This window comes from Diabrotica virgifera, chromosome 1, assembly GCF_917563875.1.
Source record: "Diabrotica virgifera virgifera chromosome 1, PGI_DIABVI_V3a".
NCBI classification, from domain to species: Eukaryota; Metazoa; Arthropoda; class Insecta; order Coleoptera; family Chrysomelidae; genus Diabrotica; species Diabrotica virgifera.
The window spans coordinates 66,953,697-67,087,768 of NC_065443.1; the positions used below are offsets into that span (position 1 = coordinate 66,953,697).

Here is a 134,072-nt window from a genome sequence, read left to right on the forward strand (position 1 = left end):
GTAGATGTAGCATTAGACAAGGTCCAAGGTGGAATTAAGATTAACCAAAACCAGAACAGACAACATCAGGTACGTTGATGATATCGTCATAATGGCAAACAAGAACTACAAAATACAATAAAACTAAACGTTTCCAAAACTAAAAATGTAGTATTTTCAAATAATCAATTTCAAAAAAACGTACATTTATATGCCAAGGGACAAATAATTGAACAGGTAACTTCCATAAAATATTTGGGAGCAAATACACCCAGTGTAACCAAAAAAAGAAGTAAGTACATACTATCAAGAATCGAACAAGCTGGGAAAACACTCATGAACATAAAACATTTTTTACAAGAGCAGACCTTAGTCTATAGTTCTAAGGCTTGTTACATTTTCTCCGTCTTTATGTATGGATGAGTAAACAAAAAGACTTATTAAGCTTAATCGAAGACAGGGAATTTCAATTTGGGTCATGTGTAGAGAAATGAAAGACATGAAATAGGTACCCCAAATCATATTGGAATAAATTAGAATTATGAAAATATCATGGACACAACACGTCACAAACAAAGAGGTTCTGAGAAAGATGAATAAAGAAATGGAAATCTTAGATACAAAAAAAAAACAAGAAAATTGGAATATCTCGGACATATTACACGTGGAGAGGTACAACTTGCTTCGATTGATTATGCAGGGAAAGATTCAAGGAAAAAGAAGCATAGAGAGACGCAGAATATCGTGGCTGAGCAACCTGAGAGAATGGTACGGATATACATCAAATGAACTTTTCAGAGCAGCCGTCTCTAAAATCCGAATAGCTATGATGATTGCCGACGTCCGTCGCGGAGATGGCAATTAACGAAGAAGAAGATATTGAAACGTAAAGTACAGGGTAAAATATTAGTAGGAAAACAGAACCTGTGGCTGCCAGACCTGAGCAGAGGGTTTGATCGCTGATCCGCAGAAATCTTTCGTGCAACAGTTTCCAAAGCTAAAATTGCCATTTGGATCGCCAACCTTCTAAAGGAGACGGCGCAATAAGAATTCATTCCTGAAATTAGAAAATTTTAAATGCCATTTGAAACCGTTGACGTGTTATGAAACATTGGTTTATTAAGGTTGTAATCGAAAAAAAGTTACCTCTAAAAAAGACTAGATAGACTATTTGGACTTATTCGAATTGGTTGGACGAAAATCTTCAATTAGAAATTGTAGAGGGGGCGACTCCACTAGATTGGTAGCAAAAATATTGAACACACATTATTTCATAGATCTTCTAAGAAGAAAAACGACAGAAATTGAATAAGATATGTAATAATAAAAAGCAGTCAATAGAAATTTTACAACAAAGATGCCTAATATTGAAACTAGAAAGATTCCGAACATCGACAAAAGAAGATTTGCACCAACTTGGTACATTAAACAGGCATTTGACCAAAAACCAAGAAGTAAATTCCAGGTTGTTTCTAAATATTATCAGATTTCAAGATTTTATATATTTTTTTTAGCCACAAACGAATACACTGACATCATCTTTCTGACGTGACCGTTCATATAAAATTAGGTATGCGAATAACTGCAACAAAGGAGTCTCCACAGGTTTTTTTACAGTGCAACAACTTTCGTAAACAATGGTATGTGGTGAAAAGATGCAAAGTTGTACTAAATAAAAGAAAATGTAATAGTAAATGTAATTTCAATATTTCTTAAATTAGAAGAATAATAATTAAAAAATAATATGTTTTGTGGACTCCACAATATATTATTTGTTTAATTTAAATATGTAATCGCTCTTATTCTAATCCGCATCGGTCGATGAGGTATATTGGCATTTCCAGAGATGTTTAAACAATGTAAACAATGTTATCCAGATGCCGAGTTGTATCACCATTTCGGCACCTGGCATTTCTAGTTTGAATATATGGCAATATGTCCAATTATATTACTCACGGGCCGAATCCGTCAAATATATACATATCTCGGATGAAATGCTACATTTCTAAACAATGTGTTGGTCTTCGCTAATAACTAGACCAGCAATTTATACACAGTATATAGTTATTTCGTTTTCCTTACAGATATACAAGATACCTCATCTCAATACAATGCATCGAGTATCCATCTTACAGCAGAGTTAAAACGCTTACTGCCTGTTCCACTGATATCTCTTGGAGCGTATATTTTCTTCCCATTCAAACTGAGTTAAAGTTTTGCAGTTTTTTAACTGTATTAACAGCATTTTTCATTTCTATTATGTGCTATTATTTCTAATTTTATGGTCTGAATTAACAAATATCATTTAAAAGTTATTTGACATTTAGTTTGACATTTCATTTTTTAATGCTGAAAATAATTATTAAAACAACTACGATGGAATAAATGCATAATAATTACCATATTAGGTCAAGACCTTTACAGACAAGAATGTAGTCTAAAAAGTTAATTCTTCTAAAAAGTTATAATTCCAGAAACCATCCAGATCCACGTAATTTGCACTATTAACAAGCTAAACAATACAGGAATAAACAACTGAGTATGTTTGACAGTTGTTTACCTGTCATATTATTTTTAATAAACGGTTACTATGTCAATGCGCCCACTTTCACAAATAATTATTATCCAACATGTCAGTATCTTCGTTCTTTGATTTTTTTGCGCTATTTTTAAACATTTATAGTTTAACATTTTTAGTGTCTTAGTGTCATAATTACTCAGGATTTTCGTCCAAATTTAAGATCACAATATTATGTGAAAATAAAAAAAATCATTTTTTTATTTGTTTTCAATCGTTCTTTTTGTTTACTATATTCGTCGACTGCTGTCTTTCTTATACATGGTAAAAGTCGCAGATTAAGGATGTACCAGAAAGAATTTCCAACAAGAAAAGTTTCAGATTTAGATAATGATTTATCATTTTAATTTTTATTTTAATGGTGGATTCTATATCTGAGACTTTTCAGTTCATTTATAGCCCAATAAATGACCGTTTTGAAGTGTAATTTTCAGGGGCAATTCCGAATTGCATGAAAATTTGGATTTAGGTTCTACTTACCCTCCACTTCAAAGTTGAATTTGTGCCGTTGGTTGCTTTTACTTGGGGGATGACATTTACCCCTTCTCGGGGGGTGAAAAACGCGTGTTTAAAATAAGGCCGGAAATGGATAAATTGACTTATTTTAAGCACCTCTTGTTCTATAAAGTTTTTTACGTAAGTCAATACTTTTCGAGTTATTTGCCATATTTTAAATATGATTTAAAATGTTGATTTTTCGACAAAAAAACTACGTTTTCAGACCGTTTTTCCCAAATAACTCAAAAAGTAAATATTTTATGGAAAAAAATATTTTCACCAAAACTGTAGCCTATAAAAAAACGAAAAAAATGGTGTACCAGTAAAGTCTACAAATTGAGTAGAAGCAAAGTTGTAGCTCATGAAAAATACGTTCTTATTCGTCTAATTCCAAACCTAATAATTCAACGCGAAATCACCGAAGAAAGAAGCGTTTTTCGGTAAAACCTTATTAACATTTTTAAAGTATCGAAAAAAAGCTCATTATTTGTTTTTACAAAAGTTTACAGCATCAAAAATAAACGAGTTACACTGAAAAAAAAAGTTGGCCCCTCTTTTTGGGTAAAAAAAATCATGAAAACCTCCCTCTATTTAGCACCCTAAATGAAATTAATCATTTGACTTTACCATCTATTTTAACTGTATGCGTATTGTTTACATGATCTGTAAGTTTGATTGGTTTGAAGTGCTTATTTTTGAAAACATTTGGTTTTATAGTAAAAACAATTTTTCTAAAAATTTTTGAAAAATTTCATTTTTTCAAAATAACTTAAAAAGTATTAGTGATAAGAAAAATATTAAAGAGTAAAAAAATGTAGGTTTTGCTATTATAAATATGCTAGTTTCATTTTGTTTCTCCGTAAGACAAAAATTGGTTCAGATATGGCTGTTCAAAATTTGGATACACTCGTGATTAGTGACCAATTCAAGCTTTCTCAATTATAACCCTTTCAAAAATAAACACTTTAAACTGGTGAGACTGACAGATCATATAAAAATAGATAGGTAAGTAAATTGTTTGTAAAGCGGTAGCGATTAATTTCATTTGGGGAGCTAAACACGGCGAGATTTTCATGATTTTTTACAAAAAAAAAGAGGGCCAACTTTATATTGAGCGTAACTCGCTTATTTTTAATGCTAAAACTTTTGTTAACAATTAAAACAAAGCTTTTTATAAACACTTTAAAAAAGTTTAAATGGGCTTTTCCCGAAACGTGCTTAATTTTTCGGTGATTTCACCTTGAATTATTCGATTTGGAATTAGACGAATAAGAACGTATTTTTCATGAGCTACAACTTTGTTTTTATTTGATTGATAGACTTTACTGATACACCATTTTTTTGGGTTTTTTATAAGCTACACTTTTGCTAAGGATATTTTTTTCGATAAAATATTTACTTTTTGAGTTATTTGCGAAAAACCGTCTGAAAACGTAGTTTTTTTTGTCGAAAAATCAACATTTTCAATGGCACATAACTCGAAAAGTATTGACTTACGTAAAAAACTCTATAGAACAAAAGTTGCTTAAAATCAGTCAATTTATCCATTTCCGGTCTTATCTTGAACGTATGTTTTTTCACCCCCGAGAAGGGGTGACTGTCACCCCCCAAGTAAAAGCAACCAACGCCACAATTTCAACTTTAAAGTGGAGGGTAAGTAGAACCTAAATCCAAATTTTCATGCAATTCGGAGTTGCCCCTGAAAATTACACGGTATCGCCGAATTTCCCGTTCATTTACTGGGCTATTAAGAGATGTCACTGCGTCCCAATGTGGAAGGATATTTACCTTAAATAGATGGGCTGGCTCGTTTCCGCTTCAGAGGTGTGCACGCTTGATCTGCTGAGGAAGCCTGTAAGGCAGAAACAGCTGTCCAGGGATTGTGCATCCCTCTGAATCGAAGGCAAGCAAAAACCATATTTTACTTTTCTATCTTTACTCAGATTTGAGTACTAGGAAGTTTCTTTCTGTCCTTCTCCTAGACCAGGGGTGGGCAAATACTTTTAAGCGCGGGCCAAAATGAAATTTTCAAAATATCCCCCGGGCCGGAGGATTATATCCAGTATGCACGCTACGCACAAGCTAATGTTTTTGGTAGTTTTTTTCTGCCCAAGAAATTTTTTTGACAAAAATATTATAAGTATCATTTTAAAACAAATGGACAAGTAGGTACATTTGACTGTTATTAATAAATAATATTATTTAGGTTTATTATTATTATTACTGTTATATTCAATCTGCAAATCTGATATCGGATGGTAAAATGTTATGTCAAGTCAACTATCATAGATGAAATTTAAAGGAGACAATTGATCTTGTATGGTCATGTAGAAAAAATCACCTTTTTGAGCATGCTGAGTTTAAAGTAGCATCACTTCATCAATAAGCTTCATAAGCACGAAACACGCTTTTGTCCATTGGCTGCAGCTCATGAGTGTTAGGTATTGCTTGGTAAAACAAAACAACGTTATTTCATGAGCATCTGCAGCCTCTACAATGTTAGCATCCAAATGGGAAGAAACGCCGTCAAATATCAGAAGAACCGCTCCTGGTGTTTTGTATTTGGCAAAGTGATCAATCCACTTGATAAATGTCTGGGTATTCATGGAACCCTTGGGTGTCATAAAAACACTGCTGCCAGGTGGTAAATCTTCGGCCCATTCTGGACGCAACCTTTCTCATTTAAAAAGAATGACTGGAGGAATAACTTGGCCAAGAGCATTGCCACAAGAAACAATTGTAACATTCTCGCCTTGTTCAGAAGCAATGTTATGCACACGTTTGGACCCTTTGCGAGCTAATACTGTCGGAGCTTTATGCAAACACAAACGGTTACCTTTCTCATCGACGTTGTAAATCGATTGAGGTTTTTGCATGACGTTCATTTCGATCATGACATCCCTTAGCTTATCAAAATAGTCACCCACAATGAATCTGTTAAGCTTTTGAGCTCTGGCTGGGTTGAGATTTTGAGATTTTCTTTTGCTGATGTCAGGGTGTCTCTGCATAAACAATTTAAACCACTTTCTCCCTGCAGAGCCTAACTCATCATTGAATGGATTTTTATTTTGTTGATTTGACAAAAAGTGTAAACAGTCCGTTTCACCAATTTTGGTGTGATGGGCATTCCAACATCAGCTAAACGATTAATTCTCCCGCACAATTCCAGCTCTTGTTCAAAGGTCAAAATAGACTTCTTCTTCTTCTTTGAGTGCCTCTCCTATCGGAGATTGGATATCATTAGGGCGATTCTAATTTTATTTACTGCTGTTTTGAACAATTCGTTAGTGGTACAGCCAAACCACTCTCTCAAATTTCTCATCCAGGACATTCTTCTACGGCCTGGATTTCTTCGTCCTTGGATTTTTCCTTGCATTATATTTTGTAGGAATGTGTACTTTTGTCCTCTCATCAGGTGGCCTAAGTATTCAAGTTTTCTCTTTTTTATACTCCGTAGAACTTCTGGCTCGTTATTTATTCTGCGTATTACTTCTTCATTTGTAATTTTATCCACCCAACTTATTCGTAGTATACGGCGGTAGCACCACATCTCAAAGCTTTCAAGATTTTTAATATTCCTCTGTTTAAGAGTCCATGACTCAACACCGTAGAGCAAAGTACTGAATACAGAGCATTTTAACATTCTAGTTCGTAGATGAATACTAATATCACGATTACAAAATAATTTTTTCATTTTTATAAAAGTAGACCTGGCAATTTCAATACGTCTTTTTATCTCGTGATTTTGGTCACCTGTTTCATTGATAAGGGTTCCCAAGTATTTGTATTCGTTTACTTTTTCAAGTTGGGTACCGTTTATTGTGATACTAGTGTCATTTATTGATACTGCAAAATAGACTGACGACCTGCTATTTTATTAAAACTACTTGAAGTTAGATGGTTCCGACGAGTTCTTCTTGGAACACCAAACGTCTCGGCAGCTTTTCTAACAGCCATGTTGTCATTGAGAACAGAATTCATCGCGTTTGCTAGGTCTTCTTCCGTCCATGACCGCCCAAGTTGTCGAGCCATCTTTATCTGAAACCAACAAACAAAAAAACTTATAGAAAGTATTATAATACATTTTAAAAGTAAAACAAACAATAATGGGAGTTATAACATCGTTATAAGCGAATAAAAGAGTTTAAACATATAGTGTTCCTAAGGTGGCCCACCATGGCCATGTTGGGAACCACTACCAAAACCGTGTTTTGTTTTGTTTTCTTCATAACTACTCTTGAACCGTAACGTCAGATGAAAAACTACATGCATATTATGAAAGGTAATGAAATGTATGTAACATCCATATATGCTACTTGTAGATTACGCCTAATTAATTGTAATAATGAAGAAAAGTTTACTTACCGGATTATAATAGCGTCCCTCTAACCTCAAACGTAACGACATATGTACTAATAAGGCACGAAATGACCGCCGTTCGTCTCTGCGTCATCATTTACTGATAACAGCGCTAGATGGTGTATAAGCCTGATGGAAGGTGTAATAAATAAAACAAATACAACACTATATTAAATAATTATTGTATGATTAACAAGTATCTTAGTCAGAGATATGTAAAGAAAATAGATCAGGCTAGTCATATGCCACTCAATGCATCGGGGCGTAACGCCGATATCAAGTACGGTGGTCTAGCTATCTTTGTCTGTCGTGCGAGTGCGAGCGTATCTACCAAGAGGTGGGAATAACGGAACGACAGTGACACACAGGCGGCGACCATCATATGCTAGAGAGAGAAAGCTAAGCGCCGGTAGAGAGAGATAGATAGACCACCGACCCGAACTGTTCCGCGTTACGCTATTTTTCGAACTGGCCTAATCTATTCTGTTATATCTATGATCTTAGTTCACATTTTACATGCCGGTAACGCTAACCTAACAACCCTGAACCTGACTCCTGTCACCGTCACCTCGCTGTCATCTCATCTTGTTACCAACATGAATAATTGAAGAATGTCACTTAACTCTGTATCATACATCCTCTTTTCTTTTTCTTTATAGGTTGAGCTTACAAGGTTTTTTAATTTGTCTCCCTGACCTTGTACAGTAAGTGTTAGTAGGATTTGACATTTCGGGTGTATGATTGTCAAGGATTAATATTTCTCTTGATTGAGGGTCCCTACTTTCAATACCCTCATTGTCTGGAAATTCATGACCCACACTAACATCACCACCCAAATGATGGTGGTTACTCTTTTATTTGATCATCTCCAAGGTCTACAACATGTTTATTTGCTGATGATCTTATGTGACATCTGTTCCTTCTGATAGAGTTTCCAGTGTCATCTTCCAGGATGTATGATCTTTTTGTTTTTTTTGACTGAGGGGAACGCTCATAGCAGACTAGGGAAGGTGTCCCTAGTACTGTTGGACTCGGACAGGAGAGGAGAACATGCTAGGACGCACCAACCACGTGTGATCAATGTATCCCGCGTGCCCCCCATAGCCAGCCGCCTACCAACTAAAACCACCCCCTTTTCCGACCCGGGATATCCCTGGACGGGCTCTGTAGAGAGCGATGCATGGGGATATCCCGAGGATGTATGATCTAGGTGATTCATGTTGATTCAAGATTTTTGCAGACTTCCAGGTGTTATAACGGTGATCAAGGACTGTTACATCCATGTCTCTGTCCAACGGCTTCAATATTGTTGCATTTTTATTTAAAGTTGTCTCATTTAATTCTTTTTTAGCTTTCATTTTCATTTCAACATTTTCACACAAACATGGATGTAACAATTCAACTGAAATTGGAACCTTTGTCTTACATCTCCTACTACTAAGAAGTTGTGATGGGGAGTATCCCATGCCTTTTAACCCTTAAACGCCCAACCTTTTTTAGGTTCCTTTTAACACCTTTTAGGTGTTTATGCTTAATAAACACAGCATCTTCTAAAATATTAATATAAACAATTTACAAACCTTACAACAAAATTACAATGTACATCAAAATTAACTACGTATTTTTTATGGGAAATAAGCCACAATTTTACTAAAAAATGAATTTATTAACGTTTCGAAGCCCAAATCGGGTTTCGTTGTCAAAATACAAAATACTATTAAAATAAAACAAACATGTTGTTGCTAAGTAAAAAAATTCTTCTAATAATTTATTTAATCTGACTCATTTATATTGGTAATTCAGACGTATATTATACATTTTAAAGTAGAAGACTTTAAAATGATATCGCCAATATTTATGAGTTGCGTTCCTGGGACGACTTTACTAAAAGATAGTTCATTCGATTACATGAAATCAATCCCAACTCAAGAATATCCGTCGCAAAAAAATCATAGCATGTGATCTGTCTTTAAAAAGACAACCAAATGCAACGATGACAGTAAAATTCTCGCGTTAGAGATTCCATAGTAAATCACGAGGGAAAACCAGGAAAAAACCTCCTGATACTATCATAAAAAATACGTAATTATAAAAATGCCACAAGGAAATAGCTTCAGAACAACATCAAAATTAACATATCAGTAAAAGCCAGCAATTCAGATTTGTCGATTTTCTCCACATTCTTCCTTTCAACCTCCTCATTGGCGGATAATTATGTAGATTATGTAATTATACGTCGATAATTATATGGATTATCTTCCTGCCAACGAGAAATTATATAGAAACCTTTAGTAACAAGTTTTACCAAGGGTGTACTTTTTATGCCCACCCATATTTAACTCAAGATGCTACTTTTATTTCGGTAGAACCAAATTAACATTCGATAAAGGGCTGTCTTTTTAACAATAAATAATTTTATAAACATTTTTAAACACGTAATAAATATGTTACAAGGGAATACACATTAGGTGGACATTATTTACCCACCCTTTGGCGTTTAAGGGTTAATGGATAATTTCTATAATTTATTAATGCTGACTGAAGGTCTGCATGCTTTCTTTCATCTATGGTTTTCTTTAACATGTTTTTTGCAATTGAGACTGCTTTTTCTGCTAGTTCATTTGAACGTGGATAGTTAGGACTACGAAAGATCAAGGTAAAGTTCCAATTTCTGCTAAACTTTCTAAAGTTTTCACTATCATAAGGTATGTTGTCAGTTACTAGAAAATCAGGTCATCCAAATCGTGCAAAAACTGTCTTAATTTCATCAATTACTGCCTCAGCACTTTTGTTTCTAATGGGTAATACCTCTAACCAGTTAGAATATGCGTCAAATAAAACTACGTAACTTTTTCCTGCATATGTGAAAATATCAGACCCTACCCTTTCCCATGGCCTTTTAGGTAGTGGATATGCCAATAGGGTTTGTTTTGGGTTTTTTCTAGCAACTTTTTCGCAACTCTTACATGCCCTTATATATGATTCAATATCCATAGCCATACCAGGCCAATAATAAATTTGGCGTGCATGCACTTTTGTTTTTTCTATGCCTAAATGTCCCTCATGAAGTAATCCTAGAACTTCCTTTCGTAATGAAAAAGGGACAACTAATTTATTGTCTAGAAAAAGAAGATCATTAGTTATAAATAGATTCTCTTTTATTTTGGCGAAGTGTCTGACATTCTCTGGAATTTTATATTTTTGCTCTGGCCAGCCACTGATGATAAAGTCAAAAACAATTACGTATTTTTTATGGGAAATAAGCCACAATTTTACTAAAAAATGAATTTATTAACGTTTCGAAGCCCAAATCGGGTTTCGTTGTCAAAATACAAAATACTATTAAAATAAAACAAACATGTTGTTGCTAAGTAAAAAAATTCTTCTAATAATTTATTTAATCTGACTCATTTATATTGGCAATTCAGACGTATATTATACATTTTAAAGTAGAAGACTTTAAAATGATATCGCCAATATTTATGAGTTGCGTTCCTGGGACGACTTTACTAAAAGATAGTTCATTCGATTACATGAAATCAATCCCAACTCAAGAATATCCGTCGCAAAAAAATCGTAGCATGTGATCTGTCTTTAAAAAGACAACCAAATGAAACGATGACAGTAAAATTCTCGCGTTAGAGATTCCATAGTAAATCACGAGGGAAAAACCAGGAAAAAACCTCGTGATACTATCCCGACATCGTAAGTATTTGGTCTTACATTTAATCTACCTTCAAAAAACTAATACCAAATTCTGACTTTAATATGTTTAAATTATAAATAATATTAATATTACATAGATATACAATAAGTAATACTAAAATATAAAATTTGTACTAACTCGATATGTTATTGACTTACTAATCGTGGTATTTTCTTTCTATTGACTTCCTCTTTCAGTATGGGTAACCACATCCTACTGCATTCTACCGAGGAATTTGCGACACAATTGGTTTCATTTAGCATAATTAGAGCCGCTTCTTTGATTTTTCTCTTTTTACTATCTGATTCTTTCAGGTTAAAATTGTGGCTTATTTCCCATAAAAAATACGTAATTATAAAAATGCCACAAGGAAATAGCTTCAGAACAACATTAAGTCAAAAACAGTGGCGGCTCGTCAGAGGAGGCAAGGGAGGCTCAGCCTCCCCATAAATTTTTTACACACTCTACACTGTTTTGTTTATCATGAATCGCGAAAACAACAAGTACAACTCTCACTATTATACAACGTGTAAATTCCATATTATCACTAATTATCCATACGTACGGAGCATTAGCATTAGAACGCATGATCGCGTCTCAGTTTTATTACATATTATTGTAGGCAGGACCCTGGGTTATCCCGAGATGCATGAACGGAGCACGGAGCCGAGAAGCCCAACAGTCTCCGTTGCTAATGCTCCGTGCAGCGCAGCAGGCGTTTAAGGAGACCCGGTCTCCTAACAATGGCATCTACGGTGCCATCACACGCTGCCCGGAGATATACCAAGGGAGTCAGAATAGCTTCTCGGCTCCGTTGCGTGGTTGCGTGCGTCTCGGGACAACGAATTTTAGGGTCCTGACTAAAAATAATGAAAAATCTAAAAGTGCGAATTTTGTTATGAAATTTGGTATGTGGGGTTATAATAATATTTGGAACAACTTGCTCAAATAACTTTTTCCGATATCTCTAACTCAAAGCAAAATATCGGTAATTTATGGTGTTTTAGAATTCGCAGTAGGCCGCGTTTAGAATTAAAAAAATTCAGTTGAGTATCTTGAAAAATTTGAAGCTTCATTATGTATGGACTGCAAAACTTCAAATCTGTATTTATTTTGATATGCGAGGTATCTATTTACAAATAGATGGAATTGTTAACAAATAAACGACACAAACTTTGGTATTAAACTTTTACAATTAGACTAACTATTTTTAAAATGATATGATATCATGAAATTATGAGGTCAGTTTGAGGCCAAGATGAAGACCACTTTGTAATACCGTTGCAATTTGATTTCTTGTGACATCGACTTATTGTCGACATTTTTGTAGCCTAAATGGCATAATTATTATTACATTAAGGTCTTTTGACCTAAATATGTAGCTAGTTCCAACTACTTTGGATCTGAAGTTTCTACCACCTGATGATGGACTGATTGGTCCGAAAACGTTTGTGATTTTATCCATCTTGGATCATTTTTAGAAAAATTTTTTTAATAAATTATATACCACCTACCTACATGTGAGGTTTTTACTTCATTAGTAAGTTTTTATTATGGTATACAGCCAATGAGAGGAATCTTTTCCTTTATATTTTATGAAATTATGAATTAGGATGATATTATGAAATGTAAATAAAAAATGGTCAAAAAATGGGGCCTTAAATTACATTTTTTGGCGCATTTTTTTGCTAGTGCAAATTTGTCTAGATATTTTACAGTTAGGTATAGCCTCCCCTATTGTAAAAATCACGAGCCGCCACTGGTCAAAAACAACTTGTAGTTGGGGGTCTGCTATTGTCTCTTGTCGAAACTGATTTTTTCGTTCCTCAGATAACGGTAAATCATTGACAATTGAATGAACCGCAAACTCTATCTCTGTATCAACAGATCTTTTATTGTTTTTTAGAAATGCCCTTGACAGTGTGTCAGATATGTACATGGTTTTTCCTGGTTTGTATGACACAACTAAATCATAATCTAATAATTTTAACCTCATTCTCAGGATTCTTGGGGAAATCGACTGTAAATATTTTTTAAAAATCGATTCCAGTGGTTTGTAATCACTATGGACTTTTACACAAGCTCCATAGACAAAGTAGTAAAACCTCTTTACTGCAAATAAAATAGCCAGGGTTTTCTTTTCTATTTGAGCATACTGCTGCTCAGTTTTTGTAAGGCTTCTAGATGCAAAGGCCACAGGTCTACCTTCTTGCAACAAGCATGCCCCCAGTCCGTCTTTTGATGCATCTGTTTCAATTTCTATTGGTTTCTTTGGGTCAAATACTGCCAAGATTGGTGAGTTAGTCAACAGATGCTTTAGTTGATCCAGTGAATCTTGATGCTCACTTGACCACTACCAATCTACATCCAATCTTGTCAAGTTTCTTAACGGGGCAGATATTTTTGATAGGCTTGGCACGAACTTGGCTGCATATTTTACCATTCCTAAAAATGTTGCAACATCTTGTTTGCAGTCTGGTGTGGGCATGTCTAATATTGCTTTGATATATTTATCACTTGTTTTCACTCCATCCTTTGAAAATATCTGACCCATGTACTTAACACTGGTTTGTTTGAACTGCACTTTCGACTTATTGAACTTTATGTTGTATTTGGTAGCACAGTCAAGAACCTTTTTTAAGTTCCTGTCATGTTCTGCTTCTGAGGCACCAGTGACTATTAAATCATCAAAGTAAAGGCCTACGCCTTCAAGATTTCCAAATATTTCAAAATTCTTTTTGGAATACTTCTAAGGCTGAGCAGATACCGAAAGCCAGTCTATTAAATTGGTACCTACCAAATGATGTACCAAAGGTCATTAAATCTGCACTTTTATCATCCAGCTCCACTTGCCAATATCCATCCTTCATGTCTAAAACGGTGAAGAATTGTCCCCTACCAAGTAAAGTTACAATTTCATCAACAGAAGGAATTTGAAAGTGTTCTCTCTTGATGGCCCCATTAAGTTCTTTTGGATCAAGACATAATCGTAAGTCACCATTTGGCTTTTCCACAATGACAAGTGGGTGAACCCACTCTGTTGGTTTATCTACCTTTGTTATGACTCCTTGTGCCTCAAGATCACAGATTATTTTTTAAACGTTTTCGTAAAGCATGTGGAACCCGTCTTATGGTGCTTATTCGAGGTTTGGTATCTTCCCTCAAGGTTATATGGTGTTTTGTTTGAAATTTTCCTAGACCTTCAAACACATGTGAATATTTTGTTACTAGATCATTTAAACCAGAGGTTCCCAAACTATTTTTTCTCGTAGACCACTTTAAAAAATATACTGGTTTCGGTGGACCCCCTGCTGCTACAGATTTACCATACTTCCAATGAAAAACATGGGGGGGGGGTAAAAATAAGACATTGAAGGCCTTTTTCGTCTTCTTTTCTTTTCTCAAAATATCATTTTAAGCGATTTTACAGTGATTTGGAATCTATTTAAACAAATTTGCATTTTTTATCGTAAATTATTATCAATTGAGAAAATTGTGTTTTAATAGAAGGGTTATCCAAAATGTGATTATTAGGCATTATAACAAGTTTTTTGTTTTAAAACAAGTTGTTGATCAAACTTTAGCGTAGAAAACGATAAAATACTGTTTTTTCCATTTTTCTCCATTCCCATAATACATGTTCTTCTATTTGGCTGAAAATTTGCCCACAGATTGCCAAAACACAGGACTTTAATGATTAAAAGAATTTGTATAGTTTTACAATACAAGAAAAGTTACATGCAATAAAGAGTCAAAAATATATAGTACAGTCGGATTAGCATTTGATCTTGTATGCCGAGCTACCCAAGCAAGATTCTATTTTTCTAATCATAAGGGGGTCAATAGTAGCGTAAATTTAAAATCGCGAATAAAGGAGAACCGTTTTTGCTCAATATCTCCGCCATATTTAACTTTTCGACAACAAGTGTAAGGACTGAAGTTGTGGAAAACATGATTTCGTATAATTTATTCTATTATAAATTTTTTTGTGCCGTCGATATTTTCCGAGTTATGGGGGAAAGAGTGACAGTTACAGCATAATTATTGAATTATCTCGTTTATTATTAGTTTTTTAACAAAAATGTACCTATACAAAAATGGAGAGAATGAAATTTTATACAATTTTGATTTGTTTCATGTTTTTGCTAAAATCAATATTTCAGGTAGTACGATGCGGTAAAGGCGCGAGCATAAGCCCCGATTGATTTGATAGCAGTGGTTTTTGTTCAATATCTCCGCAATTCTCAAGTTTTCGACAAAAATGGTAGGAACTGAAATTGATCCAAATAAATTGTGTTTACAATAATTATTATAATTTTCTTAACCATTTTTGTCGTATGGTCGATATTTTCCGAATTAATTGTACTTACAGTAGACGCCTATATTTTTGACTCTGATATTATTCCACGTATTTTTTTTTGTACTGTAAAACGATACAAATTCTTTTAACTGCTTAAAGTCCTGTGTTTTGGCTATCTGTGGGCGAATTTTCAGTCAAATCGAAAGACATGTGTTTTGGAAATGGAGGAAAATGTAAAAAACGGTATTTTAACGTTTTCTACACTAAAATTTGATCAAAAACTTGTTTTTATTCAAAATAACTTGTTATGATGCATTATGATAACATTTTTGAGTCACTACTAGTAAAATATTATTTTTTCCATTTATATTTTACAATAAAAAAATGCAAATTTGTTTAAATAAATACCAAATCGCTATACAGTTTTCGTGGACCCCCACTTGCAACCTGTGAACCCCCATTTTTATTTCACGCCAACGTAAACCCCCGTTGAGTCCCTCGTGGACCCCTGGGGGTCCACCTGGACCACTTTGGGAATAACTGATTTAAACTGTTAAATTTAGAACTTACTAATGAATCTACCCGTTTGACTAACTTTAATTCTAGACATTCCTTAAACCCTAGCAAAGGAACCTGATTTTTTGTATCTACAACTACAAAAGATATATCTTTTTTATCATTTTTAATAACACAAGTTAATGTAACTTTCCCTACTGTTTTAATTTTGAAATTTGAATCCCCATATGATACTAATGATATATTAGATTTACGGATATGTGCTGTTGGGGCTATTTCTTTGAGAATACATAAAGGCAAAGTGCTTACCTCAGCTCCAGTATCTAATTTAAATGACAGGCTTATCATTAACATAAATATCAGCTGACCACATATCTGGTCCAAGTTTGTGTTTACATTTAGAGTTTACTGACCTGACAAAATACTGATGTTCACTGCCATCACTTTCACTTCCAGGAACTGTGCACATCACTTACACTGGCTTCTGTTACTTGATGCACTTTCTTTTTCTGCTCTTTCATTCTCTTTCTTGGACTTTCTGGTTTCCTTGTCACACTGCTCCCACTAGATTTATTGTCTTCTCTACAAACTTTTGCAAAATGGTTATGGCCTTGACACTTGGCACATGTTTTACCCCAAGCTGGGCATCGATCATCTCTCAAATGATTGTATCCACATCTGGTACACACACGAACACGTCTTGGTTCTCTTCGTTGAACTGCGTTTATTAATGACTCATTTTGTAACATTTTAGACTGGTCTTTACTTATTTCTATCGCTCGACATATGTCAACTGCTTTCATTAGCGTTAAGTCTGACTCTCTAAGCAGTTTTTCTTGTGTTGCTTTGTTGTGTATGCCCATTACTATTCTATCTCTGATCATCTGGTCTTGTTGGTCATACTCTGTTGTTTTAATGGCTTTCCGTAATTCTGTAACAAATGAGTCAAAGGGTTGCCCTTCTTGTTGGCTAATACTGTTAAACTTAAATCTTTCAAAAATAACATTTTTCTTTGGTGAACAATACTCTTCAAACTTCTTTTTAACACAAGTTACTGTTCTGTCTTCATCTTCGGCAAATGTGAAGGTGTTGTACAGCTCTAATGCCTCATCATCCACCAGACTTAAGAGAACTGCCAGCTTTTAACTTTCTGGTTTGGAGGTTAGGTCCGTAGCTATCATAAATAGATCAAACTTTTGGCTAAATTTGCGCCAGTTTTCAGATATATTCCCGTCTAATATTAGAGATTCAGGTGACCTAACCGTGGATTCCATGATGATACCAAAAAAAATAATACTCACGTTTTACAAGCTTACAGTTAAGTATCTATCCACACAAGAAATGGTTTCACCATGCTAAGATTATCACAGCTGACACCATGTATAAGCCTGATGGAAGGTGTAATAAATAAAACAAATACAACACTATATTAAATAATTATTGTATGATTAACAAGTATCGTAGTTCACATTTTACATGCCCGTAACGCTAACCTAACAACCCTGAACATGACTCCTGTCACCGTCACCTCGCTGTCAACTCATCTTGTTACCAACATGAATAATATGAATGTCACTTAACTCTGTATCATACAGATGGCATATATCTTCAAGTATGTGCTGGTACCTGGCGGTTATTAGGTCAACTACTAGGACAAAATTAAAAGTGGACACCTTAGGAGCATGGGCCACCTTTGGCTCACCCACCTTAAGACATTTTTCACAACTCTATGTTAAAGAGGGTAGTCGACAGAGGGTCTTACACCTTTCTTCGTTTCAGTACATTCTGATTTTTGGCCGTTTACGCAAACCTACTTTATTTTTTGTGTTTTCCAATCTTATCTTGGTTAGTCTTACTAATTTAGGTGGGATGTTCAACTTATTCATTCCTTGGATAACATTGTCCTCTGTGCAGCCCATCATACGCCTGTTTGAAATCTAAAAATAGTAAATGTGCAGCCAGATTGTGTTATAACTATAATTATTATGTAGTAACTAACTGTTTGACCACAAAAACTTGATCAGTGGCTGATCTTTCTCGTCTGAAGCCTGTTTGATCATAAACCTTGATAAAGACGTTTAATAGGATTAATATTGCTATGGTATAACATAGAAACTTATGGAACAACTCAATGGGGACACCCTTTCCTAGTGGCGGATCTACGGGGAGGAAAAAGGGTGAAATTTTCCCCCTATCAAGGTCCAAAATTAAAGAAAAAATTGTTGGAACGTAAAAATATAATTAGCTGAATTGAAATTTAAACCACAGACAGACAAATTCAACTCAATAAATACGCTAGTTAGGAAAATTAAGGGAACTTAATGCATATCAGTTATTATTTATGTCTTATGTAGTTTGGGTTTATTTTTTTATGTCTTTTGGTTGGTGTTCCATTGAAAGTTCCCCCCTAATGCAAATCTCTAGAACCGCCACTGCCCGTTCCTGTAGGATCAAAGCAAAGAAAATCTTCGATCCTACCTTGTAGTAGCTTATAATAAGTATATAGATTAATTTTAGGTTGGAAAATGTTGTTAAAAAAGACTAATAAGATATATCATTTTTAATAATATCCAACTTCAATGAGTTTTATGTATAAATCATAAGATCATTTACCAGAACGGCATACGATTGAGCTGAGAGCGGCATCTGTCCGACAGTTGCCCACACTAAAAAAATACTAAAAACAGAAATCTGTAAGTTAGTCAAATAAATATTAGTATCAACTCTCACAATCAATTTAACAGTGTTGTCTAGTTTATTATATTTCCTTAGTACTTCCCTACTTTTTCTATTTACGCAAGTAAGAAAGCATTCTCGATAAATGTACAAATAAATAGATTTTAAACTTAGCAACTTATTTTACTCTGCTAAAAAACATTTAATAACTGACGCATCGAAATTTCGATTTTTGCTGTAGCCAGGGCATATGGTAAGATATTCTTCAAGTAGTTTAAACCATTCTTTACGAACATGCCCGTTTTTCAAATATTCTATAAAATATATGTATTCTGGTCAATTAGAGAATGTTAGTTTTACTCCACGTTAACGCCGATATAATGATAAATATTTCAAATATAATTTATTAAATAAATGACTCAAAACTTAATTAATAAAATCGGTATTACCATCATTGTGACTTTATAATTATTCTATATTAGTCCTAGTCCTGCAGATCATGTAGTAATAATGGCATCAAGTTTTGAAGAACTACAAACCATGCTAACCGAACTAGCAAAGGAATCCGAACAAATAGGTCTAAAAATGAATTTTACCACAACAAAAACAATGATAAACACACAAGATAATATAATCGAAATACTAAACGAAAACACAATAGAAGCGGTTAATGATTATACAGGGTGATTCATCTTATTCGCCTCAGTCTCTGTACAGAAAACCACTTGATATTTAAAAAAAAATTTCTTCACAGAAATATACAGGCCCTTTAATAGTACACTCTAAAAATAATGTGAATTATACAGGGTGCTCCAAAAAAGAGTGGTATATCAAAGTTATATTTTTTCTTATGGAAGGCCCTATATCTGATGACATTACTGAATTGACCTTAAAAAATAAGCTATACTTTCATAAGGCTCTATACCTAAATACAGGGTGTTTTGATTTATTTCTATTTTTATGAAAATGTAAGGTTTTAGAAAAAAATAAATATCTACGAATCTAAGAATCAGTAACAAATTCTTTTTTGGATCTTAATAAAAGACTATTTAGCATATTTAAACAGATGCTTACTGCAAAAAAAATTCTTACAGGATGGTCAAAATATGAGATTGTTCTATTCACAAATTCAAGCTGTAATAACTTACTTATTTTAAATGGAACACCCTGTATCTTACTAGTCTATCGCGTAGAAAATTTACTTAGCTTTCAATTTGTATTAGGGTTTCCTATACCTATATTTTTACAGGGTGGTCAAAATATTAGATTGTTCTATTAACAAATTCAAGCTGTAATAACTTACTTATTTTAAATGGAACACCCTGTATCTTACTAGTCTATCGCGTAGAAAATTTACTTAACTTTAAATTCTTATTAGGGTTTCCTATACCTATCTCCCTTCATTTTTCAAATATTTAAAGATTTCCTAATTTGTAAGCTTTAAAAATTAGAATTAAGTACCTATGTCGTGGTTATGTACAACACATCACCAACACCGGCAATATACTTAACTATCTTAGTCAAGATACTTTCGTTAATAAAATTCACATTTTTATCATTTAATCACACAGAGTGTTCTTATTTTGACATACTCGCTATTCTATTCTTTATAATGGAAGATATTTAAATTTCTTAAGAATTTAAATTCTTAAAGAATATTTAAAATTCCATGTAAACATTCTCAATACACATGTTATTCTGTAAAAATATAAATTCCCATGTTATTCTGTAAATACCCATTTTTACATATTTTTGTACAATAGGCTCGTTTTCGTCATAGTAGCCATTGCATTTAATTGTTTGTAATTGCGATTCAAAGATTCAAAAAAAGTGGTGTTCTTAAATTTACTTAATAACCGTCGGTTTAAGATATGGAAAATACTTTTACGAAATGAAATATAATAATTTAAATATCTTCCAGAATACGGCATCTAATATAGGGTATGCAGTTTAATATAAATATAAACATATTATTCAATGTCACATGTAGGCCAAAATCAACTAAAATAATACAACACTCTGTGTGATTACATGATAACAATGAAAATTTTATTAATGACAGTATCTTGTCTAAGTATATTGCCGGTGTTGGTGATGTGTTTTGTACATAACCACGACATAGGTACTTAATTCTAATTTTTAAAGCTTACAAATTAGGAAATCTTTAAATATTTAAAAAATGAAGGAAGATAGGTATAGGAAACCCTAATAAGAATTGAAAGCTAAATAAATTTTCCACGCGATAGACTAGTAAGATAGTAATACCATTTAAAATAAGTAAGTTATTACAGCTTGAATTTGTTAATAAAACAATCTAATATTTTGACCACCCTGTAAAAAGATAGGTATAGGAAACCACAATACAAATTGAAAGCTAAGTAAATTTTCTACGCGATAGACTAGTAAGATACAGGGTGTTCCATTTAAAATAAGTAAGTTATTACAGCTTGAATTTGTTAATAGAACAATCTCATATTTTGACCACCCTGTAAGAAACTTTGTTGCAATAAGCATCTGTTTAAGTATGCTAAATAGTCTATTATTAAGATCCAAGAAAGAATTTGTTACTGATTCTTAGATTCGTAGATATTTATTTTTTTCTAAAACCTTACATTTTTATAAAAATCGAAATAAATCAAAACACCCTGTATTTAGGTATAGAGCCTTATGAAAGTATAGTTTATTTTTTAAGGTAAATTCAATAATGTCATCAGATATAGGGCATTCCATAAGAAAAACTATAACTTTGATATACCACTCTTTTTTGGAGCACCCTGTATAATTCACATTATTTTTGGATTGTAGTATTAATGGTCCTGTATATTTCTGTGAAGAAATTATTTTAAAATATTAAGTGGTTTTCCGTACAGACACCGAGGCGAATAAGATGAACCACCCTGTATATATTAAGGACAGATAATAATCAAAATAAATAAGAAAAACCAAACAGCGGAGGTAAAAGAAGGGTCAGATTAGCCTGGGCAGGATTTGTGAAATTAAAATGGGTCTTAAAGAATAAAAAAATACAACAATACTTAAAAACAAGAGTGTTTGACCAGTGCATACTTCCAATTCTCACATACGCATGCCAAACATGGACCTTGACCAAAGCAAACATGGATAAAATAATGAAGACACAAAGAGCCATGGAGAGAGCAATGCTAGGAGTAAAATTAAAAGACAAAAAGCAAAACAACTGGATAAGAAATAAAACATAAGTCAAAGACGCAAGACAACATATAGCCAGGCTAAAATGGAGTTTCGCAGGTCATAACGTCAGACAATCGGACAATAGGTGGAATACCACGATACCACAATGGAGACCATGGACGAGAAAGAGAGCCAGAGGACGACCCCAGATGAGATGACATTAGAGAGATAGAACGAACACACTGTGGAAACAAACAGCATAAAACAGAAGCGAATGGAAGAAACTTGGGGAAGCCTATGTTCAAAATTGGACGAATTAAAGGGCAAAAGAAGAAGAAGAAGTCCTAGTCTCTAGACCTATGAAATAGCGTTTTCCTACTCAATAATTTTACTCCATCCGCATTAAGTTTGATCAAATTCATGTAGGCGAATGCTTCCACTTGGGGGTTCCAGATAGCGATGGAAAGACAATTTACAATCAGATCTCCAAAAATGAATATTCCACTTTGACTACAGATTGATGGAAGACCGAGGTAATTGGAAAAAAGTTGTATATTTAGCCAAGACCCATTCAGGGTTGTAGGTACACGATGATGATAATGATAGTTCGTAACGCTCACTTCACTCTTATATTTGACTCATCAATCTCTTTTTTATTAATTATTACTGTATCGTCTGCGTAACAGATATTGTCATGGGCGCCCATACCCATGGGCAGGGGGGCCGTGCCCCCCCTTGCTTTTCGGGTGCCATAACTATATATGGTTATCCAATGTATACAAAATGTAATGTGCAACATCTTCACGTCTGGCCCCCTCTAAAAAATTTTATATGGGCGTCCGTAAATATTGTTGACCAAAATCGCGTTGACTTGTACGCGAGCGGTTTCATTTTCCACAGGTTTTTTCATAATTGACTATACATATAAAAATATGTATTGACCTATATTGATATACACGGCGGAGACAAGACCTGACACATCTAAAACGAGACGACTACTAGAAATAACAAAGATGAAAATATTTCGACGAATATTAGGGAAAAGTCTGTTGGATAGGCGGAGAAGCGAAAACATAAGAAGAGCAAGCAATGTAGAAGACATAAATGGATGGGCGACAAAACGGAAACGAGTGGAACGGACACATTAGTAGAATGGCAGAGGATAGGATAGTACGAATAGCATGAAATAAGTCACCAAATTGACGAAGAAGTATTGGCAGACCAAGAAAAAGATGGTGCGATAATTTAAACAATTTAGGAGGCTAATATTGAAGAAGAAACAGACTTTAAAGCCTACATACAACAAAGAAGAAGAAGAAGATAACATTTATTTATTTAATCAAGTATATTCAAATGGGAAATAAGCCACAATTTTACCTAAAAATGATTTTAAAAATTGTGGCTTATTTCCCATTTGAATATACTTGATTATAAAAATGCCACAAGAAAATAGCTTCAGAACAACATTTATTTATTTATTTATAGTACTATACAATTGACCTGGCCTCTTGTGACTAATCCAGGTCGTTTCCTGATGGGATTACAGTAGTTTATTACAATATTATTATTAAGAATTTTTTCTATTTGACTAATTAACAATAGCCCTAATCTACTACTAATTATGAAAACTACAAATTGTAAACAATTCTAATAAACAAATAACAGCAACTAAACAAAAACTAATAAACAAAAGATAAATTATTACTTTTTTTTAACATATAATTTTTATAAAAGTGCTCCCATTTCTCATTCTCAGATGAGAAATGCCAGCACTATTCATCTAAAAATAGTCACGAATAATTTTAAGTGCAGGTCTAATCGACTTTATGATATTCTCAATGGTATTTCGGTGAGCCTCAGACCATTGAGTTTTAAAATTTCAGGTTTTTAGTTTAATTTTTTTTTGTTTGATTAATATTTTTTTTTTGATTTTTGATTTATTTTATTTTATTTTATATTTGATAATTAATTTTTAATTATTTATTATATAAATATTTATTTAATTATTCCAATATTTTATTTTATATTTTTATATGTAATTTTAATTTTTTTTTGTATAATTTCTTATTAAAATTCATAGAGGTTGGATATTATTTACTTGATTTCTTCTTCGTCTAATATTATATAATTCTAATTGTTTCTTTGATATTATGTCCGCTAAATTATTTAGGGCCGGTTGTTCGAACGCTAATCAACAATGATCATTATCAAATAATTAATTACTGTCAATGTCAACTTTGTTTGGGTTGTCAAAACATAATTAATTACAATTCTGAGACTATAATAAATTAATATAACAATAATTATTAACATAATTAATAATAAATCTCATAATTGTAATTAATTATGTTTTCAGCAACCCAAACAAAGTTGACATTGACAGTTTTGGTGACAGTAATTAAATATTTAATAATGATCATTGTTGATTAACGTTCGAACAACCGGCCCTAAGTGTATTAAATAATTCTTCATTTTGTATTATATTTACTATATTTATGCCAACAAGGTCTCTTCTCATTCTTTGTAGTTCTTGTGTATTTGTTTGTCTTTCGCAAATAAATACTATGTGTTCTGGTGTGCCTATTTCTCCACATTCACAATATTGATTGTCTTTTAAGTTAAATCTATATAGGTATGTAGGGTACGGACCGTGCCCTGTAAGAAAATGGATTAATCCTTTTTTTGGGTTAAAATAATTTGGTATATTATTTAAAGGGCCTAGCCGGGTAAGATGGTGAAAAGTGCCCCCAGCTCGATTTAAATTCCATATAGGCCACTTTTTAGCACATATAGAGGAACTCACTTTCTGAAATTTTTAGCCCCCTAGGTGGTCACGTGACCCCCCTAGAGCCTAATTAGGCATTTTATGTTCTTATTTTTTATCTCAGCCGCATCAAGAGCTAGCCAAAAACTTTATTTAAAAAAGTTGTAAGTTTTAAAAAGATCTATATGAAAAATTTTTTTTTTATTTTTTGGCGGGAAATTCGAATTTTTAGAACAATTTTAAACTTTTAAATAACTCTGAAAAAAAAACTAAGACACTCGTTTTTACGAAAATCAATTATAATGTGTATTTTTGCACAATCTTTTACGCTGAATTTTTTCAGATTTTTAAAATTGGTGAAACGTACCTTTAAAAATAAAAAACCGCCTTTTTCGTTTTTTTTTTTCGTTTTTTGATACAATTTTATACATATTTTTCAAAAAAGGTAACACTGTCACTAGAATAGGTAAAAACTGAAAAATAATTGGGGTTTGCTTAATAAAAATTTTTTGTAACGCCATCGATTTTCAAGATACAGGGCGTTGAAGAAAACAAAATTTTACACATTTTTTACGATTTTGCTGAAACTACTGGCAACATTGTAATAAAACTTGGCGGGATTTAAGAGGTAGTTATTGTGCATGTTTTGACATACAATTAAGGATTTGATATTCATCATTGGCGCGCATAGGGGTAATGGTCTGAACTTTTTAAAGAATAAAGATAGTACGCCACTGACATATTTCAAATTAACAATGGTTTTTGAATTTCTCGTTCAATTTGTGACAAAAAATGTATCTTCTTATTTTTTCATCCGACGCGCCATTTTTATTCAAAAATAAAAGATCTTAACCCTTACAAAGTATTCGAACTTCTAGTACTTTCTACATCTACATAATAAACTCGTACATCCATTATTATCAAAATTAATTCGAATACTTTGGAACCGTTAAGATATTTTATTTTTTGCAGCAAAACGGCGCGTCGTATGAAAAAATGGGAAGATAGATTTTTTATTGAAAATTGAACGAGGAATTCAAAAATGATTGTTAATTTGAAATATGTCAGTGGCGTACTATCTTTTTTTCTTTGAAAAGTTCAGACCATTACCCCTATGCGCGCCAATGATGAATATCAAATCCTTAGTTGTATGTCAAAACATGCACAATAACTACCTCTTAAAACCCGCCAAGTTTTATTACAATGTTGCCAGTAGTTTCGGCAAAATCGTAAAAAATATGTAAAATTTTCAGTTTTTTACCTATTCTAGTGACGGTGTTAAATTTTTTGAAAAATATGTATAAAATTGTATCAAAAAACGAAAAAAAAAAACCGAAAAAATGCGGTTTTTTATTTTTAAAGGTACGTTTCACCAATTTTAAAAATCTGAAAAAATTAAGGGTGAAAGATTGTTCAAAAATACACATTATAATTAATTTTCGTAAAAACGAGTGTCTTAGTTTTTTTTTCAGAGGTATTTAAAAGTTTAAAATTGTTCTAAAAATTCGAATTTCCCGCCAAAAAAATAAAAAAAAAAATTTTCATCTAGATCTTTTTGAAACTTACAACTTTTTTAAATAAAGTTTTTGGCTAGCTCTTGATGCGGCTGAGAGAAAAAATAAAAACATAAAAAGCCTAATTAGGCTCTAGGGGGGTCACGTGACCACCTAGGGGGCTAAAAATTTCAGAAAGTGAGTTCCTCTATATGTGCTAAAAAGTGGCCTATATGGAATTTAAATTGGGTTGGGGGCACTTTTCACCATCTTACCCGGCTAGGCCCTTTGGAATAAAATTATAGAGACGTCTTGCTTTAGGGGAATTATCCCATTCGTTTTGCCATTTTCTATTTAATATTTCTTCTAATTCTCTTTTTGTTCTGATTTCTATTCCCATTAATTGTATTATTTTTTCATAATTTTCTTTTCTTTGCCAATATTTTTGCCACGTTTTTGTGTTTCCAAGTGCATGGGCATTACACCAGTCAATACTGTTAAAGCTGATGTTGCTGTAGTACTGAAGGCTCCTGTCATTCTAACAAGGAAACCTCTTTGTGCTTTATTCAGTTTTTCAATATTTGTATTATTTGTTAGTCTGTGTGCCCATACACTTGCACCGTACCCTACAATTGAGGCAAGTATCGTACTCAGGTATACGCGCATATGCTGGAACGGAATTCTTTACTCCCTTTGTGCTAGGCTTGCAATGCAATGCATGACTTTCGCTGCCTTCTCACAGACGCTATTTATATGGTTTGTAAAGAGTCTTGGTTCATCGATTATGATACCAAGATATCTAGTTATTTTTGTTCTTTTTATTGCTTTCCCCCTTATTTGTATACTTGGATTTCTTTCAAGTCTTCCCTTTATAAGGCTATATGTTGTTTTTGTTTCTGATATAGTTAGTTTAACTTTTTTCATCCATTCATTTATATTTTCAAGTACTCCATTTGATTTTATTTCTAGTTCTCTTCTTGAATTAGCATCTATGATAAGCAGCAAATCATCCGCATACGCTATGCTCCCTAGAACTTCAGGATCCACAGCTAACCGTTCCAGCAGTTCTTCTAACATTATGTCCCAAAAAATAGGCCCACACACTGAACCTTGTGGACAACCTTTAGTTATATGTCTCGTCTTTTTATCCATTGGACAACTTAAGCTGGCATATCGGTCTTGACAATAGTTTCTGAAACTTCCGTACAAGTTTCTGGGGCAATGCATCTGTCGAAGTCTTTCGAATAATGCCGGCCACCATAAATTGTCAAAAGCTCCAGAAACATCTATAAAGATCATCAAAACATACTTCTTTGTGCTCCCCCCAATTATATTAAAAACTTTATTAATAGCATCTTCTGTTGATTTTCCTTCCCTAAAGCCATATTGATTTGGGTGAAGTCCAGTTTCGTGTCTTATTTGATTTAGTCTTTTACAAAGTAATTTTTCATGTAATTTCCCCATTGTCTTCTCCTTTACTTATAATTATAACTTCAGCTTGTTTAAAGTTGTTGGGAAACTTTTGTTGTCTTAGACATTCATTATATAAAGAAGTGAGTATAGGTATTAAGTACTCTGAAAGTGCCTGAAGAATTTCTACATGAATGTTATCTGGCCCAGGAGCCTTTTTTCTTTTCATGTTTTTCATCTTCTTCTTAAAGTTCCATCTCCTAGCGGAGGTTGGATATCATAATGGCTATGGTCACTTTGTTGGCTACTGCTCTGAACAGTTGTAATGAACTACAGTTAAACCATTCTCTAAGGTTCCTTAGCCAGGAGATGCGTCTTCTTCCTATGCTTCTTTTTCCTTGGATCCTTCCTTGCATAATAACTTTCAGCAGCTCATATTTCTCTCCTCTGGTAATGTGACCCAAATATTCTAGTTTTCTTGTTTTTATACTGTTCATAATTTCTAACTCCTTATTTAAACGTCGTAGCACTTCAACATTGGTAATCCTTTGAACCCACTGAATTTTCAACATTCTTCTGTAACACCACATTTCGAACGCTACTATTTTTCTTATATGTTGCCTTTTCAATGTCCAAGCTTCCATTCCGTATAGTAAAATAGAAAATATGTAGCATCTTAGAGCCCTCAATCTGAGAGGCAACTGAAGATCTTTGTTTGTAAGCAGTGTCTTCATTTTTATAAATGCTTGCCTTGCAGTTTCAATTCGGACTTTAATTTCTTTGCTTTGGTCATTTTTGTCATCAACCCAGGTTCCCAGATATTTGTATGTCTTTACTTTTTCTATTTGGGTTTGCTCTAGTATTAACCTTTCATTTCCATGTTGTGTTTTTGAGACAATCATAAATTTAGTTTTTTTCTTGTTTATTTTGAGTCCATATCGAATGCAATAATCGTTAATTCTATTTAACAATTCTTGTAGCGACTCAAGGGTGTCTGCCATTATAACGGTGTCATCAGCGAATCTTATGTTATTTACTGTTCTTCCGTTTACAGAGATTCCATCACCTAGTTCCGCTATCGCTTCCTGAAATATGGCTTCACTGTACACGTTAAACAGTAGCGGCGACAGTACACAACCCTGTCTTACCCCTCTCTTTATATCAATATTCTCGGACTCTTGTTCGTCTATCTTTATATTGGCCTTTTGATTCCAATACAGATTGATGATAATTCGTAAGTCTCGTCTGTCTATATCTCTGTTTTTCAATAATTCTATTAGTTTTTCATGTCGGACTCTGTCGAACGCTTTTTCGAAGTCGATGAAACAGGAATAAATATCCAGGTTCATATCTAAGCATCTTTGAGAGAGGACATTAAATGAAAACAATGCCTCTCTTGTTCCAAGTCCTTTGCGGAACCCAAATTGGGTATCATCCATATCATTTTCTAGCTTTCTGTATAATCTTCCATGAATCACCTTTAGAAATATTTTGAGGGTATGGCTTATTAGTGATATTGTCCTATAGTCTGAACAATCTTTGGCATATATTGTTTTAGGTATTGGTACAAAGGTGGACACCAACCATTCCTGAGGTATTTTTCCGGTTTTATACACTTCATTAAACAGATCCAGTAGTACAGGTAGAGTTTCATCGTCTAGACATTTCAGTAATTCTGCAGGTATTTCGTCTGGACCTACAGTTTTTCCGTTTTTTGCGTTTCGTATTGCTTGTTCGATTTCCTCCATTATGATCTCTGGTCCCGTTTCGCTATCCATTTCTTCCGGTTTTTGTCTATTATCCTCAAACAGATCTGTTATGTACGCCTTCCACTTTTTTAATTTCTCTTTGACTTCTATAATTTTTCCATTTATGTCTTTAAGAAGGCCATCTTTCTTTTTTCGCTGTGTATTTGTGATTTCCTTTATTTTCTTATGCATATTAAAGCTATCATGTTTTTTAGAATATTCCTCTATTTCACTGCATTGATTTGTCAGCCAGGTGGATTTGGCCTCTTTTATTTTCTTTATTATTAACCTCTGTATTTCTTTGTATTTTTCCTTATTCCTGCCTTTATGTTTTCTTCTTTCCTCTATTAACTCTAGGATTTCTGAAGTCATCCATCTCTGTTTTTTTCTTATTTTTGTCTGTAATATTTTCTTTCCTGCATCTACTAACGTTTCTTGTATCATGTTCCATTTGTCATTAACATCTGTTGTTTTTCATACATTCATATATTTCTTCTTCAGTAAATTCTTCTAACTGTCTTAAGAAGAAGATAACAAGTATGTGTTAAACATGCCACAGGAAAACAGTTTGAGAAGATAGATATACCTTTTATCTTTATTAAGCAGCACGTCGCGTTTTTGGCCATAGCAAAAAGGCCTCTTTTCTCGAAGAGACCAAGAGGAAGACCTCAAATGCGTTGGAGCGACGACATCAAAAGAGTCGCAGGACCAATGTGGAAACGTCTCACACACACAACAGGGATGAATGGCGAGAAATGGAAGAGGTGTTTATTCGACAATTCGAATAGAAAAAAAGGCTATATAAAAATTCCACTAATCCACCCCTCCTATGAAGTTACAAAATTTGCCATTTAGATTAAAAAGGTTGGGTGAAACGATCGTCTAGTCCGAATTGCGTTTCGTTTCTTGGGCCTTGTCGAATTGCGTCCCAAATATTTTGCTTACCTGGCCACCGATCTAGTCCGAATTGCGTTTCATTTCTTAATTAGCCAACCCAATTGCGGTCAGAGGATAGCTTAATAAATATTAGGTAAGCAGGGAAATATAATAAACGTAATATCAACTAACAGTTTATTTTTATATAATATATTATATTAACAAGCATCGAATTTATAACCAACACATTTAACGAAATTGTTTCTTGAAATTTCACCCCTGTTATACTGGTTAATTTTCTGTTCGAGAAAAATATATTTGCTGGAGGTAGCTTTATCTACATTTCTAGAAATATTTTGTTTAACAGAATTTATATTTATATAAGAATCGGTTTGAATGCGCTTTAATGTTTCAACAAACACAAAAATATTAGGATGTGGAGACAAACAATAATTTTTAAATTTTGAATGAAATCCCTCACAAGAATTAGTTGTTCTATATATAGATGCGCTATTCTTTGCCCAAATTTGTGGAGGAAATGTGGAGTCCTCTTCGATATACGTTTCACCTAGATAGTTTGCAAATGCGTCAACTCGATGATCATCTGGTATTTCAGGCATACAATCTTCCACAAAACAATCTCCAACTTGGCTCGGAGGAAGATACATTAGGCCAAAAATATGCTTCAGCCATTTACCTATTTCTGAGTTCTCGTTCTTATACTCAGAACTCAACCCCACATTTTGTACTTTACGCCACCTGTAACAAGATTACAGAATAAATTCTTTATTTCAGAAAGTACTTGCATTCAAGAAAAAGTTTGAAACAGGTCAAATTTTATAAAAAAATACATCTTTAAAAAATAATGAGAATATTTAGGAGCCAATTCTTTGACAGAGGTTATGACGACATCTTTTTTTTATGTCAAAAAATAAATTTTTTTGAAGATATTTTACCTACAATTCTTGTTTTAACAATGCTGTTTTTTGTAAAAAAAAAAATTGAAAAAATAAATATTTGAAAAAAGAAATTACAGTGAAGTTTGAAATAACATATTGAAATGTTTAGTTTTACAGCAAAAAAATATGATGACGTCATAACTCAAGTTTTTCTTAACAATCTACTATTTGCCAGTTACATTGCTATACGTATTACTTACCAAGCTTGAGCAAGATGAAATCGACAACCAACAACATTTGCTTCCGGAAAAACTTCTCGCACGCTGGAGTGGATACCTAATTCGTAATCAATCACTATTTTCGTTGGACTTAAATTGCATTCCAAATCTTGACATTTTTCTTTACTAATTCGAATAATGATTTCTAAGTGAATTTTTGCTTATTAGGTACGAAACAAAATGCAACCGGAACATAAGTGTCATTAATCAATGTATGTAATGTAAACATTTGAAAAAAAAATTTGTGCAATAATCGAATGTTCCATCTATAAATAAAGTGGAATTGTTACACATAAATGAAAGATTAGACAGACATGAAAAAACAACAATATTAAACTGTTCATCATTAATAAAAAAAACTGTTCATTTTTGATAGTAAATATTTTAATTTGTTTCAAAAATTCTTGAACATCCTTGGCTGATTTTGGCAATTTTGGAACCGTTTTCAATCGCGTGCGATTAATGTTCTTTTTTATGTATTGGACATCTTTTGTTGACAGAGAGGTAAGTACATGCTTCGCTTTGCTTTTCGATTTCCTTGTGTAACAACTTCGCAGGTCGTTCCGCAATATCTTCTGTTGCTTTTCTTTTAAGAGAATTGTTAACTTTCTGGCGAATTAATACTTCTTCAGCAAGCTCATGATTGTGTTCACCACTAACTTTTGAAAACACATTATTTAATGTATATAGTTTTGCTTTACACTTTTTATTTGTACAATACCACACAGTTTCACCAAACTTTTTTTAATTCACGAAACTTTCTAAATTTGAATTTTTGAAAAGCTGTAAGTGGTTTTCCTCGTTCACTTAACATCATTTCAAAATCCATTGCGCGGTGCGATTGTCAAGTTCACGCTTTACTGTTTGGAAATAAACTGCAATTTTAAAAATTCCACCCTATCAAGTTAACCTCCACTTTTTCTTATTTTTACTAAGAAACTAATTAGGTAAACCCTGTAAACCCAGGTAATACTGTGTAGGATTAAATTTTATTGTTAGAAACGGAACGCAATTGACCATACAAAACACATTAGCGATATTACCTGAAAATCCCTCAAAATTTTGGACGCAATTCGAATACCTCCGAAACGATGCATCCTTGTATAAGTACCCATCTGTACTAAACGTAAACGAGTTGAATACTTCTGATGTAACCTTACTCATTATGACTAACCTTACCTCATTAGACTTATAGAGACTTTTAATAAGTGTAACTTTCACATTATAGCTCAGGTCACGGTTCGCTCACGCTCAGCTCAAGGTTCGGTCAACTATTCTTACACGCATTTTAATCATGCTGTCCGCACTAAACACGACGGTCAAGTTCCGGCCCTTTTTTTTGACTGCGTGGTTTCTCCGAGAGAATATTTTGATCGTGGCTTGAGCTGACCGTGAGCGGATCGTGACCTGAGCTATTATGTGAATCAGCCTTTTAGGCTGATTCACATAATAGCTCAGGTCACGATCCGCTCACGGTCAGCTCAAGCCACGATCAAAATATTCTCTCGGAGAAACCACGCAGTCAAAAAAAAGGGCCGGAACTTGACCGTCGTGTTTAGTGCGGACAGCATGATTAAAATGCGTGTAAGAATAGTTGACCGAACCTTGAGCTGAGCGTGAGCGAACCGTGACCTGAGCTATAATGTGAAAGTTACACTTATTAAAAGTCTCTATAAGTCTAATGAGGTAAGGTTAGTCATAATGAGTAAGGTTACATCAGAAGTATTCAACTCGTTTACGTTTAGTACAGATGGGTACTTATACAAGGATGCATCGTTTCGGAGGTATTCGAATTGCGTCCAAAATTTTGAGGGATTTTCAGGTAATATCGCTAATGTGTTTTGTATGGTCAATTGCGTTCCGTTTCTAACAATAAAATTTAATCCTACACAGTATTACCTGGGTTTACAGGGTTTACCTAATTAGTTTCTTAGTAAAAATAAGAAAAAGTGGAGGTTAACTTGATAGGGTGGAATTTTTAAAATTGCAGTTTATTTCCAAACAGTAAAGCGTGAACTTGACAATCGCACCGCGCAATGGATTTTGAAATGATGTTAAGTGAACGAGGAAAACCACTTACAGCTTTTCAAAAATTCAAATTTAGAAAGTTTCGTGAATTAAAAAAAGTTTGGTGAAACTGTGTGGTATTGTACAAATAAAAAGTGTAAAGCAAAACTATATACATTAAATAATGTGTTTTCAAAAGTTAGTGGTGAACACAATCATGAGCTTGCTGAAGAAGTATTAATTCGCCAGAAAGTTAACAATTCTCTTAAAAGAAAAGCAACAGAAGATATTGCGGAACGACCTGCGAAGTTGTTACACAAGGAAATCGAAAAGCAAAGCGAAGCATGTACTTACCTCTCTGTCAACAAAAGATGTCCAATACATAAAAAAGAACATTAATCGCACGCGATTGAAAACGGTTCCAAAATTGCCAAAATCAGCCAAGGATGTTCAAGAATTTTTGAAACAAATTAAAATATTTACTATCAAAAATGAACAGTTTTTTTTATTAATGATGAACAGTTTAATATTGTTGTTTTTTCATGTCTGTCTAATCTTTCATTTATGTGTAACAATTCCACTTTATTTATAGATGGAACATTCGATTATTGCACAAATTTTTTTTTCAAATGTTTACATTACATACATTGATTAATGACACTTATGTTCCGGTTGCATTTTGTTTCGTACCTAATAAGCAAAAATTCACTTAGAAATCATTATTCGAATTAGTAAAGAAAAATGTCAAGATTTGGAATGCAATTTAAGTCCAACGAAAATAGTGATTGATTACGAATTAGGTATCCACTCCAGCGTGCGAGAAGTTTTTCCGGAAGCAAATGTTGTTGGTTGTCGATTTCATCTTGCTCAAGCTTGGTAAGTAATACGTATAGCAATGTAACTGGCAAATAGTAGATTGTTAAGAAAAACTTGAGTTATGACGTCATCATATTTTTTTGCTGTAAAACTAAACATTTCAATATGTTATTTCAAACTTCACTGTAATTTCTTTTTTCAAATATTTATTTTTTCAATTTTTTTTTTTACAAAAAACAGCATTGTTAAAACAAGAATTGTAGGTAAAATATCTTCAAAAAAATTTATTTTTTGACATAAAAAAAAGATGTCGTCATAACCTCTGTCAAAGAATTGGCTCCTAAATATTCTCATTATTTTTTAAAGATGTATTTTTTTATAAAATTTGACCTGTTTCAAACTTTTTCTTGAATGCAAGTACTTTCTGAAATAAAGAATTTATTCTGTAATCTTGTTACAGGTGGCGTAAAGTACAAAATGTGGGGTTGAGTTCTGAGTATAAGAACGAGAACTCAGAAATAGGTAAATGGCTGAAGCATATTTTTGGCCTAATGTATCTTCCTCCGAGCCAAGTTGGAGATTGTTTTGTGGAAGATTGTATGCCTGAAATACCAGATGATCATCGAGTTGACGCATTTGCAAACTATCTAGGTGAAACGTATATCGAAGAGGACTCCACATTTCCTCCACAAATTTGGGCAAAGAATAGCGCATCTATATATAGAACAACTAATTCTTGTGAGGGATTTCATTCAAAATTTAAAAATTATTGTTTGTCTCCACATCCTAATATTTTTGTGTTTGTTGAAACATTAAAGCGCATTCAAACCGATTCTTATATAAATATAAATTCTGTTAAACAAAATATTTCTAGAAATGTAGATAAAGCTACCTCCAGCAAATATATTTTTCTCGAACAGAAAATTAACCAGTATAACAGGGGTGAAATTTCAAGAAACAATTTCGTTAAATGTGTTGGTTATAAATTCGATGCTTGTTAATATAATATATTATATAAAAATAAACTGTTAGTTGATATTACGTTTATTATATTTCCCTGCTTACCTAATATTTATTAAGCTATCCTCTGACCGCAATTGGGTTGGCTAATTAAGAAATGAAACGCAATTCGGACTAGATCGGTGGCCAGGTAAGCAAAATATTTGGGACGCAATTCGACAAGGCCCAAGAAACGAAACGCAATTCGGACTAGACGATCGTTTCACCCAACCTTTTTAATCTAAATGGCAAATTTTGTAACTTCATAGGAGGGGTGGATTAGTGGAATTTTTATATAGCCTTTTTTTCTATTCGAATTGTCGAATAAACACCTCTTCCATTTCTCGCCATTCATCCCTGTTGTGTGTGTGAGACGTTTCCACATTGGTCCTGCGACTCTTTTGATGTCGTCGCTCCAACGCATTTGAGGTCTTCCTCTTGGTCTCTTCGAGAAAAGAGGCCTTTTTGCTATGGCCAAAAACGCGACGTGCTGCTTAATAAAGATAAAAGGTATATCTATCTTCTCAAACTGTTTTCCTGTGGCATGTTTAACACATACTTGTTATCTTCTTCTTAAGACAGTTAGAAGAATTTACTGAAGAAGAAATATATGAATGTATGAAAAACAACAGATGTTAATGACAAATGGAACATGATACAAGAAACGTTAGTAGATGCAGGAAAGAAAATATTACAGACAAAAATAAGAAAAAAACAGAGATGGATGACTTCAGAAATCCTAGAGTTAATAGAGGAAAGAAGAAAACATAAAGGCAGGAATAAGGAAAAATACAAAGAAATACAGAGGTTAATAATAAAGAAAATAAAAGAGGCCAAATCCACCTGGCTGACAAATCAATGCAGTGAAATAGAGGAATATTCTAAAAAACATGATAGCTTTAATATGCATAAGAAAATAAAGGAAATCACAAATACACAGCGAAAAAAGAAAGATGGCCTTCTTAAAGACATAAATGGAAAAATTATAGAAGTCAAAGCCTAAAAGGCTGATTCACATAATAGCTCAGGTCACGATCCGCTCACGGTCAGCTCAAGCCACGATCAAAATATTCTCTCGGAGAAACCACGCAGTCAAAAAAAAGGGCCGGAACTTGACCGTCGTGTTTAGTGCGGACAGCATGATTAAAATGCGTGTAAGAATAGTTGACCGAACCTTGAGCTGAGCGTGAGCGAACCGTGACCTGAGCTATAATGTGAAAGTTACACTTATTAAAAGTCTCTATAAGTCTAATGAGGTAATGGCGCGCTCATATTATACCCAAAAGATTTTGTGAACTGACACAATAGATGTAAGTGACAATGTACGATAGTTTTCGTATCTTGTAGTGAGCTTGTTTTATGTAATGGATTGAAGTGGCACTTACCCTTTTTCATGTATTACATGTAGTGGTACTGATAGTAGCAGCACTTCTCCTTGTATAGCATCAAATCAAAACTCACAAATTGAAATAACACCTTCATCTACAAATCTACATGTTTATTTACTTTCTTATTTAATTCAGGAGTAAAGTATAAATAGTAAATTCTTTTTGTAGGAGACACGTAGAGGACCTAAATCTTGAAGATATGGATGCTATGCTGAATTCTGCAGATACCGTCGTACTAGCAGGAGATTTCAACGCTCATCACATAGCATGGAATTGTGATCTCGTAAGTCGTTCAGGAGAAATACTTTTGAGATACTGTGAACAGGGCCGCCGCTAAAGTGTTGGCTGCCCGTGTGCAACTTAATATTTGCCGCCCCCTTTACAACACTTTAGTCGTTTCAACATATACTAAATTTACATTCAAGATGCAGTAGAAATAAACAAACCAAGCCACGTTAAATGCTGCTAGGAGCACTCCCGAATCATAATTTACAATATATAAACTTTGGAAATCATGATTTGGGATTTATAATGTACTTATATACATTGTAAATTATGTTTCGAGAGTGCTCCTCTCCTAGTAGCATTTAACGTGTCTTGGTTTGTTCATTTCTACTGCATCTTGATTGTAAATTTAGATTAGGTACCTACTAGTATTTAAAGAAATGTACAGGATACCGTAACACGTATATGAATAATAATCGCTCTTATCTCGACGTTACTTTTAGACCTGGATCCCGCGTACCAAAAAAAGTTATTATTATTATGTCAATAATACTATACAGAAATGCAATCTTGCACTAATACCTACATGTGTAAGTTTTGTTCACATGACTACTTACAACATTCGGCATGCTTAATTGTTTACTAATATATTTAAATATATAGGCCTGGATCCCGCGTACAAAAAAAGTTGATTAATAGTAAGCTGAAAATTTGTTAATAGCTTAACGGTGTCTAGTCGGACAAAGTTTGATGTATGGGAACAGGGGAACAGGGAACAGGGGAAGTTTTAATTATGCAACAGGTTAAAAGTTTGGAACGTCAGACTATGAAAACGTTCCATGTATTTTGTCGGACATAAATTCCAATTGATTTGTTACCATTTCATTAAACTCTCATGCAAACATCAGACTGGTGTTTATACCTAACTGGGCATTTTAATGAGTGGAACACGAAGAACATGTTAAATGACAGGAATCATGTTGGTTAGTAATAGCAGTCTGATTTTTGCATGAGAGTTTAATGAAAGGGTAACAAATCAATTGGATGTTCTGTCCTACAAAATACATGGGACGTTTTCGTAATCTGACGTTCCAATTTTTAAACTGTTCCACAATTAAAACTTCCCCTGTTCCAGTGTTCCCGTACATCAAAGTTTGTACGACTAGACACCGTTAAGCTATTAAAAAATTTCAGCTTGCTATTAATCAACTTTTTTTTTGGTACACGGGAGCCAGGCCTATTTGAAATACAGTGTGCAAAAGAAACGGGCAATCGTTTATTAACGGGCAAATATATTACAAACAAAATCGTTTATCAAAAGCGTGTCTAAAATCATCAAATTCTCAACTTAGACTGAACTATAACCCATCTATAACCATACATAAGCATAAAGGAACAATATTATAACAAAGCAACCATCGAACTCATTGAGAGCAACTTAACAAGCACTTATCTAAATTCTCAGAAAGTATCCTATTGTCGTATCATACTCTCTTAACAAATCATAAATGATCAGAATTTGAAAAAAATCGCATATGGATCACGTAGATAAAAATATCTTAAAGTCCGAAAGCCGCCAGCCACTTTGAATTAAAAAGCATTCCCGGAACTAGTTTATGACTACAACTGCAAAACGGCAGTTCATATAATAAATAACATTTTCTGGCATTTTTGTTTAGATTGTTTGGAATATTAGAGTTTATAGAAATATCTGAATCATTATTATTTAATTTTTTGAATTTATTTTCGTTTTAAAAAAGTATTATCATCAGTGGCCTGCTTTTGGCCGCCCGTGTGCGATGCACACTTTGCACACATGGTAGCGGCGGCCCTGACTGTGAACAAATGTAAGAACACACTATGAATGCAGTTCCGACTACAAACCATTCACAGGAATTATGACTCAAGGATGGATCTTCTACTTATATATGTTACAGTTCAAGTTGATTCTCAGTTAGAGTTGACTCCAACTAGTTTGAGTCAACTCCAACTGAAACGAGCAGTAAAAGTTGATTTTAAAAATTTAAATCAACTTTTACTAGTTGGAGTTGACTCTTCCTGGATCGATTCAGTAAATGTTGATTATACGAGAATCTCAAGTGCATTTTTGATGAGTGTGCGTTTCTTTGTTTTGACCGTTTCAACTACTTATTAGTATAGTCTGTAACGTCGCCCCCGTTAGGTAAATTATTCTGATTCGATTTTTTCCACAAACTTACTCAAAGAAATACATCCGTATAACAATCCTTATAACAAATACACAGGGTGTCACGCGGTTCCGCGGTCGAAAAATTGTTTAACCAATTTCAGTAAAGTCAGTCAGTAAAGTGACTCTTTATCGAACGAGTCTGATATTACGAGCAGAGAAACAGACGCGTTTGATAAAGAGTATTGAGGTGGTGCGTACAAAATTGTATCGTCAATCATAAAAAACATTAACACTTACTTACAACTTTGAGGAATTTTTTTTAATTTTAGACGAAATAAAAATATCGTATGACAGTAATGACAGTAATGACAGATGACTTTTGCATGATGGCCGGTTTTGATGTTTAATTGATAGTTATATCAATATTGTATACCTACCTAATTACTAAATCTGTAAAGTTTTGATTTATTTTGTATGAATATACAAAAACACTACACTACGAAACACTACAGAATTTTACTTTTTGACATAAATTTTATTAATAATAAGATAAATTTTGTACAATATTTTTAATAATTAAAGTAAATAAATTTTAATTTCACTCAAATAAATAATCGATTGCTGCCATTAACCACTTACATTCAATCTCGGTTAATTTGTTTAATTATCGCGGCAGGTAAAGTAACATTCTTCTTTCAATACAACAAAGTGTTACTTTACTGCCGAAAATGAGGGCAAATGAGTACAATAATGAATGATTTTAGTGAAGTTTGGCGATAAACAATGATTTTAAACAAATTCGCAAAAATACATAATTTTTTCATTTCGTACAAATTTTTTTTTGATCCGTTGGGCCTTTTTTTTTCTCTAAAATTGACTGTTATCGAGTTATTAGCGACTTAAAATTTGAAAAACGCCAAAATAACCATTTTCAAGGTTTAATAACTCGGTTAAAGATAATTATTGTGAAAGTCGAGCGAGCGGCCGTGGAGTAACGGCATAATCGCTGGCCTCATACGCCAGTGCACGTGGGTTCGAGCCCTGCTAAAGACAAACCATTCTCATTTTCAATAATGACACGAGCCGTCTCACCGTGCCTCGGAGAGCACGTTAAGCGGTCGGTCCCCTTGGGCTAGTGTATATCGACACTAGTTACTTGAAGCAGGGTTAAAGATGTAATTGGCGCCGGAACTGTCCGAAAGGCAAAAATGCCATACGATATTATATATTATGAAAGTCAGAAACTAAAAAAAATCAAAGATTAAAACTACCTCTAAGATCCTGAAGAAATTTTTGTCATTATTTCATTAATAAGATATTATTTTTAATTATCAACAATGAGCGCTAACCGTGTATTGAGGCGGCCGTCAATGTAAGTGCGAGTGAGATTCACCATTGGACGGCTGGAATGGTGCATCTCTTTAGCACTCACCATTGACGGCCGCCTAATAGGCACTTAGCGCTCATTGTTAATAATTAAAGATAAAGCTTAGTAATAAAATAGTGACAAAAATTTCTGCTGGATCTTGTAGAGGGGGCTATAAACTTTGATTTGGTCACTTTCTGACTTTCATAATAATGGATTTTAACCGAGTTATTAAGCCTTGAAAATGGCTATTTTCGCATTTTTCAAATTTTAAATCGCGTATAACTCTACAACAATCAATTTTAGAGAAAAATCACAAAATACCTTTTTTTGCTCAGAATAACCCAAATGATCTAAAAAAAAATTGTTCGAAGTGAAAAAATTATTTTTGTGAATTTGTCTAAAAAAAATTGTTTAAACAATTTATCGATCAAGGTACTGCCTGACACCCAGTAGATTTGTTATAAGGACCTCTTTTTGAGTAAGTTTGTGCAAAAAATTCTAATCGGAGTAATTTACCTAACGGGGGCAACGATACAGCCTAGACTAATTTGAACATATTCAGTAACATTTAATTGCTAGAATCGGCTGTTTGTGTGAATCAGAATCAACTTTTACTAAATGGCATTAGGAAGAGTATACTTTTCCTAGTTGGAGTCTACTTTTACTAGTACATGTTGAATATAAATCTTCATTTTATATTTATAATCAACTTTTACTGAAACCAGCCGTTAGAGTTGACTCCAACTAGTTGGAGTCAACTCCAACTGGATAATCAACTTGAACTGTAACATATATACCTTATCTATGGGATGGACCTCCCAACAATTGAACCGGTAGAAAGCTGAGAGCCAAAGAAGAGGAAAACAACAGATGCCACAAATAATAGACGAGGAAGGAACACTCTTCGAAGCCCAAGGAAAAGTGAATACAATTGCAAGAAGATTGGTAGCAATACATAGGTAAAATCAGAACATGTGTGATAAACAGACCATCGATGAAGTCAACAACGAATACGACAAGTTAACAAGAAGAAACCAATTTTTAGTAGAGGAAAAATACCACATAAATTTTTTCTTCTGTACTTCTTTCCTAATGTCTATAATTTTGTTGTTTTCCCGAGTTCCTTTTTGCTGCAAAACTTTATATGCATCATTTTTCTTCGGGTAATATTTTCACACTCAGGATACCTTGGAAATAAAGGAATAATGGCACGTTTACACGTATCCAGTAACTGGCATGGCACTGGCATGAAAAATATACCAACTTTCTATTCGAGACAGCGCTGGCAGACAGCGCTGGACTGGCGCAAAATAGCTATTTGTATAACAAGGTAGGAAAGTGCTACTTTTCCTCCCGAGAATGAAGTTTACTGCCCGACGCGTAGCGGAGGGCAGTAATCATTCAAGGGAGGAAAAGGCACTTTACTCCCATATTATACATATGGTTTTTCCACCTTCCTCAAATTAATAACAAGTCATTTTTCATTTTTACTTAATTTATTTATGTCACTAACCAACAAAATTTATTAAAACTAAAACTAACAAGTAGGTACAATATAACTGTCAACTGTCAAATATAAGTCAAATTATTAATGTAAACATTGTTAAATCAAAATAACAATTTACTGTTTTTTACCATTCTGCAAAATACAGGGTGTTTTATAAATAAACGTTAAAATGTATAGATAATTACGTAATAGAAAATAGATATTATTGTACAGGGCGTCAATAAGTTATATTTCATGAATGAAATACCACGACGTCACTTTTACTTTTCCTCCCTAGGGAGGAAAAATATTTTCCTCCCTAGGGAGGAAAAGTACAACTTTGCTCCCTACAATCAGGTCCGGAAAAGTATACTTTCGGTAGAGGTAGGTGGAAAAAGTGTTTACAGCGCTGTCCTTATAATTAACTCGTTTTTAGCGATTTTTTGCAGTTTTTTCGGATAGTATAATATACATATTATGTATATTATTATGTGTTATAGTTTGTATAGACTAATTTAAGAACATTTACTCGTTAGTGTCTATATAGTTTTATTTGCATTCGTGTATTTGTTTGTTTTTGTGTTTGGTACTTGTACTCAAGTCTGGACTAAAGTGTAGCTACAAATTCTGAGTACCTAAATTACAAAGTGATCATCAACAAATTAAGAAGTGGGATACCCTGTACATTTTGTAAAAAATGTACAAAATTTGTAGCGAAACATTTTTTTGTGGCTATTACTTTTTTTGTATCTTTAAACTGAAATATCGAACTCTGGAGTATCACTTGATCAACCTGTATGTATAATAAACAAATAATAATTAAAAAATGCTTTATAATGGATATCTGTGTTAACAATATCAAGTTTCTAAACTATCAGTTTCAAAACCTCGCTAAAATAAATACCGGAAAATCAACAAAATTAAATTAGCTACAAAATATTTTTTATTATTAAATATTATAATAACTAATAACACAACTTTATCATTTCTTTATAATTACTATAATTAAATTAGCCAAATTATATTAAAAATTTAAAATTAAAAAGTCTTTCCTATAAAACTACATTCAAATATTGCGTGAAGAAGGATCTTTACCACGTCATGCGCGAAAGTGACCGATTTTGTGCTGGAAATTGAAATGAAACATTACGTGCCACACCTGGGAAATTTATTGTACCATGCTGTCGTATCACTGCGACTGGCGCCAGTTACTGGATACATGTAAACATGCGATAACATTAAGTAAAGCGCTGTCGTATCACTGCGACTGGCGCCAGTTACTGGATACATACATGTAAACATGCCATAACATTGAGTAAATCTTAGGTCATTTCTTAATCATTGGTCAGAGTAAAGGCAGGTTTACATGTATCCAGTAACTGGCGCCAGTCGCACTGGAACGACAGTGCTGGCATGGTAGTGGCATCATGTAAACGCTTTTTTGCTCCAGTCCAGCGCTGTCTGCCAGCGCTGTCTCGAATAGAAAGCTGGTCTATTTTTCATGCCAGTGGCCCTCGTCCGCGTCCCCTTTAACCCCGTGCCAGTGGTTGTAGACACGTGTAAACACAGCGTTCCAGTCGCTGGCGCTGTCGTACCTGTGGTTTCAGTGGCAGTATTAGGATTTTTAATAAGAGTGCAAGTGAGATTGGCACCAGTTACTGGATACGTGTAAACGAACCTATCCGGCGCTGTCTTAGTCAAGCACTCGCATTCCAGTGAGACTGGCGCCAGTTACTGGATACGTGTAAACGTTAAAGCGCGTTTACATGTATCCAGTAACTGGCGCCAGTCGCACTGGAACGACAGTGCTGGCATCATGTAAACGCTTTTTTGTTCCAGTCCAGCGCTGTCTGCCAGCGCTGTCTCGAATAGAAGGCTGGTCTATTTTTCGTGCCAGTGGCACTCGTCCGCGTCCCCTCTAACCCCGTGCCAGTGGTTGTAGACACGTGTAAACACAGCGTTCCAGTCGCTGGCGCTGTCGTACCTATGGTTTCAGTGGCCGTATTAGGATTTTTAATAAGAGTGCCACTGAGATTGGCGCCAGTTACTGGATACGTGTAAACGAACCTATCCAGCGCTGTCTTAGTCAAGCACTCGCATTCCAGTGAGACTGGCGCCAGTTACTGGATACGTGTAAACGTTACTTAACTTTAAATTGCTTATGGTCTAATATTAATAATTATCTTACCAAATTGCTACCTAGTATATTGTTCTTACCGAAGTCTAATTAACGTGATAAAATCAATTTTTGCAATAGGATATTTTTATATTATCTGATGAGTAGTGGTTATCAAGCACTTTTAATTTATTGGGCAACAAGTTAATTAAATTCGGCAAACGATGTATAGTCTACAACTACATAATCGTTTTGTGGTTTTCCTGGCTTTTAGAAGTCGAATACAGCAGCACAATAATGATAATATCATACATTCATTTACTAAAAAACGTGAGAATGAGAATGCGTCCCAAAAAGGGTAATAAATTCTACATAACATTTTAATAAAATGTCAAGTAATTATTTTTAAAAGAAAACAAGGTCAAACAAAAAAAAACGATAAAAGCTTTATCACAGGAGTAGTAAACATAATGAGATATTTTTTGTAACTTATGCAATGTTTAAATCGACTGGGCATGATAATGTCCATGAGATGTTTTTAGTAGCCCATGCGACAGATCATTTGAAGGGTTGCTCAATTATTATCCTCCAAGCTTATCAATAATTTAAAGTAATAATTATAATTTTTAAAGTGTAAAAAATTCAGGAAAAAAGTCTACAATAGAAAAACGGGTGGAAATGCATAATTGCCTTTAAAGTGCATAAAAATGCATCCAAAAGTGCATACCTACAAATGTCAAAATCAGTATATTTATTAAGGGATTTTGAAATTTAAGATTTTGTTATTCGGGGAGTTTTTGGTGTTACTGAACACGAATATGCCATCACAACCGACCCTCAGGAGCACCTGGTGCCCAGGGTCACTGCTAAGGCACGTCATCTGGAGTTTCGAGAGTTAACGACGTTCTACAATTCTACACTTTCGGCAAAGAATTAAGGATTTGCATGAAATTTTAGTATGTTATAGTTTACTTCAAAAAACTAAGACTTGATTTTTTAAAAAATGTTTTACCGTGCCGTTTAATTACTATTAAGGGTCAAAGTTAAGTTTTAACATGGGCTCTTATGGGAATTCTTAAAAAGTTAATAACTCTTGACCCAAATTTACGATTTTTAATTATTTGTGCTTAAATTAAAGGTTTTTTTTGTAATGAATAACATATTAAAAATGAGGATTGTTTACCATACCATTTATTTTTAATTTATTTATTATAATTAATTCCGTAATTATACAGCAGGATCTAGCGTTGGAAAATGAAAGAACTATTAATCACTGTCAGGAATATAATTACTTGGGTCTTACAATTACACAAGATGGAACGTTGGACAAGAATATCCAAGAAAGGTGCACACAAGGAAGGAAAGCTATCGCATTATTGAACAAAATCCTATGGGACCAAAGTATCTCCAAAGAAAATAAACGTAACATCTATAACAGCATTGTTAAGAGCATTATAACATACAGCAGCGAAGTTTGGCCACTTAAAGAAAAATCCGAAAATATGCTCAGAACAACTGAAATGGACTTCTGGAGAAGATCTGCTGGTATATCAAGAATACAAAAAATCAGAAATACAAGAATATTGGAGATAATGGATGTAAAGCATACAATAATGGACGATATAAAAACAAAGCAACTAAGATGGTTTGGCCACGTACAACGTATGGAAGAAGACAGATTACCCAAGCAAGTGCTACGATGGGCACCAAAAGGACGGCGGAAGAGAGGAAGACCTAGGAAAAGCTGGATAGAAGGAATCCATAGGGAAATCGGAGAAAGAGGCTTGAACGAAGACATGTGCTACGATCGAGAGCAATGGCGATTGGGAATCGGAAGACGTCGTAGAACGTTATAAACCGATTATATATATATAATTCCGTAATTTATTCCGTAATTTATTATAATTTATTTTTATAAAGTATTCAATTCTGAAACATATGATTTGAGTATTCTGCTATAAATGCATTGTTACCAACTTTCGCTTCCATATAAGTTTCCCCCCTTTTCTCTGAGAGGCATACGCCGCATCGAAGGTGTAGAACGTCGTTAAATTACATTTAATTATAATACCTTTGTTACTAAGTAGGTAGATACTAACTCTAGCTTCTGATAAGAAGATCTACATTGTATTTCTTCTTTACTCAATATTTTTGATTTTTTTGTTTGAAGTCAACGGATTTTCTTTTAAGGAAAGCAATAACTTTGGGATATCGGCTTATATTATATCTAATTATTTTTAATGTTAAATGTGGAATCAATTCCGCGTCACTTTCACCACCGATTCCAATTTTTGAAATGGAAAAGCGAAAACGAATATTTTATGAGAATAAAAATATTATTGTTTAGCCTACGTAGATATTCAAAATCGTTTCAAAAGTAAAAAAAATCATTCTAAAAATGAAAAAATCGTCTTGAAAATAGTTTTTGGTACGATTTGTGTCAAGTCGAACTCTCGATTTGATAAATCATATCGAAAGTTTTGTTTTCGGGACAGCTACAGAAGAAATATAAAAATGGCTGATAAATGAAAAAGGTGTTCCTTTATTGTCGCACAGATAAACGAAAAATGAATACATAATATGTAAATTATAATCATATAATAAAAAAATAGAAATTACTAAAAATTTCGAAATTCGCACAAGTACATCATCATTCTCTTTGCCTTATCCCTATGCGGAGTCAGCTAACCTAATTGCATTTTTCCATACACTTCTATCTTAAGTCATATCAATATTACTCCCCTTTACCAACATGTCTTGCCTAAGCGTCTCCCCCAGGATTTCTTTGGTCTTCCTCCCCTACTCCTTCCAGGAACCTGCACTTCAGCAATTCTTCGTATTGGGTGATTAACGTGTCGAACATGACCAAACCATCTTAACCTATGTTCTCTCATTTTGGCATCAATTGGTGCCACACGTAGACTTCCCAATATATGTATTTTTAATTTTATCCTTTTTTGTCACTCCACTCATCCATCTAAGCATTCTCATTTCCGCCACATGCATTCGTTGTTCCTCTTTTTTTTTTCACTGCCCAACAATCAGTTCCTTACGTCATAGCCGGTCTTATGGCTGCTTTATAGAATTTTCCCTTCAGCTTCGTTGGAATTTTTCTGTCACACAACACACGACATACCACTCGCTTCCTTCCACTTCATCCATCCATATTTCTAAATTAATCTGTAATATTGCTACTATTGATCTGTAATATCGATCCTAGGTACTTAAAATTATTGCTTTCACAATCATTTCACCATCCAAACATGTCATTTTATTTCTAGTAACTCCACCTTTAAATTAATATTCCACATACTCTGTTTTTGTCCTACTAAGTTTTAAACCTTTTTCGTCCAGAGCTTGTCTCTACTGTTCCAATTTTTGTTTTAAGTCTCTTTCACTATTTTCTACTATCACTACATCATCAGCATACATTAAGTACCATGGAATGTTACTCTGTAGTTTTGCTGTTATCTGGTTCAAACAGTGGCGGATCTAGAAATTTGCATTGGGAGGGAAAATCTGTCTTAGGAGGGAACTTCCAATGAAAAACCAACCAAAAGACATAAAAAGATAAACTCACTAAATAAAAGACATAAATAATAATGTATATGCATTAAGTTCCCTTAATTTTCTTAGCTAACGTGTTTATTGGGTTGAATTTCTTTCTGTGGTTTCGGTTTCATGTCAGATAATATATTTTTATCTTTCAACAATTTTTTTAGACTTTGTTATGGGGGGGGGGGGATTTTCCCCATTTTCAAAACTAATGAGAATAACTAAGGACTCAGAACCGAGCCTAGGTGGAATCCTACTTTCACAATGAAATTTATGAGTCTCTCCCACACCTGTCCTAACACTAGTCGTTACTTCCTAATACATATTATCTCTCACAATCTTTTCATATTCACGAGGGACTCCTTTCTTATTGACGGCCCACCACAGAATCTCTCGAGGAACTCTATCATATGCTTTCTCAAGATCAATGAATACCATATGAATGAGCGTTTGTTTCTTTATTTCTGAATTTTTCCATCAATTGTCTTATAATGAAAATTGCATGTGTTGTTGATCTGCCCTGCATAAAGACAAATTAATTATCACATATTTCGGTTTCTTCACGTATCCGTCTATAAATTCCTCTCTCCCATATTTTCATGGTGTGACTAAGTAGTTATAGCCCTGCAGTTTGTACATTGTTGTATATCTCTTTTGTTTTTGTAAACAGGTACTAATATACCTACTTCTTCTCCATTCGTCTGGCATTTGTCCAACTTCCATAATTCTCTTAAATAGACCTGTTAGCCATCTTGTTTCTGTCTCTCCTAATGCTCTCCATACTTTCCCAAGAATGTCATCTGGTCCGACTGCTTTTCCTTTCTTTATTTTTTGAAGTGCTTGAGTCATTTCCTCATTGGCTATTTTGGTGACCATTGCTGTTACTGTATCCGCTAACTTCACAGGTCTTTCGTCAAATTCTTCTTTAAGGTAAAGAGACTTAGATACTTAAATGGTAATTTAAGAAGAAGGGAAGTAGAAGAAGAATATATACTTAAACCTTGATTAATTATAATATGTTTTGTTTATTTAATTTCTCATTCAACGCCAAAAAAGTACACGAATGTGAGATAAGAATTGATATTTCCCATAAACAAGTTCATTACCTTGTTTATGTTATAGTTGTTATTTTATTAAAATATTTTATTATGGTAGGGGAGCCCAAGCGGGGATTTTTGCAGTTACTCGAGCGCGTCAGATTATCATATGGGGAGAAACTTGGTACCCTGCAGATGTACCTCTACCATATATTGGCTCGTAACACAGGGGAGTTCGTTAAGGGGGGCCCGAAAAAAAAATCTATCCTTAAAAAAACTCGAAATTGTCAGATTAAGATAAGGTAAGTTAAGTACATGCAAGAGAGTGTACATATATTTCAAAAATCTGACGATTTGGGCCGGGCGTAAGGAAATGGGTGAGTCCCAAAGTTTCACAAGAAAAAGGCGTTATTTCGCGAAATGAATGACAGATCGAAAAGCTAAAAAAATGTGCTCAATATTTTTTAAAATTATATCGAATGGTACCAAACAAAACTTCCCGCGGAGAGGGGTGGGGGGTAAATTTAATATTTTAAATACGAATCCCGCGATATTTCGCGAAATGAACATCAAATCGAAAAACTGTAAAATACACTTATTCAGTATTTTTAAAAAATATATCGAATGGCACCAAACACGACCCCCCACGGAGGTGGGGTGGGGGGTTAGTTTAAAATCTTAAATAGGAGCCCCTACTTTTATTGCAGATTTGGATTCCTTACGTAAAAATAAGTAACTTTTATTCGAAACATTTTTTCGAATTATGGATAGATGGCGGTATAATCGGAAAAAACGATTGTTGGAAATGCAAAATTAAATTAAAAAATGGCAAGCGCCCACTAAAATGGAAAAGTTTCTTGACTTTTTTTGGTTTTAGGACCTACTTTTCACAACCCAATAGGTCCCCATAACGCTCGAGTGACTGCACATTTAGCATACTTTGCTCCCCTACTATTAGGATAATACTATTATAGTAGAATTTTATAATTTCAATACTACACGAGTCAATGTCGATAACGGTCCACAAAATATTTCTGGTATTTTTTTTAGATAAATTTTATCAGACAAATTTCCCAAACTACAAAATAGAGAAAATGAAAACACTTCATTGATAAATGGTATTTTACATCAATATTACTCTTTAGGTCAGCGTCGGAACGTAAAGCAAATAATCTGGTCACATTTTCAATATAGAATATCAGAAACTATCATAAGGATTGTAACTGTGATGATATATTATTCTTCAGGCAATAAATCCTGATCTGGCAATTCGATGCGGTAATGATTTGTCTGGTGCTGATGCTGTCTGATCCTTGTTTGAAATAATTTCAGACCACGATTTACTCGTAGCAGGCCAATGTGGCATTTGTTTTCTTGTGTCATTTAGTCATCTCTGCTTTTATAAATTCTCGTTTGGAATAAAATCTTAATCAGTCCCTATCACCGAAAATTGTTGAAAATATTTTTTTAACCCTTTGACAGCCACGTGCGTAATATCGACGCCCACGACAAATGCCGTGTGCGTCGATAGCCAGGAACCAATGGAATGTGGCGTGGTACTCTTCACCAGTTTTCGTCGGCAAAGGGAAAGAGAAAATATACAGGGTGTCCAGAAACTTTCCCGACAAACGAAGACTAATTTGAACTCCTAAACCAATTCATCTAGTCCGAAACTGCTCCCTAAAGGAGCTAGAGCTCTTTAAAGATGGCGTCTTGCAATTAGTTTTTTTTAAATAGCTCCAGAACGCTTCTATTTAGAAAAACGAAAACTGGTACGCCTATTTATCTTCCAGAGGTAAGTCGACTTTATCAATTGCGAATTTCTAGTACCGGTCATACGCGTCCGTGTTCGGTAGGGCAACGGTTATTTTATCGCCTAACTTTTTTCTCTTTAACTTTTAAGTATTTTTGATGCTGGATTATTAAACTATGAGTTATTCTAGTACTAAAAGGTCCTCTTGCTTTAAGTCGGTAGCATGCAGCGTTTTCTAGGAAAGTCGATTTGAAAATTTTTCGTTTTTTGAATTTGAAAAAAATATTCAAAATAAAACGGTGTATTTTATCGACTTAGAGCAAGAGTAACTTTTAATACTAGAATACCTCATAAATGTGTCAAAAATGCCTAAAAATTAAAGACAAAAAAGTTATGCGATAAAACAATCGTTGAACTACCCAAAATAAAATCGATTTATCTCTGGAAGATAAATAAACGTACTAGTTTTCGTTTTTCTAAATGCATAGTTATTTTCTGGAAAAAATTTTTCAAATTCCAAAAACCAAAAATTTCAAATCGATTTTTCTAGAAAACGGTGAATCATACCGGCTTAAAGCAAGAGTACCTTTTAATACTAGAATACCCCAGAGTTTAATAATCCAGTATCAACAATACTTAAAACTTAAAAGATAAAGACAAAACAATTATGGAATAAAATAACCGTTGCCCTACCAAAACGGACGCCTAGGACCGGTACTAGAAATTCGGAATCGAATTATGATGGAACCGATTTATCCCTGGAAGATAAATAGGCGTACCAGTTTTCGTTTTTCTAAATAGAAGCGTTCTGGAGCTATTTAAAAAAAAACTAATTACAAGACGCCATCTTTAAAGAGCTCTAGCTCCCCTAGGAAGCATTCTCGGACTAGATGAATTGGGTTAAATTATCTTCAAATTATCCGAGGAATCTCCGGTCTTCGTTTGTTGGGAGAGTTTCTGGACAGCCTGTATAATAGTGAGGAGAAAAGAGAGCACGGTTGGCACTCCACGATACTGTGAAATTAATAAATATTTACTTTTTGATCAAATCGGTCGGACCATGCTTGTCCCGTCGAGTATCCAGAGTACACCACCAGCGTTGGCGGTAGATATTTTAGTAACCTGGTTAATTCATATAATCATAAAAATTCCAACACAACGTCGTTAGACCACAAAATTACCACCGCACTGACCGTACCAGCCGCTAGCCGAGTTGGAAGGGTCTGTTTCAGCTTCAGACTTCCTTCGGAACGTGCTCATTTACCGACAAACGATGGAACACTTCTCGCCGATCCAGGCCGGCCGTCAATAGAGGGTTCAATCCGGCCATAAATCATAAATTCTGAGAAAAATAACGCTATATTTCATGTTACGTTGATTCCCGTCGTTAGTTTTTATATTTTTCTATTACATATTTACTATTTCTCAAGGCATGTCATGCTGCGTTGTGTTGGATCCCACTTATAGCGCGCATAGTTTACATGCATTTATTTGATGTTTTCAATTACCCTGGCGTAGTAGAACTTACTTTAGAAATGGCCTCCAAACATAAAAGTCTCCTTATTCTCACAAAAAGGAATACACATGATTAATAACGAAAAAACAAAGGAAATAAAAAATGTAGTCAGGCAATTTTGTGAATTGTATAAAAACAATGTTGGCACATATGTGGCTTTTCGGGACATGCAGAGCAAATATAGACGAAGCAATAGAGCACTAAAATCGGCCTTGCCTCCGAAAAAAAAAGGACAAGACGGATCTTAATAATTCTTTTTGCATTCGATTCGTGAATGCGCCAGGAAACTGTGTGAACCGGAGCCACGATATAATATTGAAAAACTGCATACAAAAAATGTATTCTTAAAGTGCATCTCAAACAGACAATAAAAAAAATTCACAACTCATCAATTATCGGCGAAAATGAGTTCAATTTTGTTACTCGGCGGTTTTTGGAGTCACTGAAAACGAATATGACGTCAAAAGTGATCTCCGGAGTACCTGTTGCCAAGGGTACCTACTGTTTACCTCGTCATTAAAATTCACTAAAAAGTTAGTCAAAAATCATTATTCGGGGGTTTTTGGGGCCGCTAACCACGAATATGGCATCGAAAGTGATTTTCGGGGAATGTACTTGGTGCCCAGGGTACCTACTGTTAGCTCTCTTGTGGAGTTTTCGGCAAAAAATTTATTAAAAAATTAGTCAAAAATAATTACCCGGCGATTTTTGGGGTCGCTAACGACGAATATGAATGACATCGGAAGCGATCTCCGGAATACCTGGTGCCCAAGGTACCTACTTCTTATGGAGTTTTCGGCAAATTCATTAAAAAATTAGCCAAAAATCATTACTCGGGGGTTTTTGGGTCGCTGACGACGAATATGACATCGGAAGTGATCTACGGAGTACCTGGTAACCAGGGTACCTACCTACTGTTTACCTCGTTTTCTGGAGTTTTCGGCAAATTAATTAAAAAATTAGTCAAACATCATTAGTTACGAGATAAACAGTAGGTACCCTGGGCACCAGGTACACCGGAGATCACTTCCGATGTCATATTCGTCGCCAGAGACCCCAAAAACCCCTAAGTAATGACTTTTAACTAATTTTTTTAATGAATTTGCCAAAAACTCCAGAAATCGAGGTAAATAGTAGGTACCCTGGGTACCAAGTACTCCGTAGAGCACTTCCGATGTCATATTCGTCTTTAGCGACCGAAAAAACTCCGAGTAATGATTTTTGGCTAATTCTTTAATGAATTTGCCGAAAACTCCATAAGAAGTAGGTACCTTGGGCACCAGGTATTCCGGAGATCGCTTCCGATGTCATATTCGTCGTTAGCCACCCCAAAAACACCCGAGTAATTATTTTTGACTAATTTTTTAATAAATTTTTTGCCGAAAACTCCACTAGACGAGGTAAACAGTAGGTACCCTGTGCACTAGGTACTCCGGAAATTACTTCCGATGTCATATTCGTCGCTAGCGCTCCCAAAAACCCCCCAAGTAATGATTTTTGACTAATTTTTAATGAATTTGCCAAAAATTCCACAAGACGAGGTAGGTACACAGTAGGAACCCTGGGCACCAGGTACTCCGGAGAACTATGATGTCTTTTCTGGCTTTCTTCTATTTCTACGCATTGTTCTTTTAACTATTCCTCTTTCGCTTCCTCAATATTTTATTTGCTTATCCACTTTTTGTAGATACATCTCTGATTAGCCTTGTTTTTATGTTGACGTCTGTTTTCCATTAAATCAAATTTTCCCGGTCTTCCATTATTTCTTTTTGTATCTGGTTGGTGTCAGAATTTCTTTTTGACTTCGATCTATTTCTGTCTTTATTAATAACCATTTTGTACCTGAGTCAGTATTCTGCAAAATGTTCTTTAACATTTATAGATCGATTATTGATTTCATCTGTAACGTGTTGTCTTATGAGTGGATTTCTTAATTTATTTGTATCGATTTGTGCACCTGCTTGTCTTTGTTTTATTATTTTCATTTTGAGACTAATTTTGGTCACTACTGGTTTGTGATCTGATTAGGTCTGGATCCCGCGTATGAAAAAAGAGTTGATTAATAGCAAGCTGAAAATTTGTTAATAGCTTAAGGGTGTCTAGTCGGATAAACTTTGATATATGGGAACACTGGAACAGGGGCAGTTTTAATTGTGGAACAGGTTAAAAATTTGGAACGGTCAGACAACGAAAACGGCACATTTATTTTGTCCGACAGAATAGACTTAAACTCTCCGAACAGAGATTAAACTCTGATGCAAAAATCAGACTGCTATTTATCACCTATCATAATTCCTGTCATTTGACATATTCTACATGTTTCACTCATTAAAACGCCCATTTGGTGATAAATAGCAGTCTGATTTTTGCATGAGAGTTTAATCCCTGTTTGAAGAGTTTAAGTCTGTTCTGTCGGACAAAATACATGTACCGTTTTCGTGGTCTGACCGTTCCAAAATTTTAACCTGTTCCACAATTAAAACTTCCCCCGTTCCAGTGTTCCCATATATCAAAGTTTGTCCGACTAGACACCCTTAAGCTATTAACAAATTTTCAGCTTGCTATTAATCAACTTTTTTTTCATACGCGGGATCCAGACCTAGATCCTATGTCGGCACTGGGATATGTTTTTGCTGATATAATTTCGAATTCCGTTCCTTTATCTTTGTCTAACGAATACATAGACTATTCTATTTGGTTTTTTACAATTCTCCCTTCTTGATCTGCTGGTGACTTCCACGTGTATAGTATTCTCTTTGGGAGTTTAAACAGTGTACCTAATCACTAAAGGTAACAAAATTATTGATTTGGTAAAATTCGATAAGCCTATTAGGACCTATTTCGTTTCTGTTTCCCAGACCCTATTTAGCAGATATGTAATTAATATTATCGTTTTCTCTTAAAACCAAATTGAAATTCTGGTATTAAACTGTACCTTCCAGTTATGAAATGAGTGACGACGCGCGACGCCTATGACCTTGGCATATCAGCAGAATCGGAATTCATCAAAGCGGCGGCAACACTGTAATTATGTAAAAGGACAAATCCATGGTTTCACGTATCGTCGTATCGAGCGTCAGTATCAAAAACAAATATGACATGAACGATAAACAGCTGATGGCATCAATAAACATTTTTTAAATTTACGTTTTTATTAGAAATGCAATTAAATTTCCAAATTCTACTTCTAAGCCTCGTGGTCTATTCCGAGAACGTTAGGTAAGTGATAAAATTTATTGTTTGAGTAAAATAGCATAACCTTGAATGATTTACCTGGTGTTTTGTCGGAGTCTTTTTGTTATTTAAAACATAGCAGGTTATGGATTGTTTTGTTTCTATTTAAAAACATGTGGACGTAAGGTACATTTATGTTTTCACAAAAATGTGCGTGCGAAATCTTGTACCTTTAGTTATAGTTTTCATTCTACATTAAGTTAACAAGTGTGACACATTCTCCAATAATATTAAGATGATATAAATGCATGTCCTATTTTCTAATGAAATAATTAATTTCTAAAGATTTAAGATAACGAATGTACTTTAATCCTTACATAAAATTTGGCGCATAGAAAAAATGAATAAATCAAGTAAGTAAGAGCAGTATGCTGTGAATTGTAGTTATAATAAATGTTTTGTTTAAAAACAGGTGAGCACTTTAGGACTTGTTGTGTAAGTACTCGTCCGATATATTTATGTCAAAAAAATGCAATAAGTGGCATCACTAACCGGAAAACAACAGGTTAGTACTGACTTTATTAAATTAAGTACATACAGTATGGGGCAAATGTTTGGAATAAACTCTTTTCGTAAACCAGCGACTTCACAAAAAATCCTGAAACAGGTAGAATTTTATTTTTAAATTATGATTTTTTGACATATATATCATACTAGTGACGTCATCCATCTGGGCGTGATGACGTAATCGATAATTTTTTTAAAATGAGAATAGGGGTCGTGTGTTAGCTCATTTAAAAGGTTATTTAATTCTCTATTCAGCAATATAAACACTGACATAATTATTTATACAGGGAGTCTAAGAAAAATTATTTTGAAATAAATTAATTGAAACAAAAAGAAGAAGATATGTAATTTAGTTAATTCAAAATACATTCTGCTGCTGTCAGAAAACAGAATAAATGTTTATTTCATAAATAAATGCTTTTTGCTTAAATTCAATGTTCAAACTGCCAAGAGACAGATGGGTGGCAGCTTGAACAATAAAATTAAGCGAACAGCAATGTTTATTTATCAAAAAACATTTTTTCTGTTTTCTGACAGCAGTAGAGTGTATTTTGAATTCAAAAAATTACATACATTCTTCTTTTTGTGTCAATTACTTTAATTAAAAAATGTTTTTCTTGAACACCCTGTGTAAATAATTATGTTTATGTTACTGAATAGAGAATTGAATACCCTTTCAAATGAGCAAGCACATGAGCCCTATTCTCATTTAAAAAAATCATCGATTACGTCATCACGCCCAGATGGATGACGTCACTAGTATGATATACATACAGAGTGGGCCAAACAAAAGTATCCACCTCGATATTTGGCAGTATTTATTAGATTTTAAGAAAATAAAAAACAGGTCAATTTTTGATCTAAGGGGGACACATTTTTACGGTACAAACATCTGTCATTTGTCAACTCCCTCCCTTCCACTTCCCCCACCACTTATTTTTAAATAGGGAGTAGGGTCGTGTGATAGCTCATTTGAAAGGTTATTCAATTGTCTATTGATTAATATCAACACTGACATAAACATTTATACTGGGTGTCCTATTTTGAATTTAATTAATTGACACAAAAAGAAGAATGTATGTAATTTATTTAATTAAAAATACATTCTACTGCTGTCACAAAACAGAAAAAAATGTTTTTTGATAAATAGACACTGTTTTTCGCTCAATTTCAATGTTCAAGCTTCCACCCATCTGCCTCTTGGTAGGTTGAATATTGAATTTAAGCAACAATGTTTATTTATCAAATAAACATTTTTTTTATGTTTTCTGTCAGCAGTAGAATGTTTTTTGAATTAAATAAATTACATAGATTCTTTTTTTGTGTCAATTAATTAAATTTAAAATAATTTTTCTTGGACACCCTGTACAAATGGTTATGTCAATGTTTATATTACTGAATAGAGAATTGAATAACCTTTCACATGAGCTATCACACGACCCCTATTCCCTATTTAAAAATACGGGGTGGGGGAAGTGGAATGGAGGGAGTCGACAAATGACAGATGTTTGTACCGTAAAAATGTGTCCCCCTTGGATCAAAAATTGACCTGTTTTTTATTTTCTTAAAATCTAATAAATACTGCCAAATATCGAGGTGGATACTTTTGTTAGGCCCACTCTGTATATGCCAAGAAATCATAATCTAAAAATAAAAATCGACCTCTTTCAGGATTTTTTCTTAAAGTCGCTGACTTACGAAATAACGAATTTATTCCAAACATTTGCACCATACTGTACACTATTTACCAAGAGAATGCAGTTATGAAATTGTTTTCCAACATAACATTTATTTTTGAAATTTTCATGCATTTGATTATAGTGGAACACATGCCATATTCGTTGCACACACCTACACAGTTGGTTCTTAAGGGTAGAAATATAGTAAAGCATCGCCCCTCGCCAGGCACCTCGCCGCGCACATCGCCACAAATTGCATACTCGCCAATTATGTTCTACAATGGCGAGGTGGCTGGCGAGCATCGCGGCGGGGTGCGATGCTTCACTATACTTCTACACTACCTAAATTTTACGGTTCCATGACATCTCGTAATGCGACAGTTCGTAACCCGACAAATGGTAACGGACAATTCGTAACGGCGTCAGTTCGTAACGGCGACACTTCGTAACGGCGTCAGTTAGTAACAACTATATATTTTCGTAAATGTACAATTCGTAACGCTTTTATTTATTTTTTCGCACACATCTTATGGAAAATATAATGTCACTCAAATTCAATAAAATTTATACGAATAGATTCGTTTTAAATTAACGGTCAAATCTTATCATTGCGCCAACTCCATATTTTCAATAATAAGAGCAGAAATTGATATAAATAAATCTGAAATCAAATGGATACGTACATAAGTTAGAGAGGGAAAAAAAGAATGTGTGTGTACTTTGTACGCACGTAGGAAGTTATACTTCTATTATATGATTATAAACGAAATTCATATACTTTTTATTTATATTTTATTTAAATATTAAATTAATTTATACTTACTACTTCTCAAACATTTTTATTAAAATAGTGCCAAAAATTAAAATAATAAAAAAATAAAACACACACAAACACATTAAAAATGCCACAAATGATTTCTGAACATTAATTGTCGGAAAAATGTTTAACTAAATACGTATTTTCTGAAAATAAAATTATATAATAAATATACTTACAATCATAAAATGTATAAAAAAAATAAAAAAATAAAAGTTTCTACTGGGATTCGAACCAACTTACCACGCGGCTGGTATTTGCGTTGTATTGGTAGGGTTACCATAATTTGTAAAGGCCAAATCCGGACAGGGGTAGTCCAAGGGGTTGTAGAAAATGTAAAATGTGAATTTGACTGTGTTTCTTCCTCTACATTATACATATAGGCGAAATGCATATGGCACAATTAAAAGTACAGCTGTTTCGCTACAATATGCAACTAACATCGAAAATGTCTGCCAGTTTAAAATACATATACACCTATGTTTTAACATACTTTAGAGCTAGAAAATATTATTTTACCTAGACCAACTTAACTAGGTGCTGCGCAGAATGAAATTTCCCACCGTTGGGCCTAGTATTTTCCATTTTTTTAGTAAAGAAAAAAATCCGGACATTTCTCAAATCCGGACGAAATCCGGACGTATGGTAACCCTATGTATTGGGATTCACTCGCATTAAAACTTCGCCACAGAGACAGCTTGTCATTATGTGCGAAGATCGTCTAACTAAACAGATTAACCTTTTTGACATTTTTAACTTATGTAAATCAAATTATTTTGATTTTGAATTGAAATGATTTAGAATTGAAAAAATACAACAAAACATAGAGTAAGAAAACAATATATTAGGTGAATATTGATAGAAATTTTGATGGTAATCAAATTATGTAAATAAAAGTATTACATACTACTTTTGGTAGGTTCAAGGTAGGTATCGGAGCCCGTATAACGACTAATAAATTTCGCAATCACTTGCGTCGTGCAAATTGGCTATGTTCAAATATCATAACAAAATTTGATCAACTATTTATAAAACACTTACCAGTGAAAGATTCTTTAGCTTTAAATAAGCGAGATCTGCGGCACTCATACTAGTCACAGTTTGATGAGCTTTCACATTGGCATGCAACAACCATCTCTTCTATGTAAATAAGTCCAAAAATATAATATGAAAACTATTTAAAAAGGCAGTATAACGATTAACTAACATTTTGTTTGTTGTTTCTCTTCCTACAAATTTTAAAACACAACAAGCATACATTATAACCAAACCACAGTCCCACAGCTGCCATATTGGATAATTTTTGTCATGTCATTTGAACATCCAATCAGAACAAAGTTATAATGCGCATGCGCCCGGTCGCTAGGTTTTACCATATAAAATTTCACCGTCATTACGCCCGTAAAGAAGTATAACTTCAAAAATCTTTTATAATACCCAAATTGTCGGTACTCCATAAATCAGCGGATTAGTTTCACTAATCCTCTTAGGCCCAGCGGGGTTTAAGCTCTTTTGAATAGCACCCAGAGCAATACTGACACATTTACTGACTAAAAAATTTGATTTCGATAAACTTTAATTGCAATTTGCGCCGTAATTAATCATAATTAAGAGTTGGCGCAATGATAAGATTTGACCGTTAATTTAAAACGAATCTATTCGTATAAATTTTATTGAATTTGAGTGACATTATATTTTCCATAAGATGTGTGCGATGTCCTTTAGTATCTATTTTCTAATTTAAACAAAAATGCATTTTACATATTACCTTCCTATACTGAAAGTAATGGTACTTTTTTAAGATGACTTCTTTTTAAATATATATTGCACACATACTTATATTTGCATATAATTCGAAAAAAACTTACTTACTCCGTGGCGTTACAACCCTTCGTGGGTTTTAGCCGACTCGACAACATGCCTCCACTGTTTTATGTCTTGAGCAACCTTATCCAATTCTCCACGCCCATCGCGCTTAGGTCTCCTGCTATATTATCTCGCTACCGGAGTCGAGGGCGTCCGCGTGGTCTTCTTCCAGTTGGGACTTCCTCCCACACCAGTCTTACTGTTCTTTGGTCAGAATGTCTTCTGAGGTGTCCCGCCCATTGGAGTCTTCTGGACTTTATTTCTTTTATGATGTTGGCGTCTGGGTAAAGTTCTTCGAGCTCTTTGTTGGTTCTTATCCTATATTGTCCTGATGCTTCATCCAGCACAGGACCAAAGATCTTCCTTAGGATTCTTCTTTCCCAAACAAGTAGTCTCTCTTCGTTTGCCTTTGTTATCGTCCACGTTTCGTTTCCATACATCACAACGGGTCGTATGATTGTTTTATAGACTTGTATCTTCGTACGTCTTGTTAATTGTTTTGATTTTATAAGGTTTTGGAGGGCAAAAAGACATCTGTTGCCGGCCTGTATCCTGTTGTTTATTTCTTGTGATCCGTTATTGTCTTCAGTTATTGTTGTTCCAAGATACTTGAATTCTCTAACGCGCTCAAAGTTAAAGTCATCGATGGTGATGTTCTGACCAATTCTGTCTCTGCTTTGGTTATTGCGGCTCATATACATATATTTCGTCTTGTTTTCGTTGATTTGGAGCCCATCTTCTCTGCTTCCTTCTCGAACCTCACGAAAGTCTCCTTCATCCTTAATCGTGTGTTACCTATTAGATCGATATCGTCTGCAAATGCCAGTAGTAAGTTTGGTCCTTCTCGATGCAATACTGTATTGGGTTTTTCGATTCTTGCACTTCTGATTATGTGTATATTCTCCTCCATGTTTTAAGCACTCTGTGGGTATACCATCGCTACCTGCTGTATTACTTCTTCGTATGTCGGGTATTGGTCTTCTATTTCAGCTGTATGTACTTATGTGTTTGATGTATTTCTGCTAGCTTGGTCGTTTAATAGTTGATAGAAGTATTCCTTCCAGGTTTTTAGGATTTCCTTGTCCCGCTGTCGTTTTGAAGGAAGTTTCCTGTTCTTGCTTGGTACCCGGTCTTGATACCTGAAACTCCGAAATTCGAAAAAAACGACTCGAATAAAAGTTACTTATTTTTCGGTAAGCAATCCAAATCTGCAATAAAAAATGAGAGTTCCTATTTCAAATTTTAAAGTAACCCCCGACGCCACCTCCGTTGGGGATGCTGTTTGATGTATTCGATAGATTTTTGAAAAATATTGAACACGTAGTTCCTATTTAAAATTTTAAAGTTACCTGCGGGTACACGTATTTTTCAGTTTTTCGATCTGATGTTCATTTTGCGAAATATCCCCTTTTTTTTGTGCAACTTTATGACTCACCCATCTGCTTATGCCCCGCTCTAATCGTCAGATTTTTGAAATATACAATGTTCTTCATGTACTTAACTTCTTCTTCTTTAGGTGCCATCTCCACGATGAAGGTTAGCAATCATTATTGCTATTCTAACTTTTGACACTACAGCCCGAAAGAGTTCAGTTGAGCTGCATCCAAACCATTCTCTGAGATTTCTCAGCCAGCACATTTTTCTTCTACCTACGCTGCTCCTTCCTTGAATCTTTCCCTGCATTATTAATCTCCCTTCTGTTCACTATTCTTCTTAATACTGCTTCATTGGTCATTCTATCTGTCCAGGAGATTCTCAGCATTCTTCGATATGTCCACATTTCAAATGCTTCTAACCTATTGAGACATTGTTTATTAAGAGTCCATGTCTTCACACCATACAAAAGAACAGAAAATACATAACATTTCTTTTGTATGGTGTGGAGACATGGACTCTTAATAAACAATGTCTCAATAGGTTGGAAGCATTTGAAATGTGTATACCTTGTCTTAATCTGACGTTTTCGAGTTTTTCTAAGGATATATTTTTTTTACGAACTGCCTCCAACACACGCCTCTCTATTAAGAGTCCATATATGGTAGGGGTACATTTCCAGGGTACAAGGTTTCTTCCCGTGTGATTTTCTGACGCGCTCGAGTAACGCGTAAAATCCCCGCTTGGGCTTCCCTACCAAAATAATTTATTTACTATAATAATTAATAGAATTTACATTACTTCTTCTTCTTTACGTGCTATTTACGAGGTTGGCAATCATCATGGCTATTCTGATCTTAGATGTTGCTGCTCTGAATAGTTCGATTGATGTGCATCTGTACCATTCCCTCAAGTTACGCAACCATGAGATTCTTCTCCTTCCTATATTTCACTTGCCCTGGATTTTTCCTTGTATAATTAATTGAAGTATGTTGTATCTCTCATTACGCATAACATGCACCAGGTATTGCAGCTTTCGTGTCTTGGTGGTTTCCAATATTTTCATTCTTTTGTTGACTCTTCTCATGACGTTGTTTGTTACATGCTCGGTCCATGATATCTTCAGGATTCGTCTATACACTCACACTTCAAATGCTTCCAACTTTTTAGCAGTCGACGCCTTAAGTGTCCATGCTTCTATCCCGTAAAGCAGAGTCGAGAAAATATAACACCTTGCCAGCCTAACTCTCAAGCCTCATTTCAGTTCTCTTGCACAAAGTACCTTCTCATTTTATTGAAGTTTGTTCGTGCTTTCTCTATTCGAACTTTGATTTCTTTGGAGCAGTGGTGCTCAAAGTGTCGAACGCGATCGACCGGTCGATCGCCAAAGATTTTGAAGGCGATCGCGATTCACGGAAAAAATACAAATACAGAAAAAACATTGATTAATCAAATGAACAGAAAGGATTTAAACAACTTTCCCCTTTTTTGAAAAAAAGGGTAACCGCTCATTTGAATTATGTTTATTACTAGACGGAGCTGCAAGCACATAGCGAGTTTAAAAGACGCTTAGTTGATTTTAAAAAACTGACAGATATTGTAACATTCGTGTCTAATCCATTTTCTTGTGAAGACGTAGAAAAAATTACCACAGAGATATTCATTACTTGCAACATGTAGATCATTTCCGCCCAAACTGAGGTACTGAAAATAATTTCGCATGTACACCGTAAGTCCAGAGCGACCTATACGACATGTTAGTCTTTCATATCGTCTGACAAATATCCGTCTTTGAAGCAAGTAGCTCTGTCTCAAAGTATGTAGTCTCAAAGTAGCGTAATAGGCTAACTTACGAACATCTCTCATCATGATGGATGATCCTGGATCAACATACAAATAAAATTATGGTAGGGGAGCAAAGTATGCTAAATATGCAGTGACTCGAGCGCTTTGGGGACCTATTGGGTTGTGAAGAGTAGGTCCTAAAACCAAAAAAAGTTAAGTAAAGCTTTCCATTTTAGTGGGCGCTTGCCATTTTTTAATTTAATTTTTCATTTCCAACAATTGATTTTTTCGATTATAACGCCATCTGTCCATAATTCGAAAAAATGTTTCGAATAAAAGTTACTTATTTTTACGTAAGGAATACAAATCTGTAATAAAAAATGAGAGCTCCTATTTAAGATTTTAAAGTTACCCCCCATCCCAGGTCCATGGGGGGTCGTGTTTTATTCCATTCGATAGATTTTTCTAAAATATTAAATAAGTTTATTTTACAGTTTTTCGATCTGATGTTCATTTCGCGAAATATCGCGGGATCCGTATTTAAAATATTAAATTTACCCCCCACCCCTCTCCGTGGGAAGTCGTGTTTGGTATCATTCGATAGATTTTTAAAAAATATTGAGCACATATTTTTTAGTTTTTCGATCTGTCAGTCATTTCGCGATTTATTCGCTTTTTACTTGTGAAACTTTGCGACTCACCCATTTCCTTACGCCCGGCTCAAATCGTCAGATTTTTGGAATATACACTCTTTTGCATGTACTTAACTTACCGTATCTTAATCTGACAATTTCGAGTTTTTTTGAGGATAGATTTGTTTTTTCGGGCCCCCCTTAACGAACTCCCCTGTGTTAAGAGCCAATATATAGTAGATGTACATCTGCAGAGTACCAGGTTTCTCCCCATATGCTAATCTGACGCGCTCGAGTAACTGCAAAAATCCCCGCTTGGGCTCCCCTACCATTAAGATGGAAACCATGACCTTAATTACAACTTTTTATCAAATAGAAATGTGCAATAAAGTTTTTTATTTTAAAATTTTTTTTTAATAGCAGTCGATCGCTGGACGCTTGCAGTTTATGTGGTAGATCTCACGCAGTATAAGTCTGAGCACCACTGCTTTGGAGTAATCGTTTGTGTGATTAATTATTGTGCCAAAATAGGTGTAGTTTTCAACTTGTTCTATAGACCAGGGCGCATCTGTAAAAATATTAGTACATTTGAACGTTGAGAGGTGACTCAAATTTTTTTGCAGAAATTGCTTGAAAATAACTCAAATACTAATATTTGAGTTATCCTCCCTCTCAAAAAGGTCCGGAACATTGTTTAAATAATCAAAATGTTAAAAAATGAAGGAAAAATTCGATTTTTTTCTTCGTTTTTTGATTATAACTATAAAAGTATTCATTTCGAGAAAAGTTGTACTGACATAAAAGTTGCGTAATTAAATTTCCTACAATATAAAATCAGTTAAAAATTTAAAAAATAGTCACCCTTGTTGCAAAATAGCAATAATTGCAAGAAAACCATACAAAAACAAGTATTCGCATTTTACGTTTTCAACCATTTATACTACACTTAGGACCTTCATATTTCACTCAGAAAAACTTTATGGTACAGTAAAACAATACTGTAAATTTCGTTAAGATCGGTTTAATAAATTTTGCACAAGATAGCAAGTTGAAATTTTTTTTGCTAATAGAAGTGTACTGTACCTTTCATTTGCAATTTTTAAAACTAAAATCGATTAACAACCACGGCGTCAGGAATTTTTTTAAATAAACAATAATTATTGGTGCTACGCGCAGGACAGCGGATAGTTTGCTCTGATTGGGCATTCCAGTGACCTTTGATAATGATTGATACATTTTAATTTTTATTACATTTCGATATAAATAAATAAATTTGTTTATTGCAAAATAAAAACACATACTCTACCTTTGAAATAACACTTTTTTTAGCAAAAACTTTCTTTGTTCGTATATTTTAACTTAGAGAATAAAAGTTTATTATTTTTATTCATTTGCAATTGTTTAAACAATATTTCACAAACAATAATAAAATTAGTTTGATTTTTGTGGAATTAAAATATTAAAATATAACAAAATATAGAGTAAGAAAATAATATATTTGATAAAGATTGGAAGAAATTTTGGTGGAAATCAACTTGTGTGAATCGAACACCGCTGTCCTGCGCGTAGCACCAAAAATTAATGTTTATTTAAAAAATTTCCTGACGCCGTGGTAATTAATCGATTTTAATTTTGCAAATTGCAAATGAAAGAAACAGTACACTTCTATAAGCAAAAAAAAAATTCAACTTGCTATCTGCTTTATTTTCAGTCTTGCAACATTTTAAAAAAATGAAAATTTTTTTGCGAAAGCTGGATTGCAAAATTTATTTTGCCAAATCTATTAAACCGATCTTAATGAAATTTACAGTGTTGTTTTCCTATATCATAAAGTTTTTCTGGATAAAATATTAAGGTCCTAAGTGTAGCACAAATGGTTGAAAAACGTAAAATGCGAATACTTGTTTCTGTATGGTTTTTTTTCTCAATTATTGCTATTTTGCAACAAGGGTGACTATTTTTTAAATTTTTAACTAATTCTATATTGTAGGAAATTTAATTACGCAACTTTTATGTTAGTACAACTTTTCTCAAAAATGAATAGTTTTAAAGTTATAATCAAAAAACCAATAAAAAAATCGATTTTTTCCTTCATATTTTGACATTTTGATTATTTAAACAATGTTCCGGACCATTTTGAGTGGGAGGATAACTCAAATATTATTATTTGAGTTATTTTCAAGCAATTTCTGCAAAAAAATTTGAGTCACCTCTCAACGTCCCTCTCAAAACAGATGCGCCCTGGACTACTAAAGTTTTACCGTTAATTGTCAGGCTTTCATCAATATTTTGGGTTTTTGATATCCTCATAAATTTAGTTTTCTTGATGTTTATTGATAATGCATATTCTTCTCCATACTGAACTATCTTGTTCATTAGCTTTTTGAAGGACTTGGAGGTTGTCTTATGATAGTATCGTCCACATATCTAATGTTGTTAAATGGCGTTCCATTGACCTTTATTCCTTTTGACCTGTCGCACTCCTCTTTTAATTTCGAACTCTTCTGATGTGTGTTTATTAATTCGTATGTGTGCCTGCTGTTTATAATATAGATTTGTTATAATTAGAAGGTCATTCTATTGTAATTGTTTTGCTTTGAGGACGTCCATTAGCTCTTTACATTACTATAGTCTGTTTTTAAACCAAGAAGAGTAATTCAAATTTCCCGCGCCGTAAAGCTTGTTTGTAATTGGTCAGGCAAGTTAACTCCACTGTTATCAAATTTTGACACGAATGACATTTATAAAATTTGGACACTATTGGCATTTCATAGGTTAATTAACTTATATCAGCAATTTTTTGTATTTTCTGTGTTATTCCTTTAATATTTATATTTTTAGTCCGTTTTTATATAAAAGACAGTTGTTTTTAGAACTCTTTAGCGACATATTAGTATAATATAATTATGGATTAACGTCAAAGGCCGATATGATCAACCAAAAAAGATGTATTTGGTGATATTTCTAGCGACTTTCTTGGGTGTGAATCTGTCTTTTTAGTTTAAAAACAAAGCTTAGATTATATTTATTTTAAGACATAATTAAAAAAAAAGAATGTGTGTGTACTTTGTACGCACGTAAGAAGTTATACTTCTATTATTATGATTTCAACGAAATTAATATATACTTAACAGGTTATTTGTATTTTATTTAAATATTAAACTAACTTTCTTTACCTACACTTTTAAAAATTTTTTATTAAAACGATACCAAAAATATATAAAAAAAATATGAATCGTCCGGTGTTTGAACCCGGGACCTCTTGATCTCCGATCACACGTTCTACCACTGAGCTATACCCTTCTGCTTTGACAGGTTATACAAGATTTCTCATAATATACTGACCAAGTGAAGTATACAAAAATACTTTAAATATACTTACTATTATTATAAAATATGTTATTCCCGAGTAAGACAAACCCAAAGACACAAAAATTATAATAAATAATACATTTACTTAACACTAATATATCCTTTTATAATATATGATATAATATGACTTATTTGCGCTGACAGCACTGATACATACATCTTGAAAGATTAGCAACGAAATACATACTGTATGTGTGCGCATGCGCCCGGCATTTAATAAAATTTCACTCTTGATCGTAAAGAAGTATAACTTCAAAAATTTATTTCTGCGTGAAATATGAGTTCACAAAGGTTTATCCTGATGCTGGTTCGTTAAATAATTATTGTTTAACGTAATTTCAATTATTGTAACTGCAATAAAAGTTAGTTTCCACGTAAACAAAAATAAACAGAATAATTAATAAATTTCCACTAGGAAGAATTTCCTGTAGCTGGCTGTATACCATTAATTACAAGTAAAATTTAATAAAAAACTTTGGTCTTGGTAAAAGGTATATTATTTTAAAAAGCCCTATAGGGCTACAAACATCGAACAGAACGTTTTCGCTCTAAAAAGAGCATCATCAGTGTTGCCTAAAATAAGTATAACCATATTAATTATCAAAATGTTGAACTTAAAGTGATGACCAAGGTAGAATCAAAGTTTGGTTATACTTACAAGAACATGGTGAGCCAACCAAAAAATACGAAGGTCAAAGCCTTTCAAAAATGGACTAAAAGTCACATCAAAATGCTAACATAGCAAATTCCAAAGGATGGATATAATCCCTAAGGATATGGCCCTAGGATAACATATGACTCCCACACGTTGTAAGTGGGTCAAAGGTAACAAATTAGGTCATTGTGTTACAAGAGCTGACAGGCAACTAAGATGTGAGATATCAAAAGCGAATCTGTCTGATGTCAAGACAACAATTGTCAATGGAACTTGAAGTATCATGAAAAATTGGTTACACAGCTACTAAATTTATAGTTGTTTATAGTACAAGCAATGATAACAGCTAACATCAGTGTGTTGGAATTATAAAAATAAAGAGTTAGTGAGAATAGATTATCTAGATGTAAAATAGAAGGGGGGAATTTGAGTACCCACAATCATCAATGAAGTGTACGTAAATTGATGAAGAAAGGTAGGCAAAACAACATACAGATAATGTAATGTATGGTTTATGTTTTGAAATTAGATAATTTATATTTGTGAACCAACACAAATGATGGCTGAGAGACTGGCTGAAAAACTAGAGACAAAATAGGGGTCGTGATATCAAATGCTGAAAAAGTTGTAAATGCAAAATCTTATTTATAAATTAATAAAATATAGATGGGTTCATCAACACAATTTTACAAGACTGAAAAGGTTGTATTACAAGCTTAGTCCAAATTTCTTTATTATGTCCTTTTATGTTAAATAACATCTAGGGCAAAGAACATTATTTAACATAAAAGGACATAATAAAGAAATTTGGACTAAGCTTGTAATACAACCTTTTCAGTCTTGTAAAATTGTGTTGATGAACCCATCTATATTTTATTAATTTATAAATAAGATTTTGCATTTACAACTTTTTCAGCATTTGATATCACGACCCCTATTTTGTCTCTAGTTTTTCAGCCAGTCTCTCAGCCATCATTTGTGTTGGTTCACAAATATAAATTATCTAATTTCAAAACATAAACCATACATTACATTATCTGTATGTTGTTTTGCCTACCTTTCTTCATCAATTTACGTACACTTCATTGATGATTGTGGGTACTCAAATTCCCCCCTTCTATTTTACATCTAGATAATCTATTCTCACTAACTCTTTATTTTTATAATTCCAACACACTGATGTTAGCTGTTATCATTGCTTGTACTATAAACAACTATAAATTTAGTAGCTGTGTAACCAATTTTTCATGATACTTCAAGTTCCATTGACAATTGTTGTCTTGACATCAGACAGATTCGCTTTTGATATCTCACATCTTAGTTGCCTGTCAGCTCTTGTAACACAATGACCTAATTTGTTACCTTTGACCCACTTACAACGTGTGGGAGTCATATGTTATCCTAGGGCCATATCCTTAGGGATTATATCCATCCTTTGGAATTTGCTATGTTAGCATTTTGATGTGACTTTTAGTCCATTTTTGAAAGGCTTTGACCTTCGTATTTTTTGGTTGGCTCACCATGTTCTTGTAAGTATAACCAAACTTTGATTCTACCTTGGTCATCACTTTAAGTTCAACATTTTGATAATTAATATGGTTATACTTATTTTAGGCAACACTGATGATGCTCTTTTTAGAGCGAAAACGTTCTGTTCGATGTTTGTAGCCCTATAGGGCTTTTTAAAATAATATACCTTTTACCAAGACCAAAGTTTTTTATTAAATTTTACTTGCAATTAATAAATTGTGTTCAATAAGGAATTTTATTATTTATTTATTATTTAGATGCTAAACAAATTATGTTATCCATATTTTGACGGTTCTGCCAAAAGTAAACATATGCATTGTTGATACGTTAGCAGGTGGCGTTAGGAGCAAACATAAGAATTTATTAATTATTTTAAATTAATAACATAAAAATATGATTTGATAATAAAAGGTACGTCCTGTTAAAGGCAAAATGCTCTGACTCCCAGAATTATTTTTTTGCGTTCTATGTGAAAAAAAAGACTCGCAAAAAACCCACGTTTTTGGGGGCTTTGAACGTCTTTCTCGCATTTTTAAATGTCCTAAAGGACCCAGTTACTTCAAATAATTATATACATAATTTAGTCCTGTCGCCAGGGGGGTACAACGGCCTCCTTAATTCAGATGGACTTACCCAAGTTTTTTTTTTTATATATTTTGACCCGTAGAATACGAATTTTTTGGGTAACAGTTGATCCGGATGTCGATAAGATTGTTATAGACAAAGAACTTGAAGAATTACATAACAGCGATTTCTCGCAAAACAAAACATCTTTTTGTATTTTTTTGGTCATTTTAAGCAAAAAATATTCCTACAAGTTTTTTCGTAGAATGCATAGTTTTCCAGATAACCGCGGTTGAACTTTCAAAAAATCGAAAAATTGCAATTTTTGAACCCGAATAACTTTTGATTAAAAAATAAAGTAGCAATTTACTCCAGGCTGTGGGTGAAAAATAGGTCGATTTCGGGATATAATTCAGGAATTTTTGAAACCTATCAGGTGTTGTAAAGGACGATGCCAGGAATAACTTCTACTAAAATGTGACCAAAAATATTGTGAGCTTTTTTTGTTATTGCGATTTTCATTTGTTAAATTTGCAATTTTTCAAGATTTTTAATTTTGCAGCTTAGGATATTGATTCTAGAAAAAAACTTTTTAATAGAAAGTTGTAGTAACTTAAAAAACCTACAATTTGAGCTATGGTAAGTTTAATTTCGTTTATTGGTTATTGCAAAACAGCCTGCGAAATGTCCAAAATGACCGTTTTTTACAATTGCGTTATTTATTGTACAAATAATTTTTTTTATTTTTTAAAGCTTTAAAATGAAGATCTTTCAATTCCAAACATAAAAAAAATTGTAAGGCGGATTAACGAATTTGTTGCTTAGATATTATAAATTGTTTATCCCAAGAGGTCAAATGTCGTAGGCTATAACTTTTTGAAAAAAAAAAAAAAAAATCGTAGAGAGTTGTTGAAACATCCAATCTCCTTCTAAATAGTTATATTTTCATATTCTGATGAAAATAAATGCGTAAAACATTTTTAAACCTCTAATTTTTGGGTTTGAAAATAAGGGGGCAAATTTCGTTATAAACATTTAGAGCTGAAGCGGCCCTGTACATCCTACGAGTTTTTAACTTACATATTATTGTTGCTGAAGACGAAACGAAGATTTATAAAAAATTTTAAAATTTCTACGACCAACTGAAGCCGAGCTAAATGTTGGGTTTGAAAATAAGGGGGCAAATTTCGTTATACACATTTAGAGCTGAAGCGGCCCTGTACATCCTATGAGTTTCTAACTTACAAATTATTGTTTCTGAAGACGAAACGAAGATTTATAAAAAAATAAAAATTTTCTACAACCAACTGAAGCCGAGATAACTGTTTCTTTTTTCTTAAATCGTAGTGCCTTTATTTATAACAATTAAAAAATTATTTTACAGTCATTGACTAAAGAAAGACTTATATTATCTTAAAATAAAAATAACTATAAAATTATAGTTACATTTAATTATTAAAAATTATTTTTAAAATCGGTGCTTTTGCGAGCGGCCGAATTTTGCAAATCGCCCGGCACGCTTCAAATCCGCGCGCTCGGAAAATTTTTACGTAACTTGTATTAAATTTTGACCGAAAACAATTTAATAATATTACCATTATAATATACAGTCTATTTACCACTGTATTTGTCTTTCTTGATAAACTTTTATATGTGAAATCTCATTTCTGAAGAAATAATATCACAAAAATGATACATATATGAAATATATAACTATATTTTTATTTTTTTCATTGTTTTATAAATATAATAATAATAATAATGTTACGTCTTATTATACAATATAAAACTTTTTCTTCTTGTAGTGACTATCCATTTTGGATGTTGGCGACCATCATGGCAATCTGTACTTGCACACTAAATCGGTACTGCTGCTCTAAAAAGATGTATAGTCGTTGTGTTGAACGACGTACGTAAATTTTCTAGCAAGGTAAATCTTTCGCCTTCCTGGTTCTCAGTTTCCAAATGGGGTTTGCCAAATTGCCATGATGGTCGAGAACATCCAAAACGGATAGTCACTACAAGAAGAAAAAGTTTTATATTGTCTAATAAGAAGTAACATTATTATTATTATATTTATATAACAATGAAAAATTAAAAATATTTATATATTTCATATATATGTATCATTTTTGTAATATTATTTCTTTAGAAATGAGATTTCACATATAAAAGTTTATCAAGAAAAACAAGTACAGTGGTAAATAGACTGTATATTATAACGGTAATATTATTAAATTGTCTTCGGTCAAAATGTAATACAAGTTACGTAAAAATTTTCCGAGCGCGCGGATTTGAAGCGAGCCGGGCGATTTGCAAAATTCGGCCGCTCGCAAAAGCACCGATTTTAAAAATAATTTTTATAATTAAATGTAACTATATTTTATAATAATTTTTATTTTAAGATAATATAAGTCTTTCTTTAGTCAATGACTGTAAAATAATTTCTTAATTGGTATAAATAAAGGCACTACGATTTAAGAAAAAAGAAACAATTATCTCGGCTTCAGTTGGTTGTAGAAAATTTTTATTTTTTTATAAATCTTCGTTTCTTCTTCAGCAAAAATAATTTGTAAGTTAAAAACTCATAGGATGTACAGGGCCGCTTCAGCTCTAAATGTTTATAACGAAATTTGCCCCCTTATTTTCAAACGCAACATTTAGCTCGGCTTCAGTTGGTCGTACAAATTTTTAACTTTTTTATAAATCTTTGTTTCGTCGTCAGCAACAATAATCTGTAAGTTAAAAACTCATAGGATGTACACGGCCGCTTCAGCTCTAAATGTTTATAACGAAATTTGCCCCCTTATTTTCAAACCCAAAAATTAGAGGTTTAAAAATGTTTTGCGCATTTATTTACATCAGAATATGAAAATATAACTCTTTAGAAGGATATTGGATGTTTCACCAACTCTCTACGATTTTTTTTCAAAAAGTTATAGCCTTCGACATTTGACCTCTTGGGATAAACAATTTATAATATCTAAGCAACAAATCCGTTAATCCTGCCTTACAATTTTTTTTATGTTTGGAATTGAAAGATCTTCATTTTAAAGCTTTAAAAAATAAAAAAAAATTATTTGTACAATAAATATCGCAATTGTAAAAAACGGCCACTTTGGACCTTTCGCGGGCTGTTTTGCAATAACCAATAAACGAAATTAAACTTACCGTAGGTCAAATTGTAGGTTTTTTAATTTACTACAACTTTCTATTAAAAAGTTTTTCTCTAGAATCAATATCCTAAGCTGCAAACCTAAAAATCTTTAAAAATTGCAAATTTAACAAATGAAAATCGCAAAAACAAAAAAAGCTCACAATATTTTTGGTCACATTTTAGTAGAAGTTATTCCTGGCATCGTCCTTTACAACACCTGATAGGTTTCAAAAATTCCTGAATTATATCACGTTTTTTCACCCACAGCCTGGGGTAATTCTGCTTACCGCATTTGAAAGCGTAAGTCAAATTATATCGGTTTTGATTATATGCATTGCTAAAAATTAATTTTTTGATTGTTAAACAAACCTATAAAAACATAGTGTTTCCCGTGCCTAATACATGTGTTTTAACGCATGCTACGTAGAAATTGCCTCGCTTGCACTTGTAGCTACTCTACCTACTCATTGAAAACATCACTCACGCACTACGTGTTTATAGCTTTGTTTAACAATAAAATAATAAATTTTTAGCAATGCAAATAATCAAAACCGATATAATTTGACTTAAACTTTCAAATGCGGTAAGCAGAATTGTTACTTTATTTTTTAATCAAAAGTTATTCGGGTTCAAAAATTGCAATTTATCGATTTTTTGAAAGTTCAACCGCGGTTATCTCGAAAACTATGCATCCTACGAAAAAACTTGTCAGAGCATTTTTTGCCTAGAATGACCCAAAAAATACAAAAAGATGTTTTGTTTTGCGAGAAATCACTGTTATGTAATTCCTCAAGTTCTTTGTCTATAACAATCTTATCGACATCCGGATCAACTGTTACCCAAACAATTCGTATTCTGCGGGTCAAAATATATAAAAAAAAAACTTGAGTAATTTATTCCTTTCATTTGCACCATATTGTCTGTGGAAAATAGTGTCGCGCACGCTTGATTAGCAATTAAAAAACAAAGGAGTTTTGAATATTGTATTGAAAAAAAAACTCTTCGGGATTTCATCAATCGATGTTTAAAGAACCTACCTTGGCAACATTCAAATTTTCAGTTTTTCAAATGGTTTTTGAGGGTTAAAAATGGCCGATTTCGCAATTTTTCAATTTTTAATCGCTTATTTGTCAAAAACTATCATTTTTAGAGAAAAGTCACTAAAGACCTTTTCTGTTTGGAATGATCCAAAAAATCTAAAAAAACTTTTTTCCATGCAAACAAAATAATTTTAGGAAAAAAACAAAAAAAAAACGTTTAAAAAATTTTTGACCACCTTTTGGTCCTGGCAACATGCAAATTTGTTAAAAGGAGTCCTTTTTGAGTAAGATTGTGCAAAAAATCCGAATTAGAATATTTTTCCTAGCGGATGCGCAGTGGCTTTCTGGACTATAAGGGCTTATACTTTTAATATATTACTGAATTGTTTTTTTTTCTAATGGATTTTGTTTAAGATATCTATTAAGAGGTAATTTTTTATTGTTTAATATTAGGATAAGGTTACAAGGTTAAGAGTACACCACGTTTTTCTGCAATTCAATCAGGTTTCTTTCTATATCTCTACATGATTTGGAATCTTAAGCACAATAATATCATGGTTACATGAATATGTATAGATATGAAGTGTTTTCTAATGATATAAGTGAATTTTAAAGTCCTAACGATTTAAGACATCAAATGTACTTTAATTGTTACATATATTTGTTTAGAATAGATTAAGAAAAAATGTAACAACACATGATTTTAGAGGTTATTGTTAAAATTCATTAAAATATTTAGTTCTGGTTTATGTATTTTGTTTTGCAAAAATCAGACTAGTCATCATTCTCTTTGGCTTTATCCATATACAGATGAAGTTTCCCTAATTTCATTTCTCCATAAGTTTCTATTTTGGATCATACCAATATCTGACCCCTTCACTGACAGGCAGATGGAGTACCTCTCACCAGGTCTTCTTTGGTCTTTTTCTCTTACTCCTTTCAAGAACTCAGCAAGTCTTTCGATTGAGTGAATGTCATTTCAAAGTTGAGGCTAGTTTAATCATTTCAACATATGCTCTCACCTTTTGGTATTAATTGGCACCATCCACATACTTCCCCTCTTATATACATTCTTAGTTTTGTCCCTTTTTCACTCCACCAAGCCATTTTAGTTATTTTCCTAACAAGTGCAGAAAGTCATTCTTTTCCACACGCGACTGCAGTTTGCCGAACGACGCGAAGCGGGAGTTCGGCAAGCAGTCGAGTGCGGAAAAGAGACTTTCTGCAAGAGTTAGCAGTGGCGGCCTGTCATGGTCGGCAGTGCCGACCCACACATTTATAGATATAGATTTTTTAAATATTTGTATCTGTGAAATAAAAAAAATCTATCAGATAATACAGACTAAATTTTATTCATGGTTTTTAAAAGAATTTGATCAATCCGAGCGTTAAGTGATCCCTGCGCATAACAGACTTCTCAAAAAATGAATGATCCGAGCCATGTATCTGACTTTTCGGCTAGCCGTCCCTAACATCCGTAGCTTGACAATTTACACGTAAAACTCAACGACATAACAAGTCGATGAGCAAGCGAACATTACTTCTCTCCGTGGGCAATAGCAGATACGGCATGGCAGGTTAAGCGACAAGTACAGGAAGCATGCATCGGTAGAAATTGTCAAAAATAATCACGCCGTTTTACGTCGTTTAATTGATATTGTAATTTTTTTAAGTTGTCAGGAATTATCATTTAGTGGACATGATGGATCGAAGCATTTGTTAAAAATCAAAGTAATTATAGAGAATTAATAAAATTGTTTTAGAAATACCTATTTACTTTCTGATTCGAAGTGTATTCGTAATACAGAATGAACTAATACATATAATCAAATAGTTAAATTTTGAATAACGTTGTTGAATCTGAGATTTAGAAAACCATTTGCTTTTCACTGAAAGTAGATGAAACTTCTGATTATCATGTCATTCACAATTATCAATTATTTTGTTCGATACGCGTTACGTGGTAATATTTATGAGAGGTTTTTAGGTTTTAGAGATGTGAGTAAAAGCAATAAGGCAGAATATATTTTTGGTGTTTTAAAGAACAGATTCAAATTTTTTGATACCAAAAATAAATTGGTAGGGCAAACTGGGGCAATCTTATGACGGCGTTGCTGTGATGAGTGGTGAATTGAATAGTCTCCAGGCAAAAGTTAAAACTATTGCATCACAAGCTTTATTTACTCACTATTATGTGCATATAATGAATTTAGTTTTACATGATAACGTGTAAAAAAATAAAGAATATCGTCTTTTCTTGCCAGTTTAGCTCACCTAAACGGATTACTGCTTTAGAACAAATTTGTTTCGAAAAAAAAAGCGAACAGTTTGTCAGACGCGATGAAATTTTAAATCTAGGTTAGTTTTATCTAAGCAGATTATCTCTTATAGTTTTAGTATCTGTAGCAGATTTTCGTGAACAGCTTTTGGAAGTTTTTGATTTTATTATCGAAGGCGATGATTTTGAAAGTGGCGATACTTCGATTCGTGAAGCAATCGGCTTGAGAACTTTATTAAATACTAATGACTCTTTCAATATTTTTTTAAATATTTTTAAGACAGAGTTTGCCCAAGATATTCCTTGTTGTTCAAAATCAGTCAACTGACATTATTTATTCTAAAAATAGAATACGAAAGCTGGTGCAAAATCTCAGAGATTTTCGTAATGATAGTAGTTTCCAATATATACGCAGTGACGTTTTGGATTCGCTTGATATTTCCGAACCACCCCAAAAAAGACAACGACATGATACATATCTCGAAAAACGAGTAAGTATATCTTGAAATTTTGGATACCTACTATTATATTCAAATAGATACTCGTTTTTCGAATTTTGAAGATTTGCAAATTGTTGACCTCTTTGACGATTTAAAATTTAAAAGTTACGTTCGTCAAAGAATTTCCAAGATATTTATTATTACAAGTTAGGTACTTAAAAATTATGCTGGTCCAAATATTTTCAGAAAGTGGGATAAGTTGCACAATATGTATGTATAATTCTATGTAGTAAGTACTGCAATTCATTACAACAAACTGTTTATCAATTTTCTTATTACCACCAATTTCTGCCTAAAAAAAAACGGGATTTACCTTGTCTCAAAAGAATCAACACGTATTGTCGAAACACCATGAAACAAGAGAGAATGTCAAGTACATCAAATAAAAAAAAAGCAAAAAACAAGAAAATCTCCTATGATGAATTAAACCTTTTAGTTTGATGGTATACCTATATGAGGAGACAAAAAAACCTTGCCGACCCTGTCTCCAAGGCCACGAGCCGCCACTGAGAGTTAGGAACAATACTTTTTCTAAGTGTCTTTAAAAAATTACCAAATCTTAATCAATTAATTTAATTAATATGAAAATTCCACACCTGCAATTTTGAACCAATCAAAATACGTTATTTTGACAGATCACCATGGCAACGGAGGTATTTTATCGGAAATTTTTTGCTCGTGGGGTACCCAACAGCGAATTATAGTGGAAATTTTTTGACGTTTACAATAACAGAACATTTTTGACAGACTGGTTTTTATTTGTTTACATAATTTAGTTTTGATTCATTTTCTATCACTTGTAGTTACTCAAAACTTATGTAAAATTGAAGAATATACTATTTTCTATCTTGAAATGGTATTCCCATGCAACTACAATGAGTAGAAATTACGAATTTGAAAGCCTAAATAATTGCTGACAAAGCTATGGCGCGCTATTAATCTGTTCATGCAACTTTGGATTTTCAAATGCAAATTTGGTGTGGAATTTTCTTACCGAATACCACGCGAAGTCAAATTAATATCCGGAAATTTTTTTTTGATCATGAATATTTTTAGAAAATTTCCGGAAATAATTTGACCTCTAGTGGTATTACTAGTGAAAATACATACACAAATTAATTCTTTGACAAGGTTGTCAAAACCAAACTTTCAATATAATTAGTTAGCGTGACGACGATCTTGGTTTCCATGACGATGATTCAAAACGACTGTTATTGTCTACCGATTTGACTTTCGAATAATATGTCATAATAATTTTATTACATCGAATTGTCGCGTTAATTTCATTAAAACAGGAACACAATAAGATATATGTATTTGAAATAAATTAGTAAATAATATCTAAATATTAGTTTATTGCATGTATTATAATTACTTTAAGGCCATATTAACATATATAAATTAACACGCGTGCGGAAAAGTAAAAACCGCGTGCGGAAAAGTAACACGCGTGCGGAAAAGTGAAACTTTCTAAACTAAAATGCGTGCGCGAAAGTAGACATTTTTGCACGCTCGTAGAAAAAATCATTTTCATTTCCGCCACATGCATTTGTTGATCTTCTTTCGTTATAACTGTCCAACATTCATTGTCAAAATAGTATTAATAGTACAATAAGTATCTGGCTGGTGTATTGAAAAATTCTCCGTATAGGAAAAGTCCAACAATAAGGAATGCACGTAATTTGTTGCCATATTCTAAATTTGGAAAAATAAATAGCGAATAATTAGATTTTTTTGACATGCCATTCCTATTACAGCGAGCATTTCATTGGCTAGAATTAGTGACGAGTTTATATGACGTCATTATTATATTTGGTGATATTATAAATAATGGTAACTGACGTCTGTCATAATATTGGAGGCTAAATATAATGTCAACTTATTGTTTTCAAATTATATTTAATTTATTTAGTTTATATTTTAACGACAGTTTATTTTTTAACCAACTTCACTTTCCCTTCCCTATCCTTGATTGGTAGATTAGGTTTGTAATAATTTTGTTGTATGGTAGGTCTAGGTAGGCTTTAATTTTAAGAAATGTTGCTGGTTAAATTGACACAGTTTCCACCAAAGCCTTAAAAGAAGAAGAAAAAAATAAACAAACAAAATTCTTACATAACCTTCTATACGACAATGTCAGTTTGACACTTATACAACGCTTATAGTACAGATAGTTATCTTTGTTTCACACTCTTAAAACAAAGAGAAACAGTGTAGTAGGTAGCTGCTTTGGTAAATAAATATGTTTTTTATTTGGCAACAGCGCTTTCCTGTTGAACTTGACGGTATGGTCCTTTTCACAGGCATTTTTCAGTGCGTCACAAGTGGGAGAAAAAAAGGTAAGTCCGTGATGATATTCTTTTTCTCATGATCATCTTTCAGTGCGTCACAGTTTTTCGATTTCTTTCTAACGCATTAAATTGTATGTGACAGAAAAAAGGCACGTCCGTGATTACAGACATTTACAACATTTATTCTAGTTATTCTAGTTGTCGATAGATGGCGCCATAATAAATTTTTTTTTAAATTAGATAATATTACAAATATAATCTGTATAATTTATAAGACTATACAAATCAAAGAAAATACCATTTTATAAATGCAAGAAACACATTTGATTTGTTTTTATTCCAAATTGAAAATAAAATGTGACAACTGTCAGATTTAACTAAAATGTCATGTTAGAATAAATGTCATAAATGTGTATTATCACGGACTTACCCTCTTTCCTATCATTTGTTACGCACTGAAAAATGCTCATGAAAAGGACAATACCAAAGATATTATACACGGTAGATTAGGCTAGTCATATGCCACTCAATGCATCGAGGTGTAACGCCGACATAGGATTGAGTGGTCTAGCCATCTTTGTCGGTCACATGCGCGGGGTCGCTTGGTTGAAAGAGATAGATAGACCACCGATCGACTGTTTCCATGCTGTTTCCGCGTTACGCTTTTTTGGTGAGTATGCCGTGTCTACCCTTAACATGTCTCTGGATAATACACATTTATAACATGACATTTTAGTTAAATCTGACAGTGACAGTTGTCAGAATCGTATTCAGCCAATTATGAAAAGGGTATTACAGTATAACCCTTTTTATTTGCAATTTGGTATAAAAACAAATCAATTGTGTTTATTGCATTTATAAAATTGTACAGATTATAGTCGTATATATAATTCGTAAATCATTTTTTGTTCGATTATATCGCCATCTATCAACAGCTAGAATAAATCGAAATGACTGTAATCACGGAAGTACGTTTTTTCTGTCACTTCCAACTTAATGCGTTAGAAAGAAATCGAAAAACGCACTGAAAAGTGCCTATGAGAAAGAGATTAGCAAAAAAACTAATATATTAGGAAAAAATTGTTAAATTTGTTTGCCGTTAAGTTTGTACCGGTGGCATATTTAAAGATGAGCGTGTGTAGACACCAGGGTGTTGAAATCAGTTATGGTTTGGAAAAACAGTACATTTACAGATGCTAGCGTGTGTAGACACCAAGGTGTTGAAATCAGTTAGGGTTTGGAAAAACAGTACATTTACAGGTGCTAGCGTGTGTTGACACCAGGGTGTTGAAATCAGTTAGCTTTTTTAGTGGTTTTTTTAGTGGTAGTACCACTAAAAAAGCTAGCTGGTTTCAACACTTTGGTGTCCAAATCTGTTAGTATTTGTAAATGTACTGTTTTCCAAACCCTAACTGATTTCAATACCCTAGTGTCTACACACGCTAGCATCTGTAAATATGCGTACCGCAGGATTATGATGTCATTAAATCTATGACGTGCATTCCTAATTATTTGAATTTTAGTTTACAAAGGCTAGTGTGCATCGACACTAGTTACTTGAAACAGGGTTAAATATGCAATTGGCACCAGAACAGTCTGAAAGAATCTCATTGACAAAAATTCCATACGGTATTATTGCTCTAATTTTCTTAGGCATTCTTTGAGTTTGGTGACAGTATCATAGCTAAGTAATATAGTGTATAGAGATACGGACAGTATGATTCCAACTATTCTGCCACGATTTGTGGCGTCTGGTGTTTATTTGTGATCAGTCGAAGGTATTTGATTTATATATAAATATATAGATATATAAATTCGGGTTCAAAACGTCCTCCGACGTTGTCCGATGCCGATGCCTTGTTGCCAATATCTTCTATCATTGCAGTTTTCATCTTCTAATCCTCTTACACTCATTGATCGTCTTACTCCTTGTATCCATGTCGTTCTTGGCCTTCCTCTTTTCCTGTTTTCTGTATGTGTGTGTGTGTGAAAAAATGGCTTGGATGCGAGTCCGTTAGCCACAGATTTTTATTTTATTTTTACCTCAATTTATTAGTTTTGTTATATTTATACCTATTTTACTTAAATGACTATATTTGTTTCTTTCAAGTAGTTTATGAGTAATTTAAATATTTCCATTTTATGACAACTTAGTAGATATTCTATACTAATTGGAAAATGAACTTGTGTTTGTCGTAAATTGTAATATAATTGATTTATATATCTCTCGTTAATTTTGCATTCCAAGAAAATATGGTTTAAATCTCTAATCGAAACATTATCACAAAAACAGACTGATGAATTAATTATTCCTAATCTGTGCAGATGTGCCTCATATTTCCCGTGTCGAGTTTTTAATCTGACGATAGTAGAAATATCTGTTTTCTGTAGGTATCCATTTCATAATTTTCTTTGGCAGTCTTTCCCCTCCCATTCTCTGAACATGTCCGTACCACGTTAATTGTTTCTTCTCAATGCATTCTACAACCGTTCCTGTAAATTCATTATTCGCTTTACTTCCTCATTTCTAACCCGGTCCAATCTCGATGTTCTACTTGCTCTTCTTAGGGCGTCTATCTCAGTAGCTTCTATTTTTCTTTTTTGGTGTTTCTTTATTCTCCATCTTTCGGATCCGTATACCAATGTGCTCTTAATCATGGTGTTGTATATTCTCATTTTTCTTTGTTTCCCTATCTCGGTACTCCACAAAACTCTGTTCAATGATTTATTTATCGTTCTTGCTTTATTTATTCTGCTCTTAATTTCTGCATCGTCAGTACCTTCCTTGTTGAAATTAATTCCCAAATACTTATATTTATCACAGCTAGTTATTTTCTGATTATTGTCCAATATCATATCAGTTGAATCCTCACCTAGGCAAAAATATTGTGTTTTTTCTACATTCATCTGCAGTCCCCATTTTTCGTATTCTTCCTTCAATTTGCGAGTCATATATTCCAAATCTTCTTTATCGTTTACACATATTATCTGATCGTCTGCAAACTGAAGGCTGTACATGCAGGTCTTGTCGTCGATTTGGATGCCCATTCCACTGCATTTTCTTTTTCATATTGTAAGGGCTTTGGCGACATAAATCTTAAACAGGCTCGGTGATATGCAGCATCCTTGTCGTAGACCTTTGTTGACTGTAAACAAATCTGTTATTTTGTTTCCTAATTTTACTGCAGATTTCATGTCACTGTATAGATTTTGGACAGATTTCATGAGAGTAAAGTAAATGTTGGAGTTTTGCAGTACTTCCCATAGTTTCGGTATAGGTATATTGTCATATGCTTTTTGCAAATCTATAAAAACTAGATGTATTTGATTCATAATAGTAATTCGTATTTGATTTATAATAGTAATATTTTGGTCGGGTAACTTAAGATTATACTTAAGAAGTATAGTGTGAGTTGTATAGATATAGCTGTTTTATTAAAGTAATACACTTACTGCAAGGAGAAAAATATATTTTTTCATAGGTATATGTTCTATTTTCATATAATTTTGTCGCCGATATAGGATACAGCATGGCCTTCATCACATTTTTATAAGCATATGTGACGTAAATATTTTTTATAATCTTTTTTGCATTTATCAAAGACTAAGTTAAATTAATTTATTATTATTACACAGAGTACTACAATCTTCTCTTAAATATATCTACTCTCAAGTACAAGTCGAATTCATGGTTTTTTACATATCTCAAAATCAGATGTTTTCTTGTATTTTACGTTTGTTACCATACTCCAGCACCGACATATCTAATGTAGTACTCCAGTAGTCCCATGAGAGCAAAAACTTTAGCTTTACTAGTTCAAAAGTTAAAAAGGTTTTGTTTTTATTTTTGAAAAATTATAATTTGATACTAACTTGTACTTTGGTACAGTATGATGGATGTTTAAGCATTTGAAGGTTATTTTACAACCTTATCATGTTGCTATATAGAAGGTATCTGATTTTAATAAACAACTTATAAACAAATACCCCGAAAAAACCACGCGTGGATTTTTTCATTCTTTCATGTCTTTTATATCATTTTTGCCTGTCATATCGAGATCATCTTTAATTGGAATTAAAATTTGTTTTGATACACTAAAGTTTTCATTTAACTTTATACTTTTAGTCCATTTACTAACAGTAAAATATTGCAAAACCTCTAAATAAAAAAAACCGCTTGGATTGACATGAAATTTGGCATATACATAGCTAACATGTGAAACAAAAAAAAGTGATTTTGTGCCGATGAGTTTCACCCTTTCTCGGAGTTGAAAAAATATATGTACAAAATAAGTCCGGAAATGGATAAACTGACTAATAAGCAACTTTTATTCTATAGCGTTTTGCACTAAGTTGATACTTTTCGATTTATTTGCGAGTGAATATGTTCATTTTTCAACAAAAAAATCACGTTTTTAGACGGTTTTTCGCAATTAACTCCAAAAGTAAGTATTTTATCGAAAAAAAATACTATTCGCTAAAATATAGATTATAAAAAAGTGAAGTATGTATGAGGTCTCTAGACCTAGAAGAGTTGTAGCTGGGTTTTCATCAAGAAGTGCTTTAAAAATGTAGCACTTTTTGGGAAAACTCATTGTAACTTTTTAAAGTGATTAAAAAATCTCTATTATTGTTTTTTTCAGTTTCTAGCATCCAAAGTAAGCAAGTTATGCTGAAAATAAATCTGGTCCTTTTTTTTTGTGCAAAATCATGAAAATCACCTCTTAATTAGCATCCCAAATGAAATTAATCGTTACCGCTTCACAAGTTGCTTTACTCATGTATTAACTTTTGTGTAAAACCGTCTAACAACGTGTTTTTGTGTTGAAAAATGAACATATTTACTCGCAAATAACTCAAAAAGTATGGACTTAGTGAAAAAACGGTATAGAACAAAGGTTGCTTAGAATTAGTCAGTTTATCCACATCCTGACTTATTTTAAACGTATATTTTTTCACTCCCCAGAAGGAGTGGAAATCCCCCCCAATCCAAAAGCACACATCGGCAAAATATCACTTTCTTTCTTGGACATGTTATCTATGTGTATGCCGTATTTCATGTCAATCCAAGCGGTTCTTTAAAATTTGGAGCAAAACTCGTGAGTAAATGGACAATTTTGGCATAAAGTAATTCTAGTACTACCACCAAATCGTCAATGTCAAAACAGATACTTGTGGTATGCGGTATGCACTCAATAATATAAATTCATTTTATAAGCGTATCTCGTATTTTCAAAATATTACTTTATGATTAATTAATAAATATACCCTATTCCACGAAGATACGCCTGTTTTGGATTATTTCGACAACGAATATTTTACTGTGCAAAATAAGAACAAAAATAAATTGCAAATTACATTGTTGTTTATTGGAATAATTATTAGCGTCATTTACTTTCGTACTTCTTATGTTGCACACTAAAATATTCGTTGTCGAAGTAATCCAAAACAGGCGTATGTTCGTCGAATGGACCATATGTGCCAACTACTTGGACATTGGATAATGGCAACAATAAATGCAAACATGCATGTCATTGCATGTGACTTATATTTTCGTAATTTTCTTAATACTCATTCACTGGGGAACACATCTTTTGTTGAGTTAGATCTGACACTTGTTTTTCGTTAAATTTTTGGCGTCTGAATCTAAGAATAACCTCAGATTTTGTCTATCACGTCAACTTTTTAAACTGAGGTGCCCATATCTTAGTTTATGAGGTGCCCATGCTTTATCTTTATCACCAAGTTTCACTTTAAAGTAGACAAAATATGCTTGTCTGACAAATGTACTGATGTTTGTCCTGACAAAACGAATGGGGCCTGTTTTCGTACTTACGACGTGTAGGAGCAGAGGTAGCCATAAGGAAACAATTCAGTTCAAACACACTAAGTAGTTCTATACACTTCAGTAATGAAATACTAAATACTGCTAACCGACACACAACGTTTTAAATATTAACTGAGTATAACAGACGCAACTGAAGAACAGGCATGTCTAGACCAGTTGCAGTTATCAGAGCGCCATTCCTTCCACCCACATAGAAAACGAACTTGACGTGATAGAAGAAAACTAAAAACAGTTTTGAAACCAGCATACCTAATTCTATAGAAATCAGCTAAAAAATCTAACTCAACAGAAATTAAGTTTCGAATTGTTCCCCAGGTCCCCAGTGTTAGATCAAATACTCAATGCTCATTATTTTTAGTACGCAAACAAGAGAATATTTATCAAAATAATGTAACATACCTATCTATCCAAATATGATGCTGATTGCAATAATTATTAAGATTTCGTATCGAGTATGCGAATGAAATTATTATTCCATGCGAATAAAAATAAATATACTTACTTGTATATTCATTTTTGTTATCAAGTGACAACGTCTAAAACACGTCATAGTGAATGCAATTTTATATAATATGTTAAATTAAACTGAATTTAAATTTCTCTGTATTTAAATTTTTATTAAAATTTAAAAAGTCCCCTATTAGGTGGTTGCCGAACACAGTGAAAATGTATTTCCAGTATATTTTTCTTAAGAATCAATTGATCTCGATGAACTTTTCACTGCCCTTAGGAAATAGCCTAAACCAGCGGTTCTCAATCATTTTGGGTCATGTACCACGAAATACTTTTATAATTTTTAGTGTACCACCTAACCAAAAACCCTATCTAGCTAGGTGATCTAATTAACTATAATAGTGGTGCTGATTTTGGCTGTTTTTGCGTTTTATGTACCACCTCATAACAATATGTACCACCAGTGGTACATGTACCACAGATTGAGAACCGCTGGCCTAAACAATTTGATTTTAAACGTAAAAAATATTTTATTTAAATGTAAATGAGGAGAAAACTAAGATGATGGCATCAACACACAACAATATATCCAGAAACATCGGTTACCAATTCACGGTTGATAACTCTACCTTTGAAGTGGTGGACAAATTCTCACACTTCCCTGATCACCAAGGAGAACGTCACGACGGCGACGGAAGAAATCAAGCGAAGGATAATCCTAGCAAACAAATGCTATTTTGGACTGAGTAGACATATTATGAGAAGCAGAAACTTGAGCAAAAAAAATAACCATATACAAAACCATTATACCATCAGTGTTGACATATGAATCGGAGACACTGACCATCTCCTGCTGTCAGATGAAAACCTTCTGCTTATATTTGAACGAAAGATCCTGAGAGGAATATTCGGTGGCATCTGTGAAAATGGTATTTGGAGGAGAAGGTACAACAGATATCAGCATATATTTGGTGCTAAAGATTTTTTTTCTGAAAAATGGCTTTGGTAGAGCCAATTAGCCAGACTTGTTTGTGATTGATTGCAGATTCATAGTCATAAATTTTTTATTTCTTAACATAAGTACATACTGCAATATTATTTTTATACAGTCGGAAAAATGAAAGAATACCCATGAACGATCACATCAATCACTTATTTTGTATTTGCTGTCTTTTTCTATAAATAACATACGTTTGTTATAGGAAAAGACAGCAAGTCTTTTTCTATAAATAACAAACGTTTGTTATAAGTGAGTGTTGTGATCGTTCATGGGTATTCTTTCATTTTTCCGACTGTAGATACATAGGTACATTGTTTTGTTTTTTTTATTTTGTTTTTTAAATTATTTTCCTGTGATTTTATATTATATATTTTAATTTGTGGCAAACATTTTTTTTACTTATTTGTTTTTTGTTATTTATCTTTTCTTTTACCTGTACGGATCTTATCTTTTCTTATCTTATCTTTTCTTTTTCTGTCCTGTACGGATAATGTATTTTCGTTAAAACAAATCATCGAAAAAAAATTAGAACGGAATAGGCCAATACACCTAGTTTTTATAGATTTACAAAAAGCGTATGACAATATACCGACACCGAAACTATGGGAAGTACTGCAAAACTCCAACATTAACTTTACTCTCATAAAAGCTGTCCAAAATTTATACAGTGACATGAAATCTGCAGTAAAATTAGGAAACAAAATAACAGATTTGTTTACAGTCAACAAAGGTCTACGACAAGGATGTTGCATATCACCGAGTCTGTTTAAGATTTATATCGCCAAAGCCCTTGCAATATGGAAAAGAAAATGCAGTGGAATGGGCATCCAAATCGACGACAACACCTGCCTGTACACCCTTCAGTTTGCAGACGATCAGATAATATGTGCAAACGATAAAGAAGATTTGGAATATATGACTCGCAAATTGAAGGAAGAATACGAAAAATGGGGATTGCAGATGAATGTAGAAAAAACACAATATTTATGCCTAGGTGAGGATTCAACTGATATGATATTGGACAATAATCAGAAAATAATTAGCTGTGATAAATATAAGTATTTGGGCATTAATTTCAACAAGGAAGGTATTGACGATGCAGAAATTAAGAGCAGAATAAATAAAGCAAGAACGATAATTAAATCATTGAACGGAGTTTTATGGAGTACCGAGATAGGGAAACAAAGAAAAATGCGAATATACAACACCATGATTAAGAGCACATTGGTATACGGATCCGAAACATGGAGAATAAAGGAACACCTAAAACGAAAATTAGAAGCTACTGAGATGGACGCCCTAAGAAGAGCAAGTAGAACATCGAGATTGGACCGGGTTAGAAATGAGGAAGTAAAGCGAAGAATGAATTTACAAGAAACGGTTGTAGAATGCATTGAGTGGTACGGACATGTTCAGAGAATGGGGGAGGAAAGACTGCCAAAGAAAATTATGAAATGGATACCCACAGAAAACAGAAAAAGAGGAAGGCCAAGAACGACATGGATACAAGGAGTAAGACGATCAATGAGTGTACGAGGATTAGAAGATGAAAACTGCAATGATAGAAGATATTGGCAACAAGGCATCGGACAACGTCGGAGGACGTTTTGAACACGAATTTATATATATCTTTTCTTTTTTTTTGTTTCTATTTTTTTTATTTATTTTTTTATTATTATTTTATTATGTGTTCTTTTAACAACATTTTAAATTTATTAATTCCTTATAAAGGTCGTTTATGTGATTTATTTGTAAATGACATTCTAATATGACATGTGTTAGATCAGATCTCCGATTTTGCCACAAGTACAATTGGGAGTATCTGATAAGCCGATTCTATGCATGTAAGAGGGCGTAAGAGCATGATTGGCTCTCAGCCGATTAATGGTCTTTATAAAATGTCTATTATATTCTGTGTAAAACCATCTTCTTGAGAATATCCTAGGGTAACAATAAGCAAAATTTGAGCCAGTATTACATTCTCTGTAATGCAATTATAATACAATTAAAAACGTATTAACTCTTATAAAATTTGGAAGACTAATTAAGATGGGCAGGACATCTAGCAAGATCACAGCAGAACAACTCTCCTAGAAGAATCCTTATGTCACAACCTGTGGGAAGTAGAAATAGGGGTAGGCCAAAACTCTGATGGAAGGATAGTGTAGATGAGGATGGTAAAAAAATAGGCGCAGCAAACTGGCAACACTTGGCAATGGATAGAACTGACTGGCGTAATAGACTTGGGAAGGAAGAGGTTCTTTTATAGGGCAATAGCACCATTAATGATGAAATAATAGTTATTTATGTACCAAGTCAGTAAAGTTACTCTTTATGGAACGAGTCTGATAACTAGCTGTGAGTCTAGAGAGCGAGGCGAATAACAGACGAGTTCGATAAAGAGTCTTTACTGACGTGGTGCACACAAAATTTTATCGCCAGCAATTTGATATTGGTTTTATTACTTACTGACTATTTAAGAATTTTTTTAAAATTTTAGATGTAATAAAAATTTCATGACAGTGATGACAAGCGACTTCTGCATGATGGCCGCTTTCGATTTTTAATCGATAGTTATCAATATTGAATAATTCTAAATAGGTAAAGTGTTGATATTTATTTTATATGAATATAATTACAAAATACTACAGAATTTCACTTTTAGACATCAATTTAATTAACAATAAATTTTGTACAATATTTTTAATAATTAAAGTAAATAAATTATAAGTTAACTTAAATAAATAATCGATTACTGCCATCGACCACTTACATTCAATTCCGATTAATCGCGGCAGGTAAAGTAAAATTCTTCTTTCAGTACAATAAAGTGTTACTTACTGCCGCAAATGAGGGCAAATGAGTACAATAATGAATGACTTTGGTGACGGTTGGCGATAAAATATACTTATAATTGTCATAAGACAGCCGCACTACTGCCTATGGTGAGATTTGCCTCTTCTTCTTATTGTGCCGTCTCCTTTCGAAGATTGGCGATTCAAATGACAATTGTAGCTTTGGAAACTAGTACACGAAAGATTTCCGTAGGTAAGCGGTCAAACCATCTCCTCAGGTCTTTCAGCCACGAATTTTGGCGTCTTCCTACTGATTTTTTGCCCTGTACGTTACCTTCCAATAAAATTTGGAGTAACTCATATCTTTCACCTCTGAACACATGATCCAAGTATGCTATTTTCCTTTCTTTGATTATTCTTAGTACCTAATTCTTTATGTTTACTCATGCGCCGTAGCACCTCATCCTCATTGTCGGACAATATTAGGTACCAGTCATAGGCGCCCATACACACGGGCAGGGGGGGGGCGTGCCCCCCCTAGCTTTTCGGGAGAGGACAAAAATTAAATTTATATTACATAAACGTATTTTTGTCAAAAAATTATTGGATAATTTTGAGAGATAAATTGGAAGCCACATATTTATTAATAAAATAATTCACATATTGGGTAATTAATAGTTTAACAGAAAATCTGTGTGTCTGCGACAGCGGTCTACATGTAATGTGCATAATACACATTTCGTACAGTCAGGGTATGCTACTAAAGAAAACATTGAAAGAGATTAGAAACGTGGGAACATAATATATACTGTAACCGACATCCAAAATTACAAATTAAATGAATCATTTATAATACTGCAAAGAAGATCATATCAGCAAGAAATCCGATCTTTGACCGATAATCACTAATGAGCCATTCGTCTTTGAGAACTGACACTATAAAGATAAAGTGTAAAATCTGTGATTATATTTGTTTTCTATAATATTAAGTTTTGTGTACACCGAATAGAACCATCTTCATAAGCAGAAATAAATTCATATTGAAAAATAATTTTTTAAATTTATTGAACATAGTCAAATTTTAGTTTGCAAAAGTATTTTTTAGTAAGTATTTTTAAAGTGTACATTGTGATGAACACAACAATTTTATTTAAATGAAAAACAGGTGATCTTTCATGACGAATGAGTGTTATATACAGGGTGTCCCAAAAGTAGCGGAAAGGTAGAATAATTCGCGAAATGAAAATCGGATCGAAAAACTGAAAAATATGTGTTAAATATTTCTCAAAAATCTATGCGATGACACTAAACAAGTCCACCACTTCAACCCCTGGGTGTGGAGCGGGGGGTAACTTTAAAATCTTAAATGGAACCCCTAATTTTTGTTGCAGATTTGGATTTTCCTTGTAAAAATAAGCAAATTTTATCCGAGCCATTTTGCGAATTGTGGATAGATAGCGCTATAATCGGAAAAAACGATATATCGTGATACCATAGCAAAATTATAGAAACGGTATAATATCTCGAGAAATATACTTCCAAATGAAAAACTAAAAAACATGTGTTTAATATTTTTCAAAAATCTATAGAATGACACCAAACAGGATTTTTCATTCCACACTCTGGAGGTGGGGTGAGAGTTAACTTTAAAATCTTAAATAGGAACCCCCGTTTTTTATTGCAAATTGGGTTTCCTCCTCAAAAAATAAGTAACATTTATTCGAAACTTTTTTTAGAATTGTTGACGGATGGCGCTATAATCGAAAAATGCAATTTATTTGCGCCATCTATCAACGATTCTAAAAATGTTTGGAATATAATATGTGGGGGGCTCCTTTTTAAGATTTTAAAGTAAAAACTTGGTTCGACACATACTCATGGTTAGTCTACTCGCCAAAGTTGAAGGCAGGGCTTTGCAAGCATTGTATTCTTTTCAAACGGGTTTTAAAGAGAGGCGCAACTTTTGTGGTACCTATGACATTTCCATTTAAAAACTTGGTCTGGTATTTAAATGTATGAATAATTTCTCACAACAGGGTTCAAACTAGGTTTTTTAGGTGGTTTAAATTACAGTAGACTCCCTCAATAACGAGAACTGAAATGGTGGACTAATTATCTCGTTATAAGCGGATTTCGTTATATCAAACAACAATAATAATGCAATGTTTTAATGCCTCTTACGTAGTTTATTAGATGTCGATGGTCAACCTGAACAGTGAACAATGAGACTTCGCCATCATAAATTGTAAATTTCCTATAATATTCAATATCGGTCGATAAACAGACAGAAGTTTACTACAGGTGGCCGAGTTTATTACAGCACTCACCTCGATAATAAGACAGATGTTGGACATTTCTATGTACAGGCAGTTGGGGCATTTATTTATTTATGACCATTACAACGCTAAAAATAGGTAAAGGCACGTATTCTTCGATTTCAATTTTCCTCGTTGTAACCAAATATGCCTCGTTATAGAGCGTTATAGTTCAATAGGAAGTTCATGGGATACCTAATGTACCTCGTTATAAGCGAAACCTCGTTATACCCGTGTTTGTTATAGAGAGAGTCTACTGTATATATTGTCATCCGAAATATACAAAATGTAATGTGCAACATCTTCACGTTTGGCCCCCCCTAAAATTTTTTATATGGGCGCCCTTGGTACCAGTTAATTGTAAATATTTTTATCAAACAATCCTGAAATTTTTAAGGGTAACCTATTCCAGTTGTCAGACGCACCAAAGTTTAGAAACCTCTATATTTACGGAACGCCCCCTTCCCGAAAATTTTCAAAAATAGAAAAGTTGCCAGATCCGACATGAATAACTGAATAAAAAAAGTCTCATGAGGGAGGTAATGATTTTTTCTTAAGTGTGTGCCCAAGGTCTATTACATATACACGAGCGGGACACCCTCAAAAAAGCGCTTAGTTTTCGAGATACTGACCACGGAGGGGTGAATGGCTAATTTTATTCATACTTTATATTTTCGAGGGTGCTGAAAACGAAAATGAAGTTTATTTTGAATTTTATGTGGGGCAACATTGTTAAAATCGCAATTTTAACCTAAAAATAAAAAAAAATGAAATCACGTTTTTTTGCTTTTAACTCGCTACAACTCTTGTCGATTTTGATATTTTTGTCTAAGGTTTGTACACTATATGTTGCTCACTTTTTTGAAGACAACGGTATCTGTTTTAAGATTTTAGTCTTATTCTAGTAAAAGTTATGAATTTTTTAAAGTACAAGGTAAAGATTCGTGAATTGCAAAGTTTAATCGCAAAAGTTAAGAGGCAAAATTTAAAATTTATCTTATTAATCACGTTTATGTTAAAACATGCACAAAGAAGTTTTCTGGAAAGTTTTAGTTACAAATGTTTAATAGAAAAAAAATGGCGCAACTTTTAATATAGACGTTATACATCCCAAAAATAACGCTTATTTTTCGAAATACTGACCATGGGAGGTGAATGGCTAATTTTGGTCTTATTTTATGTTTTCAATGGTGCTGACAATGAAAAAGAGGTTGATAACTGATAAGATTGGTTAAGGCTGCAATGCGTAAAGTTGTTAAGATTGGTTAAGGCTGCAATGCGTAAAGTTGTTTGCAAAGTCGAAATACAGGGTGAACAATCACATGCGTTTGAAACGAATGTTGGGCTGCGACAGGGAGATGCGCTGACGTGTCTCCTATTCAACATAGCTCTGGAAAAGGCGGTCAGAGTTGCCCGAATAGACAACAGAGGAAATATTTTTAATAAATCATCCCAAATTTTGGCATATGCAGATGACGTGGACCTAGTTGCCCGCACAACACGCAAACTAGAAGAAATGTATACCACCTTCTCAAATGCCTCAAAAAATATGGGCCTGAAAGTAAACGAGGAGAAAACTAAGATGATGGCATCAACACCCAACAATAGAGCCAGAAACATCGGTCACCAATTCACTGTTGATAACTCTACCTTTGAAGTGGTGGACAAATTCACATACTTAGGCTCCCTGATCACCAAGGAGAACGTCATGACGGAAGAAATCAAGCGAAGGATAATCCTAGCGAAGAAATGCTATTTTGGACTGAGTAGACATATGAGAAGCAGAAACTTAAGCCAAAAAACAAAAATAATCATGTACAAAACCCTTATACAACCAGTGTTGACATATGGATCGGAGACATGGACCATCTCCAAGGCAGGTGAAAACCTTCTGCTTATATTTGAACGAAGGATCCTGAGAATATTCGGTGGCATCTGTGAAAATGGTATTTGGAGGAGGAGGTACAACAACGAGGTATACCAGAGATATAAATATATATTTGGTGGTAAAGACGTAGTATCTCTCTTAAGAATAGGAAGACTAAGATGGGCAGGGCATCTAGCAAGATCACAGCATAACAACTCTCCTAGAAGAATCCTTATGTCACAACCTGTGGGAAGTAGAAATAGGGGTAGGTTAAAACTTAGATGGAAGGATGGTGTAGATGAGGATGGTAAAAAAAATAGGCGCAGCAAACTGGCAACAGTTGGCAATGGATAGGACTGACGGGCTTAATAGATTTGGGAAGGTCGAGGCTCTTTCATAGGGCTATAGCACCATTGATGATGATAGTGTCGCATGTACGGGGGTTGTGCTCTACTGCCGAGAACTGCCGTTCTCTGGGATATAATATTTATGGATTACCGTCAAAGGCTGATATGATCAATCAAAATGTAGATGTATTTGGTGATATTCACATATTTCTATTTCTATTTCTAGTGACTTTCTTGGGTGTAAATCATGTCTTTTCAGTTTATTCCTCTTTGTTTAAAAATAAAGCTGTACGTAATTATTTACGTAAATGATATATCATAGAGGTACAATACTTGATACAGTATAAATTTTTAGAAGTACTAATCTACATAGAGCAGCATGAGTCCAATATACTTAAAGCTATTCCGTTTGAACAAGTAGGTTTTAAGCTGGGATCCAACGGAGCGTGGCGGGGCACGCATTGAGAAATAGTATATGTAATAGAAAAAGATAAAAACTAAAGACGGGAATCAACGCAACGTGAAATAACTTCTATTTCCCTTAGACTTTGTGATTTACAACCCTCTATTGTTTGTCGGTAAATGATCTAAATAAACAATTTTACGAAATCAGTCCACAAAATTTTTTATTTGCAACACCAGAGACAATAACTTTAATGTATAGTATAACTCATTTTAATATTTAATAAAGATAAAATCATAATACTAATTATAATTTTATAATTTAAAATATTTCGAAATGTCATAAGATAAATAAATAATATATAATGAAATATAAAAACTAGCTGTTTCATTTGTTTGTGTTTTTTGTCGTTCCATTTTTCACCTATTATAAATAATACTGTTTTTCCAGAGCCGCACAACTACCACAGTTAAATGGAGTCAGTCCCACCCCTTATCACGACTGGGACTTCTTAATGTTCTCACAAAGATGGCCGATTACTTCGTGCGCCGAATGGGAAGACAAAAAATCAGGCAACACTTGCGTCTTCCCACCAGACCGAACACAATGGATAGTTCACGGGATGTGGCCCACTAAAAACGGAACAGAGGGCCCCTTGTTCTGTCCTTCTGCTATCCACTTTGATCCGGATCTACTGGATCCCATGTTGGATGCTCTCAAAGCACAATGGACAAATGTGGAGGCTAATACCAAAGTTTATTCCTTCTGGAAACATGAGTGGGATAAACATGGAACTTGTTCGGTAGATTTGCCAGCACTCAACAGTATTCCTAGTTTCTTTAGTAAAGGTAAGGTGATATTTTATTATACATTTTATAATACTTCATGATTTACGTTAAAAGGTCTACACACGTCCCGACCCGACCACCCGACAGTTCGGTCTGACAACTTTTGGCCTGACCGTTGGAGTGTGCGTAGGCTTGTCGCAGAGCCGTGCGGTACATCTTTTCAATATGATGCAAGTCTTCGAAATGCCGCCCCTTAAGTATGATTGAAACTTAACTTTTATTTTTATTAAATGAACCTACACAAAATGAAGGACAACTTATATTTTAAAGACAAAACCTACTTTAAATTAAATGAAATATGTATTACCATTAAATAACATTTACAAAAATTACAATTTTGCCCTTCTTTACTGACTTTAATTTTGGCAAACTCGTCAATCACATTGGTTAAAGTAGCAGCTAGTGAGGACTCTATTGAAATGAATGCTAGATTTTTTAGTTTTGTTTGTCTTATGGACTTTAGTAAATAGTTTTTAATAATTTTTAATTTTGAAAAACTTCTTTACCCACTAGCTACCGAGACAGGGAGTGTTAATAAAATTCTTAGTGGTAATTTGGGTATAAAAAAATTAGGTTATTTTGGCACAAACAGTTCAAAATCTCCACACCTTAAAAAAAGTTTTCATGGAGTACGTTATCATTAGAGATATATCACGCAATTTTTTTAGAATATCATTTGACTCTATACCTATATGATCCTTATTCTTTTTCTATTGAAAGTATCGAATGAAGATTCATACAATATTTTTCCAATGTTTTATCATCTATTTTTCTCCATTAAAAACATCATATAAAAATTTAAAATTTTTATTATGAGTTTCTAGAAGCGAAAATCGGCCATTCAAAAAATGAATGGCAATGTCTAAAATATAGATGAAACATTATTTATTTTAAATTTATCTTCCTCCGCTAAGAACTCATCCACAGATTTTTCGTACTCAAATTTGCGATTTTTTCTCCTGGCTCGAATTTCATTTTCAGCTGGAAATTCGGAACGTATATCAAGATTTTCTGCAATTCCATTAACAATAATTTTCATTTGGTCTTAGCCAGATTGTAACATTTCATTTTTTCTGTAGTTTCTGACAACATTTTTACACAACCTCACAAATTTATAGTTACATGTTACAACATCTTCGAGACTGAATTTATATGAAATAGCCAAATGCGAAAGAACAACACCACATATAAATTTATAATTTTTAATAAGTAGTTTTTGCTAATCCTCGTGCTTTGACTTTAGTTTCTGGATCATTGTTAATATCTTCTATTGTTTCGAATAAGGCATCATATATTTTACAAAATTTAAATCTTAAAGATTTCAATGCATCTATTCGACTTGACCATCTAGTAACACTCAACGGTTTTAGAGTTAGTTTGAAACATGTTTTTTCAGAACTTTCCAACGCTTTGTAAAACCAGAAAAAAAGTGCACCTACAGTTCTTGTATATCTAATACAAAAAAGGTTCTTGTTTCTATAGAAGAAGACACTTCGCCAATTATGACTAATTTTAAAGAGTTACATGCGCAGGGCACCTAAAGCGCCTCGGATATTTTGCAAGTAGGTATTCTATTTTGCACAGCCTTTCTTATTTCTTTCATATCGGTCTCGTTATCATAGCCTTGTCCTGTAAGCCATTCTAACTCAAGACCTAACTTTTCCCAATTTGTCAAAGTAAGTTCCGTTAAACCTTCACTGGTTGAATCACTAGCTTTAAAAAAACCAATAAACAATCCTTCGATATTATAGGTATTTGTTCTGACAAGAATTAAAAGCGACAACTCTTATCGTCAATGCGAGCTGTTCAATATGACTTACGTCTGGGATACAATCGGCGATTATCGAAAAATATTTGGCGATTTTTGTTATTTCGACAATTTTGTTTAAGATAATATTACCCATTAAACTTATCAATTCATCTTGCCTACTGTTGCTTAAATAAGTCACAAACCATGTATCAGACTCTCTTTGAACTATCCTGATATGTTCTTCCATTACTGGATCAAACTCAGCGAGCAATTATTATTATACTAACTTAAAAAAGTTTCCATTATTAGGTAGAAACAAATGATCAGTTGTTCCACGAAAAGCTAAACATCGTGAGGCCAAAAGTCTAATTCTTTTCAAAACTTCTCTCCAATAATGTTGCATTATCTATTATTATATTAGATTTTACTGAGTATGCCGCCCCCCTTGTGATGCCGCCTGATGCGGCTGCCTCACCGCATCATAGCACGGCACGGCCCTGGCTTGTCGCGCGATAAAAATCTCCTAAAAGAAAGGCTCCCTGCATATGCCTCTGGCATATTAGCTGGCGTTCATTGTGCAGTAAAAGTCTGTCACCACACGTCTAAGGGTAAGAACAGAACAAGTGGGTCGCGGTGGAGGTGGAGGTCGCGGTCGATGTCGATATCCATGTAAAACACATTTTAGTTTAGTGAATGGAAGAAAACAGAGCAGGTAAGTCGCGGTGGAGGTTTAGCGCGATGCCATCCAGGAGGTTTACATCGATGCTTTTGAAAATAAAATGAGTTTGTTTTACATGGATGTCAACTGCGCGGATGCTTCCCTGTGATTGGTCCGTTCAAAGCCAAGTTGTCATTACCTGCGCTATCTGAGTTGATCCTTATTATATAATCCCTTTTCTATATTCAGTTTATTTTTGAATTTCTAAAGTTAATAAATTCAGTAAATTTTTGAAATATGAAGGAGGATCTGATTATTTACAGCTGACATTTCATCACTATCATCACTTGACTGACACAACATCGCAAAAGCACAGTCTTTTTGTCATTCAAATTTCAATTAACTACTTCACTTGATAGTGGTTCTAGCTCGACTGACAGCGCAGGTGACCTCCTTGCTATGTGCTGTCGACATCGACCGCGACTTAACTATTTAGTAGCATCCACCGCGACCTACACCTCCACCTCGACCCACTTGTTCTGTTCTTACCCTAAGAGTGCTACATATGGTCCGTTTTGTTCTATGGATGTGAAACCTGGACACCACAAACATAAAAAATCTTAACAAATTGAAAGCGTTCGAGTTGTGGAGTTACCGTCGCATCCTCAAAATCCCGTGGACAGCACACATATCTAACGAACGTGTGCTAGAGACCAAGCACAAAGAGCGAGAATTGATGAACATCATAAAAATGAGAAAGGTTTATAGACTGATCAAATAAAATTACAATACATACATGTAAATCAAAATGTAATTCCGTACAGGTTGGAATAAATTTTTTATCAAAGTTTAGGTCCAAACAAAAGATATTTTCAAGAAAGTATATGACTCATATGAGGGGATCATTGTTTAAATAATTAAAAATGTGTAATTTTTGCACAAAATTTACTTTTTTAACTGCTGAGGTAATTCGTGTTATTAAGAATTTTACAATTTTTATCCGCAAAGATGAAGAAACAGTCTTATATGAGACTTACTAAATTAAATTTGACCCTTAATTTATTTAAATAATTGTAAATCAAAATTAAAAAACAAATTTCCAAAAAAATATTATTTGCAATATAAATAAGCTCTATAAAATATTTTGTTTTGCAGAAAAAGTTGCGCTATAATATCACTATAAATTGACAAAAAAATTGGTCGATAAAAATATTGAGTAGTTTATGAGATATTTAATTTGTTTATAAAAAATTACAATTTTTTCAATTGCAAAAACGCGGTTATTGCCGATAGAGTATACAAGTTTTTAAGATATCATTTGTTTTGTTTTTATGTATATTTTCGACAAAATTATTGACAAATCAAAATTTCAATTAGACACCCTTCCAAAATGGCGTTTGAAAATTGGTGTAATTTGTTTAAAACTTATTTTTTTTAATAACATCGCCGGGATTAAAAATATTGAAATTATTTTTCGATAGTCGTATTCTTGGTAATTTTTGACACATCCACAAAAGAATAAAAATTTTCTAGAAGCATTTTTGGCCGAGATAGCTTTTCCCAGTTTAAAAATTCATAATTTGTTTATTTAACAATATTGAATTTAAAAGTATCTACGTGAGTATATCTATTAACCTTACTACTTATTAACAATGTCATTTATACACATAATCAAAATTGTAGCATATTTTGAAAAATGATGATTTTCGCAGCACCTTAAATGAAAGCTTTTTGTCTGAAAATTGGCGGAGGAGTAGTTTCCAATATCTCTGTTAATAATGGGCCAATTTCAATGTTTTCTTTTAATTTGGGGTAGCATATAAAAATAATAGCATCTGCATGACCCTTTTTGCCATAAATAATCAATAAATAGTTATAAACAACTTTTTTTTTTTATCTAGTATTGTGATAAACAAAAGTTGGCACCAAAGATAATCACAAGAGTATTAAATCAAATTTTTATATTAAAAATTTAACAAAATAGTAATTTTTTTTAAAGAATCATAATAAAAACTTTTTTCTTTGTACAAATCATTGGCAAAATCTCGCAAAGATAATGTGAATACAAAATAATATATGTATAAAAAAATGGATGACAACCTCTATATAAATATATGTATATAAGTGAATAAAAATTAACAAATAAGTATATATGTTACAGTTCAAGTTGATTATCCAGTTGGAGTTGACTCCAACTAGTTGGAGTCAACTCTAACGGCTGGTTTCAGTAAAAGTTGATTATAAATATAAAATGAAGATTTATATTCAACATTTACTAGTAAAAGTAGACTCCAACTAGGAAAAGTATACTCTTCCCAATGCCATTTAGTAAAAGTTGATTCTGATTCACACAAACAGCCGATTCTAAAAATTAAATGCTACTGAATATGTTCAAATTAGTCTAGGCTATATCGTCGCCCCCGTTAGGTAAATTACTCCGATTAGAATTTTTTGCACAAACTTACTCAAAAAGAGGTCCTTATAACAAATCTACTGGGTGCCAGGCAGTACCTTGATCGATAAATTGTTTAAACAATTTTTTTAGACAAATTCACAAAAATAATTTTTTCACTTCGAATAATTTTTTTAGATCATTTGGGTTATTCTGAGCAAAATAAGGTATTTTGTGATTTTTCTCTAAAATTGATTGTTGTCGAGTTATACGCGATTAAAAATTTGAAAAATGCAAAAATAGCCATTTTCAAGGCTTAATAACTCGGTTAAAATCCATTATTATGAAAGTCAGAAAGTGACCAAATCAAAGTTTATAGCCCCCTCTACAAGATCCAGCAGAAATTTTTGTCACTATTTTATTACTAAGCTGGTATCTTTAATTATTAACATTGAGCGCTAAGTGGTTATTAGGCGGCCGTCAATGGTGAGTGCTAAAGAGATGCACCATTACGGCCGTCCAATGGTGAATCTCACTCGCACTCACATTGACGGCCGCCTCAATACACGCTTAGCGCTCATTGTTGATCATTAAAAATAATATCTTATTAATGAAATAATGACAAAAATTTCTTCAGGGTCTTATAGAGGTAGCTTTAATCTTTGATTTTTTTTTAGTTTCTGACTTTCATAATATATAATATCGTATGGCATTTTTGCCTTTCGGACAGTTCCGGCGCCAATTACATCTTTAACCCTGTTTCAAGTAACTAGTGTCGATGTACACTAGCCCAGGGAGACCGACGGCTTAACGTGCTCTCCGAGGTACGGTGAGACGGCTCGTGTCATTATTGTAAATGAAAATGGTTTGTCTTTGGCAGGGCTCGAACCCACGTGCACTGGTGTATGAGGCCAGCGATTATGCCGTTACTCCATGGCCGTTCGCTCGACTTTCAAGTCGCTAATAACTCGACAACAGTCAATTTTAGAGAAAAAAAGGCCCAAAGGATCTAAAACAAAATTGTACGAAGTGAAAAAATTATTTTTGTGAATTTGTTTATAATCATTGTTTATCGCCAAACGTCACTAAAATCATTCATTATTGTACTCATTTGCCCTCATTTCGGCAGTAAAGTAACACTTTGTTGATGAAACAGATAAAAAGGTCTGCTTGCTGATCTTTGTATCTTTGTGCCAGAGTTTGAAGACAGAATATTGCTTCTCGTGTCCCCATACCTTTCCTGAAGCCAAATTGTTCTTGACCGGTGACCTCATCACATTTTTTATAATATATTCTGTTCTGTATGATACGCAGGAAAAGCTTCAGAATGTTATTTAATAGACTTATTTATATGGCGGAAGTCCTGGCATAATTTGGCGTTCTTCTTTTTAGGCAGTGGTATGAAGACTGATTCAAGTCATATTTTAGGGATAGTCCCTGTATTGTAAACATTATTAAATAGTCCAAGAAGTCTAAGTTTTCCTCGTTGATCAACTTCAATAGCTCAGCTGGTATTTCATCTTTTCCTACAGATTTGTTGTTTTTTAGTTGACGTAAAGCATATTCCAGTTCGGACTTCAGTATTGGAAGGCCTTCTTCGTTTTCGGTATTTAATGTAGGAGGTTCTCTGATGTCATAGAAGAGTTCCTTTATATAGTCTTCCCACATGTTTATTTGTTCTTCAGGGCTTGAAATCAGTTTGCCTTCTGCGGTGATTAGATTATTTGGTCCTTGTGAGTATGTTGTGCCTGTGAATTCCTTGAGTTTCTTATACAGATGGAAATCATCATGTTTTTTATATAAGTTTTCGATTTCTTCACATTGTTCTGTTATCCATTTTTCTTTTGCAATTTTTATTTTTTGTTTAATGGTTATATTTAATACTTTGTACATTGCTTTGTGCTGTTTGCATTTTCTTCTTTCATCCATTAAATCCAATATTTCCTCTGTCATCCATCTTTGCTTCCGTGGTCGCTGTTTTGTGAGCATTTCAGTTGCCGTTGCAAGGGCGTGTCTGATTTCCTCCCGAAGGCGAAAGTTAAGGATGTTTAATTATATGAAAGTGTGCTAAAAAACAGTGCGAAAAAGTAAAACCCATTTAAAATACATTGTTACTTCAGACACACTTTAAACCCTTCGTGTACCGCTATCTATATTTACAATTTTCACACAATAAAACCTTTACACATAATATGGGATAGAGTAGATAAAAATTATTTTTGTGAATTTGGTTAAAAAAATTGCTTAAACAATTTTTCGACCGCGGTACCGCGTGACACCCTGTGTATTTGTTATAAGGATTGTTATACGGATGTATTTCTTTGAGTAAGTTTGTGCAAAAAATCGAATCAGAATAATTTACCTAACAGGGGCGACGTTACAGACTATACTAATAAGTAAAATTTAATAAAAAATTTTGGTCTTGGTAAAAGGTATATTATTTTAAAAAGCCCTATAGGGCTACAAACATCGAACAGAACGTTTTCGCTCTAAAAAGAGCATCATCAGTGTTGCAAGAACATGGTGAGCCAACCAAAAAATACGAAGGTCAAAGCCTTTCAAAAATGGACTAAAAGTCACATCAAAATGCTAACATAGCAAATTCCAAAGGATGGATATAATCCCTAAGGATATGGCCCTAGGATAACATATGACTCCCACACGTTGTAAGTGGGTCAAAGGTAACAAATTAGGTCATTAGATAGGTCATATTGATACTAATAAGTAGTTGAAACGGTCAAAACAAAGAAACGCACACTCATCAAAAATACACTTGAGATTCTCGTATAATCAACATTTACTGAATCGATCCAGGAAGAGTCAACTCCAACTAGTAAAAGTTGATTTAAATTTTTAAAATCAACATTTACTGCTCGTTTCAGTTGGAGTTAACTCCAACTAGTTGGAGTCAACTCTAACTGAGAATCAACTTGAACTGTAACATATACACAATTTTTCGTGTATTACCTGTTAAAAAATTATAAAATTAAATGTAAAATACATATACAGTGAGCACGTAAAGGTTGGAGTTATTCATTTTATCGAGAATGGACAATTTTGGAAAAAAATCCCGAAACAGGTCAATTTTTACTTTTAAATTACGACTTTTTGGCATATATATCATACTAGTGACGTCACCCATCTGGGCGTGATGACGTCATCGATGATTTTTTTAAATGAGAATGGGGGTCCTGTGATATCTCATTTGAAAGGTAATTCAATCCTCTATTCAGTAGTATAAACATTAACATATTTATTTATACAGGGTGTCCATAAACAATTTTTTGCATTAAATTTATTGGCATAAAAAGAAGAATGTATGAAATTTATTTAATTCAAAATACATTTTACTGCTCTCAGAAAACAGAAAAAAATGTTTATTTGAAAAATAATCATCGCTTTTCGCTTAAATTAAATGTTCAAACTCTCAAGAGGCAGGTGGGTGGCTGTATTAATATTGAATTTAAGCAAAAATCAATATTTATTTGTTAAATAAACATTTTTTTCTGTTTTTTGAGAGCAGTAAAATATATTTTGAATTAAATAAATTACATACAATCTTCTTTTTATGTCAATAAATTTAATTAAAAATTTTTTTTGGACACCCTGTATAAATAATCATGTTAATGTTTATACTACTAAATAGAGAATTGAATTACCTTTCAAATGAGCTATCACACGACAACTATTCTCATTTAAAAAAATCATCGATGACGTCATCTCGCACAGATGGGTGACGTCACTAGTATGATATATATGCCAAAAAGTTGTAATTTAATAATAAAATTTGAACTGTTTCGGGATTTTTTTCCAAAATCGTCCATTCTCGAGAAAATGAATGTATTTCAACCTTTACATGCTCACTGTATTTTTTAATATTGTACAAAGCAAAAAGGCTAACAAATTTTTAATGCTATGTAATTCCGTATTATTTTGTAAATTTTTTTATAAAAAATCTTTTGTGTCAATTTTTACTTATCACATCTAAAAAAAAATTGAAAAAAAATGTTTATAACAAATTGACGAATATTTATTGTTAAAAGTGTCATTTAGATGTTACTATTTTTATAAGCTACCATAAAATAAAAAAAAACATTGAAATTGGTCCATTATTAACGAAGATATTGCAAAATACTACTGCACCACTCTTCATGCAAAAAGTATTCAGTTAAGGTCGCTACGAAAATCATTATTTTTAAAAATATTCTCAAATTTTAACTCTATGTATAAATGACATTGTTAAGTAGTAGGGTTGATAGATGTACTCACGAACTTCAAAATGTTAATATTGATAAATAAACATATTATGAATTTTTAAACTTGGAAAAGCTATCCCGGCAAAAAATGGATCTAGAAATTTTTTTATTTTGTGTCAAAAACTACCAGGAACACGAATATCGAAAAAAAAATTCAAAATTTTTAATCCCGGTGATGTTGTTAAAAAAAAACAAGTTTTAAACAAATTACACCAATTTTCAAACGTAATTTTGAAGGGGTGTTTCATTAAAATTTTAATTTGTCAATACATTTATCGAAAATATACATTAAATAAAAAAAAGAGACCTTAAAAACTTGTATACTCTATCGGCAACAACCGCGTTTTCGCAATTGAAAACATGGTAATTTTTATAAACAAATTAAATCTCTCATAAACTACTCAATATTTATCAACCAATTTTTTTGTCAATTTATAGTAATATCATAGCGCAACTTTTTCTGCAAAACAAAATATTCTATAGTGCTTATTTATATTGCAAATAATATTTTTTTGGAAATTTGTTTTTCAATTTTGATTTAAAATTATTTAAATAAATTACGGATCAAATCTAATTTAGCAAGTCTCAAAAACAAGAATTGCCGCAGCAGTTAAAAAAGTAAATTTTGTGCAAAAATTACCAATTTTTAATTATTTAAACAATGATCCCCTCATATGAATCATATACTTTCTTAAAAATATCTTTTGTCTTGACCTAAACTTTAATACAAAATTTATTCCAACCTTTACGGAATTACATTTTGATTTTATTTTATTTTATTGGCCTATTAATACTTCAGTCATATATTTAGAGGACCTAAATATCACTTACTCCGGTTGATCATTCAGGGCAAGATCGAAGGAAAATGCTGGTTTGGAAGAAAACAACTGTCCTGGCACGCAAAGAAGAAGCATTTGCCTCGCCACGCTTTGCGGTCTATGAGAGCTCTTGGATATGGAGGTTGGATATCATCAATATCTTTACTCTATCTACAACTGCTCTTAAGAGTTCTGTTGAATTGCATTAAAACCAGTCCTTTCATTTTTCAACCATCACACTCTTTTTCCTGTACTCCTTCCTCCTCTCATCTTTCCTTGTATTATCAATCTTAGCACTTCGTATATCTGTCGTCTCATTACGTCTCCCAGATATTGTCTCTCATTACCACTTCTCTCTAATTTCTGCGTTTGAGCGAATCTTCCAATTACCTTCAGGATCTTGCCTGGGTTCTAGAATGTTTCTTAATATTTTGTTTAAAAAAAATGGATGCATTGTTGTCCTTTTAGTGTTAGGCACCATGGCTCGTAACCGTGTAATACTACAGGTCTTTATAATGATATAGATTCATAGTTATACATTTTTTGACAGTGATTTTGAATTTTATGTAAAGCTCTTGCAGCTTTATTTCCCGCTCTTAGTTTCGCTGATATATTCTCTACAACTTTAGTGTTGCTATTCAGTATTGTGCCCAAGTTCTTTACCTCGTTCAGATTGTCCTTATCCACCAAGATTGAATTGGTACCTATCAGAGTTATCACAGTTTCTGCGCGACACTCGAATGAATCTAGTCCTGGTCGCGCCCAGAATCAGTCTCATTTCGCCAGCCGATAATTTTAACTGATATAATACATTACTTGAACATAGTATATTTTGCTGTCCATGTTTATGTCGTCAGCAGAAGCCAATATATTGTACTGCTTCTTTGAGTAACTAGGTCCATTTTCTGTTGGAATTTACCAGCTGAATAGACGGGGTCGTGAATTGTGAGTTTTTTGAATTCCCTCTTGTCTTCTTCGCTTCAGCATCCATCTGGCTTGCAAATTTTAGGTGTTACCAAGAAAATGGACCAATAAGTTTTCAATTTAAAAATCTTTTAGTAATATTTTCATATTTTTAAATATTATTAATATTGCTATTAGGATTGAAAACTACTTCATCTTTCAATTGCCAGATGACGCTAGTCACCTAGTCCATTCACGTCAGTTGCGGTGTGGGGGATAAACTCTCGGTGTTGGTCACTTAGAGTATGGAGCAGCAGGCCTACGTTCTCTCCGATGAGACTCCAACAAGAGTCGAAAATCGTCGATTCAGAGTGCTGGATTGCGCTCCGTATTCTAAGTGAAAAATAAGATTGTTTTGCCTTCGCATTGCAACTGAATAAAAATGGAATTCTTATTTTATTTTTATATTGGTCGTTACTTCTTTGAGTAACTAGGTCCATTTTCTGTTGGAATTTACCAGGTTTAAATGACTTTACTTAGAGATGGGAGAAGAATTTTACATTTATCATTGGCGCGCGTACGGGTAATGGTCTGAATTTTTTTTTTATATGAACATTTTTTTATATGAGGCGCCATTTTTATGCAAAAAATAAACAATCTTAACGTTTACAAAGTATTTGAAATAAGTTTCTATGCATATGGAAACTACCTCGAATACTTTGTAAGCGTTAAGAAGTTAGGATGTTTGACTTTTTGTATAAAAACGGCTCCTTATATGAAAAAAAGGCAGGATATACTTGTTGTCACACATTAGAGGAGGAATTCAAAAATGACTTTTAATTTGACATATCTCAGTGGCGTACTATTTTTTTCTTTAAACAAATTCAGACCATTCCCGTAGGCGGCCAATGATGAATATAAAATTCTTCTGTCACCTCTAAGTGAAGTCGTTTTGAACATTTGTTGTAGCTTTGAACCTATTTAAAATCTTGTTAGTAATATTTTCTGTTATTGTTCTAGTTTAGTATTATGTATTATATTAAATAGTTCTTGATAATGTATTAAGAAGTAAAAATACGCGCCAAGATGTTTTATTTTTTTGCACAAAAACGGAGCACCATATGAAAAAGAGTCCAGAAAGGATTTTTATCATAAATGAAACATATAATTTAAAAATAATTTTTAGTTTGAAATATCACAGTGGCGTACTATTTTTTTCTTCAAAAAAATTCAGACCATTACCCGTAGGCGCGCCAATGATGAATAAAAAATTCTTAATTGTATGTCAAAATATGCACAATAACTACCTCTTAAAACCCACCAAATTTAATTTTCATAGGTCAACCGATCTTAGAGCAATAAATAAATTGGCAGTTTGAAATAAAAATTTCAACATCCCGTATCTCGAAAACGAAGCATTTACGGACATATGGTTATTGAGCAAACTGTCATTATTTTTTGATGTAGAATTACCCCTTAAAGTTTTTCATACTTATTTACTAACACCCTGTATATACCATTACCTCAACAGCGGGATCTGTATCCTCCGTTTGTGCTTGTTGTAAGTTCGGAAAAGCTTCGAAATCATGGCACATAGGTATAGGGGATATTACATGAAAAATATTCAGTATTTTTTTAAAATTACAAAAAAAATAATGTAAGTAAATATTACCACAAGATCGGTAAATTACAATACCTTCACAAAGCAAAATTTATAAAAATCTGCAAGCCGTTTCCTGCATAATTTATGCATAGTGTTTTAAAGGTAAACTGGTATGTTTTATTGAAGGCTGACCAATGTCAATTGGAATTTGGCTTCGTTAGGAATATAGGTACTCAAAAGTTTTTATTAAACTAATTACACATTGAACTTGTTTTGTTTACACCTTTTAAGCAAAATTCACAAAAAGTAAAAAATTTAGTTTTTTACACCGTTGAAAATATTACAATATGTTTCTAAGACTGTTAGTCAGTGTTTTTTTTAATGGCATGGACTAATGTCAATCAGCGAGTCACAACATGACTACTATATCAAGAAGAATACACATTTAAAGACCGTTAAGTCCATAAAATATCAATAACGAAGAAAAGTTAGTTCAGTTGCTGTTTAGACGTAATTTAAATACTGACATTAAAAAGATAGATGATTAAAAAGCTGAGGTAAGCTTCCTTTCAACTTCATAGGTGTGTTCAAAAACGATCTACAAAAATTTAACAACAATAATAATAATATAAGAATAATAAACAACATGGTGAGGTCCTCAAAGTTTCATAGCAAGTTTTTTCTTTGTTGTTGTCTTCCGCGGCTCCCTACTCAATTCGAAAGCTGCCTTGCTATGGACTGTCCAAGTTGCTCACCATTCGTATGTGTTATAATATTGATCTTCATTTTTATAACTACATATTTAAGTTTTAATTAAATATAATTTTATGTGCGATTAAGAGCGTAGGCGCAAAATTTCGGGCCAAAGCTTTTTAAATGCATTCATTTTTTTCCAATTCTGAGAAAAGTAATAAGTATTTTTGAAAAATTTAAACGCCGAATGAAAGATTACATTATTACCGAGGGCCGAAAATTTAGTGTGATTTTTAATTTCAAATATCTCATTCAAAAGAAACTTTTTGTTTATTCTAAGGAACTTTCGGCTCTCAGTAATAATGTAATCTTTCATTCTGCGTGTAAAATTTTCAAAAATATAAATATTAGTTTTCTCAGGATTCGAAAAAAAAAAATGAATGTATGTAAAAGCATTGGTCCGAAATTTTGCGCCTACGCTCTTAAACCACAATTTTATTGATTGTAATGAATATCATTTTACATTTGTTTTGACGTTGAGATTCCGAATCGGGAAATCGTTTTCAAAAAATCTTTATTTATGTTTGTAAAATTTGGAGATCATCGTCAAAGGGGTAGCCGGTTTTCTAAACTTTTCAGCAATAATAGTAGCTTTTGTTGTTGTCACTTTTGTTTGTTTTTTATATCCCTTTGTTATAGCCACTGATCAATAATATATAACAACTTCTTCTTCTTCTTCACGTGCTGCATCCTTTCAGGACATTGGCGATCATCATGGCCCATGTTACTCTGTCTGCAGCGTCTGCAGCAGGACGTGCTTCTTCTCCCCGATCCTCTTTTTCCTTCCACTTTTTCATGAATAAAAATCACATCAACTCATATTTCGTTTGTTAGTATGTGACCAAAGTAGCTCAAGTCCATGATATTTTCCACATTCTTAGATGACACCACTGACGATACTGTGATAATGGCAAGAACAGCGGAAGATCTACAACATCTAGTTGAAAGTATGAATGAGATATGCAATAACTACGGCATAAGGATGAACGTCAAAAAAACCAAATATATGACCTTCAGTAAGAATCCAATAAATGACACTAGTATCACAATAAACGGTACCCAACTTGAAAAAATAAACGAATACAAATACTTGGGAACCCTTATCAATGAAACAGGTGACCAAAATCACGAGATAAAAAGACGTATTGAAATTGCCAGGTCTACTTTTATAAAAATGAAAAAATTATTTTGTAATCGTGATATTAGTATTCATCTACGAACTAGAATGTTAAAATGCTATGTATTCAGTACTTTGCTCTACGGTGTTGAGTCATGGACTCTTAAACAGAGGAATATTAAAAATCTTGAAAGCTTTGAGATGTGGTGCTACCGCCGTATACTAAGAATAAGTTGGGTGGATAAAATTACAAATGAAGAAGTAATACGCAGAATAAATAACAAGCCAGAAGTTCTACTGAATATAAAAAAGAGAAAACTTGAATACTTAGGCCACCTAATGAGGGGACAAAAGTACACATTCCTACAAAATATAATGAAAGGAAAAATCAAAGGACGAAGAAATCCAGGCCGTAGAAGAATGTCCTGGATGAGAAATTTAAGAGAGTGGTTTGGCTGTACCACTAACGAATTGTTCAAAACAGCAGTAAATAAAATTAGAATCGCCCTAATGAAATCCAATCTCCGATAGGAGAGGCACTCAAAGAAGAAGAAGAAGATGACACCACATCTCAAAACTGGCAAGTCTTTTTTCAGTTGCGTCCGTTATTATCCAGGCTTCAACTCCATATAAAAGGACAGGAAATACGTAACATCTCAATAGTTTAGTTTTAATCATTTCTATTCCCAGTTTTCCATTGCATAATATTGATTTCACTTTATTGAAACCGCTTCTGGTCAACTGGTCAAGGCTGCGGTCCCATTGTTTACTTAGCTCACATCCAAAATAATTATTGTATCTACTTTGGGAGCGTTCAAGTATTACGTAACGCGATTTTTGAAGATTTTTACCCCCCCCCCCCACTACGTAACGCACTCTTACGGGAGTTTAACTATTGCGTAACGCAATTTTTGAAGATTTTGACCCCCCCCTGCGCTACGTAATACTTGAACGGTCCCTTTCTCTAAAGCTTTTTCTTTAACGTAGATTGTAGTTTGTTCGCCTTCAATCGTGTTCTTACTGACAATCATGATTTTTGTCTTTTTTGTGTTCAGAACCATTTCATACCTCTCGCAGTACTGAGTAGTGCAATCAACCAAAATTTGCAGTCCTTCTCTGCTGTCCGCAAGAAGTATTGTATCGTCTGCATATCTGAAATTATTCACTAGTGTTCCGTTAATTAATATGCCTTCATTGATGTCTTTTAGTGCCTCTTTAAACATCTCTTCTGAGCACATATTAAGAAGCAGAGGGGATAGTACACATTCTTGTCGTATTCCTTTTTTATTGGAATCTTTCTAGATCTTTGTTGGTCGACTTGAATTATGGCTTTCTGATATCGGTATAAATTTGTAATGATTCTCACATCCTGATCATCTATTTCTGTGTTCCGTAATATGTTTGCAAGCCTTCTGTGTTGTATTTTATTTGTCGAATCACGTCGAAGGCTTTCTCGAATTTATTTATTTAGCGTGTGGCTTAAGTACATCACAGAATATATTTAGATTTATGCATTATACAATGCATCACAAACAGATGTCCAGTTTTTTTATATATTCGATTGACCCTTCGGTTGCCATTACAAAGTCTATAGGGTCGCCTGTGTATGCTCTGCGTGGGCAGTCCTGAACAATGTGACTGATCATCTGTCTTGCAGCGCTGCAGTCACAAGAAGGCGAGGGAAGTTTACCCCATCTGTAGAGGGAGTCGCCGCATCTTCCACAGTTTGTTCGAATTCGATTAAGGGCTGCCCAAATCTTACGGGGACGTTCAAATTCGCTAGGTTTTCCTATGATGTCCCGTAGACTATGGTAATGCGGATCTGTCTTACTTTCCCAATCTTCTCTCCATCGGGTATTTATGTCAAAGTTGGATTGCTGCAGCGCTTGAACAGATTGTAGAGGGGGTAACCTGGATCGGAGACGGTTTCCAAGAATATCGGGGATGTCGTTGTGGACTAAATAGAAGCTGGCGACTGTCCATTATTTTGTTATATGCTTTAACCAATGCATGTTCACGGCGTAGGTTGGGTGGTGCTATATTACTAAGGGTAGGTAGCCACATTGTAGGAGTGGGCTTAATTGTGCCTGTTATCATACGCATAGCACGGTTTAGTTGGGTGTCGACCAGGTGGGTATGCCTGCTATTTAGCCACACTGGTGCACAGTATTCTGACACCGGATATATCAGGCCAAGAGCAGAGGATCTTAAAGTTGATGCTGTGGACCTCCATGTAGTGTCGCAGAGTTTCTGTATTATATTGTTGCGTGTTTTCAATTTTGCTGCTGTTTTCGTCAGGTGTTCTCTGAATGTGAGCGTTCTGTCTAGAGTAACCCCAAGATATTTCGGGTATTTATTGTGTTTCAACAGCTTGTTATTAAAATACACTCGCAATTCTCTGTTTGCCAGCTTGTTGTTGAGATGAAAAGCTGATACTTCAGTTTTTGTAGTACTTGGTTGTAGTCTCCATTTCTTAAAGTATTCGCTGAGGATGGATAAGTCATTCGTGAGAGTGATTTCTGTAGTTTCTAAAGATTGGTGGCTTGTTGCAAGGGTCCAGTCGTCAGCATATTCAAACTTTCGAGATTCGGTTTCAGGCATGTCAGCAATATAGAGGCTGAAAAGTAAAGGGACAAGGACAGAACCCTGTGGAAGGCCATTGTTAAGTTTCATCTGTCTACTCGTCTCCTTTCCCATTATAACCTGGAAGTCTCTGTTTGTCAGCATGTTGTCAATGAGGTTAATTATCTTTCTGCAGGGGATAATACGGGCCAGTTTATATATTAATCCCTGTCTCCAAACAGTATCATATGCTGCTGTTAGATCTACAAATACTGTTGCTGTATTTTGTTTCTTTTGAAAACTAGCTTCTATAAAAGTTGTTAATGACAGCACTTGGTCCGTACAGCTTCGATGAAGGCTGAAGCCAGCTTGTTCAATGGGGACATTTTCTAGTATCCTGTGCCTGTGACTAATTCTGTTGAGGAGAAGCTTTTCTAATAGTTTATATACCATGCTGAGTAGAGCTATGGGGCGGTAGTTTTCTGGCTTATCGTTTGATTTGCCCGGTTTCGGAATTGCAATTATCTTTGTTCGCTTAAGTGAGAAAGGAATGTTAGCTAACTGAAGTATATCATTAAAGAACATTGCAAGCCATTGTTTCGTGTATGCACCACTGTGTATCAAGAACTCAGGATGGATACCATCAAACGCAGGTGCTTTACCTGATTTGATTTCATTTCTTTCAGCGCATGTGTGATTTCAGAAATAAGTATTCTTGCTGAATATTCGGAGTTCGTTCTGTTCATTTGTTTTAATGCCCTTAAGTCTCTTAACGCTTTATCGAAGTCAACCAGACATATGAATACGTCACAGTTGACGTCTCGACAGTGTTCTATAAGTGTATAATAAATATTGCCTGTCTAGTGCCAAAACCTTTTGTAAATCCCAGTTGATTTCCTGTTATGCTATACCTAGTTTTTTATAGACACGTTCATGGATCACTCGCAAGAAAACTTTTAGAACATGGTTCATCAAACTGATTGTCCTATATTCCTCACATTTCATTGCGTTGGGTTTTTTGGATATTGGAATGAACTCACGATATTAACCATTCTTTCGGAATTTCCCCAGTATAGTTAGTAGTATAGAATTAATAACACACAAATCATTGTAAATCATAAAAGCAGTGCTATTACGTACCTACATGAGTCAAACGTTTGATTTCCGAGAATTACATTCTACGCCGCTGTATTTGCTAATTTTTATTTTGGTGTGTGGTTTAAATTTAAAAAGGAGAAAACATATTTGGTTTGTTAAATTGATAATACAGGGGCTGGTGTTTTATTTTAACTGGTATTTTTACGTGTCCCTCATAAGTTTTGTAAAAAATGAATTTCTTGTTTTCAGAATTATTGTATTTTTACAGTAAAAGATTTACACAGATCCATCTAGCGGAAGTTACTCGACTTTGTCAATATGATTTCGTAAATTTTGACATTACGTGTGGTAAACTAAGTGCGTTCGCGGGCAAGGTTAACTATTGGGCGTAGGTTGTCTCGTAACTATAGACCAATCAAATGCTCGCTTTTTAAAGGCGGGAATACGTCACCCGTACGACACTTTTGAAATTGTCATAAGTTTCAATGCTAATAAAAGGTTCAAAAACTTAGTTTTGCAATATATTTTGGGATTTTTTTGGTTATAGATATATTAAGTGGTTCTTATATTGATAATTATATCAATTTTTCCCTTAAAAATCAATAGTCTGCTGACAAAAAAATAGAATTGATTTGAAGAAGATTTAACATTTATTGTGTGTTTTAAATGGAGATAACAGTTCAATTCGCACAAAAACCCAAAGCAAAAAGTAGAAAAAGTTTAGCAAAATTACATACTTACTTATTATGGTTTTTCTGGAATGTGCAGCATTTTTATCATGTAGTCATAGGAAAAAAAACTAATAATATAAATAATTTATACAAAAAATTATTTGTCCTTCAACTAATCCATTAAAAATATACTATGAATACGTATTAATTAAAAATTAAACAAATAAACAATATTAAAGAAAATTATATAGAAATATTCGGAAACGCAACCACAACATAAAAAAGAGGGTTAGGTTTGAACATAGCCACCTTTACTTAACGTAAAGTAAAGGTAGCTATGGTTTGAACCTTAGAATATAAAAAAACAGGAAGGAGTCTTTCCTATATCAACAACACCTTAAATTTCTAGCGGAACCGGCCATCTTGAACGTCTGTGGATGACTCATAAGTTTTTGTCAACGAGGTAGAAGGTGTTTGTGTATTGGATCAGCTGTGTGCATAGGCGTACCATCTGGTAAAGCTCCTGTATATGCAATCAATTAACTGAAGTTATTAGTATAATAAAATGTTATTTAACTGACTTTTCAACAAAATATTATATTAATACGTATTTTCTCTTGATCTGTAGCTGTTTGTTTAACATCAAAGATGTAATAAAATCGTTAAGAATTTATTTTCTTCCCTCTTTCAAAGGTACGTCACTGGAGATAGAAAGCAAATCTGACAGCTGATCGCCATTTGCAACCTCCTTCCTGGCTCGTAGTCATTTCGCATTGTACTCCTTCCTGATTTATTTTATATTCTAAGGTTTGAACCACAAACAAAAACTGTCAAGTGTCAACCTTGACTTTGTCGTACGAGTGACGTAGTCCTTCCCTTCCCCCTCGCTTCCGCCCACATAGTTACGAGACAACCTACCTCCTATCTATGAACCTTGGTTCGCGGGTGCCTGTAGGCAAATACTATTGACTGTAATACATCCAACTCCCACAGAAATCTTTAAGCACGTTGCCACTAGCGCCACTGTGGGCTTGCGGTGAAACTACGTTGTGACAACGTAAAATTTGACGTAAACATTCAAATTTAATTTTATAAATTTTTGAATAACGAGCTAATTTTGCAAAATTTAGTTAAAATAAAAATAGTTCAAACAAAAACAATAATAAAGCAATTTTATAAACGTAAGGTTAGATTGCTCTGGTTATCACCGCGGACCACTAGATGGCGCTATTTTTTTACTTCCTCAAATGTAATGGGAAATGTCAAGAGTTGTATGTATTACAGTATTTGCTGTAGGCGACTAGTCGGCGACAAATTAGCAGCAAAACGGATGCGCACTTTAAAATGATATAAATAATATCGTTAATATATAAATACACCATGTATATTTACCTAGTATAATTTAATAATTAGTTATTAATATTAATTAAAACTAAATATACCTTGTATATTTATCTATTAACGGTATTATTTATATTAAGTGAGGTTAGAAATTGTCGCCGACATAATTTAGCGTAATTTTAATCCACCACCCTCTTCCCCCTTTCCCCACCATCAAAAACTTCATTTTTAGTTTTTTTTTAGAGTGGATCCAATCAATTTTAATATTTCAAAAAATTCACACGCATCGTTAAGACTTTTACAAAACACGTCTATTTTTATAGACCCCTAGGTTGAGTATACATAACCTCAAAAACTTTTTTTAATTTTTAAAATTTAAAAAATGGAGAAATACGTTCAAACCCCCAAAAAACCCCTAAAAACAGTTTTTTGGCTTTTTGAAGGAGGCGAACCTTGCGGAAAAATCTGAAATACATTATAAATATAGTGCTTGATAAAATACACAAGATTAAAAAAAGATTAGGACCTGCAGCCATATCCAAAAAAAGTTATACGCTTTTTTCCAAAATTAAAATAAAAAATATTTTTGAGGTTATGTACACTCAACCTAGGGATCTATAAAAAATAGACATGTTTTTTAAGTCTTAACTATGCGTGTGAATTTTTTGAAATTTTAAAATTGATTGGAACCTTCCTAAAAAAATAAAAACGAAAAATGAAGTTTTTGATGGTGGGGAAGGGTGTGGTGGGTTAAAATTACGCTGAGTCTTATTTTTTAATCACATAAAACTTAAAAAAAATAAAAAAAATTAATTCTGGGAATGAGGAAGGGTACCTTGTACCACTAAAAAGTGACGGCAGAGTGTGCATACGTTTTCTTTTAGGTTCTACTATTTAAGTTATAGGGTCTTATCGTACCTAAAATGATTAGCAAATTTCACCTATAGCGGCTCTTAGTCTACCTCTTACACAGAGGTTACAACTCACATGAGGTTATACAGGGTGTAACAAAAATACAGGTCATAAATTAAACCACATATTCTGGGACCAAAAATAGTTCGATTGAACTTAACTTACCTTAGTACAAATGTGCACACAAAAAAAGTTACAGCCCTTTGAAGTTACAAAATAAAAATCAATTTTTTTCAATACATATATCGAAAACTATTTGAGGTTTCTGATTGAAAACGGGCATGTGGCATTCTTATGACAGGAATATCTAAAAAAAAAAAGTTATAGTGAAATTTGTGCACCCCATAAAAATTTTATGGGGGTTTTGTTCCCTTAAACCCCCCCAAACTTTTGTCTACGTTTCAATTAAATTATCATTGTGACACCATTGGTTAAACACAATATTTTTAAAACTTTTTTGCCTCTTAGTACTTTTTCGAAAAGCTAGTTTTTATCGAGATATTTTGAATATTTGTCAAATCCACCACATATTTGCATACTGTTAAGTACGATTATGAGACCTGGTAATAATATGCATTTATTTATAAATTATTACATTTTTAGGTATATTTTGAACCATATTAAAAATGCATCCATATCTCGATAAAAGGTGCCTTATCCGAAAAATACTAAGAGACAAAAAAGTTTTAATAACACTGTGTTTAACTAATGGTAACGCAATAATAGTTTCATTGGAACGTACACAAACATTTGGGGGGTTTAAAGGCATAAAACCCCAATAAAATTTTTATGTAAACATATTAAAAAAGAAGGCACATCTCGAATAAAACTGGTTTATCGTAAAAATACTAAGAGGCAAAAAAGTTTTAAAAATATTGTGTTTAACTAATGGTACCACAATAATAATTTGATTGTAACGTACATAAAAGTTTGGGTGGGTTTAAGGGAACAAAACCCCCATAAATTTTTTATGGGGTACACAAATTTCACTATAACTTCTTTTTAAGATGTTCCTGACATAAGAATGCCACACGTTCATTTTCATTAAAAAATCTCTAATAGTTTTCGATATATCGGAAAAAATCGATTTTCATTTTGTAACTTTAAAGGGCTATAACTTTTTTTGTGTGCATATTTGTACTAAGGTAAGTTAGGTTTAATCGAACTATTTTTATTCCCAGAATATGTGATTTAATTTATGACCTGTATTTTTGTTACACCCTGTATAACAACCTTCACCAAATAATCAGTACGATTGTATTACCTACAACTAAGTTAAATAAACCGAAAGATTTGACAACATATAAATATTGGAGGATTATTCGAAAGAATAATCTCCAGAACTCTAAATGAGTTGAGCAGGCACAAGCCTGACTAAGTGAAATATATAAAATCAAGTAAAACCTCTCTCGTTCAACAAGGAAAACGTCAACACCAGATGGCGCAGTTCTTTACCAAATTTAAGAAACTTAACAAAAGTACATAGAGGTATATATTAACATAGAGGGAGCCTACCTTCCGCGCTTCCTGACGACAAGATCTCAGGGGACTGGTTTGCTGCATCTCCTTCTAACACATTGTATCGAGAATCTATAATGACATTCAGTGTGAATATAGGCACGGAAGAGGAGGACAACTGTAGCAGCTTTACTATGCGTAAGAGTGAAACAGCACTAATCCAAATAAAAAAGATGGTGTCGTCACTTCGCTCTGAATGACACTCTCTCTATGCTAATATTTAACTCTATGCAAAAGTATCGCCAACTGACGTGACGTTTAGGTGTGACGTCATTAAAAGAAATAAATAATATAATATTAATAATTACTTCGATTTGACGGTAATTTAATAAGGGAACGTTATTAAAATTAAAAGAGAATAATTAGAAAAATAATTAAAGGTTTTACTACTCGTAAATACTTTAGTAACGTGACGGAACGTTACAAAGTGACCAATTATTTTTCCCATAATACATTAATTATTTTTATTTTTTTAGGTCTAGAATTAAATAAACAATTAAATATCGCTGACATGCTACTACAAAGTAAAATAACCCCAGGAACCACCGGTTACACTGTAGACGAGATAGTAGATGCCATAAAAGCAGTGACACAACACCAACCGAATATCGAGTGTATAGTGGAAAGCCATACTAAGCAATCCATGATTAGTGAGATTAGGATATGTCTGGATAAATCCTTCGAAGTGATCGACTGTGTAGGTTCAGCTCTAACGAATTGTAACAAAAAGAAACCCATAATGTACTTAGATAATGTCCCGGATGATGCAATGAGTCAGATTGATTACATAGATGAATATTCGGAAGAGAGGTATAGGGAGAGTGCGTATTACATGGAGTTTTATAAGTTTGTTAAATTTCTTATATGGTTTTCTATGTAATATTGTAAGATATGTATGGTGAGTGATCAGATTATTAATAATCTTTGTCTGTTAAACTTTTTTTCTACTTTTAAGGGCCGGCTGTTCGAACGCTAATCAACAATGATCACTATCAAATATTTAATTACTGTCACCAAAACTGTCAATGTCAACTTTTATTGGGTTGCTGAAAACATAATTGATTATAATTATGAGATTAGTTAATCAATTAACATAACAATTATTAACATAATTGATTTAGTAATTTCATAATTGTAATCAATTATGTTTTCAGCAACCCAAACAAAGTAGACATTGACAGTTGGTGACAGTAATTAAATATTTGATAATGATCATGGTTGATTAGCGTTCGAACAACCGGCCCTAAAACACAAAAAAGCAAGTTCAATAGCGGAACCGAATTCAAAATTATTTTGCACATCATATTTGAAACATTATTTGCTTAAAACATCTCATTCTTGTTGGTAAAATTAATTTCTCTGGACTAAATTACGATTCTGTTGATATCCGAGATACTTGGTCTTCACACAATATTACCAAACTGAATTTTGTTATAATATTCGGTTTAAATTTTCTAGCCGATTTCCGAGTCTACTAGGCGAGTTCTTTCACAACACTGATGATGGAAGAATGTTCGATGTTCAATATTAACGTTTTTATTTGTGCTGTTTTTCCTCATAAGATGTCTGGCTTTTGCTGTATTGGCGTAAGAAGCATAATATAGTGCTGGGCATGACTACTTCAATCACACCAAAAAAAGTAGTAAGAAAATGAGAACTTTAGTAAAAATCATTCACACCAATTCATAACGTCTACAACCACACTAAATATTAAAAATAAATACGAACATATCGGGCGTCTATTGCATATTGACGCGTTAACAGTGTTGCCATATTTTAAGGTGACAAATATGTTTTATAGTTGAATTATTAACTTCTTTTATAAAATTTTACTAGCTGGCTTTAATAATTTGATCACCTACTAAGGAATAGATACAGATTATTGGGTAATTTTTTAAACAAACTGGAAGAATCATTGTACTTGCTTAATAATGTACTAATAAGAATGCTATCAAATCACTAATATGTTAATAATTATTCCCGTCCTTAATTTTTCATATTACTAAAAGATGTGACACTTTTGTTGTCTTGCTGTACAGCTTCATCTAAGTATAAAGTAAATTATGAAAGCGATCAAATCCCCTAATTTTTATGACTTAATACTCTGGATATGCGGTGAGAATTCCTTGGAAACAGGAAAACTGAGAATAAATGTCTTTTTGTAAAATTAGGGCTTATTTTCTTATTATACCCCCCGCAAAGTATCCAATTGTAATTGTTAAAATCTTTATATATTTGTATATAGGTTAGGATTAATCAAAAAAGGCTGTGTAATGTCTCTACATTTAATATGTAGATGTTTAAAAAAAAGGGATATTTTTTAAATATGTTTATGGCAATTTCTTAATATACACGAGATTTTACTTCCTGGTATGTTTAGTCTCAACTCAGAATTTTCCTTTGGGGTGGGGGGTTGGCTTGGACACAGAAATTTTTTTTATTTTTTTTTGTGAAAAACGAATTACATTTTGCTACTATTCCTTATATATTTTTTATATGTCCTTGGGGGCGATGGTTAACCCCTAAAACAGTGGGTACGCCACTATATAATAACACCTAGATTAGGCAAATCCGACAAATAGCGTAACGCGGAGCAGTTCGGGTCGGTGGTCTATCTATCTCGCTCTACCGGCGCTTAGCTTTTTTAGACAAAGATAGCTAGACCACCGTACTTGATATTGGCGTTACACCCCGATGCATTGAGTGGCATATGACTAGCCAGATCTATAGTTAACATGTCTCTGTTTTACTCGCTAACTAAATTTTGATAATAGGGCTTTTCATTCAGTCATTTGTTTCGAGCTTCTGTCATGTGTCACATAATATTAATATATCTACGTCATACGTTATTGATATATACCAATGATACAAACCAAAGACGTATGGCGTAGATATATTAATATAATGTGACACATGACAGAAGCTCGAAACAAATGACAGTCGATGAAAAGCCCTATATATTGGTTAATTGTCAATTGGTCAAGTCGGGCAATTGTAAATAAAGAGACAATGTTGAAGTTATATTTACAAAGAACTGAAAAGACATGTGCAGATAGTATACTGTATAATATTGTAAGTTAAGTGTTAGTCTTATGACATTCTTAAATTCCTCTTATGACATTCAATTTAAAAAGCCTTACTTGTGGAAGACTTTGTTTCCAGTGACATATGACTACCAATTGAAAGCATTTTGTTGATTTTCATATAAAACAAATATGAAACTGTTATACAGTGATGAGCGCGCTAATAACCGGTAAAATAATGCAAAATATGGAAAACACATTAAGTTGTGAGATAAAAAGAAATGAAACTAGTGAAGGTGGGAGATTTAGCGATAAAAAAGTGTAAATTTTCATTCTACTAATTGTTTCCCACCTTTAGACGTATCGGACGAGTTTGGCAACTGCCACTATGACAGTTTTAGTTCATATACTTCTCCGATATGTCTAAAGGTGGGAAAAAATAAATAGAATGTAAGTTTATAGGTTTTTATCGCTAAATCTCCCACCTCCACTAGTTCATTTCTTTTTATCTCACAACTTAATGTGTTTTCCATCTTTTGCGTTATTATGTCGGTTATTAGCGCGCTCATCAATTGAGCGCGCTAATAACCGGCGCGCGTTTATATTGGTCAATTCCTTATAAATCCTTTGCACTTCATTAAATTTTGACGTTGTCATTTTTATACAGCGTTGTCATATTGTGGAGTAGGTAAGTAGAAAATGTCAGGAATTGTGAAATGAATAATTTAATTTCCATTAGAGTTCAATGGTTCTTTACAGTTTTAAAGTTGTACATGATCGGTTACTTACAGTTAGTTACACAAAACTTTGTGATAATAATAAAAATAACCGTCTTGAATAAAACTCTTGCAACGCAATAAATATAAAAGTAACAATAGTTCCTATAAATAATTTGCACTCCATTAATTAAAAGTCAATTGTTTTTTCAGCGATATTGAATGTAAATAATTATTGTTTTTTACTAGACATTTTTTCTATAAATTTTATTTTTTGAAAATATATTAAAAGTGTCAGGTAATTTCAAGGACGATGTAGAAATGTTATTGATCGCATGCAACAGACATAAATTGAAGGTATATCAGAATTTTCTATTGTATAAATTTTCCAGTTAGCTTGTATATTGTACATTATTTATATATATTATATTATATTAATTTTTGTAGAAAATATATACAAAATGATAATGCACACTTATTTACTTTTTAATTCAAATTTAGTATTAAACCATTTTACAATTATTATAACAAATTTATTTTTGCAAAAAGAAAGATTACTTATTTAATCTGTAACTAAAACTAAATAAATATTTTAAAATCTCATCCTGTTTTTTTTTTCAATTGTTTAGTGGGTATTAGATTTACCAGAATATTTAATTATTACTCATAATTATTTTTATATTATACCTCTGAATCGATATTAAGTAGCCTGGTAAACATGACATGTAGTTTCAAGATTATTGGAATTTTCGTTCAAGAAAAAGAAAGGGCATAAGAATATAAGAAGAAGAAGAGATCTATTGACCTCCAATTTTTCCGTGCACAAAGAGGAACTTACGCACCAAGTTTCAACAATGACTTGGACTTAAATGGAAAATACATTGAGTACTTATATAAAAAAATTTATAAAACCATACAATACTAGAAAACTGAAGAACTAATGAACAACTCATTGTTAAACTTGTTAAATACCACCCTAAACCTTACAACTAAAATTTAGCTTATAACTTTTACAGAAAACAATAATAATTTCGTACTGGAAGATCGTATAAAAATGCAATACTCGTCATAAAACAAAATTATCCTGAAATTACACTGCGCGTCAGAGAAAACGGGCACCCTAAAAAATGGGTCATTTTTGATGTCTCGTATCGCCTTAACCTGTTATCTGATCTAAGTAATTTTTTAAATCTGTTATAGCCTTATTCTTTAACCGTTGATTGATAAATACGGAAAGATACGAAAGCCTATGCATTATTTTGTTGTCTTTAAAACCTGCCTGTATAGTGGCGCGCCTAGCTTAAATTTGTTGGAACTAGCCTTAGAGGGAAGTGTAAAACTCTCCCTACTCAAGGAACTAGCCAAGAACACGCGGTTATTTTACGTGGCCCGTATTCAAAATTTTAACGCAGCAGTCACTATCATATTAATATGTATTAATTTTTTTTTGTTTTTGTTTCTGCAAAAATGTTGAAAATATAAATTGACTATAGATTTTTTTCACTAGTCTTGACCTCACAAGTAAATACTTTTCGAGTTATTTGCGAGTGAATATATTCATTTCTCAAAAAATAGTACGTTTTTAGACGGATTTTCGCAAATAACTTAAAAAGGAAGTATTTCACCAAAAAACATTCATAGCAAAAATCCATAAGGAAAAATTTCCTGTAATTCATAGCAAAACTACAGCTTATCAAAAAGTGAAAAAAATGTTTTATATAAATATGACATATGAAGTTGTAGACCCAGTAAAAGCAGAGTTGTAGCTAATGAAAAGTAGGTTCTTATTATTTGTCAAATTCAAAATTGAATATTTCTACATGAAGTAACCAAAAAATTAAGAACTTTTCGGGGAAAACTCATCATAACTTTTTTGAAAAGTTTAAAAACAGCTTTATTTTTTTTTAGTTTCTAGTATCAGAAGTAAACAAGGTGCGCACAAAATAAAGTTGATCCCTTATTTTGTAAAAAAAAAATCTAAAAATTACCTCTTAATTAGCATCTCAAATGAAATTAATCAGTAGCGCTTCATAAGTTACTTTACGTATGTATGCTTATAGAGGATCTGTAAGTTTCATCAGTTCAAAGTGCTTATTTTTGAAAGGCTGTAGTTAAAAGGGCTTCAATGAGTCATTAATCACGAGTATGCAAATCAATCGGTAACAATAATTTGATTTTATTCGTCTTGAGGGGCCAAACGAAAAACACAAACAACTTTTTTTCTTTTTAAATCGTGTTCTGTTGTGATTTATTTATAGCATCTCTTTCGAAATAAAAATTTTATGCAAGTTCCCTTTTAGAGGGTGATTTTCACGCTATTTTAAAACTATCTTTTACAAAAAAGGACCAACTTTATTTTCAGCGTAACGTGCTTACTTTAATGCTAAAAACCTTTTTTAAAACAAAACAAAGCTTTTTTAAACACTTTAAAAAAGTTGCGATGAGTTTTCATAGAAATGTATATTTGCTTTCTCTAGGTATATAAAACAGAAAAACCCTCGCTTGTTATATTCTAATGATTTCTCCGCTATTTGTCTTATCACAAAAACTGCATCGTTATGATCTTCCACTTCTAAATCCTTGTTGTTCAACCGATATATTTATGCATGCCATTATTTTCTTCCTCAGTATTTTTGTTGTGAGTTTCAGTATAGTGCTCCGTAAATTTATCCCTCTATAATTACTGGGGTTTGCCCTATCACTTTTCTTAAATAACGCTATCATCTGAGTGTTACTCCATTTTTATGGAATTCTTCGTGTATTTATTATTTTACTTATCAGGATATTCAGTTCTTTGTGAAGTCTCTCTCCTCCGTATTTTAAAAGTTCATTAGCTATTCCATCTTTCCCTGGTGCTTTTCGATTTTTCATCTGTTTTAAGGCGTTCGTTATATCTTCCTCTTTAATTTCTGTTTGCTCATCCGATTCTAATCCTGGTTTTCCAGTTCTTCATGATTAGCTGTTTGATACAGGTTTTCTAGGTAAGTTGTCCATGTATTATTTGTATCAATATGTTTTACTTCTATCAATTCCTTCATCTCTGCTGTTTGACCTCTTATCATTTTCCATATTTCCTTTAGCATCCCGTATAAGTCGTGCTCCATCTCTTTTGAAAATGCTTACCAATGTTCTGTTTTCTTCCTTCTTACTATTGAGTTTAACTCATTTCAAACTCTTTTATATTCTTCATACGTTTGTCTCATCGTTCTTTTGAATTTCTGTTCTAGCTAGATTTTCTTTTTTTCTTGGCATTTTATTTTTATTTCTTCACAGATCCATGGTGTTCTCCTTTTCTTTCGTATATGTTTACTTATCTTACGTTCTCCAAGTGCGTCCGTTACTGCCATTTTGATATTATCTCTAATCTTCCTCCAACTTTCTTCTATGTCTTCATCTGGTGTTATGTAGTTTTCGTTCAGTACTTTTTGCAGTCTTCTCTGGTATAGATCTCGTGTTGACAAGTCTTGTAGCTGTTCTACCTTTATTCTTGTCTCACATTCAATAGGGTCTTTTTTCCTGTTTTTTTTTTGTAGATATATTCTGATTTTTCCAAGTACTAGGTTGTGATCACTTCCGATATTAGCTGCACTTAAACATCTTATGTCTAGTACTTGAGAATGATGGATGTTTCTGTTTGTCAATATATAATCAATATCGGATCTGTGTGCTCTTGTATTCTTGAATGTATATTTTTGTTGATCTTTGTGTCTGAAGAACGTATTGTTTATTCGAAACTCGTTCTGAGAGCAAAAGTTAATAAATAGTTCCTAAAAAGTTTACAATAAATTATTCAGAATTGATTAACTTATTGGGAATAAAACTGGATAATCGTCTATCTTGGTAAGACAATATACACTCACTCCGACTGTAAGCTCAAACGGGCTCAACTTAATGAAAAATATCTCTCATAAACAATGGGATGTCGACTTCCAAACTCTTATGACTGTTCACTGAAATTTGGGTTTCAACCTGAGATACAATACGCTAAAGTGTCACGTTTGGCTTGTTCTCTTGTATGGAATGAAAGAATGGATAATAAAGGCCAGCTCCACTAACAAACTTAAAGTCTTTGAAATGAGGTGCCTGCAACGAATGCTTAAAATATCATGGACATACTTAGGGACATATTGCGAGGAGAACGATATACTTGTCGGCAACTGGAACTCGAAGGAAACATACGAGGGTAAGAGAGGTCTAGAAAAAGATGTCATGGCTGGGTAATATTCGCCAAATGATATTAATGAAATTACTCTTAATAGAATAATGTAATCGTGACTATCTAATATCTCACGGCACCTTTAAGAAGTAAAGTTAATAATAAATAATTTAATAATTATACTTAGTCACTATTTTCCCCCTGACTCGGAAAATATCGACCGCACGAAAAAACTTAGAAGAAATTGTAGGAAATCGCGATTGCAACAATTTACGAAGTCCTTACCATTTTTCTCTCGAAGAGTTTAAAGTGGTCGAGCGGGTTACTAAGTCAATTTCATTTAAGTAAATACGGTTGCAATATCTCCAAACAAAATATGCAATCATCAGAAGAGACTGTAATTAACGAAAATAACTACCTAATTTTTTATCGAGATTATGAGGCAAATAAGAAATGTACAATATCTAAAATCACCCAGTGAGTATTTTTCTCGTTAAATAAATTTTTTATTAAATAAATTATATTATTATATATATTATATAAAATTATTAAATAAACTTTAAAATATTCAATGATTTGTTTCAAGAATTCAAATTAAAAGACAAATTGCAACTACAATTATTCTTCCTAATTTAAAAACGAGTTTAGAAAGTAATACATAGGTACACTCCAATAATTATTTTAAAGATTGTCATTGTTATCGTTGAATGAGAACTCAAATTTAAATGCATCAAAAGAAATAAATAATTTTTATTATAATCCGATCGACCCGACCGACCCCAAATTCCGATAACCAAAGCTACCTGAATACGTCTCATCGTTGTCTCAGGTAAATTCAATCTCGTACCTAGAAAGCTGCTAACGCCATCTATTTGAGCCCCTGAGAGCAAAAGTGGTGTAAGTCAAAAAGCAAGTTCATAGCAAGCAAGTTGTCTATGGAATTTGTTTTTTACTAATAAATAAATATAATATATTCTTTTATCCAAACCAAAAACAAATTCCGTAAAAAGCTTAGTGTGTACAGACTTTCTACTAAAGCACTTATTTGCTGAAAACTTGATTTTTTGACTTACACCACTTTTGCTCTCAGCGGCTCATTTCTAAAACCACTGGTGTCGTACATAAACGCTCATTTAGTTTCGTATCTTCCAGTATATTTTTAATATTCTGTTTTTTGATTCATTTAGTACAGGGTATTTCTAAACAAGTGCGACAAACTTTAAGGGGTAATTCTGCATTAAAAAATAATGACAGTTTGCTTTATAATCGTATGTCCGCAAATGCTTCGTTTCCGAGATACGGGATGTTGAATTTTTCTTACAAACTGACGATTTATTTATTGCTTTAAAACCTGTTGAGATATGCAAATGAAATTTAGTGGGTTTTAAGACGTAGTTATTGCACATTTTTGACATACAATTAAGAATTTTATATTCACCATTGCCGAGCATACGGGTAATATATGATTGGTCATATTATCCGTATGCGCGCCAATGGTGAATATAAAATTCTTAATTGCATGTCAAAAAATGTTGAATAACTATCTCTTAAAACCTACCAAGATTCATTTGCATATCTTGACCGGTTTTAGGGAAATAAACAAATCGTCAGTTTGTAAGAAAAAGTTCAACATCCCGTATTTCGTATACTAAGCATTTGCGGACATATGTTTATAAAACAAACGGTCATTATTTTTTTTATACAGAATTATCCCTTAAAGTTTGTCACACTTATTTAGAAACACCCTGTACTGATGAAGAACATGGCTAGTTGTTAAAGTACCTAACTGTTGTATTATCCAACATAAGCGAATGAATAAAAAAACAGAGTGTTAAGAAAATCTGAGGCCATAGTTGGGTTTTAATTTCAGGATTTTATATATGCTAAGAATATTCCACACGGTGTTGCGAACTTTGAGAAAAAAACACAGTTTGTTTCGTACACCCAGTATACAATGAAGATTTACCTGTTAAGCAACAATATTATTACAGCTATATTTTTAGAGAACAAGGCTATAACATATTAAAAAAATTACTTAAATCGGACAACAGGCTTATGAGATAGGATACATCAAAAATTACCAATTTTTGGGGTGCCCGTTTTCTCTGACGCGCAGTTTATATTCGATGGTGTAAAGGCCAAAGGGCGTAACCCTCAATTTATGAATTTTACAGGAGGCTTAAAAAACTGAATTACTTGTACTATGTAGCTAGTTTCAATATTATTTTACTATTTACATGTAGCACTTCATCTCCTGAATTAAGTAAATACCACAAAAATTTATATTATTACAGTAAAACCTCGATATAACGGACTAATTGGGGGGACGGGGTGTCCGTTAAAGGCGAAAGTCCGTTATATAAAAATAGGTTTAAAATAAATCAACAAACTTTTTTTTAAGTTTTGATTGCACTTTTGATGTTTGTACTGTTTTTTTTTATAATTAGAAATGTGTCCGCATTATGCTATTATAAAAAGTTTATTGAAATTCTTTGTAAAATACAGAGACATTTTAAATTTTTTTTCACATTTGACCGGATTTTCTTGTCCGTTATATCCGAAGTCCGTTAAATAGAGGTCCGTTATATCGAGGTTTTACTGTACTTACAAATACAAGAAAAAATAATTTATTATTATATTTTGTGGGTTACGCCTTTTGGCTGGCCTGTTTAAATATTTTGGTACGACTATTGATGAGGGTTACGCTGTAAATGTCAGAATCCCTTTTATGTTGGTTGGCATTAGAGTTGGTGCAAAACCTCGTGAACCTTGAAAATGCGTATGTATAACCGAAATAAAATGAAGCCTAAAAATACGACTATTTTATTTGCTGCGAATTGCGCGACAGGGTCCCATCTGCACCCTGATATTTTCAGTAATGTCGGATTCAATCGTTTCGTTCGTATATTGAAGTCACCAAATGACTGATTTAGGTTCACGAGATTTTGTAACAGCAATACTTATTACTGTAATGTGATATTTGTTGTGTAAAATAATAAATAATAGTAATCCTAAATAATGCTATACTATACATGTATTAATAATAACCAATTAATTATTAAATATTAAACAAAATACAGAGTGGGCCAAAGAAAACAGTCCACCTCGATATTTGGCAGTATTTGTTAGATTTTAAGGAAATGAAGAAATAGGTCGATTTTTGATCTAAAGGCTGTATGACACTATGCATTTTCTTGTATCATTTCTAATATCGTTTCTGATATGTCAAAAAAATGTATAGTGTCATACACAGATACAAGAAACGATATCAGAAACGATACAAGAATTTGTGTCAGGCACAGATTCTTGTACAATAACTGCGCCAATTTCTGCGCAAAGAGCAAAAACGTAAAACCTGCTGGTAAAACTTCTAAATCTCATAATGGCGGCTGAAAATGAGATAATATGATTTATGTCTTGATAAATTTATTTGTGTTTTGTAGGTATTATTTATAAATATTTTATTGATACTTAATATACCGTTTGGGATGGACTACTGTTCTACTAATAACCATATATTTAGAATAACTTTGGGTTTCATATTGCATAATTTTTTAATAGAGGAAAATACAATAGTTCCAATTTGGATCAAACTGAAGATAATTATAATGCAAATATTTTAGCACAAATATCAAAACAAAATAAAAAACACAAATAATCAACAGTCAACGTAACAATTCTAGTTATTATAACATTAAAATATTTGTTTTTAAAAGTTTATAAATTTTATAAAATCCTTAAAATCAGCTGTAGACGCAGTACTACCATACCAATGTAAGGTGACAGGGTGACAAACAAAATTTCGACCAATCACGTGCCGAATTTCATACAGTTTTCGATACAAGAACTTGCATAGTGTCATACAGGGCACAAATGTACATACAAGAAATGATACAAGAAAATGTATACAAGAAACGATATCAGAAACGATATTAGAAATGATACAAGAAAATGCATAGTGTCATACAGCCTTAAGGGGGACACATTTTTACGATACATACATCTGTCATTTGTCAACCCCCTTCTTTCCATTTCCCCCACCCCTTATTTTTAAATAGATAACAGGATTCGTGTGCTACCTCATTTGAAAGGTTATTCAATTCTCTATTCAGTAATATTAACATTGACATAATTATTTATACAGGGTGTCCAAGAAAAATTATTTTGAATTAAATTAATTGACACAAAAAGAAGAATGTATTCCATTTATTTAACTCAAAATAAGTTCTACTACTGACAGAAAACATGTTTATTTGAGAAATAAATATTGTTTTTTGCCTAAATTCAATATTCAACCTACCAAGAGGCAGATGGTTGGCAGCTTGAACATTGAAATTAAGCGAAAAGCAATGTTTATTTATTAAAAAACATTTTTTTCTGTTTTGTGACAGCAGTAGAATGTATTTTGAATTAAATGAATTACATACATTCTTCTTTTTGTGTCAATTAATTTAATTAATTTTTTTTCTTGGACACGCTGTATAAATAATTATGTTAATGTTTATATTACTGAATAGAGAATTGAATAACCTTTTAAATGAGATAGCACACGACCCCTATTCCTTATTTAAAAATAGGGTGTGGGGGAAGAGGAAGGGAGGGGGTTGACAAATGACAAATGTATGTACCGCAAAAATGTGCCCCCCTTAGATCAAAACTCGACATGTTTCGTAATTTCCTTAAAATCTAACAAATACTGCCAAATATCAAGGTTGATCGAGGTGAAGTAAGGGTTGATCGCCTTGTCTTGTGCCCTTTCACACAAATTCTGATTTCTTCTCTTTCCGGATCTAATTATGCTTTTGCTATAACCGTGAAAGAATTTTGATCAGGTGATGCCAAGGAAAAGTTAGGCTTACGCCAATTATCTGGTACGTGATATTAGCTGTTCTGGGTTACGCCGTGAGGGTTAAGCCAAATGTTAAGATGAAATTGTGAAACCGCCAAATGTACATAATGACATTATTCCGATATTCTATAGGTTTATAGTAATAGGTGGGGTACGACCTTTGTCCGTGAGGTGTATTTCTGGTCGGTCTTTCAGAAAACCCCAAAACCTCAATTTCTAATTTTTGACGGTTACGCCCCTTTGGCTTTTACACGATCGAATACACTAATCGCAAAAAGTATCACATAATTTTTTAAACAAAAAGTTTAAAAACAATTTTTAATTTTTAGCAGAATGATAACACTCCTCTACAATCTCCTTTAGGTGGCTACAAGCCCATAATAACTTTTCTAGTTGAAGCGTGTTTTTGCCTAAAAAACAAACAGTAAACAAAACTTTGTTTAAAGGAGAATATTTTATTTTGGACATTTGTGTTTGAGAATTTTATCTGTGCACTATGTCAGCTTGAGTTTTCAATAAGAAGGTACGTTCTTACAAAAAATGAGTAATATAATGTCAGAACAAGCAGCCCAAATTGTAGGTTTAATAATTGGAGATGGACGATCGCAGCAATATCTTGCTGATGTTAAGGGAATCCACCTATCCAGCGTTTCATAAGCTTCAAGAAGGTATAGAGAAAGTGGAGGATATACAAGAAGACCAGTTCCAGCACGTCCCAGGAGCACGAACCCTGCAGATGAACGTTTACATCTGCAGACTTTGCATACACATCATGTTACAGCTAGACAACTGCAAAATGATCTTTCCACAGCCAGCAATGTTCGGCTGCCCCAAGTAGAAACACTGTATATTCATTTTTTTCAAAATTGCTTTTATTGCATTTTTGGATATGGGGTGTTATTATATCTACCATTTACGAAGAAAAAATAATAAAAAAATTTGCAGAACCACAATTTATGGTTGCTATGAAACACTGTATATCACATTCCAACTTCACTTTACCAGTTTAAAACACATTATATCCATATTTCCAAGTATAAACACTGTATATACGGGATATACAGTGTTTTTATTTAGTTTTGGGATTTACAGCGATTTACCGTGGGAATCATAGAGTTTACATTCGCCAAAACTCAAGACTGTCGATATCATCAAAATTATATTTATGTTGTTTATATTCGCTAAGTTGCAATCATTACACATTTTTTAGTGTGTAACGTTACACGTTACGCACTAAATGTTACTCGTTACACACCCAGGTATATGTCAAATTGAAACTTAAAGAAAAATGATGAAGACAATGAAAATATCTTTACACATTCCCCAAATGGATTCATGCTCTACTGTTTATAGTACAACAAATTTGTAGAAGCAAGCAGCACAGGCATAGATAACTCGGTCAAATCTTCTACCAAAAAAGCTCAATGGGTGGCACACAAAAAGAAAGCAGATGATGCTAATAGATATTACAAAATTGATGCAGAATTACTAGAAACTAATAAAACTAAGTATTTTTCTTTTGACTTACAAAAAGTATTATTGTTACCAATTATGCCAGGAAACAAAGATGTCTTTTTTACAAGTCGTTTAATTGTTTTTAATGAAGTCTTCGCTTCTTTAAAAAAGAAATCAAGTTCCAACTATTCAGTGGTTTGGAATGCTTGGGCAGATAATTGCACTGCCCAAAATAAAAACTGGTATTTGTTTACTGCATTAGCGATTATGGTAAATAATGATACCCATACCTCTCATGTAAACAACATAACATTCAAGTATCTTACCAAAGGTCATACACACATGACTGCAGATGGTGTTCATGGCAACATTGAGCAACAAATTAAAAAAGCACGAGATGTATTTGACTTTCAAGATTTATTGTCTGTTATGTATAAGACAATCACGAAAAAATTTAAATGTACTTCAAGTACAAACTTCATTCCAATGGCCAAAAAAGAAACGGCAGCATCGAAAGGGAGATGAAAATGATCCTTTGAAAACATTTTTAATAAATCCCATAGTAGAAGCTAACTTTTCAAGAGGCTCTAGCTACCTTAGATTCAAAACCAACTTCGGAGATGAAAGCTATCAGGAGCTTGAATTCCTGCAAGTCAGGTTCGTGGTGTCAAATTTTCCTCAGAACACCAACGTACGAGGTATTCGTAAAAGCAAAAAAGATGAAATAATACAGAAACTTATTCCTTTGATGCCTGAGAACAGACTTTTGGCTTAATTTGTCGGTCGCTGAGACAGCAGTGGACGATCTCCTCCATAACCGTGGATTGCAGCAATTACAGGACAATGACCATTAAAATGTTTTTAAACCAATTATTTTATACCTATATTTGTTAAATTAACGTGGATAAAGTATAATTTGTAGTACTTAATATCTTTACAAATTGGGATATTTTATTTTATATTTTTAGGTTTCCCAAATAGAAACACTGTATGTGTTCAAAACCTAGTCAGGACATAAAATACAGACATAAAAATATTTGCTAAAAAACAAGAGTAATTTATGCTATATTAATGTGTATTCACTTTTATTTTAAACAAAATAGAAATTTGAAAAGCAGAGCCCTTCACGTTTCCTGCTCTGGTGAACAATTTTCGAATTGGCGCTTACAGTGTTTCTACTTGGGACAGCTGTGTTCGAATAAGTGCCAGTTCGGTTGGAAACAGATTAAGGGGATTTGGAATCAGAGCCAGAATGCCTGCTACTGCTCCACTGTTAACGAGGGCACATCGTATGGCACGTTTAAGTTTTTGCACCAGAACATGTTGATTGAGAAAATAACGACTGGGCCAATATTCTTTTTATTGAGGAGTCAAGATTTTCACTTTGTGGATGCGATAGTGCAAAGTGTCTGTCGGATCCACAAAGTGCAAATCTTGACCAATCAACAAAAAGAATATTAGTACAGTCGTTAATATCCCAATCGACATGTTCTGGTGCTATACGGTGTGCACTCGTTAGCAGTGGAGCAGTAGCAGGCATTCTGGCTATGACTCCAAATTCCTTTGATCTGTTTCTAACCGAATTGGCACCTTACTAACCGATCATTAGGGACCACGGGCTGTGGAAAGATCATTTCGCAGTTGTCTAGCTGTAAATGATGTGTACGCAAAGTCTGCAGATATAAATAACTTTCATCTGCGGGGTTCGTGCAACTGGGAAGTCCTGGAACTAATCTTCTTGTGTATCCTCGACTTTGTCTATACCTCAGCAAACGCTGGATTGGTGGATTCCCATTAATTCAGCAAAATATCTTAAGCAAGTAATAAGTATAATGTCAGAACAAGCAGCCCAAATTGTAGCTTTAATTAAAGATGGATGAGGATGATCGCAGCATTATATATTGCTTATTATTATCATATTACTTAGTTTTTGTACGAAGGCACCTCCTCATTGAAAACTCAAGCATGCATAGTGCACAGATCAAATTCTCGAACACACATATATTCCAAAATAAATATTCTGTTTTAACAACGTTTTGTTTACTGTTTTTTTTTCTGCAAAACACCCTTCAACTTGAATGTTATGGGTTTGTAGACACTTAAAGAAGACGATAGACGAGTACCATTACCAGGAGTAGGAGTAACATTATAAAAATTATTTTTAAACTTTTTTTCTGTTTCAAAAATTATGTGATACTTTTTGTGATTAGTGTAGTGTATAATAGGGCTTTTCATTCACAGTCATTTGTTTCCAGCTTCTGCCATATGTTCTATAATCCGTGTATATTTTTACTATACAAAACAAATGACAATCGATGAAAAGCCCTATACCTATAGGTGAGCGTTTCTGATTAAGTATTAAGTTGAAGAAAGCATTCGACAGAGTAAAACTGAAAAACGTAATTCATCTTTTAAATAATAGAAAAGTTTCCTTAGATATCATGAAAACTTTGAAAATATCTAGCACAACAAGATGAAAGTCAAATTAGATGGATATACTTATGGAGTATGACAAGGGGACTCATTAAGCAAGCCCTATGCTGTTCTTAGATGAAGTCAACAAAAGAAGAGGATGTAGGATGGGAAACAAAGAAGGAAAGAAGTCAAAATACTCTGCTGTTATGATTTTATGATGATGTAATATTGATAGCCCAAGAAGAATAAGCATAGCATATAGGTACTATATACGTCTACCTACATTCGTTATTCCTTGGTGAA

At 33.2% G+C, this 134,072-nt stretch overlaps 1 protein-coding gene across 1 annotated transcript; it reads left to right on the top strand.

Annotated features, from left to right (window-relative positions):
* Positions 1-54,684: 54,684 nt before the first annotated feature.
* LOC114326968 (ribonuclease Oy) lies at positions 54,685-121,497 on the top strand. The gene is made up of 3 exons (XM_028275456.2): positions 54,685-54,865; positions 94,406-94,803; positions 117,632-121,497. The coding sequence occupies exons 1-3, from the start codon at positions 54,807-54,809 to the stop codon at positions 118,033-118,035; spliced, it is 861 nt and encodes a 286-aa protein (XP_028131257.1). The 5' UTR covers positions 54,685-54,806; the 3' UTR covers positions 118,036-121,497.
* The last annotated feature ends 12,575 nt before the right edge of the window (positions 121,498-134,072 follow it).

Coding starts and splice junctions, on each gene's coding strand:
- LOC114326968 (XM_028275456.2), top strand. CDS start 54,807: ATGCAATTAAATTTCCAAATTCTACTTCTAAGCCTCGTGGTCTATTCC. Junction 54,866..94,405: donor GTCTATTCCGAGAACGTTAG/GTAAGTGATAAA, acceptor CTGTTTTTCCAG/AGCCGCACAACTACCACAGT. Junction 94,804..117,631: donor TCCTAGTTTCTTTAGTAAAG/GTAAGGTGATAT, acceptor TTATTTTTTTAG/GTCTAGAATTAAATAAACAA.